At 44.2% G+C, this 144179-nt stretch overlaps 4 protein-coding genes across 15 annotated transcripts; 1 reads left to right on the forward strand and 3 right to left on the reverse strand.

Annotated features, from left to right (window-relative positions):
• Positions 1 to 1043: 1043 nt before the first annotated feature.
• On the forward strand, positions 1044 to 9110 carry TMUB2 (transmembrane and ubiquitin like domain containing 2). Its single transcript, XM_083147391.1, has 3 exons — positions 1044 to 1194; positions 3431 to 4068; positions 6310 to 9110. Exons 2-3 carry the CDS (start codon positions 3434 to 3436, stop codon positions 6671 to 6673), a joined length of 999 nt encoding a protein of 332 aa, XP_083003517.1. The 5' UTR covers positions 1044 to 1194; positions 3431 to 3433; the 3' UTR covers positions 6674 to 9110.
• A 6598-nt stretch (positions 9111 to 15708) lies between these two features.
• Positions 15709 to 53290, reverse strand: ATXN7L3 (ataxin 7 like 3). 4 transcript variants are annotated; one of them, XM_083147395.1, is made up of 13 exons: positions 53141 to 53290; positions 52444 to 52561; positions 48524 to 48656; positions 39659 to 39830; positions 39365 to 39483; positions 39039 to 39061; positions 38355 to 38400; positions 31939 to 31970; positions 28910 to 28978; positions 21299 to 21342; positions 19801 to 19872; positions 18059 to 18192; positions 15709 to 16641 (listed from the first exon to the last, which is right to left on the reverse strand). In XM_083147395.1, the coding sequence occupies exons 2-13, from the start codon at positions 52492 to 52494 to the stop codon at positions 16499 to 16501; spliced, it is 1038 nt and encodes a 345-aa protein (XP_083003521.1). In that variant the 5' UTR covers positions 52495 to 52561; positions 53141 to 53290; the 3' UTR covers positions 15709 to 16498. The 4 variants fall into 4 exon arrangements, with proteins under 4 accessions (XP_083003521.1, XP_083003522.1, XP_083003520.1 ...); XM_083147396.1 differs by having other exon boundaries at positions 39386 to 39483; positions 53070 to 53277; XM_083147394.1 differs by having other exon boundaries at positions 53080 to 53276.
• Positions 53291 to 61738: 8448 nt separating this feature from the next.
• UBTF (upstream binding transcription factor) lies at positions 61739 to 81191 on the reverse strand. Of its 9 annotated transcripts, none has more exons than XM_083147401.1 (20): positions 81167 to 81191; positions 77664 to 77814; positions 77137 to 77312; positions 76144 to 76227; positions 74522 to 74677; positions 74328 to 74392; positions 74098 to 74218; positions 71306 to 71416; positions 69909 to 70042; positions 69397 to 69538; positions 68751 to 68792; positions 68519 to 68632; positions 68201 to 68332; positions 67950 to 68060; positions 66940 to 67028; positions 65338 to 65527; positions 64145 to 64192; positions 63977 to 64045; positions 63203 to 63349; positions 61739 to 63107 (listed from the first exon to the last, which is right to left on the reverse strand). In XM_083147401.1, exons 2-20 carry the CDS (start codon positions 77719 to 77721, stop codon positions 63006 to 63008), a joined length of 2091 nt encoding a protein of 696 aa, XP_083003527.1. In that variant the 5' UTR covers positions 77722 to 77814; positions 81167 to 81191; the 3' UTR covers positions 61739 to 63005. The 9 variants fall into 9 exon arrangements, with proteins under 9 accessions (XP_083003527.1, XP_083003525.1, XP_083003526.1 ...); XM_083147399.1 differs by lacking the exon at positions 81167 to 81191 and adding an exon at positions 81019 to 81159; XM_083147400.1 differs by lacking the exon at positions 81167 to 81191 and adding an exon at positions 81011 to 81123.
• A 30358-nt stretch (positions 81192 to 111549) lies between these two features.
• Positions 111550 to 122085, reverse strand: LOC146008276 (nucleolar transcription factor 1-B-like). Its single transcript, XM_083147406.1, has 7 exons — positions 121931 to 122085; positions 118329 to 118432; positions 114576 to 114751; positions 113439 to 113522; positions 112439 to 112594; positions 112255 to 112319; positions 111550 to 112172 (listed from the first exon to the last, which is right to left on the reverse strand). Exons 2-7 carry the CDS (start codon positions 118348 to 118350, stop codon positions 111968 to 111970), a joined length of 708 nt encoding a protein of 235 aa, XP_083003532.1. The 5' UTR covers positions 118351 to 118432; positions 121931 to 122085; the 3' UTR covers positions 111550 to 111967.
• Between the last annotated feature and the right edge of the window lie 22094 nt (positions 122086 to 144179).

The following is a 144179-nucleotide window of genomic DNA, read 5'->3' on the forward strand; positions in this document are numbered from 1 at the left end:
CATGGGTTTTTTCACGTTTTTTTGAGTTCCAACAGGCGTTTTTTCATGCCCTACCATTCACTAGGGCGTGGTGGGAGAATAAAATAGTGTACCGAGCATAGCGAACGATGCGAGGGGATGCGGGGCACTTCAAACTGTGTCCATGTCGACTGTGTCGACATTCGGGTAAAAAAAAAACAGTAACATGTTGACCTAATGCTTGTGTCAACCTAATGTCCTGTCGACCTAGACACATGTCGACCTTGACTGCCTGTCAACCTAGTGGTGCCAACCCAATGCTTGTCGACCTAGTTGCATACCTCCCAACAGTCCCGATTACCGTGGGAATGTTCCGGTTTTCGGGGACATTCCCGCGTGCCTCCCGCAGCCGGCAGTGTCCCGCGGTGAGGGGGGGCTGTTGGGAGTCCCCCCTGTCGGCTGCTGAGCAGAGGGGAATGTATGCTGTGCGCATGGGCACTGCGTCTATTCCCGCATACAGGGGGCTGGGGGTATGGCTAGAGGCTCACAGAGCCTCTGGGTCATGCGCCCATAGCGTCAAAACAGGGCCTCACGGGAGAGTATAGGTCACGCCCCCAACATTATCACCACGCCACCATGCACATCCCTCTGTCCCTCCTCCGTCTATTTGTAAGTTGGGAGGGATGCTAGTTGGTGTAGACCTAACAACCCACACCCGTTGACATAGATAGATGAATAAACCTGGGAAAAACCCATGACGACTTTCATGTGTCAACCATTTCCATATCGACATTTTGCCAATGTTGACCTATTGCATGTCTACCTTTTTTCATGTGTGTCTACCCTATTGCCTGTCGACCAATAGTGATTGACACTGTCAACCTTAAAATCTACATCCGGAACAACAGCATAGGTTTCTGACATGGCTGGAATGGCATGCTGGTACTTCTAGTTCTACAGCACACTGGTCTCGTACAGAAATGAGGAGAGGTGGGATTGGAGCTCAGACTAGCCTAAAATAACCCTGTCACAAAGTTATACATTTGGGAGAACTTAAAGTACAGGTGCTGGCTTGCCAGTACTGTATGTGTTCTACACTTCCGGCTCCGGGTGATGACGTCAGCCAGGCACACCTACCAGGTCTCGGTTTGTTGACGTTGACGCCTCACCTTCCTGTGTCGGGTGGGCCCTGGGTGACCCGAATTGGGGCTGACAGGATCCCAGCGGTGGTCGGAGGTGAGTAAGAGTGTCAGCTCTCCCGGTGTGACGTCACCTGGCGCCCGATATGGGTCTGTCTCCCGGCACGCATCAGGCTGGTACAGGGGGCGATATACCCGCAGTGCAGGTACCAGGCATCCCCCACACAGGCCGGGTGCACATATCACATATAGGGGGTGACACTGAGTGTCTCCTAAATATAAGGAGAGGGTGCAGTCTGTGGTGACCTGTATACTGCAACATATATCGTGTAGTATATGTCTTCTGCCAGAGTGTACTTGTGTTGTTGTGTCCCTGTGTTGTTGTGTCCCTGTGATGTTGTGTCCCTGCTCTTGTATTGTATAGAATACATTCCTATCCGTTTATTGTATATTGTCTTTATATCACAATTAAAGGGGTGACACTCTTTCAGTCCACATTGACTGTGTCTATCTCTATGCTGCATGTTGTGTTATACAACTTTTTTGTGTTAGGTCCGTGTTGTAATATTGAATACAATAGAATCTGTATACAGTATTTGTATTGCTTAACACATTGGGTTACACAATATCTGGTATAGGTGAATGTATAGCTAACATGGATTGCGTACAATAGCTATGGGTCTGTGTGCACTGCATTATCTATTCTCTAACATGGTTGCAGTTATGTCAGTTTATTGTTACATATACATCTTTTAAATGGTGCCCTTGTGTCAGTATATAAAACTTGCTCTATATTGAGGTGTGGTGCTTCACTTAAATACTGGGGCTATCATTTTAACAGCTGTAGGACATAATTTAACTATGGGTCCCCTCATTTCTTAAATAAATCCTGCATAGTGTGCTATATTACAGTATATTGTCATATCTGTTTATATGCAGTCACTTGTTTGAGATCATATCAGTAGCTAAAAGGTGTATACAAAAAACCTTAACTACCTAGAACTTGGTACACACTGTCGTATTCCTATCAATGTTTATTATGTTAACATAAGGTCGGCTAGTGTTAATTCTAGCACCCTGAATCTTTCAAAACCCGCGCAGTTCCTCTTCAATGCATGGGGTGTTGCTCTTTGCAGTGGTACTTCTAGTACAGGTCTGTATATTAAAGCTGAAATAGACTGCACTGTGATAGCAGCACCAAAGCAGAGAGCGACACCCCAGGCAGGGAAGAGAAGATGCAGGGTGCTAGAATGAACACTAGGACCCTATGTTAACATAATAGACATTGACGGGAATAGGACAGTGTGTACCAGCACCCCCTGTCTTGAGTTGGTTAAAGTGATGATGGTACAGTCTCTGGTTTTGGGTTCACATATTCCCTAATCAATCCAAAACACAGTTGCTTTTTTAATTATGTGATATTCAGATTAATTGCCATATTGTAGTTTAAAGACCCTTAAACAATCCACTTCATGAAATGTATTCATTATTATTCTGTTTCTAAAATAAAAATAAGCTCACCATGGTGTAGTTGATAGCCTAAATGTAACAATGTTTTACAGTTAATGTATAGTTCTCATTTGGTTTGGTACTTGTGTAGTTTCACGGCGCCGTGCTACTTCCGGTTTCTACGCTCGGCAAACTATCTAAAATAAACTAACTTAACTCCATGCCAACATGGATAGTTCATACCCCCACTATCCATGTTGGCATGGAGTTGATTTAAGATAGCGTGGCGAGCCCCGCAAGGGGACTCAGACGCACGGCGCCATGCTGGCGCCGTGAAACTACACAAGTACCTTTGGTTTTCTTGCCATCGTTATCAAAGGCTCACACTGGATTAGAAAAACAAGATCTACAGATGCACTGAATGTGCAATAAAGGTTTACCTGTTACCAATGTGATACAGAAAAACATAACTTGTTTGTTGAATACAAGCAATAAAATATCCAACCCTTGTTTAGTGTTAGTCCAAGGTCTGAATAACATTGATAATGGCATATGGTGTCTCCATACCTTTTTAGTATTTAAGTGATTATGGTGCAACGCACCGTCTGGATATTTGCCAGCATCCATTTAAAGCTCCAAGTCTACAGTGATTGTTGAGGACAGGATATTGTACATAAAGTGGCAAGTGCTTGGAGAATTTCTCAGGCACATAAACAGATTGTTCTCTATACATATATAGTGACCATGCAAAAATAGAGATAGGTGAAGTATTTTGTCATAAATTGTATTATTAATCTTTAGTTTCCAATTAATGTGTATAATCTGTAAAATTAATGGTAAAAACACTATCTTCTTTGCCTTACTTGTGTCCGTTTTCCCCATAGGAAATGGGCATGGAGTCGCCCCCGCCCACCATGATTGAGGGTCTCGGTGATGAGGTTACAGTAGCAGTTGGCCTCTTTATTTTATTCCTAGCACTCTCTCTGGCATGGCTGTCAACTTATGTGGCCGAAGGAAGTGATCCCCTGCTGGGCAGCCTGATACCCACTGGACGTAGAGAACCTCTCCTTGGGCTCAGTAACCCTGTGCCCCCAAGTCCAGAACCACAGGGTACTGTGGAGCCTCAAGCGGAGAAACCAGAAGAAGGGGAACAAGGCCAAGGTGGAGAGCAGGGTGCAGGCAGTGAGAATTCCAACCTTGACCAGATGCTGGACATCCAAGGAGTGCCTAAGCGCAGCCAGCCCATTCCACCTGTAAGGGAAGAGGTGGAAGAGCTGGCAGCAGGGGATGCTGAGGGACAGGATAGTTCTCTTTGTGTCGCCAGTAGTAAAGATCCAGTAGAAGAGCAAGCCAAAGAGATGAAGAGCGTAGCCAGAGATCATGAGTGGAAGAGGAAAGCTGGCGCAAGTCAGGAGCAGACACAGCCAGAAGAAGGACTAATCACAGTTCGGCTGAAGTTTCTGAATGAAACAGAGGAGGTGGCTTTAGTTAGGCCAGATGACACAGTTGGAACACTGAAAAGGTGAGAAGAAAAACATCTGGCAATAGATGTATAAATGCAGCATGCTTCCTGAAGGAATGTCATCTTGCGTAAAAACGCTTGTGCAATTTCCATGGAGTGCATAATTTCTCCTTTTATTGGTTTGTACTGTAGTTACTACATATGTGTCCTCATACGTAAGATGCCTGGTTGAGTGAGCCATCAGATCCTCTGCGACTCTTCTAGAGTCTGCCATTTTTTTATTGTGTGTTTTTCTACCCTAAAATATGTCTTATGGTGCGTACACACGGTGAGATTTCACTTTCTATTCAGTCTGGGTTGGTTACAGTGTTCACATTCGATTTTGACTATGTAGTACAGATCTGTACTATATAGTCTTGCCTGCCAAGACTCGATTTACACTTCACAGGACTGTGCATTGGGCTTGAATCTGCATTGAATGTAGAAAAACCATTTGTTGCCCATTTGATTTTCGATTCAATTTTGCTTCTGTAAGCAAAATCAAATAGAAAAATAGTGCATATCTCACCATGTGTATCTCACTCTTATTAGTCATTGTGATACACCAGGAGTCTGTGCTGGTTAATTTGATATGCATCACTTGTATATCTGTGTGTGTGACTGAGGCCCTTATTCTGGTTCACTCGCAAAGGCAAATTCCTTCTCGAATGGACAACACCATGTGCACTGCAGGTGGGGCAGATGTAACCTGTGCAGAGAATATTTGATTTGGAAGGGTTTTACTTCAAAGTGAGATCTATGTTGCAGTGTAAAAATAAAGCAGTCAGTAATATCCCTGCACAGAAACAAAATAACGCACCCAAATCTAATTCTCCCTGCATATGTTACATCTGCCCCACCTGCAGTGCACATGGTTTTGTCCATTTGAGAAGGAATTTGCCTTTGCGAGTGGACAGAATAAGGGCCTGAATCTGTATATGAAGCACAAGGGAACTTGTGGAAAAAAGGTTATTGCAGCTGCATCTTAGCACTTTTGTATTCCGATTCAGACTCCATCATACACAGATATACATGTGTTGCATATCAATAAGCACAGTCTCCATGTGTGACCTGCTCGCATAACATTGTGACTAAGACATATGGGACCTTGTGTGCTGAGAGGGGCTCTCTTGGTGTATCTGCAATAAGGTATGATGACACGTTTTTCATTGGATTGTAGATAAGGTGCAAAGTGTACTAGTAAGACATGTAGGGGTGTGAAATATACACAATAGTTATGCTATTTACGCATTAATTTAATACATTGGGGGGGGGGCTTGATTAAGTTTATAATATAAAGTGTGTATATATATATATATTAAATGTTAATTAATTTGGCTTATTAATAACCAATAAGAACTGTTAGTTTTTAGTTTTCTATTATTGTATGTTTCAAGCTCTTTCATCATTGCCAAGTATCTTTACACCAGGCCTTAGGGAGTCTTAAGGAACATACGCAAAATAGGTGTTCTCTCTGGGGGAGTCTGCTCTAAAATGAATGTGCAGTTGCATACTACAAATCTGCCTCTATAGGCACAAGGCAGCACTCATGCATGTCACTTTCTGCTTTGATTTGTAACTACAGTCAGAGCTACTACCAGTAACTCTGTCACACTCTGGGTTTCCGAGAGGAGAGTAATTTTGGCCACAGTAATTGCATTTAGCAGTGCTGGATGGTGGTGGTGGTAGGGGGGAAGTATGCAGAGGGCGATCAGGCTGATTTTACTCAATATGTTGGTTTTTTTTTTTACTATAATGTATTTTTGGGAGGTGGACAAAAATAGTCACATGCTGGTAATGTGTTAAATCAACAGATTGAATTAATAGGTCCCTATAGTCTACCTATATATTCCAACATTTTTTTTTTTTTAATCATGTCAGGATGTAAGCTGGTACAACCAGTAGGCAACAGCTGTGAGCATATTAGTAAATCGGCAGGGTCCCCTCAACAGTAGAGTCGCTTTGTAAAACTTTGGTCAATCTGACGCAAGAAGAACGGCTGTAAAACGTATCTTCATATGAAATTTAGATCATGTATAAAATGCGTTTGGAATTTCCCCCCCCCGGCTTTGAAGTTCTAGGTCCTCCTAGTGGCCTTATGATAGAGATCGAGAAATGAAAACCAAAAATTGTGACTGTGTAATATTTAAAAATGATATTGATTAGTCAAATTCTGGAGAAGGAATAAAATGTATCTTGTACATTTGAATCACCAGTACTCACACATTCTGTTATGTTTCTCATTTGTCCTTCTCCCATCAGTAAATACTTTCCAGGACAGGAGCCCCAGATGAAGCTTATCTACCAGGGACAGCTTCTTCATGACTCTTCGCAGACCCTGCGCTCCCTCCATATCGCAGACAACTGTGTCATCCACTGCCACCGTTCTCAGGCCACCGTCCCATCCTCCCCAGTAGGAGCTGAATCTGGAGGAACTTCCCCAGAGACCACTGGCCTCACGCCACCTATTGGGAACCTGATGATCCCAGTCTTTGTGGTCATGTTGGCATTGATCTGGTATTTCCGGATCAACTATCGTCAATTTTTCACAGCTCCTGCCACTGTCTCCCTGGTTGGGGTTACTGTGTTCTTCAGCTTCTTAGTCTTTGGCATGTATGGACGATAAGGAGAAAAAACAAAAGACTTTGGGAAGATGGGTACAAGAACATTGAACTATTGTATAGCAGTACAATGAGATACAAGATAAAACAACACATTTTCTGATCTGTATTGTGTATCCGTTCACCAATACCTTAATCAGTCTTAATTCCATGAATTTTTTTCTGGTACAGAGGCTGGAATTAACCATGATTCTATGCGGTATTAATTGCTGTGTGATCTCAGATATACTAATTGTCATAGTGATCTAATTTATCCCCGAAGGGCCTTGTTTCACAGGATGCATATCATGTCATAAAGAATGGCATCATAACCGTCAGGACACAATGCTGGCATTGAGGTCACCAATCTGCCATGGAGGAAACAGAAGGGTTTGTATATAAGGCAGTAACACTAAGAGAATGGAACTATATATAAGGCTGGGGCAGAGCGACCAGTGAGTACATCCATCTCAAGGGGAGGCCACTTCATACTCTAATGTAACAATGGATTCTCTATGATATGGCATGGATATAACAACCCGCCATCACAAGAAGCACATTTCTAACATGAAATCTGATCCTACCGCAAAGACACATTATCTTTATATAGATCTTGTGTTTATTTCCATGTCTTGTACCAAATACAAGTAATATGATGATGCATGGTATAACTGACCAGATCATAGATTTTGAGAATTGTGTGCATGTTGTGATGCACTATTTTATAAACCGACACAAGCATTATTTTTATTAGATCCTGCACCTATTAATAAGGGAGAATGTCAGCGTGAGGACAGTGGCTCCTGATAACCTGGATTTTACCCCAAAAAGCCTTGAACGGTTGATGTTATTGAGTGTAGTATTTGAAAATGTTTAAGAAGAAGAATTTTCTTTGTGCATACCATGTCTTCATCAGAGATAAACCAAACCCTGTCATACCTAAACTCTTGTCTTGTGGTTACCCTCCTAGCAATATTACTTATGGAGGTTCAGAGGTGGTTGGGTGGGTTAAGGTGTTTTCACCATTTAATCAAAGATTTGTTATCCGAAATCTTGATATCCTAGACGGGATCCCAGAAATCCAGCATTTTACATCCAGTCACATAATAAATCTTCTGTGTTGTAATGTAGATGGTGTGACAATGGTAAGAGTTCTAGATTATTCCACAGTGAATTGGCTATAGACTTAATAGGAAAAAAGATAAAGGGGGCGTACCTGCAAATAGGTGTGTCACAACTGCTCATAGCACACCGTTATACCATAACAGTAATGGGGACACATGTCATATCTCCAATGTATAACAAAAGCAAAGATCTACAGGGTTAATATAGTAATGAATAAAATAATTTTGCTTCTTGATGAACTGCATTAGAGGGTCCAGCGCCTCATTTTTATCAACGATTATGCCACCTGTGGTTGTCCCCTTTACCCGCATATGTGTGTGTGGTCAGAGCGAGCTGACTGTAATACAGCCCTACAGTCTCAATACTTGAGCTGATATGCATTGAAAAAGGAATGCCTTATACCACACAGCTTTCCCCATCAGAAGGTATAAAATCCTATATACCACTGGTTAACTTGATGTGTTAGTCCATGTGCGTATCTCTATGAACATTTACTGTGGTGCACAAGAGTAGCAAGTCTTCACCATACAGCTTTTACCATTGTTCTTCCCAATGATCAGTGTCCAGTTTGGCAAGTGGGTGGCCTTATTGGATCATTTGCCATTGGGTCACGACTGGAGCTTTTTAATATGGATTGAAGTTGATTACACAGGCTGGTAGCGGTCAATTTTTGAAACTCTATTTACACATATAACTAATACTGGCTACTGGGCATCATGTTTGTTTCTGGGTCACGTGCTATTAGCGGGTGTGATATAGCACACTGACCGTCGGGATTTTGAAAGTCATTAGCCCAACGTTGGACTGCCTAGACTCTGACAGCGGGCGGAGTGCAAGGAAGCCCCTTGCGGGCTCGCTATGCTCGCCACCTATTCTATTCTCCTTCTATGGGGGTCGTGGACCCCCACGAGGGAGAATAACCAGTGGCCATCGGGATCCTGGCACTTTGTCCCTCTGTGGGTGTCCACAACACCCATAGAGGGCCAACCCCCCAGCGAGCCCGCAAGGGGGGGGCGATCCACATCGACCCCCCCCCCCCCCCCCTGCCATTGTCGGGATTCCGGCGTCTGGATTTTGACTGCCGGGATACCATACCAATTCCCTGAATAGGCTGTGTGCCAAGGAGATCAGCATGACCCTGGGAAACCATGGCATTGACTTCATATGTCCGTAATCTAAACCAAGTTATAAGTTGTTTGGTCTAGTAGTAGAGGCCCTTATTTGGATTGATATCTTATGATTGAAATATTCTCCATGTGAGCATTTGAGGTGAATATGGCAGCGTATGTTTAAAGCACTCACAATGGATTAGATCAATAAATAAAACTTTTGTCACCAGTTCGTTTCAAAAACGCTTGTATCACTAAACCAGATTAATATTTGAGTTTATATTGGCATAAAAAGGAATTAGTACAATTTGTTACAATGCAAGCTTGGTGTGCTTGTGGGTTGTGTTTAGATAGTTCAGATTGCCTCCCTTCAGTATTATATATCTGGCCTGGTAATTTTAAAAGGTTGATAAATGCTCATAAACTGTGTTGGAATATTGATTATGTTTAATTATAATGTGTTATGCTAAAAAGAAAATTGAGGTGTTTTCAGGCATTTCATGTCACTCTGGTTCCTAGTGATTGGCAAGGTTGCATTCTATGGAGCTGCACACATTACCGTAGGCTACACATTGTTTTCCTGTGCCTCTCTAAGGGGTTTGCGGAAAAAGTAGGTATGTTGTGATGTGCACATTGCAGTCAAGCCTGTAATTGAATAGTTCCCTATGATTTAGCCCCCACAACAGTGGTATGCACTATATATATCGGCACTCGGTATCAGATCCATTCTCCTTGCTCCTGGTGCCATTCACAGGGGTAATAACCCCTCAAATGCACAATCCCAATTGCTTTTCACCTCCCTTCTGTCTCTCCGGTACACTGTCTCTGGGTAAAGCTTAAATCCGCTCTCTTCTGCTCCCCCACATTGAGGCCATCTCTCAATTTTATCACTTTAAGCTCCAACACATTGCCAACCTATCCTAGTTGCCTTTGGTGCAACCAAACTACTACTGTTCACTTTGGTCTCACCTCTCCCACGTCACTTTGGTTTTAGGTTTAACAAGTGATATTCTTGTTGTTATCACTCCTTACACATGGTAATGCTATCCTAGCCAATCAGCTCCTGTCACATGCTTAAAATGACAGGATTGGTTGGAGCACCATATAATATTCAGAACCAGTGATATTGTTAAATCCTCCCATACTGCTTCTGCCTCTTCCCCTTTTTCTCTATCCCACTCAGAATACAGTTCGAGCTACTCACAGTCACATGCAAAGTCTGAAATTACTCCTTCCCACCCTGTATTGGGGAGCCATATCAAAGAGAGCGATACAGTGGAGAAGTTGCCCATGGCAACCAATCAGCTTCAGTCATTTTATAGACATCTAGATAAATTCTAGAAATGAGTTGATAAGTTGCTATGGCCAATTTCACTTTTATCTGTCTTGAAGATTTTACAGGTGAATGGATAAATGTAAATCTGTATTATTTCTTCTTCCTCTGTTTAGGGAACAGTGTTTGATAATGGGGTAGAGTGGTGGTTTAGGTGCCTACACTTAACTGGTTAACATTTCTAGTATATGTTCCTGCACCTGTATTTTCCCCCCAACTTTTCTACTTGCCTGTGACTGGCAGTTTGGCAGCTGTGGAATCAAATCAGCTCATGGTTGCTGATGGTCTCTGGTAATGACAGTGGCAGTCCAGCAGCAGAAGTCACTTTCTGCAGATGGAAGGAATCCTTGTCTGAGATCCACTGCAGAGAGCAGCGACAATTGGATGTGATCTCCGTGCACGCACAGATGACATTGTACGTTACAGATAATTTATGCTAGCAGCAAGAAGTTCCAGTATCCAGACCCTCCCACCTACAAGAGAAGTGGAGGGAGCTGGACCATTAGCACCGATGACTCCTCTCTAAACTTACAGTGTAAAAATAGATTACATTTCGTATATAAAGTAAGCATTAGGATTACAGGTCATTACGATGAATAAAAATGTTTGCTTGACAATTCTGACACCTATTTTGACAAATTCACTTTGCACTCAAAGGATTTATCAATAATCTGGCAGCCTGGGACAGAAATTATAGCAATAGTACAGTCCGACAGCTGAAAGAAGCATGCATTGATGGCTACTGTGAAGCTCCTGCCTTCCCATTCCATCTTTGTATTTAGTATAAATGTCAGAAAATGTTAATAGTTACAAGACTAAGCACAAAATAGGGAAACCTAATATTCATATTTTTGCACAGTCAGGCTAACTTATCCAGTGAAGACCCACAGGTGAGTTGTGTTGCCTGCATGAGACTCATAATTGGCAGTATGTTGTGGAGGTTCCAGCAGGCACTGCGAAGGAGCCAGCTTAAGCTAGCCCATTGGCTCTTTCTATAGGTTCAATTATGAGAAAGGAACTAATTTTGTGCCCAGTCAGAGTAATAGGGTAACATACACAGACAGTTTCACCGAAGATGGACCATGTTGTGAACCAGAGTTCCTTTCACCTGGGTTCGGGACATTGGTTTTTTAGAAGTTCCAGGGCCAAAGTGACAGAGGACTGATATATGTCTTGAGAAAACATTATCCTCATAAAATACATTACTTTTGTTGGGCCAAAAATGTTTAATCGACAGTTATGGGACATAAGGAAGATTCTGAGTTCAGACCCAGCATCTTGAATAGATGGGAGTGTTCATGGGATGGAGTGTTCACGTGGAACAGGTTAGAGCTGTCTGGTAAGATTTAGCCATTAGGAATGTAGATATTAAGGGGATATAATTTTTAGAACCAAAATGCTTGAAGAAAAAGAGTATTATTTTGTCAACTTTCCAATTATCAGATTAAGTCGCAGAGCCCTGGCTAATTCCTGGTAAAAATATGTCAAATTCGATTCAGATTATATGTAGCTCACTCAGCCAAAGATAAGGTTTTCCCTATTCTGGATTTGTCAGTCACTGTTGTGCTACCTAAGTATGTATTAGCAGTTATTGAATGTGCATGCAATCACACAGTAATATTGCCTGTAAAAGATAAGTATTAAAAGGCTAACTTGAGATGGGAATATAGGAATCAGATCTGACTAGAAAAACAAACAACATGTTTACCTATGCAAAACAGGGCTTCTGAGAAAGTAATGATACCTTAATCACTAGGACACATGCAATTCTGTGTAGTGGAGGTGCTGGCACATTATGGATCTCTATGGAGGGAAGGTGCCTGCTTAATCAGCATTATGTGGTTGCGCAAGCACTTGTCTCTAGTGCATGGGTCTTCAAACTGCAGCCCTCCAGATGTTGTGAAACTACAAATCCCAGCATGCCTTGCCACAGTTTTTCTATAAGGGAGTGTTAAAACTGTGGCAAGGTATGCTGGGATTTGAAGTTTCACAACATCACTGTGGCAAGGTATGCTGGGATTTGAAGTTTCACAACATCTGGAGGGCCACAGTTTGAAGACCCATGTGTGCTCTGTCCTAGGTACTACAAAGAAGATAAAACTTCGCAGCAGTGGATTTCTCTCCTCTGTGGGCATTTTGGTAGAGTCATAATGCAGCATTATGTCCCTGTCCCCCCAAGTAAGTGCATAATTGACCTGGGTTTATGGTATGATGCTTTAGCAGCCAATTGGTCTAGCTAGAAAATAGGTCAACATTGAAATAGACAAAACGAGAAAATGCCAACATGGATTTCTCATGGGGTTTTGTCCCCCCCCCCCAGATTTCATCACGTGGACCCCACTATGCTAGGCCCACTTTATGGCTGATGAAGTACAAAAAAAAAAAAAAAAAAACAGGTTAAATGCCACTCACCTAGGTCTTAGTTAATAAATTGGTGGGATATATTGTAACAAGGGACTATCTTGTTATTTATCTACTACAGGTAAAGTAGGAATGCATGTGTGATCGGTTGTTATGTTTAGTTATATTCAGTCAGTTATATGTGAAAGCTGCGGATGACATCCATCTGCAGACCCTGTTCCTGACATACATGCTGATGCCAATGTCCCTGAAATAGACGCAGCATATAATAGTCAGTGAATGAATTCAGCTCCGATTACTAGCAGCTGAGGTTACCAGGTCAAACACATTTTTATTAGTTACTTGCATTACAAGCAACTAATTCAAATGTTTTAATTATGTTATTGTTATACAAGGATGGATTTACACTGAATGTTTATATCATGGGAGACATTTCTGGTGCTCAGGAAATATCTCGTGCTGGCTAGTGCATGAACGCAGACAGCTGTGTGTTATACATTACTGTACATCCATGCCCAGCAACATTTTGTTCCTTGGTTATAAGATACACAGCATCACAAGACCGTTTTTTTTTTTTTTTGTATTCACTCATGCAATGCAAACTATACAAAAGTAATAAATGTTTTATCTTCAATGTGATTTTTGCCCACAGATAGTTTGCTCACGTTATTTTGAGGATTTGTAGTCTGGTAGAAGACATTCTTCCATATTATGTGCTATTTATTCGTGAGCAGCAGAAAATGTGACAGGGTCCAAGGCATTGGAAGACCAGGCGTTGCTGGGTTTGCAGCCAACACTTCTATTTTCCAGTTTGGAGAGGGGTTAGCAGGCCAGAAAGGTCTCCTCAGTGCAGGATGTACAGCAGCAGAGGGACTGACCCACCAGCTCCCATTCACAACATTCTCAAGTGCAACACAATACTAAACATTCTGCTGCCTACTGGCCCAGTCCATGATGTGGAGGACAGATATACTTGTCATTTATACTTTAAGCCTTATAGACAGGGCTCTGCTCCTCTATAAGAGGATCTGTAAGAAGCCATGGTTTCCACGAAATAATCACGTTATCAGTGCCATTTAAATACACTCATTTTAACATGACATTTTTTACTACATCTAAATCTGACCACTTGATCCTCCAAACGTGCCACATCACCCATATATATCCTCAGTCATGTACTAGAGCTCAGTGTTGGCTTACTTTGACACTCCAGCTGTTGTTGAACTACACATCCCAGCATGCCCTACATCAGTTTTAGCATGGCTAAATGGTAAAGCTGTAGCAGGGCATGCTGGGATATGTAGTTGAACAGCAGCTGCAGCGTCAATTGTTTTTTGTATGTTCGAAATGTCTGCCCTGGGCATGTTGGTGTTAGATCTAGCATTAGTATTCTTCCTGCTGTTGTTATTTTAAAATACCATTTCCACATACAGTGCCTCTATGAAGACACACCTTCCTCCTCTGCCTCAGACAACCATGTGTGATGCCACATGCGAAGGCAGGAGAGTCCATCTCTGAAACTCTGACCGAAAAACTTGTCATTCACACAAATCTTATCCACTTTGTCCAGTGTTCTACAGCAAGTGTAACTTCCTACCAGACCAAAATTTGGCCAAGGCTTAATTAACTCCCCCTCCTACATCTTTTACCTCACTTTCAATTACAGTGGAGATGGTGTTGAAAGCAGTGTTCTTCTCTTGTACAGAGTACCAGTGTTACAAGGCCCGATTCAGATGCATCACACAACAAGGCCAGGAAACCTGTAAGCAGATGGTGCAAACCTTGGCCTGCATACAACACAGAGCAGATATGCCCCCATTCTGCATATACACAGCATTGCCACCCCACAGTCAGTCATGCTGCTTAGGGAGCACTGAGAGTCGTGACATGCACCGCTTCTACAGATCTATAGCTATAGACTTGCAAACATATCTGAAATCAGACCTATCTGTGAAAGCAAACATGAAAACAATCCAAAAATGAGGAGCATGAAGCCTTCTCTTTACTTAAAAAAAAAAAAAAAAAAAAGAAGCCAAAAACATTGCACCACCACAATGTGTGAAGCAACAGCTCCAGGCCACATGTCACAGCCAGGATATTTCCTGCGCAGACTTCTTTAGGTGCTTCCCAGAGATGAGGGCTGTTTTATGTATGTTGTCTGTGTGGCAGCCCAGATATATGTAACCTGCAGCAGACAAAGGTTTTTCATTAAAGAAAAAACCCATACCTTCTATAAATCCAATAGTTAATTCACAGAAGAATAGTTAAAACAATCAGTCAATTTAAATAAAACTTCTCAAAAAGAGAAGTTTTATACACTTATGCTATTACCATTAGCAGCAGCCCCTGTCACTAATCCACTTCCTCAACGTCTTTCATCACCGTTGCTCCTTACTCCCAGGATCCATCGGTATGCTTTCACCACAGCATGCACAATCATTACAGAAACCCCACCTCACAGAGTGGCATGATAGTGTAACAGAGGAGATAGATATAGACACATACATACAGCGCTCTCTCTCTATAATAAATATATTTTATAGACACACACACAATGTAGCTTGTGGCACATTTATTAAGCCTGGAAATGTAATCAAGTTGAAACTAATCAGACACCAGCCAGTCAGCTCCTAACTGTCATGTTACCACATGGGTCTGAAAAATGTCAGTTGGGATGACATGATGCTACATTACTACCTTTATCACTTCTCCAGACGTAATACATTTGCCCCTGATCTTTACCTAAAACATTTCATATCATTCACATCAGCTGCTTCTCCTTGCAGTTTTTATTCTCTCTACCTATGTAGGTACACACACACGCCAATTATGAGAAAACCCATAAAAGACCACCACATAAAAACTAAACCCATGACGCAATAACTGCAGGACAGCAAAGCCAACAGTCATACTACCCCAACAGTGTAACAGGTGTTGGCTTTCCTGTATATTTGCTGCCAATTGCATTTTTCTTTTTAATAGTTATCGGAAACACAATTTCATATGACATTATCAAAGCAAATAATCCCCTATGAGAATACTGTCAAGATCACACCCACAATACATTTCCTTTATCCAAGAAATTAATTTGTTGCCATCATAAAGTCACTTTTAATTTGTTGCCATCATAAAGTCACTTTTCCAAACAGAAGTGGCACTTTATCGTATATTGTACATGTCAGTGTGAGAAATGCTCCCACTACACACTTTTACAATAAAGCAAATCTGCTTACAATGAAATACTTAGTGTGAATTTTTAATACGTGCAAGATTAACCATTAACCTGCCAGAGGCAGAAACACTTTGGTGCCCCTCAGTTGTGTTGGGGCCCACACCAGAACACTTCGTGTGAGAAGTGATGAGGTCATATGTGGTTTTGCAAGTCTTCAAGTGTATGGTCTCACATTCCAGAACGTTCCAGAGATGAGAGTTACAGCACAGGGAGAGTCCTGTTGCAGCACAGAGTCCAGTTATTCATTGAAAGACCCAATGTCGCTATACGACTCAGCAGCAGAAGTCTAACACTTCATGACTAAAGAGTTTTAGTCTTCATAAAAGGACTCCATTTCAACCTCGCATTGTCTATTAAATCCCCTCCCCCCAACCCTTTTTTTCAAACTCCTACCATCAAAGTTGTAAGGACCACACAGGACATTACTGGTAGCCAGGCAGCACAGACGCAGCATACAAAACATGGCAGCACGCAGCGATGCCAGAAATGGACTTGGTGGACAGGAGTACACTGCCTCACAGGATGTTTTTTTCCTCCATTTTTTTTTCACAGTAGAGGGTTTATTACTGGGGAAGAGGGGTGAGGCTGGTATTAACCATTTGCAGCCAGTGGGCTAAGCAGGCAGAGGTAACAGCCCATGTATAGAATGGCCCACAGATTTACGGTCCATGACACCATAACACCCTTCCTCTCAGTTGAGTTCACTGTACATTCCTGGTGTCAGTGGGGCAGGGCCTTTAGGTTTCTTCTTTTTGTTAGCACCTCCTGCACTGCCCAGGTTGATATGACTTGGCTTTTTCTTCTTAGGTTTCCGAGTGTCTGAGTTATTTGTACCTAGGAGACAGATGACAGAAAATATAATTACTAGAAGGATGGAAGAGTTTTTGTCTATTACGTTATTTTCTGTTGAAATTTAAGAGATTTAATTTTAATGACTAGGCAATGCTATTTCATGGCAGCGTTTACAGCATTGCTTTGCCAAATAGGCATGGCATTGACTTGTGGTATTACAAACTACCTATAGACAGTCTCTAGCCCTATATGTACACACTGGGCAACAAGTACATCGCTCAACACACAGTGCTGCACCAGAGCGCTGTCACTGCCCATGTTCCCAAAAGACAGAACATGGGCAATGTCCAGATTTATACTGCATGCAGGGAAAATCTAATCATGCGATAGAGGTGAGTGGTGGGCACATCTCCATCGCAGGGTGGCGTATACGCGGAGCAATCCGGGCTCCATTTCTAATCTAAGATTGCTTAGAAATGGGTCTGAAATTGTGTGTATTTGCCCCTTTTCTCTCTTGTAGGACAAGATTTCAGGCCAGCATGTGGAGAGGTCACAGCCTCATTAATAAATACCTCTTTGCAATAGTGTGTATATAGGGCCTAATTCAGACTTAATAGCTGGGTAAATTTGTTCTCAAAATTTGTCAAAACCATGCTGCACTGCAGGTGCAGCAGATGCAACAGGTGCAGAGTTACATTTGGGTAAGTTATTTTGTTTCTATGCAGAGTAAATATTGGCTGCTTTATTTTTACACTGCAATTTCGATTTCAGTTTCAATAGTATTTCACCAAATTCTAACTCTCTTTGCACATGTTACATCTGCCCACCTGCAGTATAGCATGGTTTTGACAAATTTGGAGAACCAGTGATTTATTTATTTATTAACAGTTTCTTATATAGCGCATACATATTCCGCAGCGCTTTACAGAGGATATTCACATCAGTCCCTGCCCCAGTGGAGCTTACAATCTATATTCCCTACCACATATACACATACATTCTAGGGTTAATTTTTTTGGGAGCCACTCAGGCTACAAGTATATTTTTTGGATTGTGGGAGGAAACCGGAGTACCCAGAGAAAACCTACGCAAGTACGGGGAGAATATACAAACTCTGCAAAGTTAGAGCCATGGTGGGAATCGAACCCATGACCTCAGTGCTGTGAGGCAGTAATGCTAACCATTACACCATCGTGATCAAGTGTAAATTATGCCCATTGTCTCAGAAGACAATATTTATCAAAAATCTAATTAAATATTGATTGAACCCCCAAAATTGCTGCTTTTTCCATGTATAGATAAAAATTCAGATTTAAACTAAATCTATAAATGACTAAAATTATGTGTGGAGTAATGATCTGGAATGAATGCAGTCATAAATATGACAAATATTTTATTTCATTCTTTACTAACAGCCTTACAAGCACATAAACACTTTCACTGCCCATAACTCTCTTACTGGCTTTGGAGGAGGCAGAGTCCGATGGAGAGATATCAGAGGATCCATCCCACGGCAGTCGACTCATTAGTGCCTGTCCCTCTACCACATCAAAACTGTCATTATCTGTACTGCCATCAGCCTCTGGGAGACAGCTGTGTAAGAGAGTAGTGTCAGCAATGTAGTACTGGGCATTATCCCTGCCTTCAGCAGCTTCTATTAAGCAAGTTACAGCAATAGAATAGTCACTGAGGGGTAGATATATTAAGCTCGGTGTAGTGATAAAGTTTCTTTTTTTTATCACCAGCCAATCAGCTCCTACCTGTCATTTTTCGAACCAAGCCTGTAACTTCAGTTAGGAGCTGATTGGCCGGTGATAAAAAACAGACACGATCACTTCACTGAGCTTAATAAAATCTGCCACTCAATCACGGAGCAACATTTTAAAATTGAAGGGTACAGGAAAACGACACTCCATAAAATCCCCACATTCAAAAAAATCCCAATAGGACAATTAACCATGCAAAAAAATGCACACCAGTAAGTTCTAAAAAATATGCACATAGAAAAGGAAACTGCTATTACACACAAGTTTTAAATATGTGACATCTAAATAATGTAAATTCTAAATATGTATTAGTTTGGAGTCAAGAGAAAGGGACAACATGATAAAAACTTTTAAATATATCAGGTGTTTCAGCAAGGTAAAGGAGGAAGACATTATTTGAAGGAAAATAAGTATTAGGACATGCACAGAAATAGGAGGTAAGTGGGCTCAGGGAAAATTTAAATGAAAACAAGACTTCACAGAAATGGTAGTGGACAAGCAGAACAGCCTCCCGTCAGTGATCGACCAACTAAACATTCTTGGGATAAACAGGATGTAGTTAACATCACGACGGACAGAACACCTGGCGAGGCACCGGTATACAGAAACCCGTCAGAATAATTTAGCTGAAATCCAGACACCGCTCAGAATCCTGACTGTGGCATTCCCGACAGTGCAATGCCAAATTTATGTATGGTGGGAAAGGTTAGGCTGCAAGGGATGGGAGGGGGAGATCAGACACAGCAATTAGGGTTAGGTGGAGGATAAGGATTACCATCCTTACATTGATAAAGTCGATATAAACAGCTCTTCAGCTTTATTATATAGTCAGCACACTCTGCCAACATTGTTTTCGTCAACCTAACAGTACTTTGTGGTTACTGATGTTGCCCTTACAAATGTTTGCAATATTTTTAACAATATATGAAAATGAACATATGTGGGTATCAATCCCTGTGTGCAATTTTCCATGGGGTGTGGTTTAGGATCCCGACGGTCATTAGCCCAATGTCAGGATCCTGACTGGATGGACTCAGACAGCATGGCGAGCGCAACAAAGCCCCTTGCAGGCTCGCTGCGCTTGCCACGCTCGCCACCTATTCTATTCTCCCTCTATGGGGGTTGTGGACCCCCATGAGGGAGAATAGCCGATGGCCGTCGGGAACCTGTCTGTTTTAACAGTCGGGATCCAGACGTCGGGTAAATGACTGTCAGGACCCCGTTCGGCACCCTTTTCCATGTGGGCTTTTTTCTGGTTACCATTAGAAGCATTAGTATAAATACTGTTCAATAGTAGAAGTGGCTCTAAATATAGTGTTCTTCCCCAATTTACTTTCACCTTTGGTGCAGTTTTTGGAAGATTTGACCATGAACCTTTAAAATATGCCTGCCATACAGTAGTATCAATAAAATAAATTTTAAAAAGGCCACTTACGCTGAGGAGCCTAGGAGGTAAACTCTGACAGATCTACGCTGATCATCAGTGTGTTGGGGACAACGTAATGACCTGTATGGATAAAGACGAATGTTACATGTTCATGTACTTCAAAGCCTAAAATCACCTCCGTGTGTATACACTGATAGAATAATCGTTGTCAGGTCAGAGCGTTATCTCATCTACAGAGTTGATTTGTAAAGGTGTACCCATAATTACTTGCAGCACCTGTATCGAGAAGCAGATTGGGAGTGTATAATATGAAGTAGAGCACAGGTTCTCAAAGTCGGTCCTCAGAACACCACATAGTGCATGTTTTGCAGGTCTTAAGCAGCCCATACACGTCCCAATGCGGGCGTGCGTTGTGGGCTGCAATAGCAGGGATCACATTGTATTGCATTGCATGCAATGCGATGCAATTTGATGAAACCTAAGTACAAAAAGTATGTGCAAGCACATACTTTTTGTACTGTGCGATGAGGTGCGCGGGAGCACGCACCTCAAAGCACACATCGGCTCAGCACGCTTAGCAGCGTGTATGGGCAGCTTTACAGAATCAACTGAAATAATTAGCTCCACCTGTGAATCTTTAAAAATGTGTCAGTCAGTAATGAGTGCACCTGTTGGGTGACCTGGAAAATGTGACCTGTGTGGGGTGAACCCCTGCAGATGTAACAAACTTTGAAGCAACCCCAGCAGGCATATTTTTAAAGTAGGGGGGTTCTCAAACTCTGTCCTCAGGACTCCACACCGTTCACATTTTCCAGGCCATTCTGCAGAGTCACAGTGCATTCATTACGCATTGACACATTTTAAATGATAAACAGGTGGAGCCAATTTCACTCGTGATTCTGTGAGGAGACCTGCAAAACATGCACTGCGTGGGCTCCAGAGGACACATGCATCGATTTTTCACGATTTTCGATTCAATTTTGAAGCAAAATCGAATCCTAAACTAAATTGAATGGTTTGTGTCACTTTCGATCTACATTCGATCTCCCGTTTTCACAAAGTCGAACAGAAAAATCTACTGAGCAGCCAAGGAAATATCGAATTCGATCTAGTAAATCGAATGTGTACAATGTACCATGAATGTATATCGAATTTGATATCTAATGCAAAAGTACAGATCTAATGCCAGATCCAATAGAAAATCGAATCTAACATCGAATCAAAAGAAAATCGATGTGTGTGTACAGGGCTTGAGTTTGAGAACCTGTGTGTTAAAGTATCAGAGGCATTGAAGGCTGCATGATGGTTACACCAACAGCATTTAGCTACTTCTGATTGACTGTGTGTACTGACCATTTCATAGAATAGTACTTCATTGATTAGTGTAATACTGTAGCTATATTAGGACAAACTGTGTCCACCTATTCAGATAATTCATTGGAGATTCCCATTCCTTTACAGGAATGAAGATGGTCATTTTATTTCTGTGCATTTTACAACAGGAGGAGGGAAAAAAAATAAAAAATAAATAGACCCCACCACTAACCTGGTGCACATCTTTTTGGTATGCTCCGATATTACACCACATTGCTAGGAGAAAGCAAATAAAATACATTTAAAAAAAGTTACATTAAACTGATTAACACCAAGACATGAGAGGACTAAGACTAAGCATAAGACTAAGCATATCCACCTTTGCTGATCAATACATTGCGTCAGAATAACTACTGAAACGTAACTTCGGAGACATCAGTTATAAAACTTCCCATGAGTAAGGTTCAGGAGATCACTCTAACATTGGGATAAAGGACTATTTGCCATTATAATATAGGCAAACATTCCAGTGCAGCTACTTGTATAGAAGTATTATCTTGTCACATTACATTAGAGAGCAAAAAGGTGAAAACTATGATCACCACATGCCCTATCTCCATACCAGTGGTCCTCCAGGCATACCAACAGTCCAGGTTGTATGGCTATTCCTGCTTATGCACAGATGGTATAATCAAGATGACTGAGGTACAAAAGTGGGTAGCCAGAAAACCTGGACTGTGGTGTGCATTGAGGAACATGACTGGCGCATATCACTTTTCTTCAAATCAAGTGTTACAAGTGGTCAGTGGGTGTCTTCTGTGTTAGAGAAGCATCCACCCCCTTACCACAGAAACAGGCTGCAGTGGAAAGGATGAGCACGACAGACTTATACAATTAGGAATAAACAGTTCACTTATTCAGAGTGTATTATTCAGCTAAGAACTAGAGGGTACTGTAGTGTAAAGGTGTATACACGCAGTGAGATTTAACTTTCTATTCGACCTCTATTTGATCTGTGTCTGGATCTGGATAGTCTTGTCTGCCAAGACTATTTTTCTATTATATTTCTATTAAATTTTGCTTGTATAAGCAAAATCGAATAGAAAAATAGTGCATAGATCACAGTGTGTACCCTCAGATCCAGACCCAGATCTAAAAGTGGTCTAATAGAAAGTAAATCTCACTGTGTGTATGCACCATTAGAGGTCAGAATCTGATCACTGTAATTTGGAGGGCAGGGTAATTTTACATACAAAGAACTGTGGCACTTATCTAAGGTTTCTTATATAGTGCAGAAAACTCAGTTGCACTTTACAATAGGAATTTACTACACCACAGTATAAACAAGGGATACTGTAATGCAGGCATGTCCAACCTGCGGCCCTCCAGATGTGCTAAAACTACACATCCCAGCATGCATTGCCATCATTCTAGCATTCCCTAATAGCCAAATTGTGGCAAGGCATGCTGGGATGTGTAGTTTTAGCACATCTGGAGGGCCGCAGGTTGGACATGCCTGCTGTAATGGGTCATTAGGGGTGTACATGCAGTGCGATTGACTTGCTATTCGATTGGGATCCAATTGCACGGCTAGCAAAACGCATTCAAATGCATTACATTTTGACTACAGATCTGTACTATATAGTTTTGCCTGAACAGTCTATTTTTCTATTCAATTTTGATGCCGAGCTTCGGGATCGAATCGGCATTGAATGTGGCTGAAAACCGTTTGAGGCCTAATCGATTTTAACTACAGTATATAGAATTCAAAAAATAGTCAGAATCACACTGTGTGGGCATTAATGTGAATTGGGGATATTTTGATTTCATGCAAACTACAAGGGTTCATAAAACAAACTAAGACTTCTGTGGGGCATAATATTAACTAGAGCCCTACTCGGGCATTATTATTGGGCATAACAATAAGAACTACTATGGAGAGGTACAACAACAAAATGATGTTCTAATTAGCGCTGTAGTCCCCTCCTCTGGGTGAAAGATAGTCACCAATAAATAAACTGAGCTTGGCAAATCTTCCGTCTGGTCATTCCTATAGGAATTAAGAACTGACCTTGGAAAATAGCCCTATATGCACGTAACAGTTTCTTTAAGTATTCTCAACCTCGGCATACATGGATCATGAAAGCCAATCAGATATCATCACCAGGTGGCCATTTTAATGCACACTCACCAGGTTAAGGTGCCCTATGTTCACTGAAAGGTTTCTTTAAATCCAACTCCTCCTCACAGGACACAGATAGCTTGCGGACTCCAAACTATCTATCTATACACACACACACACACAAGTTTGGGAAAACAGCACTAACCAGACTTTGTAGATATGATCACCGGGGATTCCAATCCCAAAATTAATTTAATTTATTCAGTCAAGGTAGAATACTTGCAGACGTTTCGGTCCCTTAGGACCATTCTCAAGGCAGTACAGCATATGCAGAGGTAACATCCAAAGTGGCAACAGTGTAACAGGGGCAGGGAAGCTCTGTCCGGGTCCCTGCTTATAAAGGGGAGTGTATCCTCCCACCGCCGAATTGCGCTCCACATCGTGGAACGCATGACGTCACTTCCGGGTAAACCCGGAAGTGAGTCGCCGCGATGTTAATGCGGCGCTGATCGTCAGTTTAAGAGGCGATCAGCTATTGCGGTCAGTGTGACAGTAGAGACCGTGGGCACTTATAGGCTAGTCATAGCCAAAGATACTGATGGGCGCACTTGCTGCAACTCTGAGGGATGTGAGAGCAGCGGGGTCACGTGATCGCATCTAGCACTGTCCATCATTGGTCAGTGCGGGTCACGTGTGTAATGGAGCTGTCAAAAATTTAAATATTGCCGTGGGATGGCTCTCTTGTCACACTGCTAAAGCAGGGAACCAGCTTGAGGGTGGGGAAAAAAAACAACTATACGGTATATGGACGAGCACACTGTTCACAGGCAGTATACATAGAAATAGAAAATGGAAGGTTAGATGTAGGCTATTTGCCTCTAAGGTAATGCTTTTAGATATAGGCAAGGTCATATGCAGGAAGTGTACAGATAAGGGAAACAACGGGATGCGGTCATCTATTAGAATGAACTTAGGTCTACAGTCATTAGGTCGACCCCACTAGGTCGACTGGCAGGAAGGTTGACCTGACTTAAGGTCGACATGGGCCAAGGTCGACATGACTTAAGGTCGAATTTGCATAAAGGTCGACATGAGGAATGTCGACTGGTCATAAGGTCGACATGGGTTTTTCACTGTTTTTTGAGCCGACATGTGCCTACAGGCGGTATTTCATGCCCTACCATCCACTAGGGCGTGGTGGGAGAAGTGCCGTGCCCGAAGCATCGCGAGCGAAGCGAGCGATGCGAGGGTCCGATTCTCATTGCCAACTGTGTCCATGTCGACTGTCGACATTCGGATCAAAAAACAGTGAAAAACACATGTCGACCTTTATGCAAATTCGACCTTAAGTCATGTCGACATTGGCCCATGTCGACCTTAAGTCAGGTCAACCTTCCTGCCAGTCGACCTAGTGGGGTCGACCTAATGACTGTAGACCGAAGTTCATTCTGACAGATGTCCCGATTCCGGGAAACAACACATATACATACATACATAAATAATGTAGACATAATAAGCAAAATGGACAAAATAAACACTGTGCGTACATAAGTTTCCAATTTATTTATACCGGGGTGGGACAGCGGCTTTCCCTCATACTACAGGGTCTAACATACCCAGGGGTGATCTATTGTATTATTGTGTGATGGTACTAGGGGTTGGCCTTTAAGTGAATTTAGAATCACACACTGGTGTTGTGTGACAGTACAGTCTGTTGAGGGGATCCTGGTCCAGGTTCGATGTTGCGGTACGTAACTATGGGGGGATGTGTCACCATGTGCCACCTGTATCTATTGGGCTTATTTATTGCTGGAGAGAAAACCGCATATAGGTTAATTATGTGTGAGGATAGTAGTCTAGGGGGTGGCCGTATTGTATCAAAAGGTGGGTCACACCGGTCCGTTACCGTCGGAGTGGTGCGCCGTTGGGTTGGGGACTTGAAGTCCACGCTAAAAATGCAACAAAATCGAAAATGAAAAAAAAAAAAAGTGAAAAATCTGAAAAAATCATGAAAAAAACATGCAAAAATCAGGAACCGGTGCCCTCAGTGTTAACGTAGATTTTATTTTAGATAGATCGTGAAAGGGTTGTTTTCATTCATTCCTCTTGGTGCAATGGTGTCCAGTTTGTAGATCCATTTACCCTCTCTTTTGCGCAGCAGTAGTGTTCTATCTTCTCCTCCTCTTGATGGTGGCGGAATCCAGTCGATAAGCTTGCATCTCAAATCTGGTACATTATGCCTGGCTTTGATGAAATGTCTTGGTACTGGTAGGTCAGCTGTTCCGGATTCTATTGCTTGGCGGATTGAGAGCCTATGGTTGGCCATTCACTCTTTAAATTTGCTAGTGGTCATACCCACATAATAAAGCCCACAGGGGCATGTCAGAATATAGACAAGGCGGTCCATATTACAATGGAGTCTGAATTTGATCTTTACTGGTTGTCCGGTGTAAGGGTGTGGGAATGTTGGGCCGGTGAGCATGCTCCTGCATGTAGTACATCCACTGCATTTGAAGCATCCCGGGCGCCGTTCAAGTAACCAAGTCGTATTTTGGGGTGTGTTTGGTTGTATGGTGGGTCTCAGCAATAGTTGCTTCAGATTAGGTGCTTTCTTGTACGCCATCATCGGTGGAGCTGTTTTGGATAGGTGTAATTGTGGATCGGAGTTGATGATCTGCCAATGTTGGCGAATTGATTTGTTGATTGTAGGTGCCATGTTGTCAAAAGTGGTTGTGTATACCATTCTGGTTGGTTTATCCATACTGTTCCTGGATCACTGGAGAATTTGAGCCTCGCTTTCTTTAGACATCCGTTGATGTTAGTGTTGGAGTAGCCCCTATCGCGAAATCTCATTGCCATCTCACTCAGTTGTTCCTCCATAGTATTTTTGTCGGAATTGTTGCGCATCACACGTAGAAATTGGGAGATGGGTAGGTTGTTTTTTAATGCTGGTGGGTGTTGGCTTGTCGCCAAAAGTAGTGTGTTCCTGTCCGTGGTTTTGCGGTATAGTGCCGTGCTGATCATGCTGTTGGTTAATGTGATAGAGATGTCCAAAAAGTTGACGGTGGTTTCACTCACTTCATGTGTAAATTTTACCGGGTGGTCCAGTTTGTTCAGGGCGTCTACCATCGCTGTAAATTCATCAATGGTCCCTTGCCACATGATGAAAATGTCATCGATATAGCGTTTGTAGAAACGCAACAGTTCTCCATACGTGGGGTATATATGGGTCTGTTCATACTGGTTCATGTATATGTTCGCATAAAACGGTGCTAGGTTAGAACCCATAGCGGTCCCTGATCGCTGGACATAGTATGTGTCACGGTAGAGGAAATGGTTGCATTTCAATACTTTTTCACTCAGGTCAAGAAGAAACTCAGATGGTGGTAGACGTTGTTGGTGTGTGGTCAGAGCTTGTCTGAGCGCCTCTATGCCTTCCTGGTGAGGGATAATTGTGTAGAGTGATCCAACGTCCATAGTGGCAAGAATCAAATCGTTCAGGTAATATACCGGAAATATCTACATTGCTCCTCCCGCTGTGTTGACACAACATCTTTATGGTTCCCATTGAGGAACAACTTTAAAAAGACATGTAACATGAAATGGGCTACTTGAATTGACTGACATCCCCATGCATCCCTCATGAATAGATTGTCGTTATTAACACTTGCATTGAATACTTAAATAATGATGTCAACATTGGGAGAGTCGACCATCAGTTATATATCAGGCTTTTTAAAATCCCACACTTCACTTACACTGGCAGTCTATCTATTATTTAGATATGTATATTTATTTACAGTGCTCGTAATTCTGTATGTAATTTTTCATTTTTTCACTTTGTTATAATCACCCCAGGCAGCGTGAGGCACTGAGGCTGTTCTGCCGCCGGCGGCTACGCAACAGAGGACCTAGTTACCATGACCACCCCTGTAGCTTGCGTTTCAAGCTCTAGTCAGTAACACATCCGGCTGCGCCAGTAGCAACCACGTCACTTCCCCCCACACACCCGCAGCAGCGGCAGACGGCGTACAGCGTTTCACGCTGCCCCATTCTCACCATCCCGTATTTAAGGTAAGCACTTGCATTTTTTGTTTGTTACCACACACACCTTGACAAAGGGGCATCGCCCCGAAATGTTGGTTGTTTTATCACCCACTGTGAATACACTGCTTTTGTACCAAGACCCTGGAGTGCCAGTCTTTTCTTCCTAAGTATCCTACTGTTTGGATGGGCACCGGGGCAGCTGATCACTTGGAGTGAGTGCCGGACCGCACAATCGTATATATTTATTATTTCCCTTGTCTGTACACTTCCTGCATATGACCTTGCCTATATCTAAAAGCATTACCTTAGAGGCAAATAGCCTACATCTAACCTTCCATTTTCTATTTCTATGTATACTGCCTGTGAACAGTGTGCTCGTCCACATACCGTATAGTTTTTTCCCCTCATCCACCCTCAAGCTGGTTCCCTGCTTTAGCAGTGTGACAAGAGAGCCATCCCACGGCAATATTTAAATTTTTTACAGCTCCATTACACACGTGACACATGACCAGCACTGACCAATGATGGACAGTGCTAGATGCGATCACGTGACCCCGCTGCTCTCACATCCCTTAGAGTTGCAGCAAGTGCGCCCATCAGTATCTTTGGCTATGACTAGCCTATAAGTGCCCACGGTCTCAACTGTCACACTGACCGCAATAGCTGATCGCCTCTTAAACTAACGATCAGCGCCGCATTAACATCGCGGCGACGCACTTCCGGGTTTACCCGGAAGTGACGTCATGCGCTCCACGATGTGGAGCGCAATTCGGCGGTGGGAGGATACACTCCCCTTTATAAGCAGGGACCCGGACAGAGCTTCCCTGCCCCTGTTACACTGTTGCCACTTTGGATGTTACCTCTGCATATGCTGTACTGCCTTGAGAATGGTCCTAAGGGATCAAAACGTCGGCAAGTATTCTACCTTGACTGAATAAATTTATTTTGGGATTGGAATCCCCGGTGATCATATCTACAAAGTCTGGTGAGTGTTGTTTTCCCAAACTTGGGAGTATCTGTATTTATATAGCCTTAAAAATGTAAATCACAACTTCTTCGTAAACTGCTTCATTGTCACATTTTGAACTGGATAAGCTGACGGGTCACCTAAAATGGTCATTTGTAATGAACATTCCAGATATTTATGTGGCTCAGTTGTCCTTTCTAGGACAAGAACCCTACAAATTAACCTCAGTTGGTTTCTGTGACACATATGAGCCTACGCAGTTCTTTTCCTTCAAAAATGAGAGCCAGGCATGACTGCACTCGCAAATCCACACCCCAAACTTGGCTCAAAGAACAATACTAAACGGCAAGATACGGCGAGGCACATGCTACAACCACATAAGCCATTTGTAAAGGCCTCTCTTTCACATAGCATGACATAATGCACAACAGATGCAGAGAACTATACATTTCCTGTCAATTTTTGCCAAGGGCCATTCAAAAGCAGAATAAATAGAACATGTAGGCCTTGCTGATGAAAGCATCAAGAAACTTTAAAGACAAAAATACTATTCTGTGAATGGGTTATTTGAGGTTTGGTTGCTATTTTTAAATATACCCTATGATTCAGCCTTGTTCAAAGATAAATATATCAGATTATCCATAAAATTTGCATTAATGCAGATTTACTAACATTGGCATATAGGGTAGAGGAGTCAATGTCCTTACCGTGGTTAGAAGGGTATGTAATTCTTCTGGACCAAGATTTTCATAACTAATTCCTGCACTGCTGCTGTACTGTAAAGGGAGAGGACAATGATCTCTTTATTACATAAACTTTAAACATGGACTTCACTTCTACAGAACAATCCAAATTGGTAAATAAGCACAACAACCACACTTTACGGCAGCCCAAACTGTCTCAAAACCACTCGTAGCCATATGCAGGAGTAGAAATGAGCTAAATTAGTTTCAGTGCAGTTGCTGTCGTTTTAACGCCGAGGCAACCCTTGAGCCTAATTGGATTGTCACCATAGAAGGCCTAACAACAAGTTACAAAATGAATCAAATTAAGACAACACCTTACAAAAGAGCATACAAATGGAAAAACAGTAGATTGGAAATGCACTTAAAAAAATAAAATAAATCTAAATTTGATGACAAGCTCAAGGTAAGAGAATATTTCACCTCCCACATGATACTAATTGTTAAATCAGTAAATATGCTGGTTTCACCTGGGGCAACTTATTAAGCTGCACTAAACTAAGGTCAAGTGACCTTATGTTCAGTGCTTATAGAACAATCGTTGGCCAATCAGATTGTGGATGTATTTCAGCAGCAAAATACATACTTCACATGTGGGAGGCCTGATCTCCTGCCGTTAGGTTAGTGAGGGCAGTAAAGAGCAGTATTCTCCAAGTTTAAAATTTTTGGGAGGTCCGCCAAGCAAGAGACGCCCTGCCCTTGTGGACTCCCAAGTCCCTTGCACACGGACGCTGATTCCGGGTGGAGCATCCGATAGGAAGATCATGTGACAGACATGGCTGAGCCAAGCCGACATCACACATGATCCACAAGCTGTCTGCATGCGCCAGTCCATATTTTCTTCACCTCACGGTAACAAGGGACAGCTGTGTCTCTGTCTTACGTATGGCTGCAGTAAGCAGATACTTTGACTTTCGCACACAGTGTAGATGTGGGGACCGGAGCACCAGGACTCCCCTTTCACGCTTGTCCCGGCAGCCACTAAACACACTGACCCCGGACATGGCCTCATACCCTGCACAGCAGCAGTGAACGGATGCACTATCCAGCAGCTACTGCACAGTGCGTGGATCGGAGCGCCAGGTCTTCCTTCTCAGACCTATCCTGGCACTGCCACGAACACTATGACTATCTCAGACAGAGAGGCATTGAAAGGAATTCGATAGCTGTCTCTTGCCACTCGGTGCAGATGCGAAGACTTTTGTCACGAGTCTCCCCAGAACTGTAATTAGCACCCTCTGCCACACCAATAGGGAACATTATTACTTGCCCAGAATTTGTTGATACATAGAGCTTGTGGTGTTACAATCTGGTCCAGAACTCTATAAGGAGTCGGACTTAACATCTCAGTAGACCCACCATTTGGGTCCTGCTAACTGGTGCCTATAAACACAGGGGATTTTTTTCTATGTGCAGTTGTGCCTAGCGGCATCAGTAGTTGTTATATACCTATGCATTACAAATAATACTGGTTATGAATGCCGACAGACTGATGTAAAAGTACCCAGTTAACTGTGCATATGTTTTCCCCCCCCTCCCTTTGTATAAAAACATACACCACAAGGCCAGGTTTAAAGACTTTAAATACTTTAAGAAAAATCCAGAATACTCCACTAATTAGTGAGTAGAACGTACATGTGCAGCAAGTTGCCCCTAAAAATAATAACTTTTATTATTCCAACAGCTTTCATCTCTAAAGTATGTTCCTTTATGTGGCTCAAACAGCTTTACTAGATAAGAGCCAGTGTGTAACTGGTAATGCAGTAAGCGATCAAGACAAACCCTTTCATTCAATTCTATCACATGTCCCATGAAAAAAAAAAGAAGGATTCTCTCGCGAAAAAAAAAGGGGTACTTGTTTCCTAGAACGGCCACAATCGTGAGTGATCGTGGCTCTTAATTAAGGGACACGATCCTCACGATGTGGCCGATTTTTTACAATTTTTTCCCTTTGATTGACAGAAATCGGGTCAATCGGTCGGTCGCGACCAATTAAAATCGGCCGCGATGCGACCGACCGATTGACCCGATTTTTCCATAGACTTCAATGTTAAAAAATCTTTTAACATTGAAATCGGGAGGATCTTGTCGGTCTTGTGCCATTATAATGGCACAAGATGAGATGGACTTGATTAAGTCCATCTCACATAGGGAAAAATGATAAAAAAAAGGTGAAATGGGCCAATATGACCCATTTCACATTTTTTATGTGCCCGCCATGACCCCACGATAGACGTCAACCCGAAGCGTGGCGAGCGCAGCGAGCCCGCGAGGGGCGGCGGTGCGCGTCCTCCGACCTTTTCATTCCCCTACTATCCACTAGGGCGTGGAGTGAGAATAGAATAGTGTGGCGAGCGCAGCGAGCCACCGAGCCCGAAGCGTGGCGACGCGTATACCTGTGAAGTTATACGCGGGGCTCGCTGCGCTCGCCACGCTTCGGGCTCGGTGGCTCGCTGCGCTCGCCACACTATTCTATTCTCACTCCACGCCCTAGTGGATAGTAGGGGAATGAAAAGGTCGGAGGACGCGCACCGCCGCCCCTCGCGGGCTCGCCACGCTTCGGGTTGACGTCTATCGTGGGGTCTAGCCCACTTAGTAACATTTGGGGGGGCAATTGAAAATAATCAGGTGAAAAAAAAAAAAAAAATCGGGTGAAAAATCGGTCGGTCGGATCGGTCGCATCGCATGCGACCAAATCGCATGCGATGCGATCGATCCGATTTTTTATCTTACGACCACAACGATCTAAATCGTTGTGGCCGTGCTAGGAAACAAGTACCAAAAAAGGGTTCAGTAAAACGTGTGTTGCGTTTCTGAAGAGGTGCGCTTATTTGGGATAGGTTTTAGCTGCTTGAGGCAGAACCAGCATAATAAAATTTAAATGTAGCATAATCCAAATGATACAAGCTAAGGACATCATTATAGGAGCAATTGCCAACCTTGCCTTTTATTTCTTGATGCTGTAAAGTAAGAAATGCAGGCTAGAACTGTACCTTAAATGGGTCCGTATTAACAGAAAGATCTCCTTAAAAAAAAATATATATAAACAAAAAAAATTAAGTTTCATGAAAGAATTAAGAGGGAAAAAAAGACATATCATAATATATTTTGGGATATTCTAAGACACATATACACACACAACTGCACTGAATCAGCATGGTAAGGTCCAGACTGCTGTCTGTACAACTAGATCATGAATCTATGAGAAAATCCTAAATTGCAGCAAAGCCCTAAATCAAATACCTTTCAGAGGCCATATATTGCCAATAAAATCAATAACATTGTAAGCCAGATGTAGCATATCGATTCACTAGGAGCTAGCCATACTTGCCCGAGGAATCTTCTAATCAAATTACAGTGCAGCATTTTCTTTTACATGAATTACAACATGGCATTACTGGATGCAGTCATTATTGAATATCAACACTGAACATATTGGCATGCTAAATGCTAACATTCTGCACTGACCAGCACCAAGAAGTAATGGGGTCTACACAGGTAGCAATTTAGGGGCATTTTCTAAATGATCTCACTAGAAAGCTTAGAAAATGCCACTACATTGGGCCGTGTGTCGCGATTGCCCAGCGTTTAATATCCAGCATGATGGATAGTAATCAGTCGGGGCCAGTGCTCTCACCAGGGAACACTGGCCCTGACAGATTGCTCAGCACACACTGCTGTGTGCTGAGTGAGCTTACGGAGGATTTATCATCTCAAGAAATGATCCCAAGGAATGAAAACCCATAGGAAAAAAAAACCCACACATTTAATACAGGAAGTTCTTCTATGTGACTTCCTCTAAGTGATTTATTTTTATTTATGCACCTTTGAAAAGTATTCTCCCTTACGGCTTGTTTTTTCCTATAATCTAGTTTAAGGTGTGGGTGACACCTTTTGGGGGTTTATATTTCAGGCCACATCCTGCACCGTAAGGAAACCTGACTCCATCATGGCACTAGGCTATCAGTAATGTCGATATTCTATTAATGTCGACATTATGAATGTTATTTATGGCAATATTATGAAGGTCAACAAAATATACCATACTGGCATTACATATGGGTTTTGTGGCAGAGAAAACCTTTATAATATAGTCGCCCTCTTCCTATGAGGTGGTTCTGGTATAGATGATAAACAATATGTCTAAGAATACAGTGAAGGAATGTCGGCACAAGCTAAAGATCAACAGGAGATCCATTTTTTTGTTGTTGTTAAGGTCATCTTGAAAACCGCTTTGATTGCCATGCTTTGGGCATGGTGCCTCGCTGCGCTCAGCCCACTATTAACTCTATGCCCACTTGGATGGTAAAAGTATAAACCAAGTAAAAAAAAAAAAAAAAAATCATGAAAAACTTTTTTTGAAGACCATTCTTAGGTGTCAACCCAGAGATCACATGCCATATGAGGTGTGGCTATTAAATAAAGTGACTGTATTTGTAAAAATACACCATACTGAATGAGTTCAATAGGAGGGGGGAGAACATGGACCCTGAACTATTCCAAAATGGTTTTGGAAGTGTCAACCCCCTTACGACAATAGTAGAATTTTTGTTTTGAAACTTAATATTTTAAGTTAAATTGAAGAAAATGGCCACCAAATCTTTCTGTATGCTAGAGGCAGATTGTATGTCATGTACACTTGCGTGAATGGCATAAAAGATTTAGCAATGGTCATGAGGAAGTAAAAGGTAATAAACCTTCACATGAAGATCTTCCATATCAAAATCAAACAAACGTTGATCGACTCAGCATCCAAAAAGCAAAAATGGTAAAACACGGGCAAGAAATGGTTGGGTAAGTTTCGCATGAAAAATCTTTACATGACAAAATATTGAGATAGGATAGTTTCAAGGCTTCTCACTACCGAGCAGTAAGAAAATCAAAAAATAATTCGTACAGACATTTTGGTATAAATTAAAGAGGATGTACAAATTTTAGATACAGGTATTATTACCTGTAATGAAATATGCAAATTATACTTACAACAATTTATTTTCTTCTGAACCACTCAATGGCAGCCATTACTCTGGGTTTATCCCCCTCTCCTGCAGTGTTAGGCAGGTAGATTTGAAACTCCGCCCACCTCGGGTATATAGCACCTCCTCCCCTTTGCTCCACAGTCTTTTGAGTGTCTCCAGAACACCATCTTATAGAACCTTGGGGGGGGGGGGGATATTACTCTGGGATATACCAAAGCATAATAAGAAGGGCGGGTAAATAAATACACAAAGTCAATTCAAACTTCAGAAAATATATTAATAATAAATCACAGCATAGCTTGCTGATGAACATTTCTCCTGAAGTGGGCATGAGATACATCGATGTTACAGTACGCAGAAAAGGTATGTACATAGGACCATGTTGCTGCTGCACATATATCTTTTGCAGAAACTTGCACCTTTCTCGCCCAAGAGGTAGACATGGCCCTGGTAAGAGTGTGCCTTCAGCCGATCAGGAACCTCGAGACCCTTTTCTTTGTACACAAACGATATTGTCTCCTTGAATCCAACATGCAATGGTAACCTTAGAGGCCGCTTCGCCTTTCCTTGGACTCAAATGGAGTGTAAACAATTGCTTAGATTTCCGTATTCCTTCCACTCCCTGGAGATAACAGGAAATAGCTCTCCTCACATCAAACGTGTAATTTCTCCTCTTCCTCAGGATTAGGGTAAAATGCTGGAAGAATGACCTCTTGATTCAGGTTGAAATCTGAAATTACATTTGGCAGGAACATAGGGTTAGTTCTCAGTACAACTCAATTGGGAAATATATTTAGGTAAGGCTCTTCTGCCCCATAAAGCCTGCAATTCTCCGACTCCCTTGGCAGATGTTATGGCTGTGAGAAACACTACCTTCCAGGTAATGAACTTTAGAGGAATTTTCTCAATACCATCGGGAATGGAGGGAACACGTAGGCCAGACTGACGTCCCAACTTAGAGAAAAGACATCTATCCCCATTGCTCCTGGTAGATGGAATCTGGGATAAAAGTGATTGACCTTCTTGTTCTGATTCAAAGCCATCAGATCTATTTGCGGTATGCCAATTTTTTTTTTTTTTTTTATTTCCACAAAGAAATAACAGGCGTGACCAGAATCCTTGACAGTTTTGCTGACCTAGAACTGCTCCCCATCCTGAGGCGCTTGTGTCTGTCGTCAATACTACATATTTTGGTTGGAGAAGAGATGTGTTTCTGGATCTTAATTGTGGGCTCAGCCACCAACTTAAAGAATTCCTTGTTCTTTAACTTAGTTTTATTTTGTCTTCTAAGTCTGTGTGATCATTTATAAACTTCAGAAGGTACTTATATGTTAGTTGGGCGCCCACTAAGCTATTTGCTTAGTTTTCCGCATCCCCTTGCGGGGCTCGCTACGATTCAGGCTCCGTGGCTCGCCACACTATATAAAATCAACTCTGTGGGGGTATGAGCCTACTAACTATAGTGGGCACCCAACTAACATAAGTACCCTGCAGAACATCTCCTTGGAGGTCTCTCATCCTCCACCTTGCCCAGGGCATGACTTCTATGGTACATGTTAACATTCCCAGCAGCCGTAGAACTTGACGCAATGCAGTCTTCTTTTGACCTTGAATTATTGATGCTAATAGTTGAATCCTGTCGCATCTTTCCTCTGACAGATTATGTAGTCTACTGTATCTATAATGACTCCTAGAAAAAGTAGATTCTGGTAAGAGGTTAGGTTAGGTTAAAGGACTCTTTTCTGTTGATCAACCAACCGTGAGACTCTAGAGTGGAGATTGTGATCTCTAAGGCGTCCTCTACAATCTTCCGAATACCAATAGGTCTTCCAGATAGGACCAGATTGCTACTCCCAGCAGTCTCAGATGAGCTATGAGGCCTGCCAGAACCTTTGTAAAGATTCTCAGGCATGCTGAGGAGAGGCAAAATGGGAAACATGTAAATTGCAGATGATCTAGCACACATAGCTTCAGAAATTTTCTGTCCCTCTTCAATATGCAAACATGGAAGTAGGCGTCTTTTAAGTCTATTGAGGCCATGAAGTCGCCTTGCCTGACTCCCAATAGAATAGACTTTAGTGTCTCCATGTGAAACTTCTTTATTTTCAGACACTTGTTCAAATCTCTGGAGGTCCAGGATCGCTCTGTATCCACCGGTAGCCTTTCTTACCAGGAACATCTTGGAATAAAACCCCTTTTTTCTTTCTTTGAATGGTACATGTTACACTGCCAGATTCCATCATATCGAACACTGTGATGAAAGGCTTCTAATTCTTCTGACTTCTGAGGATCCCTTGATTGTATAAATCTTCTTACAGGGAAACTGTCGAATTCTAGATGATACCCTTTTGACACAATCAAAATAATCCATTTGTCTTGTATGGAATGACTCACGAACCTTCGTAATCTTCCTCCAATCTTATGTACTGGGAACACTCTGGATTTGACTGACCTATCTTCAAATAAGCAATCATTATCTTCAGCCACTTCTGTCTCTTTATAATCCATAGATTTATAGGATATATTTAAGAAGACTGTCTACTGTTTCCAGATTAAATGATCTGTCCTTTTTTGGAATTCCCCCAGCTTCCAGCTCAGACTTCTCAGAATCTTCACCATATAACAAGGGGGATTCAGAATCATATTCAAAGTCCACACTAGTCTCAGACCTAGTTCTTTTAACCCCTTGCATGCCTTTTAATTCCTCTTTAGTCATAAATGACTTTTTCATCTAGTCCATTAGCTGTTGGAGGTTGACTGTTGCACTTCAGCAGATACATTACAGTCCTTGCAAATATTTTCCTTTCCAGAAAAGATTTTATCAGGTGAAAGACAGTTCTTTGATATATTCATAGTCTTGGAAGTACTCTTCTTCCCAGCAGCTTTAGACACACTAGGTAAAAAGATAGATAAAGACCAATCACTACACTATTCAGATTGCACTTACCTCTCCACAGCACCTAATGGCTTAGGGCAGAGGTTCCCAATTTTTTTCGAATCACGGCAGCCTAGAGTATCAGATTTTTTCCACGTCACCCCTAGAACCCCCCAAAATACATAAAACTAAGTAGATTGTGTTTATATGTGCTTCTTAGATTCTGTTATGTGGTAATGGGCATGATTTGCTTTTTTATTTTTTTTTACACATTTTATGATTAGCAGCCACCAGCACGTGTTTTGTCCATAAATAATTTGAATTGGTCCTGGACCTCCAACCTGGGGCACCCCTGCAAGTGTCCTGAGGCACCCCAGGGAGCCACGGCACACAGTTTGGGAACCACTGGCTTAGGGGTAGAAGGGCTGGCTTCAGGATCCATGTTGAGCATTTCCTATATCATTCAACGACCAGAATACACACACAGGATAACATTTTGACTCAATTACCGCCTTACATATACGGAAGGTGGGTTCAAAGCGCGGCACCAGACGCTACAGCATCATTTCCGCCCATACTTAGGCTTCACTTACGCCCCTCCTAAGGTTTCCAGTGTCTGTGGGATCAGCAGAGGAGGCGGGCGCATAACGCGATCAGCATCAAGCGTCACTTCCGCCCCTTCACCGCTTACTTCCACCCTGTCTCGGCGCTGCGGCTTCTCCAAACAGACTGGAAGTCTGAGCGGCATAGTGACATGGCTGCATGGGGGGGGGGGGGGGGGAGCGGACCCCTCTCAAGGCAACTGCCTGGTAACGGGGTGTAGAACTTATAGAGCAGGACACCACCTGGTATAAGCCTGGATCCGGACCTTCTCCCCGGGATGCCATTCCCCCTTCCAGCAGCACCTACACAGAGGGCTCTTGCTAGGAACAAAAGAGTAAGTCCTTACACAAAATCAACAAACCTATACTGAACTAATCTCACTGGATACAGGAAAAAGACTGTAAAGCAAAGGGGAGGAGGTGCTATATAACCGAGGTGGACGGAGTTTCAAATCTACCTGTCTATCACTGGAGGAGAGGGGGAATAATCAAAGAGTAATGGCTGCCATGGAGTGTGAGGAAGAAACATGGACCTTCCAGTACGATCCTGAAACAAAATGCAAGTCTATGCAATGGAAAATATCATCACCAAGAATAATAAAAAAAACAAAAAAAAACCATGTCAAAGCAAATCCAAAGCCAGGTTTTTTGTGCCTTTCACCTCAAGAGTGGGATTTTGAAAGACTGGGTACCAGAAGGCGTAACATTCTATCAACATTACTACAAAAATGTAAATCTAAAATTTTAAACTGTGTGAAACCATCTATAGCTCCTGTGATCACCTGTTTCCCTCTGCGGCTCCCCTGGCAGAGTCTCTTGTTCATCAGCAACCATCTCGGGTCGCTGATGAAAACTGGACACTGAGCAATATATTGCACCATGTGTACACAGCTTGGTAGAGGACAGCTGGAGAGCCACAGATTACTTAAACTGGCTATAAAAATAGCACTTACCATTTTTGTGTTTTATGGATTTTGATCTTCTTGGAGAGTTTGGGTTCTGAAAGCAAGTACAATCATTGAATACAAAAATAAAAAAATTAAGTTGAAATGAAACAAGCAATGTTTCAGGTAGGAAAATACTTGGGGGAGGGGGCCTCTACTAAAAAGACAATGCTAGAGTAAACAGACAAAAAAACAAACAAAAAAAAACACATCATACCCCCCAAATGCATGGAAGAGGGAGATCAGTGGCACTCACCTGAAAGTTGAGGGCACAGCCTCATGGTTCATATGATCACAAACCATGCCCTGTTTCATTACTGTGAGGACATGCCCATTGCTCTGTGACCTGCTGGCCATGCCCACTGTCAATCTCTCCCAATGAAGCAGAGTAGCAAGAGAGGATCTTTGAACTGCCCCACCTTCACTGTGGAACAGCCCTTGAAAAACAGGACTGTCCTACCCAAATTTTTCAGGACAATTGGAAGCTATGAAACATTAGATGATGGCCTTAAAAATCAATCACATCTGGGGTGACTCCCGTATTGATACTTAAAATGAGAAACCTATTTTTACATCCACAAAAAAAAGCAATGCCTCTGAAGGAGAAATAAACAATGAATCTTGCACCTAAATATTCTAAATTTATTTTGACTAGACAGAATGCCTTATTGTAATGTGTAAAAATCATCTTACCTTTTCTGATCTTCTCTTCTTTGCTAAAAATGGGGGGTTGTGGGAGGGGGGGGGGATGGGCAGGTATAAAGCATGGGAGAAGAAAAAAAAAAAGCCACACAAAAAACAGAAATGGAGGAATATTATATTATAGTGCAGGTGAAAACAGTGCACAAAAAAAGGGAAGGATTTCCAGTCAAAATAAGCAAAAACATAAGAGGATAAGTAAGGAACATGGGAGAGGGGAAGAGGAAAAAAATAATAATAAAAGTAAATAAAGTGCAGACCAAGCCAATGAATTAAACAGAAAACCAATAGAATATTAGAATACAGCACTGGTTAGTTACCTCCAGACTGACTAAACGCACCTTTCTTCTCCGATCCGTAAGACCAGTCATTATCATTCACATCATCATTATCTTCCTGGTCACTTTCTGATTTGTTCATGTTGTTGCTGCTCGCAATCCTGAAAACCAATCAGAATGTTTATTCTGTGTGGAGGAAAGACCTTACAGAGAAATGAAAGCTGGTTTGCTTTCCTGAACTGAAAGTATTTTTTAATTTACGGAATTTTAATGGAGCAGAGATCACAGTGTGGCAATTCCAAACTAGAGAAAAAACAAATAAGGAGCATTATTTACCTCCGATTTGCGATGCGGCTACTGTTCCTTCCCATGCCCAAACATTTCTCTAGGTGGGGGGCAAAGCGTGAGGCTGCAATACTGCGATTACAGTTGGGACACACACACTCTTTGCTCTTCCACTGGTTATAGACCTGACCAAAGATGTCCACCCCTGGCTGGTCTATGATTTCTGTAAACAAAAAAAGGAAAAATAACCAGTGTCAGAAAGGAGGTATAAAAAAAAAAAAAAAAAAGGACTACAAAAATAGAGATCTATTAGGGGAAAAAGGGACAAACTAGGAAGTGCTGGTGTGAATGGTATAACAAATATAAAGCCTTAACAAGGGTATCATTGTTCCATAAAATGTTTGCATCTTCACATTGCAGAGGTTTTGCACTGCAGTTCCTGTATTGCATGTAGGGATGCCAATCCCGGGGCATTTTTTCAATCCCGGAATTCGGGATTGAAAAATGCTCAATCTCTGGATTCCTGTGATAGGCTTCCCTAAGAAAAAAAAAAAGGAAGGAAGAATGCCCAACCACCCCATAATTATCTGCATGGCTGAGAGCCGGGCTGGTGCGGCATGGAGCCTGGCCGGTGGGCAGGGCTTAGCCAGGCAGACGGCTGGAAGCCGTGCCAGCGATAGGGCGGGCGGAACGGCTGTGTAGCCTGAGCAGCGTAACCTGTGACTAAGTCATGCTGTGCAGAGCTGGATAGCTGAGGAAAGGAGGAGAAGCCGGGCAGCATCTGAGCAAGTGCTCAGACACTGCCCGGCATTAGACTACGCATGCGCAGTCTAATCCCAAAATCGTAATGAAATTCTGGTCATTTTGGGGCCAAATCCTGGGATCCGGCCAATCACAATCCCAGGATAGGCCACCCTAACCGCACATTAATGCCAGCCACTGACAAAGGAGAGGTCTGCGAATGTGAAGTAGCATGGAATGACAGATTCTGCCATATGATTATTTGTAAGTGGCTCACCAATACAAGAATTTGCCATATTCTATGATCTTTCTACCAACTGCTACCAAAACACTAGGGATAAATAAGGAAGACTATTTTCAGCAAGAAACCTTTACCCGGATACTAGGTATTAAGGACCTGCGTGCTTCTGAAAGGTTGCTGCCAACTAGAAAAATGCAAAGTAGTCTCGTTTTTAGCCTTCAAAGATACAATATGGAAAGGTTTTTATTGCACTTCTTGTGGTGCTACTTTATGGAATTGTGTATAAATAAATAAATAATAAAACTCTCCTTGTGTGGTTTTTCAATGTCTATGTCTCATATCCCTCTGGCATATAATTAAACTAGAGGTCTTGAGTTAAACAACAATGTTGTACCGGAACTCACGTGGGTAAGTATTTTGTGACATCTGTAAAAGGTTTCTTTTATCCTCTGTTCTTATGTACCAGCAACATCTATGTCTCACAGAATGTAATCAAAGGTGTCCCTCTGATCAGCATCTCTCATCCAGTTATATCTAGTTATAGGAATGCTGTTACTTTCAAAACAATGCTTTATTCCTGCCTTCAACACTTAATTTGTTCCTTTTTAAGTATGTATTGCTTTCAGCAGTCAATCATCGTTTAGTTTCTCCACACACAGCATAAAATCCAGGCCCAGACCAGGGATTGGGCTGCATTCTGACTGGAGGTATTATACACTTCACAACATTTCCAGGGATGAGCCACCTCATCCACAGAGGGGGTACAAATGAATGGAGGATAAAAGAAAGCTTTACAGACGTCACAAAATACTTACTCACGTGAGTTCGGGTACGACAACGTTCTTCAATTAAAGACATCTAATTTTAATATATGTTAGAAGGATTCGACACATAGGAAAACCACACAAGGAGATTATTTCTTATTTATTTATACACGATTCCAAAAAGTAGTACCACAAGAAATGCAATAAAAACCTTTCCATACTCCACCAAGATACTGCATGATCTACAATACACATCTGCAAAATAAAACTAGGTTCAAACAAAAAGATTTAACTATGAGATTATTTGTCAAAATTAGCAAAGATAACTCAGTCATTCAATTTAGGAGGGTGTGTGAATTGTACTCAACATACACCATATGGACAAAAGTAAAACGGGCATCTGACCATTACACCGACAGGGACTGTAATGACATTGTATTTAAATACATTTACTTTTTATGAGGCCAGGCACTGATGCTGGATGAGAAGGCCTGGCTCACAATCTCCACTCTAGTTCACCCCAAAGGTGCTGGATGGGGTTGAGGTTAGGGCTGCACTGACCAGTCAAGTTCTTTTAAATGACTAAAACTATGGCGGTCAATCCAAGTTGCTATGATCTTGTGGGTGCGAGTTATTGTGACCACACTTTACAGACAACAAAATTAGCAGAAAAGGGCTCCATGACCCATAGGGCAGAGGGTGCATGATCAGGTGTCATTGCCAGTGTGTAAACATTTCGGCAATGGTATATCGCACCCCTCGCAGTTAGTAGAAGAGACTCCCATGTCTTTATAGTCCTTGCATTGTGTAATGGGGAAAGTCATGATGAAATAGAAAAGAGCCTTCCCCAAACTGTTGCCATAAAGTTGGTAGCATAGCATTGTTCAAAATGTAATGTTTCAGCATGCCTAGAAAGCAAGGATTATACTCACGATAATACCTTTTCTTCGGAATACTTCATGGCAGCCATTACATTGGGTTTATCCCCCTCTCTCTCCCAATTAGACAGGTAGTTTTTTTCTCCCCTAGGATCCAGCTCCTCCTCTTCCTCTGCTATATAACTGAGCACCTCCCCTTACACCATAGTCTTTTGAATGTCTCCGACCCGATCCTAGGGAAAAAACAGAAACAGGGAGGGCTAAAAAAATATGGGCTGCCATGAAGTATTCCGAAGAAAAGGTATTATCGTGAGTATAATCCTTGCTTTCTCCTTCATACTTCATGGCAGCCATTACATTGGGATGTACCAAAGCAGTAGGGTGGGATATACAATACCTCAAGCTAGCGCTTGTCTCAGGACTTCGCTTCCAAAACGTGCCCCTGCCACATCCAGGGCATAATGCTTGGAAAACGTATGCAGAGACTTCCAAGTAGCCGCTTGACATATCTCTCTGGCCGATACGTTCGCCTCTCTCGCCCATGAAACCGCCATTGCCCTTGTCGAGTGTGCCTTGATACCCTCCGGGACTGGACGTCCTACTTTCTTGTAGGTAAAGGAAATAACTTCTTTAAGCCATCGTGAAATTGTCTGTTTCGCTGGAACGAATCCCTTCTTCGCACCTTGCGGAATCACAAACAAATTCTCTGTCTGTCTGAATGAAGCAGATCTATCCAAATAAATTCTAATGGCTCTGACCACATCTAATGAATGCAAATTCTCTTCCTTTTTATTTGAAGGATTGGGAAAAAAACAAGGTAATATAATTTCTTGATTTAAATGAAAAAATGACACCACTTTTGGCAAAAAAGAATCTTTAGTCTCCAAAACTACTTTATCCGGGAATATCTTCAGATATTGCTCCTGAATGCACAGCGCCTGGAGCTCACTAACCCGTCTGACTGAAGTGATTGCTACCAGGAACGCCACTTTCCATGTCAAAAACTTAAGGTTTGTTCTGTCCAACGGCTCAAATGGAGCCTCCATAAGTCCGTTTAGCACCAAGTTAAGATCCCATTGAGGAACCAAGGAGCGAATCCTTGGCCGGATCCTCTTGATGGCCTGACAGAACCTTTTTACTAGGGTATGATCTGCCAGCCTCTGGTCTAACAATACACTTAATGCTGAGATGTGCACTTTCAGGGTAGAAACTGCTAAGCCCTTGTTGAAACCGTCACACAGAAACTGTAGAACATGAGAGATGGATGCATTTGGAAACTGAAATTTGCCCTTAGACCATTTAGCAAATATCCTCCAGACTCTGTAATAGATGGCTGACGAAACCTTTTTCCTAGCCTGAAGAAGTATTTCTATCACTTCTGGGGATAGGTGCTTCTCCCTTAGTTGCTGCCTCTCAATTTCCACACCGTCAACGACAAGTTCTGCGGGTCTTGGCATCTGATTGGTCCCTGAGACAGAAGGTCTGACGATACTGGCAGAAACAGAGGTCCGGCTACCGCCATGCTCTCTAGCATCGGGAACCAAGCCCTTCTGGCCCAATATGGAAGAACTATCAACACCTGACATCTCTCCGACCTGATTTTCCATAACACTCTGTGGATGAGAGAAAATGGTGGGAACACATAGGCTAGGGAATAGCTCCACTCCTGAGATAGGGCGTCGACTCCGCACGACCCGCGTGCTGGGTACCGTGAGAAGAACCGGGGAACCTTTTTGTTGACCGATGTTGCCATTAGGTCGATCTCTGGCATGCCGAAGTTTTCTACTATGAGCTGGAAGACTGACTGCTTTAGTTCCCATTCGCCTGGAATTAATGTATTGCGACTCAAGAAGTCTGCAGCTTGATTTTCTTCTCCTGGAATGTGCAAGGCTGTAATAGACAGAAGATTTACTTCGGCCCACGACATTATGTTCTCTACTTCCTCCAACAACACCCGACTTCTTGTGCCTCCTTGACGGTTGATGTAAGAGACTGCCGTGACATTGTCTGAGAACACCCGCACATGTGACCCCTTTATCTCGTCCGCGAAGAATTTTATCGCTTGCCACACTGCCCTCAACTCTCTGTGGTTTGAGAACCAGTTTTTTTCTTGCATTGACCACCGTCCTTGGCACGATCTTCCTATCCCATGCGCCCCCCAGCCTGAGGCGCTGGCATCTGTAGTTATCACCACGAATGACGGACTTTGCAGGGACCACCTTCTTTCTCTTAACAGATCGTATCCCCACCAATTCAGGGAGACCTTTACTGCGTTTGGAATCCTTATTGCTTGATCTAGTGGCGTATGATCTCGTGAGAACCTCAGGAGAAACCATTGCAGTGGCCTCATTCTCCATCTTGCCCAAGGCGTAACTTCTACTGCTGAAGCCATCATACCGAGCAAGCTCATTGCTGTTCTTAAGGGCACGCGGGGTTCGCTGTGAATAAGAGAAATCAGCTGCTGGACTTTCTCGCACCTTTTCTCTGAGAGCGCTATGTGGAAAGAGACGGTGTCTACCAGGATGCCTAAGAATTGAATCTTTCTTGACGGAGTGAGACGACTTTTTTCCCAGTTGATCATCCAGCCGTGTCTTTGAAGAAACTCGATGGTGTAGTCTCTTGCTAGTACACTCTCTTCTTCGGACTGCGCTGCTATCAGGATGTCGTCTAGATATGCCAACACCATCACTTTTTTCCTTCTTAGTCTTTCTATTAACACCACCAGAACCTTTGTGAAGACCCGGGGTGATGAGGTTAGCCCGAATGGCAGGCATGTAAACTGGAAAGGTCTTTCTTTTATGGCAAACCTTAGATACTTTCTGTCGGCCGGAAAGATGGGAATATGAAAGTACGCATCCTTCAGGTCGATTGCCACCAGATAATCGCCCTTCCTGATTCCCATCAAGATTGACTTGGTTGTTTCCATATGAAACTTCTTTTTTCTTAGACACTCGTTCAGACTCCTCAAGTCGAGGATGGTTCTGAACCCGCCTGAGGCCTTGCTTATAACAAACAACCGGGAGTAGTACCCCAGTCCTCTTTCTTTTAACGGAACTTCTTCGACTGCATTTGTGTCGATCAGATCCTGCACGCTTAATTTCAACACCTCTTTTTCCGTTTCTGATAGGGGAAGATTGGAACTTAAAAATTTTGCCCATTTTGGCTTTAACAGAAATTCTAACCGGTATCCTTGAGATACTATCTCTAGGACCCATTTGTCCGAGACGTTCTGCTCCCAGACGTGAGCAAATTCCAACAGTCTTCCTGCTACTGGAATCCGCTCCATGTCGCCTCTGGCGTCACTGCTTCTGGGTTGTACCAGAGCTTTCGCCTCTCTTTTTAATGTACTGGCGAAAAAACGCCCGTGACGTACCTGACGCATATTTGTCACGAAAAGGCCTGCCTGGTCTATATGACCTGGCCTGTCTAAATGATTGCCTGTTGGAGTAGGCATTAAATCTACCCCTCCTGTCCTGGGGTAACCTGACCGATTTACCCCCCGACATCCTCCGAATCATTTGGTCAAGCTTACTCCCAAAGAGAAAAGCCCCCTCATACGGAAGTGTAGCCAGTTTATTTTTGGAGTGTGAATCCGCCGACCATGACTTCAGCCAGAGCGCCCTTCTGGCTACTACTCCCGAAGTCAAAGACTTGGCTGAAAAATCCAACATGTCTAGTGATGCCTCACAGACATAATCTATGGCCATTTGTATCTGAGCCAGGCTCTTGCTCATATGATCTCGGGAGGTTTTATCCTGCATATCATCCTGCAGTGCCGCACACCATATGCGTAATGCTCGTGACAGAGAGGCTATGGCTACGCCTGCCTTCATGGACACAGAGGTAGATATATGCAAACGTTTCAGAGCACTCTCCATCCTCTTTTCCATAGGGTCCTTTAGAGAAGCACCGTCCTCTAACGGAATAGTCGTGCGGGTAGTAACCTCAGACACAGATGCATCAATTTTGGGCACATTGCTCCATTTCAAAAAATCCTCATCTTCCAAGGGAAACATTTTCTCAACCCTTTTAAAGGACCCCACACGTTTGTCCACATTATTCCACTCTTTTATCAGTATGTCCTTGACCACCTTGTGGACCGGAAAGCACCTGCCTTTCCTTGACCTGTCTTCAAAAAGAGTGTCCAACTCAGTTTTAACCGGTTGCTTATAATTCAAGGTCTTATATAGGTTTTTTAACACCACTTCTACTAGACCTAAATCAAACAAACGCTCGTCTTCAATCACTTCTCCAGATTCGGCCGTGGAACCACCTGTACCGTCATCAGAACCGGCCCCTACTGATCCAACATCATCGTCCACATCTAAACTGGTCTGAGACCTAGACCTCTTATTGCCAGAGTATTCCTTGTTAGAGACAAAATTCTTCTCCATCCATTCTCTAAGTTCTGAGATCTGGCTAGACACTGAAGCAGTTTCCTTCTTCTGAAGACAACCTTTGCACAATACATCCTCTCCAACAAATGACTTGTCACACTCAGGGCAAATCTTATCCAATCTCTTTTTTGCTGTCTTCTTTTTTGCCACAACAGGCACACTAAAACAGAAGAAAAGATGGACTAACTAACTGACTAACCAGCATAAAAAGCAGACCATAACCAGTCCTCACTGAGGACTTACCTGGGCAGCGGTGTATTCACATTAGGAGAGGCTTCCATACTGCAGCAGAGTTTGTCCACAGAAGTACCCACGCAGAAAGAAGCAGGAGCGCCTGTTACACCGGCCAGGCGCTATATATACTGCTCTTCCGCCTTGTGGAACGCACGCGACCCGCAATGGAACGCAGGCCGCGTGCTGACGCGTCGCATATGCGTCACGTCCTCCCCGGCGCCTACCACATAGGACGCTGAATAAGGAAGCGCCATACGCTTCCTGTCACTGGAACGCACGCGGTCTGCCCATGCAACGCAGACCGCGCGCCGGAAGCTCGCATCACTCCCCCTTCGGCGTCCGCTCTCCCCATACCCGGAAACAGACGCCCGTCCTGGGAGAACATGCTGACGCCGCTGCACACCTCTCCTAGTGCTCTGGACTCACCCTAACCGCGCCATGGCTCCCGCCCTAAGGCTCTAGGTGAGTCCACATACCTCCTTCTTGACACCGGGTTATAGGCTCCGCCAACCCATCAAGTGAGCACAGATCCATGCCTCCGGATCACACATATAGGGTAAGGCACCGCCACCCCTCGCTGCCAGGTCCTTAAACCATACTCTTTACTACACTAATCTAACTACCTGCTTACAGATAGAGGAGACAGGAAAAAAGACTATGGTGTAAGGGGAGGTGCTCAGTTATATAGCAGAGGAAGAGGAGGAGCTGGATCCTAGGGGAGAAAAAAACTACCTGTCTAATTGGGAGAGAGAGGGGGATAAACCCAATGTAATGGCTGCCATGAAGTATGAAGGAGAAAATTGCCCTTGTCTAGAGATAATGGACCCGATGCAAACCCTGGAAAACTACCACAATACTTTTATCCCTCCGCCACCAAGCTTCACAGTCTGCATAATGCAATCAGACCGGCAAATTGTTCCCAGCATGCACCAAAACTAGAACGCCTAGCATTTTATGGGCGTCCCCATGAAAACACGGACTTCTATTTGTGAAGCTAGGAGAAAACATTCGATGGTCGCCGACCATCAAATGATTTCTCCTGCAGCGGAGTCATGTGAGGAGGCGTAGGTTAGTTACACATCCCCTCGCATATTAGCGAGGGGATTCATTGGGTGAACATTTGGCATCTCTGGTGCTCAGTAAGCTGCGATCTTCCCCAACCAGAATGACCCCTTTAATGTAAAAGTGGTATCATATCGCAGTACCACGTTTAAAGTAACTGAGCTCTTCGGAACGACTCTATGTGCATAATTAAATGTTTGCAAATGGAGACAGCATGACTGGGCGCTTGATGTTATACACTTGGCAACGGGTCTGATCGAAACGCCTTAATTCAATACTTAATGTGTGGGGGCGAAACCTTCCTACAGACTCTGCTCTGCTAAAGTGCTGCAAAAGGGAAGACTTGGGAGAAAGCTCCTCCTGACTTACTTGCTAATGGTAGGTCAGGCAGATATGAGTCTCCAACACCAGACTGCCACATCTGAATCAGCAGCTCTAGTGCTACTTATTCATTGGGAAAAGATGGTGATGAAAAATAAAACCCCATTATCACTGATAACATTTCCAGGTAACAGTTCACAAATGCCTGCCCCGCCTGTTTATTCCATTGTACACAGGTGATACAGTAATAATATGAACACAAATGAAAGGTTACATACCAAAATCCTTCATACTTTCTGGGTCAGTTTCATCCAGCAGAAAATATCCACACTTAACAGCTCGGTGGACCTCAAAACTCAGCCCCAAACATGTGTCCTCTACCAAATCAGTGTAAATGTCATGAGAAATGGCCTACAGAAAAACATTAACAGTCAACAGAAAGTAATTGACACTAATGCTTAGTATTGGACAATGAATATCAACATATCCCAACCATAGATCTTAAGGGTTTAATCTCTATATTTTTTATAAAATTTTGTTTTTAATCAACGTTGGAGCTAGTTATATCTGCTGTGTCAATAATTGGAGGTGATGTGGGCATTACGGTTATAAACACTACTACTCTACTTCTATTTAGATTTCAATTCCATTCAGCTCTACTTGAGCCTCTTCTCTTGCCAAAAGGCTACAGCTTAGAGGAGGTGCTATAGGCAGGTATAATTGGAAGGTATTCGGTCCCTGGGTCAACAATGTCTAGGTTGACCACTATTGGTCAACAGTGACTAGGTCGACATCCAAGAATGGTCAACAGATCCACGGTCAACATAAGCTTTAGCTCGATACAAGTTTTTCATGTTTTTGTACAGACCCACTTGGTTCATACTTAACTCTTCACTTGGGCATAGAGGGAGAATATAATAGTGTACTGGGCGTAGTGAGGCACCGTACCCAAGGCATGGCGAGCGCATGTTGACATACATGTAAAAACATAAAAAGTGTGTCGATCACGGACATATCGACAGAAAGCTTGTGTCAACCTTCAGTCAATGTTGTCCATTCTTAGGTGTCAACCAAGTGACTGTCGACCTAGACATTGTAGATCTTCTAGACCAGCGGTTCTCAAATTGTGGGTCCTGACCCCAAAGTGGGTCCTGACCTTCTCACCATGGGGTCGCGACTCCACATTGCTCACCATCAGGCTGATGATTTTTCTAAACTCAGTCAGTGATTCAAGGAGTCTGAAAACTCTGTTGCATTGTCTGCTATGTTAAGACTCCTCCCATCATTTTGTGCCTCCACAATGCTGCCATGTATGTGCTGTCTGCTGACTACACATGTGATGTGATGACTTTCTGCAGTAACTTGCTGGGGTCCTGTCATTATTTTTATTGTCTGATTGGGTCCCAGTGCAAAATAGTTTTGAGGAACCCTGTTCTAGACCATATCCTAATTGAAAATATAAGTCAGTGCTATATAGCAACTTCTGCAGGCTGCGAGGGTACAGCACACACTGCATGCTGACTCACGGCTCTAATCAGAAGATGGATTATATGTTGTTCAGATTGGTTATAGCGCACCTGATTCAGCACAGTGCATAGTGTGGGGTACTTGGGTCTTTTATCAAAGTCTAATAATGTTATGTGGTATTTTAGTCAGTTATATAGTGCTTGACAATACTTTGGTTGCCCCCTCCAAAAGGCAAGAGTAATTGTACAGATGGCTACTTTTGAAGGACTGGTTACAATAAAGTGAGTATCATAGTGGCTCTACTTTATCAACAGCAAGTGCATAACTCATTGTAATGACCCTATCCAGGAGGGACACATTACTCTGCTCCTGCACTTCCCTCTCAATGTATGATTGCCATCACCTGTGTTAAAGCACTTTTTTTTTTTTAAATTAACCTGTTCAGATATAAGGGTAATCATAAATTAAGATAAAAATCTAAGAGCAGAGCATTGTGCACCTCCTGGAGAGGGTCATGTTGGGAGGTATGCAAGTGTGACTTAGAATTTACCCTTGATCAATGCATATAAATCCTTTGGGTAATATTTGGACTTCAGCAGAATTACAATGACCTACTGCGCCCCAGACTGCAGCTGAAGAACACTTATGGGTACCAACCCTTTCACCAACACAAAAAAAAAAAAAATGTTCTCCTCAGCGTTTTCAGTCAGAAAGGACAATAAAAGTTAGAAATGCGTTGGTGGTCGTGGACATTTACTGACTGGTTATTGCTTAACCAGTGACATAATCAAAGTGTCATATGGGACACTTTCCCCCTTTGGACTCATTCTGGGTGAGCCATTTACCACCAGTTGTTACATTTTTCAACTGGAACTTTTTATGTTTGAATTTACTGGAATGGTGTCTTAGTACAAATAAATACATGTTGGAGGATTGTGGAATCTCTGCCTCGAATGATTATTGAGGACCTCGACTGTAAAATACCTTTATGGTAGGGATGGCCATCGACAATCGATGATTTGAACTCATTGATGGTTCATGGCCCATGTCGAATACTTTTGCCATCGATGGGGGTGAACCAGATTGTTTCCCTCCATCGATGAAACAGAAAAACAATGTTTTGCTTTTTTTTTCTTTCTTCAAAGTGCTGGGACACTGAGCATAGCTCCGCCCCCGACACCCGTGAAGCCCCACCCCCGTGTTTTGATTGGCCCACAGGCCAATCAAACAAACACAATGGATGACCATCGATATGTAAAAATATCGATGGTCATCCATTGCATAGTTTAGCACTATCGATGGCCAGCTGCAGAATTGCCATCAATGGCAACGATGGCCCTCCCTACTTTATGGGATCATAGGGACCCCCTTTCGGGTGAATGTTAGTTTTACAATTGAAGTTTGTAGGAGGTATTGGTATATATCCATTCAAGGTGCAACACACAAAGAAACCTTTAAGGGAAAGTCACCCATTTATGTGAAGTCAGGGTCTATGGGTTTATCCCATTGAAATGGTGATTGAATACCACATATTAATCTGAACCTTCTTTTCTTCTTGGGCACCCTGTTGGAGATGAAAGGATTATTACATCCGATCTGAGAGAATAGAGAAGATCATCTTCTGATGCGACAGCGTTTATTCTTTTGGTTTTCTTAATATTTGGACTTGCCAAACAGGATTCTCTCTTCTCAGCATTGCTGTGGTTGTTGATGGCTTTGCAAATAGCCTGGCTCAGGACATAGCTTTACATTATACTGTTTTCTTTTTTATATTCATGTTCTTAAAATGTTGTAATAACCTTCTTTAAAGAGGACCTTTCACTTTGACAAAATGCATTGATTACATAGTGCCTTGCAGCCTGTAAAGTGCAGAACAGTGCATCCCATGTAGAAAAGCGGAGACTAGGCAAATGTCATGCAACAAACTGATCTATCCTCATTACCAAACATCCTACTTTATTCAGTTCCTGTAGGAAGAAGCTAGAAGAGGATACAGCAGCATGCGGCAGGACTTTCAAGTGGAATCTCTGCATTTGCACACAGGGAACATGGTTTATCTACATTTTCTCCCAAACGGAGGAAGCAGAGATGGATAAAAAAATTAATTAAGTGACAGAATACAGTCGCCAGGCAGGAGTGGGATTTTTTTTTTTTTTTAAATGCTTGCATATAATGGGAAACCATTCTAAAAATTAGCAAATTTCAAAAAGGCGTTTGTAACCGATGGAAACAGATTAGCATGATATATTTTGGCTATTGCCGCTTTCACTCTGCTCAGGATAGTCTAGTGACATAGTTGTATTGAAGAATTTTGGGGACTTTTTTTTTTATCTTCTAACAGATTTTCACAAATGTTCTAACATGGATACATGCAAATTTAAGGTAGAGACTAGATCCCCTTCAGTTTTGATTACAGGATGTGATGTTCAGTGAGGGCGGAAGTTTTTAAATGCCCTCACAAGGTTTTTTATTTTATCTGTAATGGAGGTAGGTGTCGGTTATTTTGTTTTATTTTAGCTGCATTGTACACTTGCTCGCTTCGCTCGCCACAGACTTATGTTAGTCATCCAGGTATACGTGGACCCAGTGCATGATGGGAAAATTGTCAAAAAACTGAAGGGATCTAGACACTAAGTCACCAGCTGAAAATTTACTGTAGCTCTGCAATAGACGATTTTTTGACCAATCATTACGCTTCCAGGTAAGGTAACATTTTATTACACTTCCTCACCTCTAGTTTACTGTTATCCAGGCCAGACAGAGACATGTCTTCCATTCTCATTTGTGACCAGTACTTGGGGGATGAGGATGCCTGACCAGGCAGAAAATAGGCAGCCACCCCCCCTTATCTATACAAAAAGGAAACAAAGGGAATATGTTGATCACAATATGTGGCACAATCAAAACCAAGCTTAAAAATGAACACAGGACAGACATTGCACCCACAGGAAGATAAAGCTGACTATGCAAAACAAACATGCAACTGAGAGATACTAGGGGACCCTGCCATGCATGCTTGGGGCAGTCAGTATGTCACTATATGCAGCAACGTACAGGTTCTACACGTACACAAGGCATGAGTGAGCAGCTTCTGCCCTGCTGTGGTTGGCAGTCCGGCAAGTCCCAGTTAGCCACATGCTGGTCCATAACTCCCTCACAGTGGCCGTGATATACGATGCACTGCAGGAGGAGGAACACACTCTCACATGCCTGTGCATTGCACAATACACACACTCCTCTAGGTGTGCAGCATTCACTGCTCACATGTACAGCCCTGCCCCACAAGCAACACACAGAATCCCACACAGCGTGCTAGGAGCATGTGAGTCACGCCGACAGGAATTTCATTGTTCATACCCAACATTACCCCCAGCTTGGCTCCTCTGTCCGGTCTCCTCAGCACCTAATAGCACCGGCCGCCATTTTACCTTATCAGGCGGCCTCAATCACCGGCTGAGAACATCGAGCGATACGCCACGCCCACTCGGGGCGTGCCAGTAAACAGCAGCAAGTTCTATGTTAATGCATCCACACTGCAGGAGGAAACTGCAGCACCAGCTACAGAGGGACGGTGTTGCTAATGATACAAAGGGAAAGAGAAGAGCGACAGCCAATCGGAAGGAAGGGGAAAGTACATCCTCCAATCGGGATCGATGGGTATGGCCTGGATGTTGAGCAGCTTCCAGTTGTAGACAGAGGTGGGAGTGGAGATGAGGTGTTGTCATGGAAACAGAGCAGTGAGCTAGGCAGCCAGTCTCATTGTAGAGCAGCATGTATGTAGTCAATGAGACATGGAGACAGATAGCAGTAATACCGATTCCCCCTTAAATTGTGTTCCTATTATTTACTCATAGTTACTAACAGTGTCTTGGGGAAGATTAATGTTAGAAAGCTATAAAGTTGCATCCAAATTAGGGGTAAATTTACTAAGATGAAGTGCTAATGAAGGTGGGATGTTGCCCATAGCAACCAATCAGATTCTACTTATTTATTTAGCACTTTCAAGAAGATGTATGAAAGATCTATGAAAAAGATGCTTTCCTCTTATGAGTAAATAAATAAGCTAATGGTGGTTATTAGCTATACAGAGATGCATCAAAAAACCCTTCACAGAGCATATTACACACCTAAATAAAAATTTATAACAGGAAATTCACAGACATCAAACTGCTTTCAATGTCAAACCCCAAATGCGGACATAGTATATTGCTTATGGGATTGCTCATTGGTACAGCAATTTTGGAAAGATTTGCAAGATTTGATTAACGCTCAACTCAACATACAGTTTCAGGCAGTACTTAAAGTGGTCCAAGGGAGGTGGTGGAACTCACCCCTCTACACCCTCCCTTGCGGAGAAGCCACGCCCCAACACCACCCTTACATGGTCATCCAAGGATATTCAGTGGCGGGGACCATTTAGTCGGCTGGGCGGCGTCTCAGGCGCTCGGTAAGCTGCGATGTTTGCAGTTTATGAGACAATCTGAACGAGGGCCTGTGTGTGTGTATACACACACAGGCATTATCAGAAAACTTTTGAAGGCCACACAGTGACATGAAAACATAAAGGACCACACAGTGACCTAGTATGCCTCACAAATCAAGCCCAAACAATGACAGGCTACTGAAATCATTATATACTCTTTATCTGTAATGCCAATTACACATTATGCCGCACCGTGATGCCCATTACACCCCACACTGTGATGGCAATTACACAATACGCCGCACTGTGATGCCCATTATACATTATGCCGCACACCAAGATGCCCATCACACATGTGCCCCCACAGTGCCAGACACATATGCCCTCACAGTGCCAGACACATATATGCCCTCACAGTGCCAGACATATATATACCCTCACAGTGCCAGATATGCCCCCACAGTGCCAGACATATATATACCCTCACAGTGCCAGATATGCCCCCACAGTGCCAGACACATATATGCCCCCACAGTGAAATAAACACATATGCCCCAAATGTAACAGAATATCCCAGCAGCAGCACAACTCATTGTTGTTGTGCACGTCTCCCCTGCTCCTGGGCCGTCAGCCAATCATACCTCACGGGCTGGCTCCTGATTGGTTGCTGGCCCACAAGCTCTGATTGGCTCGGGGTCTGGTAGCCAATCAAGAGCCGGTCCGCAAGCTCTGATTGGGTGACAGCCGCCCAGTTACAGGAAGGAAGAGGGCGTAGGCACTGTGTACGGCTGGTGGCTGTTGGGGTAGATGTACACAGTGCGCTGGGCGTGCTGCAGAGGCAGGGGGATGCTGGGTGGGCTCGAGAGGCTGAGCTCTAATATGGCTTGATGCAGCCTGAGCCAGCCTGCTGGAGGTAATTGTGGCCGTGCTAGATGGGCGGAAGGAGGCGGACCTGAGTTCCAGCTTCAATTACAACTGCCGGAACTCAGTTCCACCAAGCTCCGGCCCACTTTAACTCCTGGTTTCAGGTATAGAGACTGGGTATTTTGGAATATATATAAGTTGAATATATCTTGATAATATCTAAAGGTGCACTTCTTCTACTCAACAAGTTAGCAGCAGCGGGGAAAAAAAACATTCTTTCTCAATGGATCGATAAGGTCCCGATCCCATTTTCATTGATTTATCCTAGAATCCAGTATTTATTTCAAATGGATTGGACGGAGTTTGCAACAAATAAAGAAAAATGAGTTGGTAAATTTGCAGGTGTATGGATGCCTTACATACATACTTTGACCCAGACCACTAAAGATGCATTGAGAAGCAGCCTCCGATCAACATCCTTGTATGATTTGGAGACTATTGCTAATGGTGTTCCCCCTTTTTGATAAAAACCCCTCGTATATCCCCACCTTACACAAAACTAGTGATGCGAATAATAGATGTTAGACCCCTTGACATGTTGTTTCACCGAAAATATACCTGATTTGATGTTATCTGACTAGACCAATTTATCTGTATGTGACACTGACGAAGATGTAATATGTATACTTGAAAAAAAAAAAAGATAATAATCTGCTTGGTTGCCATGGGCAACATCACATCTTCATTAGAACTTCCATCTTGGTAAATTTACCCCTTATTGTACCGATTCGATATCTATTTTTATAGCAGTCTGTAAAACGACAGAAGCTGATTGGTTGGTATAGAATAAAATGAGGATTCTTTTCTGGTGCTGTTAAGGGTTTGAAATGTAGAGTCTCATGTAAATATGACTAATGGAAGTTGATGATCCCTTGTTCTAAGGCATCTCTCTGACACTATTCATTACAGGATACACTGTGAAACAGTGTATTGGCTGTTATATCAACAGTCTGCCCCAAGGATGAGGCATTTCTCTGCTTCTTCCTATGTGAAGAAACAAGGGAAATGTACATTGGTCGCCACAACAGGGCATACATTTATTTATGTATTTATTACATTGCCCAATGTGGCCATCTGTCCACATGGAAAATATTGAATTGGGGGGACATGCTGGACAATCCAGCATGTCTGACTGATCGATTTTTATCAGATCAGACAGCGCATACACACTACAATTATCTTGTATATGCCCAGCAAAAGGGAAGCTATTTGAATTTGAGACCAACAGATAAAGGGTATGGGTCATAGGGTCTACACTAATAAGGTCAACAGTCAATAGGTCGAGCACTACTGGTCAAAAGGTCGACACAAGCAATAGGTCAACATGGAAAAGGTCAACATGAAAACAGTAGACATGAGCTTTTCTAATGTTTTGATGTCTGTCAACATAGGTTGACACGGACATGTATAAGTGTACCACATCCCCCTCAAGACAAAAAAATGAAAACTCATGTCAACCTTTTCAATGTGTAGTGCACAGAACTGGACACTGTATTCCAAGTGGGACTTACTAATGCTTTATAAATGGGTAATATCCTAGTGTCAACCCTATCCTCTATACCAGTGGTCCTCAAGGACCCCCAACAGTGCATATTTTCCAGGTTCATGGACACATTTTAAAAGATCACAGGTGGAGCTAATTATATAACTTGTGGTTCTGTGTGGAGATCTGGAAAACGTGCACTGTTAGGGGTCCATGAGGACCGAGGTTGAGAACCACTGCTCTAGACCTCTTTTTATGCAGGCAAAAATCCGGTTTGCTTTTGCCGCTAATACTTGCCAGTGAGTAGTACAGCTAAATTTATTGTCTATTCGTACCCCTAATCTTTCTCCCCTAGAGATTGCCCTAACTCTACCACATTTAGTTCATATATATTGCACAGGTTTCTGTTCCCAAAGTGCATAACCTTACATTTGTCTACAATTTTTTTTAATTCGACTCTTTATAAAGTATGCTATAGTTACATAGATAGTTATACATAGATTGGGGGGAGGGCACCCTTTCACCATCAAAGCAGTTCAGTATGCACATTTTCAAGTGAGGATGTGCCAAATTGAACATCTTGCAAGTTGGAACAAGTTGGCTCATGGCCTGTCTAGTCAAATTAAATCTCCATTGCCCCAGTTGCACCTTTTTCTGGAAGCAAAAAGCTAACAATCTCAAAACCTGGAACTAGAGGATTGTAAAACAGTTAAAATTGGGTCTTTTCATAAGCAGTTCAGTCTTCCTTGCCTGCTGGCAAGAAGAGATTTGTGCCTGCATCAGTGATCAGCTATATGTGTCTGAACAGCTATATGTGTCCGATAGCTGCCCTCACCGATAGGATTGGTGAGGGCAGCCGATCGCTGAGCTCTGTAACCCTGGGCATCTGATCTGTAAAGTGAATTCAGATACTGTGAAGCCCTGGGCCTGCAACTCACATTAATGTACAGATCTGATCGTTGGAGCTCACTGATCTTGGGTGCAGGCAGGGCTATTTTTGTGCAGGCTCCAGCAGGAACTGTGGCCCTTTATTCTAGTTCACTCTTTCTGACAAAATATTCCTCAGATGGACAAAACCATGTGCACTGCAGGTGAGGCAGGTGTTACTTGTGCAGAGATAATTAGATTTGGGTGGGGTTTTACACCTGCAGTGCACATGGTTTTGTCCATCTAAGAAATATTTTGTCAGAAAGAGTGAACTAGAATAAGGGCCACAGTTCCTGCTGGAGCCTGCACAAAAATAGCCCTGAGTGCAGGTAAGTGTAAATTGTACTCAAGATGGGTATTTCACAAGGTATTTTCATTAGTTGAATGAACAGTCAATGAAACAGATGATTCTGTGGATATCTTTCCATTTGTATATTGTATGAGGTGTACTATATCTCCCCAGTGTAGTCATATTTACATGGACTATTCCAGCCACCAGTATTTCATGTGTAGTGTGCTGAAGATAGCGGTCTCCACAGGTACCTTTGTGCGAGGGTGATAAACAATCCCTGAAACTGATTATTCTATTATATTTTGCTTATTGTATGTACATAATTTGCACATGTATGATCAAAACTGCATGTATTGCTGATGTTAAACATTGTCAATTATAGTGTACCCAGTATGGCTGTCTCCATTTTAAGATGTTTCCTTTACTGCAAATGTATAATGTTTAGAATCCTTAGAGAAAAGCAATATATAAATATTATTATAATCATTTAAAAAGGTTGGATATACTAAAGCCAAAAATGCTGTAAAAACTCAGAAAATGCAGTAATCTGCATCTTTGCCACATTTCTATATGTATCAAGCTCCAGAATGCTCTTTATGTGGCGTTACCCAATAGGCTTTTCATATTAACCCCTGGAAGAGTTCCAATCATATCCATTCCAGCACTCCCACATCACTGTACATGCGCAGGACTCCTATGTCCTGAACGTGGAAGTCCAGTAATTGCAAAGGGGATGCTGTTAAAATCCCGGCGGTCAGGATCCCGGCGTTCAGAATCCCGACGCCAGAATCCCGACACATTCTCACTCCGTGGGTGTCCACGACACCCCTGGAGGGAGAATAAATTAGTGTGCCGAGCGTAGCGAGGCACCGGGCCCGCTTCGTGGCGAGCCCGCAAGAGGGGGGCGATCCACGTCCCCCCCTTGTCGGCATTTCGGCTGTCGGCATTCTGCACGCCGGGATCCCGACCGCCGGGATTCAGTACTGAATCCTTGCAAAGGATAGCTTTTAACGGGAGAGGTGTGAGATACTTGTACAGGAGCGCGCCTCTTTAACAATATGGAACAAAAATAAACAACCAACCATATACTATTTATAGCAGTGTTAAGACTTGGGCAAATTCAAAGGAAAAGTGTAGTGGCAAGAATCAGTAGATGAAACATCAAGCATAGAGAAAACATCTAGATTTTAAGCAGTAAAGGGAAGGCTTAGAATAAGGTTGCTAGGGGTGAGGGTTAGGCACTAAGAGGGTATGATTAAGGTTAGGCTGTCGGGGGAGGGTTAGGATACTCGTCTACCAGTTGTTGAGATTCTACACCTCAGCATGCCGCTGTTGGTCTTCTGACCACTGGCAGTCAAAGCACCAGGAGATACAGATACCATCTCAATTCAATATGCTGCAGTAAATAGCCAGCATTTTTGTGGATTTTGCTTCATCTGCCTGAAGGCAGCAGAAGAAAATTAGGTACTCTTTACCACCTAGCACGGCGCCCACAATGTCCATCACGGTCATCGGGGGTAAAAAAATCGCGGCCATCGCATGCACTAAAAAAACTGGTGCGACGCGATGCCCGCGATTTCCCATAGGGATCAATGTTAAAAGTGTGATTGGACGCGATTTTACTGTTCAATGCCCGCGATTTTTCCATAGGAAACAATGTTAAATGGGCCACAGAGCCCTAATAGTCCCCCTGAAGTCTGAAATGGCCCCCACAATTGTTAACGCCACCCCACGATCAATGTGAACCCGAAGCGTGGCGAGCACAGCGAGCCCGCGAGGGGCGGCGGTACGCGTCCTCCGACCTTTTCATACCCCCACTATCCACGTCGGCGTGGAGTTGAGAATAGAACAGTGTGGCGAGCGCAGCGAGCCACCGAGACCGAAGCGTGGCGAGAGCAGCGAGCCCCGCGAGGGGACGCGGATACCTTCACAGGTAAACGCGTCTCTTCGCGGGCTTCACAGGTATCCGCGTGCGCTCGCCACGCTTCGGGCTCGGTGGCTCGCCACACTATTCTATTCTCAACTCCACGCCGACGTGGATAGTGGGGGTATGAAAAGGTCGGAGGACGCGTACCGCTGCGCTCGCCACGCTTCGTGGTCACGTTGATCGTGGGGTGGCGTTAACAATTGTGGGGGCTATTTCAGACTTCAGGGGGACTATTAGGGCTCTGTGGCCCATTTAACATTGTTTCCTATGGAAAAATCACGGGCATTGAGGCATTGAACAGTAAAATCACGTCCAATCACACTTTTAACATTGATCCCTATGGGAAATCGCGGGCATGGCGTCGCACCCGGTTTTTTAGTGCATGCGATGACCGCGATGGGCGCCGTGCTAGGTAAAGAGTACCGAAAAGTACTTGATAGTTGTCCCGACAATGCTTGGTATTCCAGATCCATTTTCTACCACACAAAAATCTTTCAGGAGCAATTTTATTGCCCCAGTAGTCTGTTACAGCCATATATTATGCTGCAAGCCAGTGATTCCCAATCGGTGTGCCACAGAACACTTGCAGGGGTGCCCTGGGTTGGTGGTTCAGGACCAATTCAAATTATTTTTGGTCAATGAAAAATAGGCAAAACTAGCGCTCCTGGCTTCTTATAACAGGTGGACAAATAAAAGCGAATTCTGTCCCTCACCACATAACTGAACCTAAGGATGACATATTAAATTAAATAAATTGTGTTTATATTTTTTTTTAAGTACTCAATAATAAACTTTTGGCCTAGGAGTGCCACGAAAAAAACAAAACAAATTGGAAATCTGGGAACCAAATGTTCTGCTCCAGTTCTCAGCTATGCAAAACCAAAGCCAAGCAAAAGTTAATAGAAAAAACAAAACCTATAATCTCATGCAATAGGGACTTTAAAGACCAGATAATAAAAACTACCTATTGTGGTGGTCTAGCTTAGTTTGAGACCTACTTAAAAATGTTTTTTTAATATTGTTGATCAAGAATTAATATTTATTTTAATATTTTCTTGGCGCTTAATTTTTACCTGGCCTGACCATGTTACTTTTTATTCTGGGGTCCGATTTATTCTGGGGTCCGATTTAATTTTACAATTAACAAAAAATAAACATTCAATAATTGTGAAGAAATAAGCAGTTTGTAAACAATATAGTCCTACTTTCTTTACGACGTGTAAAAAGTTATCAATCTTTAATTTAAAAAAAGAAAATAAATGTAACTATAAAGCAGGGTGGATAGCTTATGTGATTCAGTTGTTGTAATACTTCTAATACCACAGTTTGTACAAGAAGCCAAAGCATTCTGTAATTTGTATTTGGGGGTATATGAACACTAAAACCAATCATAATAATAATAATAATAATAATAAAAAAAAAAAAAATAGAATAGAAAAAACAAAAATGCACAAAACACACTAATCCCTAAAGTTTTATTTTTTTCCAGAGAACTGAACAGAAATCTCTTCCCCTCCCCTCCCCTCTTTGTACAAAACAAAAATAATGAGAACGCACGTTTTTTTCTTTAAACTGTCTACACTAAACCAATGAATCGGTTACAAAACACATTTTTTTTTTTAATTTTCACTTTAACCTACAAAAAAAGCATTTGTGTTTTAAATTTTGTCCATATAGGAAAAAAAGGAAGGGTTTATCTCTTCTGTAACGCAGCTCACATCCTATTTTTTTTTTTCATAGTGCTAAAAATGCACTAAAAGTCTTTTGCCACTCACCGTGCGTTCAACTTCACAGTAAGAATCTACATTTCCCCCAAAAAGAGAAAGAATGTTAAGAAAAAAAAAATAAAGTAACTTATAGGGCTTTTTTCAGTTTCTTTTTTTGTTGGTAAAAATGGAGCAGCCCTCCCAAAAAAAAAAAAAGATTTTTTTTTTTCTTTTCTTTTTTAGATGTACATACTAAAACAGGCTGGCTAAAATACGATTTAAGTACAAGCAAGAAATAACCAAATACCTTCCCCCCCTGCATAACCAATTTTTTTTTGGGGGGGGGGGGGGGGGGGGGGGGGGGCAATTGCTAATGAGAATGGTGCCATTTGAATGAATCTCCATAACTCACGTTCCTGAATTGGTCAACTGATTTTTGCATGGTGTTCACACACTACTTAAAAAATAATGTGCATCTGTCACCAATGCATAATGGATCCAGCCATTTAGTGGCCTGAGCCAATGATCCCTTTGTACCTCATGCCTCAGTGGTATCACTAGCGAATGAAAGGATGCATTCTCATGCCTCAAAATGGCTACTTCCACTGTGTGCAGTTAACAGTTGCTCGTTACCTCACAAATATAGATTGTGGCCAGTGATACATACTTGAAATGTTATCCCTCACTGCCCCCTTTTGCCAAGTAGAATGAGAACAGTACTAGAACAAGGAAATTAAAACAGGTAGAGTTTGGAAGAGAGGGAAGAACAAAAGGTATAATGATAAACAAAAACAAGAGGGAGGAACACATGACTTGCCATTATGATAAGGGCAAAACAAAGTGCTCTGGACTTGGTTCTCCTTATATTAAAGTGTTTTTGCCTATAATGAATAATCGGTGTCATAATGGAACCATTTAAATAGTTCGGTGAAATAAATGAAGTCTATAATTTGAAAAAAGTGAATGTCAAGACAGTTGGGGCAATAGTAAGTGGAGGTTCTGGCCTTAGGCAAACACAAAATGAGGAGAAATTATGCAAGCCAACTTTGGGGCAATGGAGGCACATTTAGGACTGCATTTACAGCTGACTTGAACTTGGTGAAGCAGCTATGGCATGATTTACAGAACTAAAAGGGGACACAAAAATAAAAAATAAAGTGTCAGTCTGTAAAAATGCTATTGGAAAGCACAATCTAATTCAAAAGTGTGAGAGAAACGCAAGGTTCATGATGTCGCCACACTCTGTACAGCTTAACTGTATAACATTTTACACGGTGCAAGTCAAACTTGTACATTATCTATGTGGCTAGCTCTCTGAACATGTTAACATATCCCCTTATTATCTACACAAAGGGAGAAATATTCAGAAGAAAGCAGCCAATCAATGCAAGCGTACCTAATGAAACTCTGTGAATAGAAGTCCAGAGCACAAAACGGCTGCACCTACTCTTATCGGTGAGGTCATGGTTTCCTTTTGTATTGATAAGCTGCAGTGTCCTGAATATTAGTTCAGTGCACAAAATGTATGCCTCTAGTGTGTAGGCGATAGGTGTCCTTGAAACAAGTTTGTCCCAGTTTATTGTTCCACTCATCACAACTGGTAGTTCCTTCTCAATTTGAGTCAGAGTCTGAGGACTCTGCTGAGGAAGATGACGACGAGGAGGAACTTGAGCCCGATTCGTTATCTTCATCTTCTTCCTCCTCATCTTCGTTCTGCAGAAGGGAAACAGGAGGATCAATAAATGAAATAGGTTTGTCATTTATTGCAGTGCTGCTACTCCTTATTCAAACACAGTGTAATCGCTCACCTCCTCTGCATCTTCACTGTCATCCTCACTGCTAGAATCTGAAGAGTCCCCATCATCAGATGAGTCTTCTTTATCTTCATCTTCTTCATCATCGTCATCATCGTCGTCGTCATCTTCATCATCGTCGTCGTCATCATCGTCATCATCCTAAATGTAAAATGTGCAAAACAAGTGTCTCACAAACAGCAATGTAAAGTACAGCTTGATCCAGATAGCTACATTGACCCTACATATGGGAACTAAACATGATTAATATATTGTTGGGCCACAGAATACTAAAATCTAGACTAAAAAAAAAAAAAAAAATCTAGCACCACAACATAGCAAATTTCACACTACTGATTTCTGGGCATTTCTAAACGTGAATGAAGCATAATGTGGGAGATAAAAGGTGTGACAATATATAATCCTATGGGGAGTGTTTATGAAAGCTCGGAGAGAGATAAGGTGGACAGATATAAAAGTACCTACCTGTTATTTTTCAAACACAGCCTGTAAGCTGTAAGGCAGAAGTTGATTGGTTGGTACTTTATCATTCCCAATTTTCTCTCTCCCAGCTTTGATAAATACCCTCCCCTATTCTATGAACAAAATAAACCCACACCTTCTATCTAGAATATCGCCCAACAAAGTATAAACTAATAGGGACAACAGATTTTTAAAACTATACATTGTACCACTAGGTACCTCCATTGGTTCTATTTTACCCCTGTTTGGGTCTGAAAACTCCAACACCACCTGCTTCTTATAAAACACATAATGGGGTACACTCACAGATTTAGATTGCACCACTGGTTTAGCTTTTGGGCTGGGTCCTTTGAGTTTTGTTGTACTCTTGCGCTTCTGTCAAATCAAAAGGAAAAAAAAAAGGTGTTACAAGCCAATTTCAACAATTCTCTACCAACGCAGCGAAGACTGCTTCCACCATTCAATAAGACTTACACTTGTTGTCTGCTCTCTGTAAGTTGCGCGGTCTTGAGAGGACAAACTCTGGAAAACAAAAACGGAAGATGATATTTCAGTGCATCCTCATATCTACATACAAGAGAGGTCATTTTTACAATAGTTAATTGATTTGCACAGGTGCCTCAAAATTTGTTGAGCAAAAGGCCAACATATGCAGAGGATATTGATTTATTTTTAACAGGACCTATTTTACCAATATTATACATTCCTGGCACTTGCCGATACACTTCGGTTTGTGAAATCAGATCCAGAGAAGGCACATTTTCAGGGGTGTTCCTTTCTGTGCTGAGCCTTTTCAATGTATGCAAAAGGACCAATTGCTACAGCTTGGAATTGACACATAGGAGGCCTAGGGGACGGATCTGATTTACTCGGAGCGAACAGAGTTTGGCCCCTGCCCCTATTGTCGGGGTTTGCACCTGCGCATTTCTGCACAGGCGCAAACCCTGACTGAGAACGGCCATTGCAATTCACAATGTTTCCTGGGGCATTCTCACAGTGAGGGCCAGGCGTGTGTGGTGGCGGGTTCGGTAGTCGCCCCATGTGAACGTCCAGCATTTCATGGGTGTCCCCATGAAAATGCTGGACATTCAGATGGGACAAGATATGCTGGGCCGTGGCTGCCGCCCGCCCTATCTTCGTTCCGCTGACCGCAAATATAAATCAGTCTCTGACATATTTGCGAAGGCAGGAGAAATCATTCAATGGTGAGAGGAAACGGCATTTGCCAGGGAAGAGTCACAAAGACTTGGTAAGCTGCGAGCTTCGCAGCTTATCGAGCGAACTAGAATCACCCCCTTGTCCTATACTTAGTGAGACACATTTTGCAAATCCAGGATGTGCATTGCGGGAAAGGTGCGATCCTAACCAAACTTTGCTCAATATGGATACTACAGAAGCACAAAACAGCAAAAAATAATACAAACCATTATGCTGTCCACTGAGTCCCCTCCTTCTCCCTCCCCTCCCTCCCTCCCTCTATGGAAAGGCCATACGCTCATGAATAATTACGGAGTCCATAAAAAGTCCGTCTGGTGATAATAGGTAATTTTAAGATCACAATAAGCTTTTGAGTTATAACTCGGTAGAGAATCTCAATAAAATATAATGCTTTTTGTAATATATTATTTGTGAAGAAACAAAACCCCACATGGAGCGCAATGTCACACCTTCATCCATGACTCGAGTTGCACACGGTAGACTTTCTGTTGATCTTCTGCTAACTTCTTATAATAATCTTTCTGACTGGGGGAAATCCGCTGCCAGCGACTTCCAATTTCCACCATACGCTCCTTCAGTGGTAGATGATTCAGTTCTCCATTTGACAGGAGTTCCTGTGAGAACTTCTGGTAACCATTCCTAGATGAATAATCAGGAGAGACTTAACAGTGTGCTGGAATCTAGTGATAAACCCACCCAGGAAATCACAAAAATAAAAATAGAATGGATGGCAAAAGTATATATATATATATATATATATATATATATATATATATATATATATATATATATATATATATATATATATATATATATATTATTCATGCCTGATGAATTTTGATCATGAAGTGCCTCAGTGTCATTGTTTCTATGGAATAGACAAGCTGCAGTCTTTTGACCTTATCTATTTTTAGAGTTCGTCATCGCAAAATAGCTGTCTCCAACCTATATTTACAAATTTGCTAGAAAGTTGGAAAATACCGTATGGTTACATATCAGAAAAGTAATGACTACATTCAATGAAGACTACTTTTGAAGTAAAAGGAAGATAAAAGTAAATAAAATAAAATAAAAAAAAAACACAAGAAAATGTTTACATAATATTTGAACCATCTGCTAGAACAGGTGTGTCAAACACAAGGCCCGCGGGCCAAATCCGGCCCGCCAGACCTCTTCATGTGGCCCGCGCAGCCGCCGCCAGCCTTCACCTTTTATTCTCGATTTCTTTAAACAAAAAAGCCGCCTCTTCAGCGCATGCGCGGCAGCCTACAAGCCAGAGATAGTCTGCCCTCTAGCGCAGTGCTGCCGGTCGTCAACCCCTCCTCTGCTCCCACCTGCTGTATAGGAGCCAGAGAGAGGAAAGAGCAGGTCCGTTGTGGTGAATGGTGCTGCTGCTGTGCGCTCCAGGTCACTTACTGCTGAGTGTGCACTGCACAGTGACCGGGAGCATGCTGCCCCCCACTCCTGGATAGATAGTGCGAGGAGCGCTACTCACAGGAGGGAGGGGGAAATGCGCCTGTGTGAGAGCGCAGCTGTGTCCTTGGTGGTGGAGCAGCGCAGACTAGAGTGGACGCATCAGAGCGGGTAAGTGTCAAACTCTCTGCCTATGTGTGTGTTTGCACTGGCACATTGCAGCCCATCATTAATTGCTGTGTCCCATGATAATAAGCAGACATATGCCCTAAGACTGAGTGCTGCCCCCCTGTGCAGGCAGCGTGTGCCCTAATGCACTGCAGTTCAAAGCAATAGCAGGAGGGAAATGCTACTGCTGAGTATACAATAATTGAATGCAGTGACAATAATTTATGATAATAAAGAGTGGACACATAGTTCTACAGATACAACCGGCCCTTTGAGGGTGACCAAACTGCTGATGCGGCCCCCGATGAATTTGAGTTTGACACCCCTGTGCTAGAAGCTTCAAATAGTGAAATCCTATGTGTGTAAGAAATCTGATTTAAAAAAAAACAAAAAAAAACCCCACAAATAATGTATAGGAAATAAATATGATAGGAACACTGCTAAAATATACTGCCATAATTTAGGCTTACATTGGCGCTTTCTTAGGTTCTCCCAGGAACTTCACTTTCTTCCCAGGGTTTACTGTGGCCGGCGGAGCCCTCATGTCACTAAGCTCTCTCTGGAAGAAAAAGGACCACACAGTGTTAGTAACTAACAACTATCTGCCACAAAAGAAAAAAAAAAGACGCAAGCCACATTTAATTACAACTCTCCTGAGATATTTTCTTTAAAATAAAAAAGGGCCTACAAAAGGAAGAAACAATGCTGGTGAATCATTAAGTTAGTTATGGGACATATCGGTTAATTTTGTCTAAATCTAGAGCCATTAAATTGGCCCACTAACCCTATTGAAAAACTGTAAAAATGATATACCTCTATATCCAAGGAAACACTCAGATCTATTTAATACGTCAGACTCCAATGAGGCAACTTTCTGTTCTGAACAAACCATTGTGCTTGTTGCGTTTTTCTTATTATATAAACTTTATTATATGTTGCCTTAATACAATGGATGTTTTAGTGTGAGAGGGCACAAGGGGAAGTGCTTCATTTTACAGTGGAGTGCATGCTGGATATTACACTATTTATTATATTATAGACATACTAATAGGTATGTATAATGGGTATGTATCAACCTGTCGGGGAGATGCCTGCCGGGCCCTATTCAATGCTGTCTTCCGACAGCATTGAGCAGGGTATCTTGGCAGAATGAGCCCGACATCACAAGCTGTAGGCCTCGCTCTGCCAGGAAGTGACGAGCTGCCGGCTGCAGCTCGCCTCTTCCCGGCCACAACTCGCAGCCACGCCCCCTTCTCGCTCCCCCGCAGGAGGGACATTGAATCCCGCCTGCATGTTCTCGGTCGAGCTCACATTGAATACCCCTCTCAACCTGTGTGTAGCTCTTTCTCGCTAATAACACATTAATTCCCCACCCCATTTTGTATTAGATTCTGCTATATTAACTACTTGGAAAATGGTTATCAAGTACTTAAATCCAATAATTTTATGAAAAAGAGTCACATGGTGCAATGCTTTGTACCTCATATCGCTTCTGGTCTTCAGCTGCTTTTTTAATCCACATGATCTTTTCCTTCTTTTCCATGTTCAGCCAAGTGGCTTCCATACACTTCAGGGCTTTAGCTCGGTCATTCTAAAATGAAAATGTGGGATATACAACAAAAATCAGAACAAAACAAACCAAAAACCACAGCAACGCTGTTCATGTGCTTGTTTACAGAGACCTATAGGCACAGGACACCTTACAGTTTTTAGGTTTTCTTTCCCTCTTACCTTAAACCGTGCAAGGTAGTCCCCAATCACACTCTGCTGCCAAATTTCTTCTGCTGTTTTGGGGGTCTCAGGCAGCTTAGCCCTCTCATCTGTGGCTTTTTTCTTGTTTTGCTGTGCAGGTTTGCTCTTTGGCTATGCAGAAGTGAAAACATAATACAGCATTAAACAGATAAAATAAAAAAAAGGGGGGGGGGGGAACAAAAATGCACAAAATGTTCAAAGTACTTGAAAGAAATAAAATACAACTGAAATAAAAAGGTAAAAGAAGCGATGCTTTAGGTGACTGAGCTGGTGACAAGAGACTAATAACCAGTTCACCTTTGCAGCTTCCAGTGCTGCTAACTTTGACGCTTGACTGGACAGTGCTTTCTTGTTCATGCCTACCATCTTTTCTTCTGCAAGAACCCTCTGCTGCTCCTCTTCTGGGAGACTCTAGAACAAGTAAAATGAAGGAAAAAAAAAAAAACATTAAGCCCTCCAATCAGGTGTCTCTCTCTCCTGCACAGTACTTATCATTTACCTACATGCACTGTTTCCGTAAACAACTCACCTCAAGGAAACGTATTAACTCCACTTCATACTCTTTCTTTTTCTGCAAATATGAAAAAAAAAAAAACAACTGTTGAACTTTGTTTCACACAGCAGACGCTACATTGTTCCCACACTATTGTTCCAGGGCCCACATGTCCATATGGTCTTATCAGATTAGGTATAAAATGAGTTTCAGGGAAAATCAATACATAACAAGGGATACAAAGAGTGCAAATATAACATGATGCTGTTTAATGCGATCCTCACCATCTTTGCCTGAATTTTAGTTGGCCTAGGCTATACACCCACCCCCCATATCTCTAAACTAGCTTGTACATCTTACATGTAAAATCTAAAATACAAACTGGCAATTAAAAAAAGCACATTTTGCACCCACTAGCTTTGAAGCCAGTCTTATATGGGTCAATCCAATTAATAGCTATGTTTCTGCATGCAAATACCACAATTACAGTATAGAATATACAGCGGTTACATTAATGAATGCACTGCTCATTTTGCTTGTCATTCATTAATGTTTAGATGGCCTGGTTGGCTACTTTCTGGAATTGCTGAGGCTTAAATAGGGCTAATGTTTTGGTAGATCATTGCCAAAACAAAAAGAATCGGAAAGTCTAAAATTGGTGATAAAATGAGGGAATATTTACCTGCTCGCACTTCTTGTGATAAGCTTCTTTCTCCTTCTGAGAGAGCAGTTTCCACTGCTGGCTGCAGAGTACCATGCGTTCAGTGCTGGGGACATCCTTCATGTTGGTCATCAGTTCTGCACAGTACATAGAATAGCTGTTCCTGTGTGGAGACAGCATAGTGTTAGCAGGGGAACGCTGATGAATCTTACAACGCACCCATTATTACCCAAAACCTGTGCCTACATTTACTCAACATTGCTAGTGGTGTTGCTGCTACAGAGGAAAAGAAACAAATGCACACTGATCTTGCCACAATATTGGGCTTTTTCCCCAAAAAGAGAGCTGCCCAATGCCAAGACATTTGGGATAGAACAATGGCAAAATGGATGTCCGCACGTCTCGTTCAGACTGGCTCAACATGAGAGTTGAAAAAAGACAGTATGGAATTTTTTCATCTTTTATTGACTGCTTATATCCAGATTTCTACATTTGGTATTAGATTATATAAAAGGTCAAATGCCTTAACTTACGGAGGGGGTTTCGTTGGCCTTCCATCAAATTTATCTTTGAGTTGACGCTCTGCCTTGGTAAGGGTAGGACGGGTGCTGACCTCTTCAGAAATGTTCAACCCTGGATGTTTCTGAATGTACTCTCGCATCACATTCTGTAGGAGTTGGGATAATAAGTCAGTAGACAAACAAACACATTTTTCAATGCCATACCAAACCTGTAAATACAAACTAGCAGGCAGTGATGTTTTCAAGCGACTAATAAGCCTTCAGGCTTATACATAATGTTTTGCAACTTTTACCACACTACCTTATCAGGCTATCATCTGTACTTTAAAGTTTTGTATTTTAATTTGTCCATCCGCTGGGGGACAGTGTATTACCATGGGGTGATGGGGTATAGAGAGGGGTGCAGGGAGCTTGGGCACTTTAAACCTTTTATGACCTATTGTATGTTATTGGTGTATCCCAGCGACAACTCTGGTTAACCAGACGTATGGGTCCGGACCGTTTGCGGTGGCGGCTGCATCACTTCACATGCAGGCGCTGCAATAGTAAAAAAAAACGGTTTGTCCGGTGACTACCTTTGCAGCTAGGCTGCACAGGCAGGTGGTACCCTCTAGATCAGGGGTGAGCAATAAGCAACCTTCCAGTTGTTGATGAGCTACACATCCCAGCATGCCTTGCCTTAGGTTTTCTATTTGTCCATGCTGAAACTGATGCAAGGCATGTTGGGATGTGTAGTTCACCAACAGCTGGTGGGCCACTTATTACCCAACCCTACTGTAGGTGCTAGCACTTTGCCATCTAGCAATTGCAAAAATGTCAAATGGCATCAGAGCGTAAACTGGCATGTGGGGCGCTTGCTAGTGGAAGGAGGTGAAATTTTGAGACTTCTTGCAGGAGACTTGTACTCATGCTGAATTAGGCACCATATTTGATAAGAGGGATTCCCTTCTCTTGCTCTGTACCCGGCCCTGTCCTTTGCGGCCTTGTTAGAAGAGATGGAAGTTTTCCAGCAGCCAGTGGAATATAGGAGGGGGACAGAGCTATCAGCTATCTGCCTGTAAATTTAAAGTGCCCAAAGCTCCCGGTACCACACTCTATACCCCATGGCAATCACTACAAGAACATAATTTAACATAACTACATTACTTTCACTTCCCTTGAATATGGCACACATATGCATTGAAAACATCCATATTCAGATAGCAGTTTTGGGTTTAATCATTTTAGGTATGAGAATAAACACAATTGTAAAGTGCAACAGAATTTGCGGCACTATATAATAAACTGTAAATAAATAGTGAAATACTAGAAAAGGATGAAAAGCATTGAGAGAGCATGGAAAAATAAAAACATGGTAATGTTGCAGGTATACACCTTTCTGCCAATCCCATATTGTACAACAAATGTACCTCATATAGCTTGCGCTGTTCCAGTGCTTTGTGGATCCATTTTAGACGCTTCTTATCGGGGAGTTGAGACCACTGTTTTCCTAACGCATCCTTAATATCCTTTACACTGGCCTGGAAACAGAGAAGAAGAAAGGCTCATACGCATGTGCAGGGCCGCTGTGCGGACGCCTTCGCCGACTTGCGCAGTCACCTAAGGCGTTCTCAAAGGGCGGGGGGACTGAAGGTGGTCAAGAGGATGGCATCCAGCAATTTATGATAATTCCATTGGGTACACGGTCAGGCCGATGCCTGCTGGGGGCAGGTGTCTGGCATCACAGGACATCAGCCGTCCATTCCGTTCTCTAAGCCGCACATATAGGTCAGCCAAAACTGCGACCATCAAATAATTTTTTTTCTTCCCCCCATCAATAGTTTTTATTGAAAATTTTATTCAGTTAACCACGGAAGGGGAAAGGATACAGAAAAAAAAATATGAGAGGGGGAGAGGCAAGTCCGAATATAATAAATTAGAAAAAAAGTTTAAACTGTAATACACAAAGCAGAGTACACAACTTGGCTTTCAAACAGCAAGGCTAGGCGAGTACAGGAGTAAAGCAAACCGCTCTATACAGTTAATTGGATTAGTTTGGTCCATGCATTGAATCAAGCCCTTCCCTAGAAGTGGAGTATTCATGCCAACTAAACCATTTGGCTTTTGAAGAGTTGGCCTTTAAAGAATGAGGTAAATCTGCGGTTCCATTTGGTATGCATTATGTATTTTTCGGATAATATTCGCTAGGGGCTTGGGTTTTTTCCAATTCTGTCCTATCGATGCTCTAGTGGCTATTAGTATATGTCCAAGGACGTAGCTGGCTGTGGTGGGAATAGCCTTGGGATATATTTTCGGAGAAGGGCTAATGAAGGGGACATTGGGATAGGTATTCTCAGGATCTTAGAAGCTAATGTAAATACGTCTCTCCATAGTTGGTGAATCATGGGGCAGGACCAGAAGATATGGAAGCGATCACCTTTCTCTGCACAGTCTCTCCAACAGTACCTGGAGACTGATGGACAGATCTTGTGTAGCTTGGCTGGCGTGAAGTAGTTACCAGTTGCAATCCTAGACATGATATCAGGGGGTGGTAGGAGCAGTGGACCGAGGAGCCAAGTGAGCTTGTTATCCAGTGGACAATGCGATTCTAAGAGAAGAGCTCTGTAGGGGGTAGTTTATAGCGAGATTGTAGTGTCGAGAAAGGGGTAATCCTGATACCATCTACCAAATCTGCAATACTAGCAATACCTCGGGAGATCCAGCCAGAGTCATGTCTGGGATTATAGCCGAGAGGGCCCTTAGTGATAGGGATCGAGTGGGTAGGGAGATCTTCTTTTAAAGAAAATCAAGACCTCATCCCATGCTTTCAATGAATTTTTGATCGCACTGGGAACATCATAGGCTAGTGGCCTTTGTTGAGCTGGGATCCACAGTAAATCAAGTAAGTGGAGGCGGGGATACATCTATCTCTCCAGGTCTACCCAGTCGCAGGTCACTAAGCTCGCCAATTGGTACCTCCACAAATCTGGCACCAGCAAGCCACCCAGTCTCCTACATCTAGTCAAGTCGTGAATATGCTATTCTGGGAGGCTTCTTCTTCTTCCAAATATATTTAAGAATAATTTAATGTATTTGACTGATAACCTTCTGGGGAACTAGATATGGTATCGAGAGAAAAAGATACACCAACTTTGGAAGGATAGACATTTTAAATGCAGCTACCATGAGACCTCTAGAAGCATCCACCTCTTTAATAGTTGGTCTATTTGAGCTATAAGTGGTTTATAATTGAGATCTACAGTCGAGGAAAGGTCATTAGGGATGCGAATGCCAAGATATACTATAGAATCTGATCTCCAATTGTATTTATAGATTAGTTTAAACCATCAAATGATTTTTGCCCCTATGCTCATGTGCAAATGGATGTTTATGCTAAACATCCATTCACAATACGGTGGGGATTTTTGCACGGGAGGCGGGCATTCACTCGCCCGGCGCGTTAGAGGGCTCACTAAGCAGCGTAAATTCGCTGCTTAGCAAGTCAACATGAATCAGGCCCTTATTGCAGTGTTAGAGGCCGGATTCCGACATCCCTTCGCCATACACAAAGTACTGGGCACTACACTGTAGAAACATATAGGGCCTTATTCTAGTTCACTCTGACAAAATCTTTCTTATATGGACAAAACCATGTGCACTGCAGGTGGGGCAGATGTAACATGTGCAGAGAGAATTAGATTTGGGTGGGGCTTTACTTCAAAGTGAGATCTCTATTGCAGTGTAAAAATAAAGCAGCCAGTATTTACCCTGCACAGAAACAAAATAACTCACCCAAATCTAATTCTCTCTGCACATTTTACATCTGCCCCCCTGCAGTGCACATGGTTTTGTCCATAAGAAGGATTTTGTCAGAAAGAGTGAACTAGAATAAGGCCCATAGTGTTCCATTTCTAACACTGTACAATGTGGTCTTGGAGCTAAGAACTGAACAAAACAGTCCCTGTGCCTCAGTATGGACTAAGGGTCAAGAAACCATGGTGTATGATCAGCTGCCATGTTTAATGCCGGTTTTACAAATTGCCATTCAGAAATATGATATTTCCAGAATTTAAGGTTTTATAGTGCCCATCAGTACAAAAGATTGTTTAAGGTTGGTCACCAAAAGCAATCAAAAAAAAATCAAAAAGGACAATATAATGCAAAGTAAATGTGATACATGGACAACATGGCATGATTTGTGATGTACTTTATCTGCACTTACTTCAGGCTTTAGTTTGAGATAGACCTTCTTCTCATGGTTGAGCCACAGCTGCTGGGGGGTTTTAGGTTTTTCTGGGACATCAGATTTCTTTGCTGTCTGCACAAGATCGGGATGTTCTTCTCTGAAGACATAAAAGGATAATCAAGGGTTAAAAAAAAAAAATCTAAATTAAAAAAAACAAAATAAATGACATTCTTTACTGCCAAGAAACATAACTAAACATTAGTCACCTAAATCTGGTCATGTTCCTCTCAAAATCCTGCTTCTCTCTCTGGAAATCATCAATGTATTTATTCTGGAAAGAAAATAGGACATCTGGGGTCAGGCTAGGCGGCAGCAAATCCTTCATTTTTTATTTCTGTCCTTTGTACGCAACCTCCCCACTTCTCTTGTAGTCATCATACACAGGTATCGGATACTGTACCTTTTTTTTCTCTGGAAGCTCTTTATACTTTTTGGAAAGAATCTTGGTTAGGTCCAAGTTGCTCATTTCTGGATGTAACTTTGCATATTTTGCTCTCTTCTCCATAAAGAAGCGGAAATAGGGCGTCAGGGGCTTCTTGGGAAATTCAGGATGTTTCTGGAGAGTGTGACAGACAATATGTTTCAAGTTTATATAGACTGTAAGCTCCACTGGGGCAGGGACTGATGTGAATGTTCAAATATTCTCTGTAAAGCGCTGCAGAATTTGTGTGTGCTATATAAGAAACTTAAAAAATAAATAAGTTACTAATCCCTACTCCTTGATAGAAAGGCAATATTGGAGTTTAACTCAGCTGTAGACATTAAAGCGACCAACGCAGGTCAGCTGTAGTAACTCCTGCACTGCATGCATGGAATTATGGGCCCAATTCAGGACAGACACAATAGGTGCTTTGGTTAATACCAATGCTTAGTTGAATTCTCAGTGTGCAAGTCCCACTATACTGTTGTGCCCCCGGACGCAGCACCGCTTCGGGGATGAGATGGTGACCATTATCCAAAATGGAGGCATGTCATCTGCATTATGTAGGAGTACCAAAGCCAGCGACTGCTTTTTCTAATGCAGGTTTACTGGTCTCAGCAGCAGAGATGTGGCAGCTATTCTGAGAACTATAATAAGTTCAGAACAGGTCTATTCTGAGAAACCTTAGGGGTACTCAGATAGCCAATGTCTCCCGATGGTTGCTATGGTGATAAGATGCTGCATCTCCGGGCACAGCAACAGCTCATAGAAGCTAAAAGTGGTTGTCTTTTTAATGAGAGAAGCAGTAACTGTTCGATTAGCGTCCATTGCTGCATCAGCCCCTATATGAGTAAATTCATCCATATGCATCTAATGTGACTACTCCCAGCATGTATTTAAAAAAAGAAAAAAAGAAAGAAGAGACCCTGTATATTTAGAGTAGCAATTACAAATAGGCCTTTTAAAGGTATGTTTGACTAGGTACAATTCACCTTATTATATTTCACCTTTAACTGAGCAAGGATAAATCAATCTCCAGACCACTAGAGGTCTCACAACAGCACTAAATATTTGGAGATATGGGCGTGCTGATCTTCTGGGAGGTTTTAACTGGTCCTATTGAGTGATTATACTAGTTACACCAGGGCTTCACGAGACAGGACCAGAGTCGGGGAATAGAGGCAACCAGGGTGCCACAGGTGTTTAGATAGTGAAAGGAACGGAGCCCTGAATATTCCATGTAATAAAGTATGACTCCTAGCAAACTAATGCAAGATTTACCCTAATACTCCTTTGTTTTGTTCTTATATCCACAATGATTTGCCTATCTTTGTTTGGTGTGAAGCCATTACACACAGAGAAAGCTCAGCACTCTTTTGCAGGTATATGTTATAATGGGAGGTATTCAGCAAGTCCCAATATTTCCAACAGTCGGAAATATCGGAAATCTTCAATAAGAATAGGTCAAATTAGCATTTTAAGTTGAAACTGCATGGGTGCAAATAAGGCTGAAAATGGCTGTATTAAATAGGTTGTGCTGATATTTTCGACAGGTGGTAATATCAGCACACAATGAATACCCCCAAAATAGCAATACATACCTTCAGTTTCTTTCCTTTGTATGGGTTCTTTACGTGTTCCTCTGCGTCCAGAATCAACTCTGTAAGTGTTCGAAATTTTCTGATCTGCAGGCAATATTGTATTAGTTGACTACATGCAAACAGTTCAATAATAGTCATCACCGCTACTTACAACACCCTTCAAATTGTCCCAAAGTTTTTTTTCCCCTTGTCCTTGTGTGCACTCGTGTAAATGTGGTCATATTTATTAAAGAAAAGTGCTATATAAACATTATTATTATAGTTCTCAATGTACACAGTATTAAAGATAATGGGGGAATTCAATATATAATGATGTGCCGCCACCACCTCGATATCCTCCAGCACACAGCATCATCTACTTTGGTAAATATATTTTAGAATTAGAACATATATTATTGGTAAGTATGTGTGCTAAACTGATCAGGAGGAGCCTTACAGCCTTCACTAAGGATTGAAATCCTACCCAATGATTTTAGATGTAGGCTTGCTATTTGCGATTCCTAATGCCATCTGCTGTAGTACCCAGTATGATCCATTAGATGGCATCAAGTTGTTTAATGCAGTTTATGACAAAATAATTATTTACTCTCAAACACTCAGCATTTACGTATACAGCTGTTAGTTCTACTTCCACATAAATAGAAGCCATATTTTAGGAAAGCTTCTTCAGTATGCCACACTTCTATTTCTTATTTTTCTTTAGAACCCCAAGCTATGCTACACGACAAAAATATGCAATACATAAGCTGTTCAAATGGTTACGATAAGATTATTAGAAATGACATCCCATGTCCATATAAGGGCCTTGCCTAGCACTTTTTACAATTCTATGCAAGCTGGGCACATTCAATGGGACTGCTAGGATACATAACTTCCATTAGGATTGTGTGAATTCCTTTTATTATACAAAAAAATGAGACAACTAGAGCACTTGCATAATGCAGAACAATCACAAATGTTGCTACTATATGGGATTGGTTTTGCGTTTCTCACCTCATATGAAATCTCAATCCACTTTCGACGACACATTACGCCAGTGTAATTCTTAAAGGCAAGTTTATCCCAGTCCAAATGGGACTCTGTGGTCTTATACTTTGTGTTGTCCTGGGCAGGCAATGTGGTCTTCATAGTTTCAATGAGGGTAAGCATATCCTCTTGGGACCACAGGTCTGAGCAGAATGAAAGAAAAACATGAACACTGAATCAGAATTTACCAAGTGAATTAGGTCTATAGTCTTACAGGAAGATTCAATTAAATGCGAGCAATGAGTGGTTGGCACATGGCTTAAAAACCACAGATGCAAACCTGAAAGTCCATATGACTATGCACCAATTCAATCATAAGTATAAATGTAAGAAACATCCCATCTCAAGTATGATTGTGTATTAGCCCTTTAACATAGAAAACCTAATTACCGGGTCAAACATTCCCCAACCAACTCATCACTCTGTTTAAAGGTTAAACAGGAGTGGGAAGGAGACAGGTGGAACTAGGTAGGGCCAGGCTACAGTATACTAACCTTGATCGCTCGGGGCAGTCATGCTGGTCTGTGTTTGTCCCCCAGCTGCTCCGTTCATCCTCTGCAGGGCAGATCCTTTGGCAGCAGTTCAGGAGACTGTGAGAGGGCAAAACAGGGGCAATCTATGGAACACACTGCTCACCAAAAGCTTCTGTAAGCAAAAGACAAAAACCATATATAAACCCCTCTAGTGAACAATCTCATTAGCCTTCCCCACAAGGGATACTTGGGGGCAGATTCAATCACGTAAGGAAAGTCTTAAGGCCCCCATACACTAGCCGATTTTGGTCAGATTTCAGCCAGATCAGTCGGATCTGGCCGAAATCGGACCAAAATCGTCCTGGTTGTGATGTCCCCTCAGATCCGATGCGCGGTCCCGTGCGCATCGGATCTGCGTCGGGTGGTCGGACCTGCTGCACGTCCGACCACCCGACTTGGGACCTAGTGGGGCGGCACTGCTGCGGTAGAGGGAGCAGGGGGGGCTGGGGACGCTGCGGGGGACACAACTGGCAACTGGCAGGTCAGATTAAACATGCAGCATAAAAAGATGCAAGCAGAATGTGCTCGCAGTAGTAGTCAGATAAACCCGCAAATGAATGCGCAGAACAGTCATTTTACATATAGTCAATCACATAAGTAAATATTCACAACATGGGATATACTAATCTACTATTAAGTAAACTAGTAATAACATCGAACAAAAATCAACTTTTACTAATATATATATATTTTTTTTATGTGTGTGCCCATACACTATACACATGGGTTGACGGGGGCCCCATGTTGAGTGAGGTGCTTAAGCACAGATCGCTGCACCTGCGATGTGTGTTGAGCAGTGTTTTTGCCTTTGCTGATAGGTGATCTAAGCAAGATAGACAGTGCATGCACGGTCTATCTTTGTGGGTGATGGCAATGCGTGGGACCGCAAATTGCCATAGCTAAAGGGTGTACACACGGAGTAATCAGTGCTTCTTTTCTAAAGGAAATAGCCTCTAATACACCATATTCCTTGATTTGAAACCATGATAGTATTTGCATTCTTTTGAATAATATCAACTTTACAAAAAGGGTTATGCGGTAAGGGTGTTTTAAAAGTGGAGGGGGCCCAGTGTGCACACTCCAGGTGGGCCAGAGCCTATTACACATGTGCAGGTCTTCGGAAACATGGCGCCCTCCATGATTTGGAGACAAAATCCCTAAAATAATGTGGCTGGAGTGATGCATGACTCCGGAAAGGTAAATAAAATATGGGTGCAGCGGCCTGTGTGCACATTGTACCCATTATAAAACACCACTGGTAAATTGATATTAACCATTATCTGTTAGCCATCATTTATGTACATTACATGCTATAGAATGATAGATTCTGATTGGTTGCATCTTAACATGTGCTCTTTAGGTTTGTTCAGGAAATAGATTATATCCAGATAATAGAATCTGATTAATAATGTTCATAAAATGCATAGCTAAGCAGTATACTGGGATTATGCTCAAAGCTTTTGTTACACGTGACACGTGTACGGCCATCAGGGCACAGCGACACACAGGGAACGCTCTCATCCCGCATGGCGCTCCCACGCACATACATGCGGGCAGTGGACGGAGGGGATGGCCGTGTGGCAGGGTGCTGGCTGCGCTGCCTCTGGCGGAGATTCCTGTGTTGGGCAGGGGCTGCTCTGGCCGGTTAATTTATACCCCCAAGGGTAGACATAGGTCACCGATCCTCCCGGACTCTGCCTGCAGGGGGCTCCCGCCGCCTCTCCCCGCCCAGCACCGGGAGGGGACGACGGGATCCGGAAAGCAGATGCGTGGGGAGGGACTGCAGTCTCCTGCTGACCGGGGACGGTCACACGGTGTAGTCGGCGCAGTGGCAGGGATTCCCCGGCGTACATTGGGCCGGACTCGGAGCCGCCAACGCACAGAACGGGCACACCGACCTCCCGTCCCCGCCACCCCACGCACATATCCCGCCTCCTCACACACTGGCTCCCCGGGCGATGACCCCCGGTAATGTAACACTGGTTTGGGGGAAGCCGAGACGTTAGAGACCGCTCCTAGCCCCGCAACATGAACATCCGTCGTCACCCCGGGAAACCCGCAGCTTTCGTACCCCGACCTTCCTGCCCCGGGATCCCGCCGCTGTCCTACTCCCCGTCTGCGACACCCTCCTCCTGCCCCAGGCTTCTCGGGCACCGATGCCCGCAGCCTCGTACTGACCGATCCGTAGCCCGCTGAGGCCATCCGTCCTTGTTTGTGCTGTATTCGCGGCTACTGCTCCCCGTGCCCGGTCACCCGCGTCTCACCTGCCCCACGTGTCTTCCCGGGCCGACCGCAACCTCGCATCTCCCCGGCTCACACGCACGCGGAGCCCGCCTGCCCTACCTCGTGGTGCCCCCATCCCCCCGAAGCCTCGCTCCCGCTCCCCCCGCCGGGCATCATCCCCCTCACCTCCGATGCTAACGGCCTCCTGGCGTCGGATGCGTGTGTGCCCGGCCACCTGGTGCTCAGCTCTCACAGCTCCTTCTCCCCAGCAGCACAACCAGCTGTCCGGCCTCACCTTCCGGCTGCAGGGAGGAGGAGGAGCCCGGGACTCGCTGCAGAGCGACCTCACCAGACCCGCCTCGGAACTAGCAGCCTCGCCGAGAAAAACAAGAGGCTCCCGGGGCTGGGAGGAGACCCGCGGGCACCCCTCACCCGGCGGCGCACAAGCCCCGATCGTTCAGCAGAGGGAGAGTACGATCTCCCGTCGCCCGATCCGGGGTAACACCGGGCAGGCGCTTAATGATCGCTTAGATAAATGTGGAAATTGGGCGATCGGATGGGAAAACTCGGTAGCGGGGCGAGGCGGGGAGAGTGACCGGGATCAGGCGCCTGTGAGCCGGGTACGGTGAGCCGCGCACACCCGCTCCCTGGAGGTGACCTCGGTGAGATGCTTCCCCGGCTTCCAAGCAGTTGCCACCCCGCCCTCCGGTGTGTGGAAGCTCAGGGTCGGGTGTAGGGCTATGAAGAAGGGGGTGATGCAGGCAATGTGCCCCGGTTTCCCTCGTCCGAGAGCCGGCTGCGGCAGCAGCACTTACCCCGATCCGTCCTCACGGAGACAAAGCTGCAGCCGGAGCTCCGCGTCCGGATCTAGGAGACAAAGCAGCTGCAGCAGCCCCTGGGTAATGGCGAGCTCCAGGGGAGGGGGGGCGCTGCCTGCTCCTTCTCCCCGCCCAGCGTCGCTGCAGCAGCAGCGGGCAGACAGAGCGCGGGGAGCCGCCTCCTCCTCCTCCCGCTGCTGCTCCCTACACAACCCGGCAGGGGGGCCCCGCCAGCTCCGGGGGGCTTATGGAGCCCTCACTACCCACCTACCCACCGGTGTGCGGCTCTGAAAGCTCAATCTCACGTCTACTCGGAAGCGTCGCTTGAATGACGGCCAGCTCTGCAGCGCTGTCCCGGGCGTGGACTAGACCCAGTCCCCGCAGAGAGCTCGCACTTCCCCCCGCCTCCATAGCTCTCCTTGCCTTTGCAGTCTTCCAATCAGCCGGGCTCCCTCCATCCTCGCTCTGCAACAGGCTCCAGCTGGTGCCCATAACCCTCCCTCCCTGCCTGCCTTCCATCCATCCTCTCCCGCTCACCCCACACACCCAGCACAGAGAGGGGACCTGGTGTCAGGGCAGAGGCGCAGCGTTACTGCTGCCAGAGCCTCCGCGGGAAGGGAGAAGCCATTTAATAAGTGGTGTTGCTGCGGATTCGCTTCACTGGCAGCGCTCAGGCACGGGGAGAGCCATGATGAGGATTATATTCCTCCTATATATATATTGGTGTTCTCTCCCCGCTGCTGCCTCCTGGGCTATATGGGGCTTTTTAATCTATTTTTTTCCTTCTCGACTCCACCTTTGTTGTTCAAAGCGTCAGCGAATGAGAACCAATCATGTGAGGAGATTAGCATGGGATGGAGAGGAGTAACAATGAGCACTAATGGGCAGGTTCGGGAAAGGAGTGCTGACTGCTGAGTAGTAGGCAGGAGACTGGCTGCTATGTGCTGTGTGCACCCTGTCTCACCCACATCACTCACCCCCAGCAGCAGCAGGTGCCTCCTGTACAGTGACAGGCGCAGGGCCTGCACGGAAGTCACTGGCTGCAGACCTAGCAACAGCAGGTAGCACAGGTTCTAGGAGGCCTCCTTGTGACAGGTGACAGAATTGTCACTTCCCTGCCTGAGCACAGAGCGAACAAGTATATATGTACCAAGCTTGATCCACTTCACATTTCCCATAGTAGGTTAAGGGGACTGTGACTTCTCGCAGGAAGCAATGAAACCACCTTTATTCTGCAAATAATGGGTTATCGCTGCTTTAGTAAAATCAGGGAACAAACAGTGGCACTCAGGGTTTAGTGAAAATAACTAAAATATCTCAATCCAACGTTTCGGCATCTTAATAGTTATTCACCGTTCACCTTGACAAAGGGGTAAGACCCCAAAACGATGGATTGAGATATTTTATTCATTTTCACTAAAACCCTGAGTGTTGCCATTTTTTCCCCAATTTTACTAAACATCATTGATCCAGAGTGCACCAGGGATGATGGGTATTATGGAAGGGGCGGCGGGCCTACACTCGAAGTCTATATATCAGGTTCTTAACCCCATAATTATCATTTCTTACTTAAGGATCATCCTGCCTAAAACAGGGAATTGCACAGGTATCTGCTGCAGTCTACCATATAATCACCCAGGGGATACTTAATGATTAAGGGTACCCACAAATATTCCTTGATAAATAGGCCCCATAATGTTATATTCATGAGAATGAATGCCCATCTGTCTTCTGTAGACTGAAGAGGTTCCAATAACTTCAGCTTCATATAAAAAAGTGAAGTTTTGAAAGTCAAATGTCTTGCATTTTTTTCCAAGACCCCAAATGCAAAATTCTGGAAAGAAATCTCAGCCAATGTTGGCTGAGTAATTCATTTTTGGGGCACTCTTACATTATTCTTATTATTATATATGGTTGCTTAGTTTAAAACAGATTTTTGCCAGTTTTAATTCTTATTTAAAAGAATGGGATATACAGACTATTACAGTGGTTAGTCTGCCCGAAATTAATTGCACAACATATGCTATAATTGTGAAGAGATTTATCATACCGTCCATACCTACTAAGATTTGGCTCAACAGGGTGGAAAAGTAGTAGTGAGGTCGGCTCTTCCTGGGGTCTGTAATGACCTGATTTTCGGGAGTCTCTCTGCCAATCCTTGAGAGGTCGCAACTAGGATACAGTCTATTTAAATTAGGTCAGAAATGGCAGACTATTTTGCATAAAGTCGCACTGTAAAGCATAATATTTATGTATACAGTCATACTTAAATAAAACAAATTCTTAAATTCTGTTAACCGGGGACGACAATTGTGTTCCTTTCAGGAATCAGGTATATAGGGTGGGATGTTCTAAAGCAGAAATACGGTAAAAACCTTGGGGTTCTTCCCGCATTTCTGTATGCTCTTACCCCCCCCCCCCCCCCTCCGCCGTGTCAGCGCTGTGGAGGGAAATGCCAGCAGAAGCCTATGGGCTTCTTACCTCAGCACTGTGTGAGGGATCCCTCCCAGCATGCCCTGCGGCCGGTGCTCTGCTCATGCTCAGAATGATTCCCAGGTCTCAGACCTGGAAGTCCAGCACCGAAGCCGCATCGCAAGGGACAGCTCTTATCACCTTGTGTTATTAATCGCATATGTTAGAGCATATGCCGTTATTAAGAATGCAGTACCCGGCGAAGGTGTGCGATGTAGGGCAGCGGATGTAAGAGCATCCTGCCCATAATCTGCAGTTGTGTGGACAGTGAAATGCGGCCAAGCTAGGTACATTCTGGACTTTTTGTTTTGTGTGAGATGATTCCAACCAATTGCACTATGCGACTGACGATGAGTGTTCCTGCTGGTAGCTGGTTGCTCCTTCTGGTCTTTTGAACATGCAGAAAGATTCGTAAATATTGATAATGACAGCATACTTCTGCATGTGGCCACTGATGATATCTTTTGAAAAATTGCACATTATGTATTCACTATATAGTTATTAACTATATTGTATTATCGTATTGTAAGCTAGTGTGTACCCAGTTGAACTCTTCCTTAGATAATGGAGTAGAAATGCATGTTCTGTGCGTCTGCTGGGTTCCATACCAGGGTTCATTACAGATATCTATATCCATGCAGCACTGTGTGGAGAAGAATGTCTGTAACCATCAGACACCGGGTGAGATGCAGCAATGATAAAAATGTGGATAAACCTCCAGTACATTCCGGGGCTTTGATGCAGTGGGCAATGGGATTTTTAAATCAGCGTTGCCCCCTATGGGCTTCTTTTGCAGTTTTATGTCACGAGGAATCCAACTGAATCCCAACCAGCATCCGCGGCAGCGCGTGCGTCACTCGCCCCATGAGTAGATAGGACTCCGGGTCCAAAACCTGGAAGTCATATTGCAAGGGACGGCTCTTAACGCTAGAGCCGTCTTTTGGCAATTTCTTTATGCATACGCCATTACTAAACGCTGGGATGTATGCGGAGACTAGCGGCAATACTTGCTGCATCTTGCCCATTGAGAGCTTTGTATAGTACAGTAGCTGATCTATAGAATACTCTGCAGGCTACCAGGTCCCTTTTTAGTAGTTCTATAATAGATTTTCCAAGTATAAAAATATGTCTTCTAGTGTGTACACAGAGAGAGATTCCATTGCTATTCGACTGCGATTCGATTTGTATGCAATCTTTGTTATCTCAAGTGCTATTTACATACAATTCATACTATCTATATTCAATCTGCACTATATAGTCATTGCTGCACTGTCTATTTGGCTTTTCGATTTTAGCTGAACGGGATTACGCATCGGCATTGAATTGGGATAGAAAGCTTAAAAACATGTTCTATCTCCATTCGATCCCTACATAGTCAAAATCGGATGTAAAATTATACTGTGTATACACAGTATTACTTAGGGCATCACAAGATCTAAAGCTCCATATATACGGTGAGATATTGGATAATGGCCAATTCTGACTAAGCAATTTTGTCTAGATGCACAAGAGTTTTTGGTTAGATACACTGGAGATTTTGACTAAGTAATTACTAAGTAATGTTAGTCTATGATCTAGTCAAAATTGCCTTGCCTGCACAGTCTATATATAGGGGTATACACACGGTGAGATTTTGGCTAGATAGTCAAAATCTCCAAGAAGGTTATCCAAAATCACCCAGTTTTTCTCCTGCTTAGTCAATATTGTCCAGCATAGATTGTTTGTGCTGGCAAGACAATTTTGACTAGATTGTGTACTATCGCTTAGTCAAAAGCTCTGGTGCATCTGACCAAAATCTCTTGTGCATCTAGTCAAATATGCTTAGTCAAAATTGGCCATTAGCCAACATATCACTGTGTATAAGGGGCTTATCTATGCTAAGCAATCTATGCTAGCCAATACTGACTAAAGCCCTGTACACATGGGTTGACCTGGCTTTTCCTGCTGAGGGACGTGCTGCAGCACAAACGCTCAGCACATAGCGATACACCCACTCAGGGACCTGCTGGACCAACACCCACCTTATCTGGACCTGGATAGAAGCCCGAACTAGCCCCTTGGTGAACTACAACAACTTGCCCCAAGCGACTCCTAATGAAGGTACCAACCTGACTAAACCCTTTTCAAAAAGACTCAGTGGGAGATTCTCTAAACTAAAAATGCGGTAAAAACCCCGGGTTTTTACTGCATTTTGGGATGCTCTAAGCATCCCCCGCCAGGTTACAGCAACGGGGCGCATCGCCAGCAAAATCTGGCAATGCCCCATAGAAGCCTATGGGCTTCTAACGAGATCCCTTGCCGCCCCGCACCGACCCCCCTCACCTGTGTCCGGGCAGTACAGAGCTGTGCTGCCCGGACCTGTGACCTCCTCCTCCCTGCACTGTACATACTCTTCCAGGTGCAGGGAGGAGGAGAGCCAGCCCCCCTGCAGCAGCAGCTCCAGGCCGGGTAAGAGAGGGGGGGAACCACCGGGACCTGCCGTTCATCGCCGGGTCAATGCAAAAGACAGCTCTTAACAAAAGAGCTGTCTTTTGTGTTAATTATCGCATATGTTAGATCATATGCAATAATTATGTTTGCGGTAGCTGGCGATGGGCGGCGGTAAGGGGGCGCGGATGTAAGAGCATCCCCCCCTCAGACTTCACATCAATCCTACCGTGGCCCCTGTGGACATTCAGTTACTTTACCTCTTTTGGGTCGACCACAAGGAGTACTAATGGAACAGGACGTCTGCCAGTACAAATGGGGTGGTAACTATTACAATTCATTGGGGCATATATATGACTGGAGTCTCCTGGCCAGTACATTCAGTGGGTGCTATATTACAAATGTTTTATTTTTTATTCTGTTAATCTTTTATTGTCTTATTTTTAAAGAAATTTATTAAAGACAGCAGTATTGTTATATGTAAAGACAATCCAATCATTAACTGTTTTTATAACAAATAGCGCTGCTAGTCTTTTCTTCTCTTTTGGTATCACTTAGAAAAGGGGCTGAAATCGCCCCGTGTGTATGCCCTTTTAGCAGGAGAAAAACTGGGAGATTTTGGCTAACATTCTCTCCGTGTGTACATCCCTTAAAAGTCCTCCTGCCTACTCTGCTACTAATTAGTAGAGGCAATCACCCACCTATCCCTATACCTTAAGTTAGTACAGAACAGAGCCACAGACCCAGAGGTATGCAAACCCCCAGTTGCTAGAGAAAAGCTGGGGGAGCCAGCCTAGGGACCAGTTCAAGCTGCAGCAAAAAAACAAACCAGATATATGATTTTCATAAATATTTTTTTTTCCTTTTCGATTTGGTAGTGGTATCATTTTTGTACTATGCATCTTCATATATTGCTGTAAAAATCCAGCAGTAGTTGCAGAACATTACAGTGTGTGGAATTCGTGTTCTTTGTTGCTCAAGGAAGCACAGCCTCCATTCTTTCCTTGGCTTTTCCCCTTCTCTAGGAGAGGAATCGGATTACTATAAGCTTCTGAAAAACCTCACATGATCAGGGGGGTGTGACTATGGATTATTTCCGCACTGCCTGCTCTGTGTTCAGACATGAAATTCTTTTAAAATCTCGGTGCCGTCAGAGCTTGCTACCTAGCTGTCAGCTGTTGTAAAATGGCAGTTTTATTTCCTTGAACAAATCAGGTTTTCAGGCTCCAGTAACAGTAGGGCCTTGACATCAAAATCGAAAACTGTAGCCTAGTGTCCGTATAAAACAAAGCATATATGGAATCCAGATTTCTTTCATATACAATTCACTCCAATCAATATCAAAATAATTATATTGTTTGTATATATAAATAAAAGAAGTGTGTGTATACATATACTATCATTCAAAAGTTTGGGGTCCTTATTTTTTGAAAGAAAAGCACTGTTTTTTTTCAATGAAGATAGCAGTAAATTAATTAGAAATACATTTTTTTTTGCTTTTTAAAGGCATATCTACATAGGCCCATTTCCAGCAACCAACACTGCAGTATTCTAATGGTACATTGTGTTTGTTAATCTCGTTCGAAGACTAATGGATGATTAAAAACCGTTGTGCAATTATGTTAGCACAGCTGAAAATGTTTTTTGCTCATTAGAAAAGCTATTAAAACTGTCCTTCCTTTGAGCTAGTTGAGTATCTGGAGCATCACATTTGTGGGTTATACTCTCAAAAAAAGAATAAGAGAACTTACATGTGAAACCTGATAGTCTATTTTTGTTCTTCGAAATGAAAGCTTTTTTATGTACGAAATTGGCAAGAAACTGAACATTTCCTACAATGGTGTGTGCTGCTCCCTTCAGAGAACAGCACAAACAGGCTCTAACCAGAGTAGAAAGAGAAGTACGTAGGTCGACCTCTACGGTCGGCCGACGACTGCCGTCTCTCCACCCTGATCACTGCTTCCCACGCTAGAGTACAGGACTTTGCCCGTGCTGCACCCCTTCAGTGGAATGCACTCCCTCGCTCCATTAGACTCTCCCCGACCTTGCAAAGCTTCAAACGGGCACTGAAAACTCACCTATTCATCAAAGCGTACCCTTCCACTGCATAAACTAGTCCTGCATAAACTAGCTGGTTCTCTGACCCCTTGCCTGTTTACATCCTGCTATCTAGCCACCACCCACTTACTTGCACCTCTTGTAATCTGTCTGTCTCCCCTTCCTACTAGATTGTAAGCTCCTCCGAGCAGGGCCCTCTTCCCTCCTGTTGTCAAAGCCCTCTTCTCTTCACATTTAACTCACAGCTCTCCTATACTCAAGCACTCAGTGACCATCTTCGTCCACATACTCATCTCCATCATTGACCTCAAGTCTCCTACAGTATGTTGATTGAGTCCTCACTACTTATATTTAAGCTGTAATGTTTATTGAACTGTGGCACTCTTTATTTGTACTCTATTTTTGTTATTTATTTAATGTTATGCCAAGTTTTGTCTCTCTGTACTGTTCCTTTGTACGGCGCTGCAAAACACTTGTGGCGCCTTATAAATAAAATTATAATAAAAATTAATAATAACAAAGTGGCAGGACCCGGTGCACAAATGAGAAAGAAGACAAGTACATTAGAATCTCTATAAGTATAAATATATATTGTATGGAAGTCCAGTAACACACAACTAACACAGTAACTTGTCCGGTTTGACAAACTGATTGGCTGGGTGAAAAAAGGAGAGTGTCTTCAATGTAAGAAGACACCTTTCCGCTGTAGCCGCCAATCATCAGGATAACATTTCTCCACACCCTCTGTCTTGGCACCCCTGCTTTCATACATCCCAGTGGCATTGCAAAATACTGCAATGCGATGTGTGGCGATGTCTCTGTACCGGCATCACTGCTTATTGATAAATGTACCCTAGAGAAGGAGAGAGAGTGGGGGTTGGGGTATTACTTTATTTGAAAAGCTTCAGAGGCTTTAATGGGGTAGGCACATCTCGGAATTAAGTGCCGCCCCTAAATATCCATGATTTGCGGGTCTTATACTGCTGCAGCAACAGGAGAATGGGAGAGAGGGGGTTATGTTATTGTAATGGAACAGTAATGATGCTGCGTCCCAGTGGTGTAGCTAGGTGCCACGGTGACCAGAGCAAGGGCATTTTTCGTGCCCCCCCTTATTTGTAGTAGACAAATAATTGCACAGCAAAAAGGGGACACGGCCTAACATTATACCACACACCATAATGCCCATTGTTCATTTTTGCAAACTTTGTAATACCCATTACACATAAAGCCACATGACGTAATGCCAATTGCACATAAGATCACACATGATGCCCATTACATACTATATAACGTAATGCCCATGACAGACCATATAACAAACTGTAATGCCCATTACACATAAAGCCACATGTCGTAATGCCAATTACACATAAGGTCACACATGATGCCCATTACATATTATATAACAAACCGTAATGCCCATTACACATCTGACACATAAATGCCACTTATCTAAATGCTCATTGCTAGGAACTTCATGCTCAATGCCAAGGGCTTTATGCTCGATGCCAAGGGGCTTCATGCTTGTTGCCAGGGGGGACTGAAATAGCTTGTTGCCAAGGGGAACTAAATTGCTCATTGCCAAGGGGGACTAAATTTGCTCGTTGCCAAAGGGGGGCTAAAATTGCTTTTTGCCAAGGGGGAGTAAATTTGCTCGTTGCCAAGGGGGACTAAATGTGCTCGTTGCCAAGGGGGACTAAATGTGCTCGTTGCCAAGGAGGACTACATTTGCACATTGCCAAGGGGAACTAAATTTGCTCGTTGCCAAGGGAAACTTAATTTGCTCATTGCCAAGGTGACTAAATTTGCTCGTTGCCAAGGTGACTAAATTTGCTCGTTGCCAAGGGGGACTTAATTTGCTCGTTGCCAAGGGGCACTTTGCTTGTTGCTCTACCTGGCTGAGCTGATACTGTCCGCAGCTATTTTCAATTAAGTTTCCCGCTGGACCGCTAGCCAATGCTGAATTCTGATTGGCTGCTGGACCACAAGCACCTATTGGCTAGCGTTCCAGCGGAGACTTAACAGCGACGGACAGGGCTGCAGCTGAGCTCAGGCAGAGCAGGGAGCGGGCGGGGGAGGGAGCGTGCTGCGAGGCTCCGGCACCCTTTGATGTCTCGTGCCGGAGCTCTGCTTCACCGGCTCCGCCCTCCCTACGCCTCAGCCCATTGCTCTGCATTAAACTAGTTATGGCCCTGATATATGCACACACACATACTTCCCAACGTTCATGGCCCAGTGATCGGGACACCTGTGCGGCCCTGAAAAAGGCACTTGGTGACATCATCTCCAAGTGCTGGGAAATTCGCTATTCGTGACCCCTGGGGTGCACAGGAAAGCTGCTGCTCGGCTGCCCTCCGCCTCCCTCTGTGTGGTGAATGGACACTGTACTCATGCATGTGGCATTCATTCACCTTCTTCCTGGCAACGCTGCTGTCTGCATATGCTGTTGGGAGGTATGGGCTCTCCCATTGCTGTAAACAGATCCCAGGTCAGATGACCTGGGTAACCTGTTTACACTGCCACTGAACACTGGTCTTAATAGTCTTCAACCTGCAGCATTTCCCAGGCTGGGCTGTATTGTTGAGTCTTTAGTCCCGGTTCTTTTTAGGCGGACATTCACACTGAGGCCCAAAGTGGGTTGATCTGGCAATAACCCGGGAAATTGCTTTGGTTTAAAAGGGTTATAACAAAATTCTCTCTCTGCAATGTGTGAATGAGTAAAAGAAAGATCTAAATGTACTTAAAACAGCATCAATTCTTCTAGGTACACTTGTGCACCGTTTTATAAGAATTTAGCAGGGAGTTTCTTCCAAACATCTTGGAGAACTAATCACATAGTTTCTGTGGATGTAGGTTTAATCAAATCCTTCTGTCTCTTCATGACGACACACAGACTTAATGACGTTGAGATCAGAGCTCAGCTCTGCCAGGACTTTTAATTTACACTGAAGATAGTTCTTAATGACATTGGCTGCATATCATTAAATTTATAGCCAATCACACGCCTCTCTGATGGTATTGAATGATGGATAAGTACCTGCAAATCAATAACTAATAATTCATCAGACATGTTTGGGTTTAAAATTTTACTTTTTCATGGAGAGTACACCTCCTATCGTTTACATACCAGCAAATGCTTATTGAAATTGTATTATATAGAAATCCTAGCTCAGAGTGGCCAAAACATTGATTAAGGACACTCGACCAGTCAAATGTGGGGATCATTCTGCAGTAGCCAATAAGAGTCTTTCAGAGTATGGGTGGGATGTAGCAATTCCACCACCTACCGCTTTGCTGCTAATCGCATGTCTACAAACATTTGCAATTAGTTTCACAAAGGACAGCTATCTTGATAAGAGCTGCACTTTGCGATGGCTGCCGGTCCCTGGATTTATGACTCAGGAGTCCATATGTGCATGCAAATGCACAGACTGATGCAGTTGCAGCAGGGCATGCTGGGGGTAACCAATCGGATCTCTCTATCAACAATGGTGCAATCGTAATGCCAGCTGTCCTCTGCATTGGAAACCGGGCGTATAGAACTTCTTACATACAGGAAATGTTGTCAAAATGTGGGTTTTACTGCATTTTCCCATTTGTTCATCCCGCCTAATATCACTGACTCTGGCCACCGAGGTGGTGTTCCAAACACCCACTGCAGTGACCTAAATCGTGCATGGGTGGCGTACGTACGTATGGACCCTCTCCCAAAGGGAAAAGGCCCCGTTACTCCCCTGACCCCTCTCAGCCAAACGGCAGAAGAGGTGAAAATAGGGATTGGTGGGTCCTCCTCGCTGAAGCTCGGAGAGACCTTCATCCCTCAGAAGGGTTAGGGCGGGTGGGTCCTCCTCGCCGAAGATTTGGAGAGACCCTCGGTAGGCTTCACTCAGCCTTGCAGCTCAGGGTCGCATTCAGGGACCGCAGATTTCCCCCAAAGAAGAAAGCTTTGTACATGGGGAGTGGGTAGCCCATAAGGGTCGTACACACAGCCCAAAAAATGAGACCAAACAAACGGAAAACATGAAAAAGTGACAAACATGAGAAGGGTGAAGACTAATAAATATAAAAAGAGACCTTAGTGGGAGTGGGGTGTAAAAAATTGTCCTACCCCAGCCAAAAGGCAAGGTAAGGATCTGCCATGCTAGCTTAAAGGAAAGTGCGCAGTGCTAGTGCCAAAAATGTGCTGTGAGGACACCAGTGAACGTTAAGGCATCTCAGAATTTCCCCGGAGGCACGCTACACCTCGGCTCTAAGCAGTCGGCCAGTAAGCTTCCGATCAAGTGTTTCTCCACTCCTACCTAGGGTGGTTTCCAACCCCTGGCATGGGAATGGATACTCCACCCGGATTTTCACTGTCCTAGCTGATCCCAGCTCTATCAATATTTACATTAACTGTTATACTTTTCTATAAACCCAAAAATCATACTTGCATCTAGACATGTGGTGCAGATGCACACTCCATATTATTAAATCAATAATAGAGGCTCTTGGTATATTAATTGGCCAAGAAATATTTGCCCACCAACCAGCTTATATTTCTTGGCCAATTAATATACCAAGAGCTTCTATTATTGATTTAATAATATGGAGTGTGCATCTGCACCACATGTCTTTCTTTGCAGAACTACAAGTCCCAGCATGATAGCACCTCATGTAAATCGGGTGTGCATTCTAAGATCCCCCCCCCCATACTTGCATCTAGTCTATAAGAAAACCTGCTTTTGAGGGGATATGGTCGTATTATCGAACATACTTAGGTCGACAGTCATTAGGTCAACACCATTGGGTTGACAAGCAGGAAGTCGACAGGGTTCTAGGTGGACACGGTTGAAGGTTGACAGGTGTCTAGGTTGAAAGGGGACATGGTTTTAGGTCGACATCATTAGGTCGACATGGGTTATGTCGCGAGGTCGATATGGGGTTTTTCACTGTTTTTTGAGCCGACGTCCTGACAGACGGTATTTCATGCCCAACCATCCACTAGGGTGTGTTGGGAGAATAAAATAGTGTGCCGAGTGCAGCGAGGCACCGCGCCCGAATCGCGAGCGAAACGAGCGATGCGAGGGGCTGCGGTTGACTTCAAACAGTGTCCATGTTGACTGTGTCGACATTCGGGTAAAAAAAACAGTGACATGTTGACCTAACGCTATGTCGACCTAAAACCATGTCGACCTAGTCCCCTGTCAACCTAGACACCTGTCGACCTTCATCCATGTCGACCTAGAACCCTGTCGACCTTCCTGCATGTCGACCCAACGGTGATCCACACCCCTTTTGAGTAATCTATTTTATTACATAATCTAATTACCCACAATCCACATGTTCTTGACACCATAGGAATCCATAATCTGCTTGCTCTGTTTTGCCTATATTATGTGTGACGTGTACAGTTGGCTGTTCCTTACTGCAGCTGTAGCTGGTGTTCCATCTGTTAATGCTAAAAGCTTAGATGAGACAAGGAGATGACATACTGCAGAGTTTGTACACCGACATCTAGAGGTCAATTGCAGTATTTAATTTCACAACCATTTTATCCAAAACTCTACCATCCACACTTTCCAGCATTTGAAAACAATTTCTTGAAAATTTTAACAGTGATGAAGGTGAATTTGTAAGTGAATAACTGTAGTTTGCAGGAATCTATACCCCCACACACACTACCTAATTTTTTAAAAGCTATCACTCAAAAGGGCCCTTCTGATTGATTTCTTCTTAAAAAACAGGTAGTGTGTATGGTAATGTGGTTAACGATGCACGTTCCCGCACATCTTTTACAACAGGTCAGTCAGGCAAAAAATAATAATAATATAAATTTTATTTATATAGTGCTCTTCCTCCCAGTGGTGTAACTAGAAATTGTGCTCCTCCCTTGCCAAAAAACATTCTGGTAGTCTGTGTGAGGATACCTACAGCATGTGCTGTGCTGACAACAGGCTCAACATGAGCTCTCACACTGTCACTGCTTTCTCCAATTGGACTCAAGGCGCTTAACAGATAGAATTAATGTAATACAGTACAGAAACAATGAAGTACATAAAAGCTTTTCATAAACAATACTTAAGGGAATTAAGGAAATGCTTGAGTAAACAGGAAAGTCTTGAGTCTGTTTTTGAAGCATTCTAGAGTGGGGGCCTCTCGAACCGTGCAGGGAAGTGAGTTCCATAAAGTTGTAGCTGCAGGGCTAAAAGCTCGACCCCCAGATGAATTACAGGAGATCCTAGGTACTGCAAAAAATCCTTCATCTACAGATTGCAGCAAGTAAGCCACTTTACATGAACTGGGTTTAAGGGCTCAAAGGAAGCACTCTAAAGTTTCTAAAGAACCAGGGATAAATTCAAGGTCTGTACCAGGGGTACAAAGGGAGGCTGGAGATCTAACATCACCTACAAAAAGGTATGTATCATGGAAGAACAAGCTACCCTACATTGGAATAGCACCAAAAGGGCTGACACTTGCACCTTTAGAGAAGCCCAACGAAATTCCAAATCTAAGAAGTTCCAAATCCAAATTAAAAGTGCAATACTGAAAGCAACAGAACTTTGTGTCAAAAGAGTTAAGAAAAACACAAGGAAAGTGTGGTTCGCGAAAGAAGTAGCAAGTATTGTGAAAGCAAAAAAGTTGGCCATTAAGAAATTTAAGCAATTTAGTGAGTTGTATCTTGTTAGACAGAAGGAGGCTAAGAAGGTAATCAGATGTGCAAAAGCACAGGCTGAGGAGAAAATGGCCCAAGCAGTGGGTAAAGGGTATATAAGTGAAAGGAGAAAAACAAAAAGTGGAGTAATAAGACTAAAGACAGAGGCTGGAGGTGAAATGTAATAGGATGAGAGATTCAGAAAGTGAGACATTTGGTAAGAAATCTCCAGTTTTTTTTAAAGCGGAAATCATTTACACTGCAAATCCAGTTTCATTTTGAAGTGTAAATGATTGCCGCGTTAAAAAAACTGGAGATTTTTTTACCAAATGTCTCACTTTTTGAATCTCTCATCCTATTACATTTCACCCTGGAAGTCTTCTTGAGGGGGACAATGTAATAGCAGATCATATTAATAATTATTTCTGCTCTGTATTCACTGCTGAAAGAGAGGGGAAGGGGCCACAGTTAAGATTCAAATATAGTCAGAAAAATGAGGGAGAAACAAGTACATTTACAAAGGAGAAAGTCCTCACAGAACTCTGAAAACTGAAAGTGGATAAATCAATGGGGCCAGATGGGATACATCCAAGGATACTAAAAGAGCTTAAAGGGGAGCTGGTAAAACCATTAACAGAATTATTCAACCAGTCACTAGCTACTGGAGTAATCCCAGAGGACTGTAAAACAGCGAATGTAGTCCCACTGCACAAAATTGGAAGCAAGTAAGAGGTAAGCAACTATCGACCAGTGAGCCTTACATCAGTAGTAGGGAAATTGATGGAAACACTCTTAAAACAAAGAGTTGTAGAATATCTAAAAAACAGCAATTTACAGGATCCGAAACAGCATGGGTTTACTGGGGGAAGATCATGTCAAACAAATCTGATTGACTTTTTTGACTGGGTGACTAAAGAAATAGATCAAGGAGGGGCTGTAGATGTAGCTTATCTAGACTTTAGTAAGGATTTTGACACTATCCCACATCACACTGTTAAATAAACTTGAAAGCTTGGGATTGGATTCTAAGATGGTTGAATGGATACGATATTGGTTGCACGACAGAAAACAGAGTTGTAGTAAACGGAGTACAGTCAAAGGAGGGAATGTTTACAAGTGGAGTACCCTAGGGATCTGTACTTGGACTAGTGCTTTTTAATATCTTTATTGGTGATATTGCAAATGGAATTGAGGGTGCATTTTGCAGATTACACAAAGGTATCCAACAGGGTAGACACACCAGTAGGGGTAAAATAAATTATTGATGATCTAGGTAAATTAGAAGAATGGTCAAGAGCATGGCAACTACAGTTTAATGCCAAAAAATGCAAAATTATACACTTGGGTCTCAAAAATCCAAAGACTAAATATAGTATAAATGGTACTATAATGGAGACTACTGAGGAAGAGAGGGATCTAGGTGTCACTATTTCAGGAGACTTAAATGCAGGTAGGCAATGTAACAAAGCAATGAAGAAGGCAAGTCAGATGCTTGTTTGCATAGGCAGAGGAATCAGCAGTAGAAAGAAAGAAGTAATAATGCCACTATATAGATAATTTGTACAACCTCATCTAGAGTATGGTGTTCAGTTCTGGAGGCCATATCTCCAGAAGGATATAAATACATTAGAGACTGTACAAAGAAGGGCAACTAAAATGGTGCATGGCCTACATCACAAAACTTACCCGGAAAAATCAAAAAATCTCAATGGGCCAGATGTATTAACCTGCCCTTAATGTTTGTCAAAACACAGGTCCCGCTTCTCCTGCATAATGAGGAGAAGCGGGCACCTGTTATGGCCAAATGTATTAACACCCCCCCCCCTGCCGATATGGAGAGCCGTTATGCCCAGTATTAACAGCTCTCCTTATTGGCACCCCAACGCATTTAAAAATCCTCTTCTCTCCCACACAGCCGGCTCTCTGGGCAGATCTAGTGTGCAGCCCAGAGCCAGCAGCAGGGCTAGCGTTGTCTCTGCAGTGGGTATAGGACAACGCTAGCCCTGAGCTGGCAAAGCGATTTAATGCCTTGAAGGCTGTTAATACATAGCCCCGGACGCTAATTACTGGGGGGGATTGCAGGGGACAGCCCCACGAGCATTACTCGGCTGGCTGTCCCTGGTGCACGTTAGGTGCGCTTTTAGTACATATTAAAAATCTTAATCCATCCCAGCTCACTAGCTTTAAGTGCAGAAATGCACTAAACGCTAGTTCATACATCTGCCCCAATATGTATAAGGTAAAAGGGGGAACATGATAAAAACTTTCAAATATATCACAGGTTTAAGCAAGGTCCAGGAGGGAAACATTCTTAAGATAAAAGGTAAGTGAAACTGGAGGGTGGTTCAGAGGAAATCTAACAAAAAATTACTTCACAGAAAGGGTAGTGGACAAGTGAAATAGCCTCCCATGAGAAGTGGTAGAGGCAAAGGCAGCAGAACAATTTAAATGTGCAAGGAATAGACATCAGGATATCCTTACAAAGAAATGAGGATCAAACAGGGTTTAAGGGTAACAATACTGTTATAAAAGGGGCATACTAGATGGGCCATATTGTTCTCATCTGTCATCAAATTTGATGTTTCTATGATCAGAGCATCTTCAGATAAGAGGATTTTGGTACTTACCGGTAAATCCATTTCTCTGCAGATGACACTGGAAATAACATTGGGGTTTAGAGCTGGGAATGCTGGGAGCTAGGCACTGCAAATTTGTTTAGGGAAGGCTGGCTGCTCCCCTCTAAGACCCATCAGCCCCCAGTTAGGAAATTGTCCTACTAGAGGAGATGGTAACATTAAATAGTCAACTGAGACGACAATCATCCAACCAATCAAACATTTATGAACATAACCAAACTCGCACGAAAAACACAAAGGGCAGGAAAAACTCCAGAGCTGGGAGGGCGTCCAGTGTCACCTACTGATTCAGAGAAATGGATTTACCGGTAAGTACCAAAATCCTCTTTTCTCTGTCATGCAGCAGGTGACACTGGAAATCACATTGGGGAGGTTCCAAAGACCATGCCCCAGATAGGAGAGCTCTCAGGATCCTGCAACACAAGGCGACCAAAGGTCGTTGAGGCAGAAGCAAAAGTGTTGAATTGGTAAAAGGGAACGAAATTGTTCACTGATGACCAAGTGGCTGCTCTGCAAAGCTGAGAAGCCGTGGCTCCTCTTTGATCTAGTGGAATGAACCCTCAAGGCCAAGGGTGGAGTCTTCCCAGCGTGCACATATGCTTGTGTAATGGTCAAGCGTATCCACCTAGCCAAGGTCTGTTTTGATGCAGGCCAGCCTCTGCGGAATGCGTCATAGAGGACAAAGAGGCAATCTGATTTTCTGATAGATGATGTCCTTGAAACATAAATCCTGAGAGCCCGAACAACATCCAACGTAGACCGAGATGGGGAATCACCCCGAAAAGCAGGAATAACGATGGGCTGGTTTACGTGGTAAGTTGACACAACCTTCGGAAGAAAAGATGGGTGTGTTCGCAATTCCGCCCTATCTTCATGGAAGATAAGGTACGGGGCCTTACAAGATAAAGCGCTGAGCTCAGACACTCAGCGAGCTGATGCTAAAGCCAGCAGTAGAACTGTTTTCCAGATGAGGAACTTTAAAGGTAAGTCCTCTAGACTAGAGGTTCAAACGTACTGGACTGGAGAAAAGATGAAACCAAAGCTAGGTCCCAAGGAGGTGTGTCGTCGGGACAAACCGAGGTTTGACCAGTAAGAAGGTTTGGATCTCTGGGATGAGCGCTATTTTTTTCTGAAAAAGAATGGATAGAGCTGAGATCTGAACTTTAAGTGATCTCAATCGAATTCCAGCGTCCAGGCCCTTTTGGAGAAACAATAAAAACCTGGACAACTTAAATGTCCTAAAAGGCCATCCCTGAGACCTACACCAGTTTGCATAGGAGCGCCAAATGCGATGATAATGCGCTGCCGAGGAGGGCTTATGAGCTTTTAACATAGTAGGAATGACAGATCTTGGAATTCCCTTGGCCCTTAGGACCTTGGTCTCAAGAGCCACACTGTCAAATGGAGGGACGACAGTTTCTGATAGTGGAACGGTCCCTGTTGTAGAAGGTGATGCCGCTGAGGAAGAAGAACTGGTTCGTCCACCAGAAGTTGTTGTATGTCGGAGAACCAACTTCTGCGCGGCCAAAATGGGGCAATGAGGATCGCTTGAACGTATCCCCTCTTCAGCTTCTTGAGAACCTGGCCTAGAAGTGGTAGAGGAGGAGACCGGTACACGAAGTTGAATGACCACAGGATCGCTAGGGCATCGGTCTCTATGGCGTGTGGATCCCTTGTCCTTGCTACATACTTTGGAAGCTGATGATTTCTTTGAGATGCCATCAGTTCTACCTCAGGAGTTCCCCAACGATCTGCGAGTTCCAGGAACACCTCGGAATGTAGGGCCCACTCTCCTGGGTGGAGATCCTCTCTGCTGAGAAAATCTGCCTATAGGTTGTCGACTCCTGGATTGAACACGGCAGTGAGAATCACCTGTCTGCTTTTTGCCCACTGTAGGATCTTGGATACCTCCGCCATGGCCATCCTGTTTCTCGTGCCCCCTTGTCGGTTCACATAGGCCACTGCCGTGGCATTGTCCGACTGAATCTTCACCGGCCTTTCTTGAAGGTAATCCGGTGCTGCTAGCAAGATGTTGTAAATCACCCTTAGCTCCAACACATTGATGGGTAATTTACTCGCTCTGAGGTTCCAACTTCCCTGGAGATGAAGACCGAGCACCACTTCTCCCCATCCTCTCAGACTGGTGTCTGTGGTTAAGAGGACCCAGTCCCAGAAGGCGATTCTTCGTCCCTGTCTGAGGTGATCCGAGTTGAGCCACCAAAGTAAGGCCTGACGAGCCGGAGCTGATAACCGAATCAGTCTGTGTAGAGATGGTTGTGAACCCGCTCCTTTCCTTAGGAGATCCAGCTGGAAGGGTCTTGAGTGGAATCGTCCCCAAGTTACAGCTGGGAAGGAAGCCACCATCTTTCCCAGGAGCTGTACCCATAGATGAAGCCGAACCTGATGCAGTTGCAGAACCCTGCGGGTCAGCATTCTGATGGCATGGATCTTGTACTCCGGTAAGAACACCCTCTGTGCTGTGGTGTCCAACCAGAGTCCTAAAAACAGAATCCTTTGGGAAGGAATCAGAGTGGACTTCTTGAAGTTCTGAATCCATCCTAGGTTGATGAGGGTCTGAACCGTCAGCCACGCGTGTTCATCCAGTACCGCAGCCGACGGTGCCTTGATGAGCAGATCATCCAAGTATGGTATTATGGTCACCCCCTGATGTCGGAGCGAGGCGATAATGACCAACAGAATCTTTGTAAAGACCCTAGGTGCTGATGATAACCCAAAAGGCAGGGTCCTGAATTGGAAGTGGTCCTTCCCTATCGCAAACCTTAGGTAAGCCTGGTGAGGTTTCCAGATGAGAACGTGAAGGTAGGCATTCTTGACGTCTAATGAAAGCATGAACTTGTTCGGTTCCAAGGATGCAATGATATCTTGAAGGGTTGATATGAAACCAATAGATTCAGGGATTTGAGATTTAGGATGGGTCTGGCTGACCCGTCTGGCTTGGGTACTACAAAAAGATTTGAATAGTACCCCTTGTTTCTCTGTGTCGACGAAACCGGGATGATGACCTGAGCCCTTACTAAGATCTCTATCGCTTCTTGAAGTGCCGATCTCTTGTCCTGAGACACGGGGAGAGCTGTGGTGAAAAACCTCGTGGGAAGATAGTCGAACTGGATTCAATATCCGTCAAAATGAGCCTGTGAACCCAAGGATCCTCTGAAAGGGAGAACCACTGGGTTCTGAAGTCCAATAGGTGAGCTCTCACCTGCGGGTGCCGCACGAAAGCTGGCAAACTCTCGTGCCACCAGTTTCTGGGGTGGCTTAGGTTCTTGTGGGCGAGGGTTGGTCTGAGGACGGGCTCTAGCACGAGTGCCTCTGGAGGATTGAAAACCACGTCCTCTACCTTGAAAGGAATGCTGCGGATGAAAGGACTGAGAAGACGGTCCTGTATAATGATGTCGCGCTCGGTGGAGCTGCTGAGGGAAGGAATGTTGACTTTCACCCTGTTGCTTGCGAAATCCATTTATCTAGCTCCGGTCCAAACAGGATGTTTCCTGTGAAAGGGAGTCCTTCCACTGCCCGCTTGGACTCAGCATCCGCTTGCCATGAGCGAAGCCATATTGCTCTCCTAGCGGATATAGCGTTGACCGAGATACAGGCAGATATGAGTGAGATATCTTTTGCAGTGTCGCCTAAAAAGGCTGCAGATTCCTTTATGTGCTCTTCTAATTGTCCAAGTTCGTCCCGAGACATACATGTGTCCAATCCATCTAAAATCATTTCCGCCCACTTAGCATTGGCCTTGTTTACCCAGGCCGATACTATGGAAGGTCTTAGTTGGGCACCTGCTGCCATGTAAATGGTCTTTAGGGTGGTCTCTAGTTTGCGGTCCGAAGAATCCTTCAAAGATGATGCTACAGGGACCGGCAATGTAGTCTTTTTGGATAATCTAGACACGGATGCGTACACCGGCAGAGGAGTTTCCCATCTGCTTAAGGCAGCAGGGTCAAAAGGATATAATGATGGGAAGCATTTGGGTATTTGAAAACGCTTGTCTGGGTGTTTCCATGCTGCTAAAAGTTGATCCTGGTTTGGGCAAGGAAAAACTATAGCAGACCTCTTTGTGTGACAAAAAAGGTCCAGCTCTTGAGGTTCAGGAGCAGGGTCCTCTGGTAAATTGAGAACCTGCTTTACCATCATAATAAGGGCTTCTATGCCCCCAGAGGTAGGTTCCGATTCAATAGGGTCATCCTGAACCTCTTCCCACTCCCCTTCCTCGTCAGAATCATCCGACTGTAAAATAGTCTGCAAGGGGCGCTTCTGGCTACCCAAAGCCTGTCTCTGGGTCCTATTCATTGAAGATGCTAAGGACTCCACCGACTTAGCCAGGGTTGAGACCCATGCAGGTTCTGCCCTGTGCGATTCAGCCAATTCAGCAGATAATCTGGACATATTCCCTGCAAGCAGAGAAGCCCAGTGGGGAGCAGGAGAATCATCCATCTGTGATGTAGGTGGAGAAGCAGAACAGACCTGACAAACAGTTGGTTTGCCATCTGCAGAATACTGAGAAAATTTGGCATTACAAGAAGTGCAAGTAAATGCCTTCTGGGAAGCCTTGGTGTTTGACCTGCCCATCATGTACCCAGCGGTCGGATACAAGTCACTTGCTCCAACACACACACACTACAACAAACCAAGAACAAAACCAGAGGCTCTATATCCTGGAGGAGAACAAGCCCTGTTACCCACAAATCACCCCTGAATACACCCCTGAAATATATATATACCCAGCAAGGATTAACAGGAGTCGCTGGTTGCAGTAATCCTATGAATTAGGAAAAGAGCAAACCATTAATTAGGGTAACTGTACATGTGTGTGTGTGTTAGCGGGTAGTAAGTGGGCCGCACCATGCCCGCCTCAGGCACTAAAGCCTATACACATCTCCCCTATTTCAGATACTGACCCGTCAGTCCCCCTGCGATGGCGCCCTTTTCTCAGCTCGGTGTGCGTTTCTCCCCGCGCCCAGCCAACAACAGACTGCCCCCCGCCCACGCACCATACCAACCGTATACAGAGGAGCACCCGGGAGCCGGAGAGACAGCTGGGATCAGCGCTGCACGCCAGGCACGATCCAAGATGGCGGCGCCGTACAGGGAATGATCGGGCGGCTGCAGGGGGAGAAAATTACTTACCCCCCGGAGGCTACTAACTTGTGTGGCTGTAGGGCTGGCAGGAGCACAATCATCTGGGCAGGAGCCTTTCAGGAGGCCCTAACCGAAAGCCTGGTAACAAGAACCAGGGGCGCAGGATACCCGGACCCAGGCTTTTTGGAGAAGTGTAAATTAGTATTAGTGTAAATTAGTATTAAAGTTGTAAACCTGCAGGAGCAGGCAGAAATGTGACCAGCTTCCTGGGCACAATTTTCTAACTGGGGTGGGGTGTCTTAGAGGGGAGGAGCCAGCCTTCCCTAAACAAATTAGCAGTGCCTAGCTCCCAGTATTCCAAGCTCTAAACCCCAATGTGATTTCCAGTGTCACCTGCTGCATGACAGAGAAATCACATTGGAACAGGCCGCTCTCCCCCCTTGTTTGCCCAAATCCAAAATGGTCCAAATCCAAAGGCTGTGACATGGCAGCTCTAAGCAACTCACTGCTGCCGAGAACCTCTTCCACACACGTGAGCAATAAGCTCGCTGTCTAAGCATCGCAGTCTAAAGGCCGCCATACACTATGCGATTTGGCCCCGATTTCACCCGATCCAGATGGATCGGGCAGTGAAATCGGACCAAATCGCAGGTTTTGACACCCGGTCCGACCCGATGCGCGGTCCCGTGCGCATCGGGTCAGAGTCGGGACGTCAGACCGACTGCACATAGTACAGATTAGTACCTGTTAATAGGCTTTCCTCTACTCCACCATGGCAGCATACTTCTGGGTTACGCCCTCTCAGGTAGATATCTGGAAAGCAACAAAAAAGACACTGCCCCTATATAAGGACTTCCTCCCCTGGGATCTGTGTCTTAAATTATAAAGCTCCGAACACACATTAATACATCAAGGGTAAGGGAAAATGGCTGCCATGGTGGAGTAGAGGAAAGCCTATTAACAGGTACTAATCTGTACTTTCCTCTACCTCCCCATGGCAGCATACTTCTGGGTATACCCAAGCAGTTTTATTTCACTGGGTGGGACCCAATAATATTTTACAACAGAAGAAAAAGAAAAAAGGATACGGTTACTTCACCATCTCCATCCGTAGTATGTGCAATCTCGCCAGCCTAAATTTCTGCTGTCACACTACTGCGCTTAATATTTTGCGCCCCATACTAGCATCCTGAGATGCCGTAACGTCTACTCTGTAATGCTTGGTAAACGTATGTGCAGATGACCAACACGCTGCTCTGCATACTTCCTCTATTGACGTAGCTTCTTTTTCAGCCCAAGACGCTGCCAAGGACCTGGTCGAGTGGGCCTTCAGCCCCACCGGAACTTCCAACTTCCTAATTTTGTACGCTTCTCTGATACACATCTTGATCCACCTAGATATGGTGGTTTTCGTAGCTCCCAGGCCCTTATTCCTACCTTCCATAAGTACGAACAATCTTTTTGACTTCCTAAAAGCTGTACTCTTCTTATATAAGTTTTTAAAGCCCTGACCACATCCAGGTTATGTAACCTTTCTTCTTTAGCGTTCTTGGGATCTGCACAAAACGAAGGCAGGATTATCTCTTGGTTAAGATGAAAACTAGAGACTACTTTGGGCAGAAAGGTAGGGTTTGTTCTCAGCACTGCTTTGTCTTCGAAGAAGTTTAGAAAAGGTTCTTGTGCCCACAGGGCCTGGAGCTCGGACACTCTCCTTGCCGATGTGATGGCTACGAGGAATACCACTCTAATAGTAAGATAGGTGATCGATATTTCCTCTATTGGCTCGAACGGTGCCTCTGTCAATACGTTTAGGACTAAATTGAGATCCCATGGGGCCAATGGGTTGTGAAAAGTCGGCCTGATCTTTTTGATCGCTTGGACGAACCTTTGTATGTACTTATTATCTGCAATCTTGGTATCCAGCATTGCCCCAATGGCCGAAATTTGCACCTTCAAAGAATTTGCCGCCAATTTATTTTCCAAACCTAATTGCAAGAAGTCTAGAATGGTAGGAATTAATCTAGGATTCCTGTTATTTTCTTTGCAGAAGAAGACATATTTGCCCCATATTCTATAGTACGTCGCTGATGTCGACATCTTTCTTGCTCTTAATAGTGTATCTACTACCTTCTGAGAAAACCCTTTCCCTTTCAGCGTCCTGGTCTCAGTAACCAGGCCGCCAGGTTCCAACTTGCTGGTTGATGTTGATAATACCGACCTTGCCGGATTAGATCCTCGTGATTGGGTAGGACCCATGGCCCGTCGATTGCCATTTTTACCATCTTGGGGAACCAAGGCCTCCTTGGCCAGTATGGCAAGACCGCTATCACCGTGGCAGTTTCTCTCTGTACTTTGTTCAGAAATCTGTGGATAATCGTAAACGGGGGAAAAGCATATGTCAGCGCATCCGTCTGCCATGCCTTCGGTTCCCAATGTCTGGAGATAAACCTCGGCACCTTCGCATTGTTTGCTGTCGCCATAAGGTCCACTTCTGGTACTCCCCATCTTTGTGTTAACTGCACAAACACTTCTGTCGACAATTCCCACTCTCCTGGGGTTAGCCTGTACCTGCTCAGGGCATCTGCCCTGAAGTTTTCTTTTCCTGCCACAAACACTGCGGACAGGTTTCTGACATGACGTTCCGCCCATTTCAAGACCAATGTCACTTCTGACATCAGCTTCTGGCTCCTTGTACCCCCTTGCTTGTTCAGGTACATTACCACCGACTGGTTGTCTGATCTTATTATCAGATCCTTGTCCCGTATCAATTCCTGAAACGCTAGACATGCCATAAACACTGCCCGCATCTCTCTTATGTTTGAATGTTCCCGGCTCATTGCCTGGTCCCATTCTCCTTGTGCCGACTGCTCCTCACACACAGCGCCCCATCCTGTTTCGCTGGCGTCTGTAGTCACCATCACTTGGGGTCCGGCTGCGAACGACCTTCCTTTGGTCAATTTTTGCACCTTTGACCACCAAAGCAGATCCGCGACTGCTCCTTTTGACAGATATATTCTCTGTCTTCGGTCTTTTGCATCTCCATTCCACTGACTTAAAAAGCAATTTTGCAGTGTTCTCATGTGGAATCTGGCCCATTGTATGGTGTCCAAGGCGGCTGACATGAGGCCAAGCACTCGCATGCACTCTTCTGAGTACACTGCCCTTCTTCTCAGCATATATTTTACTTCCTGCAATAATTTTAGGCGTCTGTCCTTTGTTAATTTTATTATCATTTCTCTTGTATTTAAGATGACTCCCAGGTATTTCACCTCTTGTGCCGGTTCTAACTTACTTTTCTGGAGGTTGATCAACCATCCATGTTGTTTTAGGTAATCCAGTACTATATACGTATGTGCCTCCGCCATCTCTTTGGTCTCCGCCGCGATTAGAAGGTCGTCTAGATACGGCCAGATTGGTATACCTAACACACTTAGATTGGCCACCAGCACGACCAGTATTTTTGTGAAAGTTCTTGAAAACGTTGACAGGCCGAACGGCAGTGATGTGAACTGGTAGGTGATCTGTTTTAGACGAAACCTGAGAAATTTTTGATGTCCTACGAATATCGGGACGTGTAAATATGCATCTTTTAAATCGATGGTGGTTAAAAACATCCCTCTTTCTATGTCCGGCAAAATGGACCGTATTGACTCCATCCTGAATCGTTTTACATGAACGTAGGTATTTAGTCTTCTTAGGTCTAGAATAGTTCTGAACCCCCTGAAGGTTTTTTTACAACGAAGAATCTTGAGAACCACCCCAGATCCTCGCACTGTTTGGGAACTCTCTTGACTACTCCTTGCTCTATCATGGTTTGTAGACTGCTGAATAGGGCCGACCTTTCTTCCAGATTTCTGGGGACAGGTGACTCCTCCATCCAATTTCCTGGTACAGTAATAAATTCTATTTTGTAACCTGAGGTTATCACCTCTAATACCCATTTGTCTTTTATTGATTGACGCCAGGCCTCTTGATACTGCAGCAGCCTGCCGCCCACTTTCTCTCTGGCGTCATTGTTGGTTTTGCCGAAAGGCAAACCTGCCTTCTCTGCCTCGAAAATTGGTCCTGTTGCCAAGCCATGGCCTGCGAAATCCTCTGCCAGGCCTATATGTTTTTGCTTCCCTGTAGTCCGCCGATTGGTACCGTGGTGATTTATTAAATGCCCCTCTTCTTACGGCCTTATCCTGGGGTAGCCATACAGACTTACCCCCTGACACTTTAGTAATAATCTCATCCAATTGCTGTCCAAACAGATAACTTCCTTGGAAAGGCAGTGAGATTAATTTATTTTTGGACTGACTGTCTGCCGCCCATGGCTTTAGCCACAAGGCTCTTCTTGTAACCGCCGTTGTAGCGCTGGATCTCGCCGCTAAACGTACCATGTCCAGTGAGGCATCACACAAAAACTCAACAGCCACCTGTATGTTTTGTACCACCTTCATTAGCTCTGCCCTCTTGATACCGTCCAGCATGTCGGACTCCAGGTCTTGGCACCATGACCGTAACACTCGAGTCGTCACCGCCACAGCTGACGAGGCCTTCATTGAAGCCCCTATAGTTGTGTGCTATTTCCTCAAACTCATTTCAATTTTTCTCTTCATTGAGTCTTTAAATATATTCGCACACTCTTTTTCCTGAAAGATTTCTCCTTCCTCTGTCTCTTCCTCTGTCTTTCCCGAGGGACCTGGCTCCAAGCCTTCTGAGTCAGAAAGTACTGCCCTAGGCCTTTTTCCTGATGACTTAGTAAACTCTTCCTTTGACATAAAGGTATCCGCCAGCTCAGTCTTAAGTAACTTCACTAAATCTGTGATCTGTATAGATCCCATCTGCAGCGAACCTCTGCATTTGCTGCACACTGAGCCTGAACATCTTTCAGGCAGCACTTTATCACAAGTTGAACATTTTCTCTTATGCTTAGTTTTAACTTCGCATTTCTCTTTGCCAGTTTCAGACCTAGCAAAAGAAAGCCCAGATTTAATCGTGTGTACAAACTCCCTTTACACTATCACAACACATCAAGCCTCTTGATATTCTCTTCATCTTGGCTTACCCTGGCTTAATCAGCTGCTTTTTTTCATCCTCCATATTATCTACTCCGCCATCACAGTATCACTGTAACAACATGTGAACCCACAGTCAGCGCCAGAAAAAGATAATATCCAAGTCCCAGCAGCGCCGCTGCCTTGCGGGACCTTACCACAGTCTGCTGGTATCAGGGGGAGACTTCCGCTGCCCTGTCCGTCTGTTGACGGGTGTGTTCCCTGCACACAGCCGCCGGTATCCCTGCTCCACACCAAACGCTGAGGTGCACTCTGATGACCTCAGACGCCGAGTCCCGGCGCCTGTTACTATTACCGCGTGCGACGTCCTGCGTCACCACGCACCGCCGTCATCATTGCCGTCATGCGCCACTTCACATGGCGCCTGCTTGGACCATGTATCCCGGCGCCGTTACCCACAACCGCACCAGGCGGCGGGGTACTCCAGCAGACGGGCGCCCCAACTGCCCTCGACAGCGGGGGTCCTCCATGCCATTACCCCTTACTGCACTCGGCAGGGGAGCCAGCTTTGCAGCATCTTCACAGGGTAAGGCCATACATCTACCCGGAAAGGAAAAAAAGACACAGAGCCCAGGGGAGGAGGTCCTTATATAGGGGCAGTGTCTTTTTTGTTCCTTTCCAGATATCTACCCGAGAGGGCGTAACCCAGAAGTATGCTGCCATGGGGAGGTAGAGGAAAAGATAAATCTTATGTGCAGCCGTGGGGACTCTGAGGACGCCGGCGAGGGAGGGGGGCGGGAGACGCCGGCGAGGGAGGGGGGCGGCAGAGGGAGCTGTCATGCTCCGTCCGGGTAGGGGGAACACGCCGCTAGTAGTGCGGACGCTGCGGGGGACACAGGCGGCAGTGACATAGAGCCGGGCGGGGGGAGCCGGGAGCTGTCAGCACTGAAAAAAAAAAAAGCCCATACAATGAATGGGCAGCCTGTGATTGGCTGAGCGCTCTCTCAGCCTGTCAGCAATTGGCTGAGAGAGCGCTCAGCCAATCACAGGCTGCCCATTCATTGTATGGGCTTTTTTTTTCTTCAGTACTGACAGCTCCCGGATCCCCCCGCCCGGCTCTATGTTACTGCCGCCTGTGTCCCCCACAGTGTCCGCACTACTAGCAGCGTGCGTCCGTCCCCCCAGCCGCCTTGCAGCATCCCCCGCCCGCCACCTCGATGTCCCCGGCCCCCCTGCTCGCTCCACATTGCAGCTGCCCGGGAGTTGCAAATGATACATCGCATGCGATGTATCATTTGCAAAACTTGGCACATCAAGTGCCAAATCGTGTGTCCCCCTCCCGGGGAGCTGCAGGGGGAAATCAGGTCCGACTTGTCCTTAGGACAAGTCGGACTTATATATGGTGGGCCTTAACATCCCATGTCCTGGGTGTCTGGCGTAGGAGCATAACAGGTACACCATATGCTGGAATAAAAATTGGAATATAGATAAAGGAGCACAATGGATACTTATAACTAGAGACAGGATTATATGCATTTGCATATTTGCATATGCATTCGCATATTTTGCGCATTCTCACTTGTTATTGCATATTTTACCTAAAATCTAGTGATGGTGCATATTTTAGGACCCACCACCTTTCCACCCATGAATCACAGCACTGATATGCCCTCCTGCTGGCCAGGTAGCGGTAGAGTGTGCAGGCCGTGCCAATATGTGCGCAGTGTGGGGGACATTGCTCCAGGCTGCCAATCTATTTTAATAAAAGTCAGTCGGGGCGGGTTATGCCACAAAGCTCCTGAACCTTTGCCTACCCCTGGCCTGGGACTTTGCACCAAGAGAGAGAGTTCTGCAGCAGAGGAGGTGGGCGGAAGGATTGTAACATCACGCGGTGCGGAGAAAACTCCGGGTCACAGTGAGTATGCGGCGCAGGGAGAAAGCCTTCCACTGCGCCGCTTTCACATGCTATGCTGATATTTGATCCATCTGCGCTGGAGATGAGGGTCGGTCTGTGTAGTTGATAACAGAAGAGCCTAGGATGCTGCAGTCTGCTGTAGCAGCCTGGAGGAAAAAAAATCCTGTGTACAGCCTTAAACATCTGCAGGTGCTGTGGGCCTATTTTTGAGGTTTATTTGCAACTAATAGGATGCTGATTTTTAAATAAATAAGTTAAAAATGACTTTTTTTTCATTATTCAATGTAGCATATTTTAACACTTTTCATGCATATTTTAAGTAATTTTCATGCATATTTGCATGCATATTTAAAGCTTTTTATAATGCATATAATCCTGTCTCTACTTATAACTTTGTGTCAATGTTCTTTTGGTGAAGCGTGGTCTCTCTTGAAGCTATTGGTGTCCAATCTTGGTGAAGAAACTCAAGTGATGTTCATCAAATATTAAAAGAATATAATAAACAACAGTAAATTAAATTTGTTGCGAGTGTCTTGTTGTATAGTCAAGTATATTTCTTTAATGAAGGGGTGGAATATTTCAATGGGGCATACCAAGACTCACGTTGGATTAATTGGTGTAAAAGCTTATAACTGTTTCTTTGGTACGGTCCTGAAGTACTCCACTCCCAGGTGAGAATAGTCTTGTTTTTTCCCATATGCTCAAAGTGTAAATAAGTGACTTGTGCTCAAAAAGAAAACAACAACTCATGTGTAGTACAGTGATGAGAATTATAGGTTTCTTTTTAAATAACGGGCGTACCCCATCTTACTATGATATCTGTGATTTTCAAACCTAGAAAGGTTTCTTTGTATGGGTGGTCCGTAGGGAACTTATTCTAGATCACTCTTTCTGGCAAATTCCTTCCTAGATAGACAAAACCATGTGCACTGCAGAGGGGCAGATGTAAAATGTGCAGACCACATCACCTACGGACCACCCATACAAAGAAACCTTTATAGGTTTGAAAATCACAGATATCATCGGGAGTAGGGGTACACCCGTTATTTAAAAAGAAACCTTTATGTGTTTTTCACTACCTACCTTTCACCCGGGTAAGTGAGGTATGCTGACAAGAAAATAATCATTTTCAGCCCCTTATTTGCATATGCTGGTACGGTTGGCCCTGGGACCTCATGTGGCTGGAGTGTGTCAGCAGTTCCTGCAAGACGAAGGCATTGATGCTATGGACTGGCCAACTTTTTCCCCAGACCTGAATCCAATTGAGGACGACTATTTCATTTGATGTTATCTTCTGCTGGAGATCGGTTCCCTCCCCCCCCCCATGCCCTGCCTGCTCTAGGAGGAACGGCGCTGCCCCTCCACCCGCTGACCAATTTTTTACAAGAAGTTTTTATTTTATCTTTTGAAATGTTATATCAAAAATAAAATCCTTTAAATCAACGCATTGGAAAATAAACCTTTATGAGTGGGATTACACCAATATCATCGTGAGTATTGGTATGCATTGTATACATTCGAGAAGATATTTTGATGTGAAGGCATCACACAAAGTGACTGTATATTGAAAAGATACCTTGATGCGAGAGTGTTTAAATACTCTTACGTAACTAAGGTACAAATCCACGGAGACCTAAAATCCGTTGAGTACAAAGAAACCCAGATAGGCTTACCCTCACTACATTGATGTGTAAGTGAGGTAGGAATACCTACAAACTGGGACACATTCTTCTTTTAAAAGGATTAGGACAAGCATGTAACATTCTCATGTCAAAAACACGTCCTCTTATCTTCCCTATACTAATCTGCGAGCTCAAAAAATAAAAGGAGGAGAGAACCCCTTTCTTCTATATTACAAATATTTGTTTGCTTTTGTATAAGTTTTTATTTTGAAGTTAGAGTTGGCACATTTGACTCTACAGACCTTGTGGGCTCTTAGTTGTATATGGCAAAGAGATGGTCCAAATTGAAAGGTTTCTATTTTGCAATCACAAATTTCATAGTCACATCTCATAAGGGGATGTTATGCCCTCTCCTAAGTACTCTCAACTCCTGCTTATCACCACGTACTACTGAACACCCCCATATAAACACAAAGCGTACTACTTTATAACCAACATCAGTTACCACATATCTTAATTAGAAGTAGCACATAATATTCAGTAGTCTCAGAAAACAATTCTCATCTCCTCACCCTTTTAATCACCGTTTCTATGACCTGATTCCACCTCTTCTTTTTAATTATTCATCATATACTACTTCATTTGGATTACACATCCTGTGACTCGGTGGCACTTTGAATATGGGGCTGGGTCAGACTATTCATCGATTTTCACAGATCTGCGCAGTGCGCTTGAATTGTGACCTCTTCACGTTTACATTTTAAATGCCAACGGGGGTGGAGACACACTGTTTTCAAGGGTACAACTGACTCGGAATCAGGTCTTTTCAAGGCTCCATACACTTAAAAAAAAAAAAGGGGGGGGGGGGGGGAGGTAAAAAAAATGCGATTTCATACCTGTATGTTAAATGTTTAAATTTGTTGTTCACATCACCAACTAGTGTCATGTATTTAAAAAGCTTTAATACAACATTTTATTACAGTGAACCTTTAATAACATTTATAAACATTAAAAAACAAAATAACTACTAATTGTTCAGTTATCCCTTTGAGTGCCAAGTGAATTTGACAAAATAGTTGTGAAAATTGGCAAGCAAACATCATAATGACCTGTAATGTTTACCTTATATAGGAAATATATATATTTTTTTTTTTTACACAATTTTTTAATTGAATTATGCGATGCTGGCATTTTTAGCGTATATATTTTTTGCACCTCTCACAGAGATGTTGGCACTCAAAGGGTTAAAAGATCTAAACATTGTTTAGGTTCGGACACCAAAATGATCCTCAAAATCCGGGGGAGGGGGATTTTTCATTCAAAATAAATTTTAGGATGTATTAAGCAACAAATTATTTATAGTTTATGTTTTAGAGCGCATAATTTTTCTATGACTTTCAGTGGTCTGTGTTGGAGTACCAATTTTATTTGTTATAGCAGAGCTTGTAGATTTCTGTTCTTGCTGCTGAGAGGTCTTAACCGTTTCAGGGACGACGGCCATATCTTCTTCCGAGTCGTCTGTCATTTTTGACTGCTTTGTACTTTGAAAAAATTCTGGATGTTCCTCCCTGCAGTAAATAAAAAGAAAAAGTTAGTTACAATTGAAAACAAAAAATTAATTGGTGTGCCATGACACACAAATACATTTACCTGAATTTCGCCACTTTCGCGGCAAACTCTTCCTTTTCTCTCTTATAATCTTCTATGTATTTATTCTGTAAGAAAAGTAAAATATCTGGGGTCAAGCTGCATGACAGAAATTCTTATAATATTCTATTGCCCCTCTTACCCAAAACGCTCATCTAGACACCTTATATGCCACTTCATTCTATACCTTTGTTTCCTCTGGCAGCTCTTTATATATTATGGCCAACATCTTGTCTAGATCACCGTGGCGCATATTTGGATCTAGCTTCTTATAGTTTGGTTTGTTCTCCATGAAGAAACGAAAATAGGGCTTCCGAGGCTTCTTGGGAAAGTCTGGATGACTCTGGAATATTATGGTAGAAAGTTACATCGATTAACTTTTAACTACTTCTTGACAGAAAAAAAAAAGTGATTTTAAGGCAGTTGTAGCTAAAAAAGGGTTTACACTTTCCAAGCTTCGCAAGTAAATTTAGCTGCAACATTATAGGAATTATATTTTTTTATTTGAATTTATATAACAAATGTGGATGACCCTGGAATATTTATTGGATATTTTGCACATCTCTCAGATGTTGGCACTCAAAGGGTTAACATAATAGGTTCTGGTCAGGGGACCAGAGGTAAATTGCCAAATGGCAACAAACTGATCACTGCTGCAATATCCAATAGAATGTATTCATTTTCTCACAGCCTACTCAGTCACTGATATATATGTATGTATACTAAATGGAACACAGTATAGTTAAAGTAACAATGATGGAGAACTTTAAGAAATATTTGACTAGGTACTTATATTCCACGGTCAGCTGAGAATGGGCAAAAACACCCAGCAGATAATCAGGTCCCTGGAATGGTCAAATTATAGCCAGTGATGGGGGTGCTACCCTTATGGGAGCTAGTGACCTGCTAGAGAGCTGTGCTTTATGTGCCATGGCCACAGTCATGACATAAGGAGATGAATGGAGGCAATATGGATAATGTAATGAAGTATTGTACTTCTCCATTCAAACTGATGCAGGTAACTATGGAAACAAATGCAGTTCCTACATCAATATTGATTGGCCTATATCAACTTTCTGCATATCAATTACTTGAAAAAAGTAACATTCTTTCGCAAAATGCTCAGAGGTCCTTGTAGGGAAATAGGTCTTATTAAATCGGTTACACCCAGAAGTATCATTACTGACCTTAAGTTTCTTTCCTTCATATGGCTTCTTTACAAACTCCTCTGCATCCACAATCATCTCTGTAAGTGTACGCCCCTTCCTGATCTACAGACAACATTGTAGAAGTTTGTAAGCAAATTAAATACATTAACATTTTCAGTAAAAAAATATATCTACCCATAACTCCTTTCTATTTAGCCAAATATTTTTTTTATTTTCTATATAAAATAAACAATGGGCAAAAATGTTCCATGCTACGTCAACATTCATAAATATTTAAATTAGGTGATATTTTAATATTAAACACACACAGGGCGGGATGTTCTAAGGCGAAAATGTGGCCATAACACTACTTCATAGGATGCAAGAGAGGGACACTTGTTTGGGAACGTGACCTATGATTTTGGGCTCCCCATTTCACCACTGTGGCCAGTGCTGCGTGAGCTGCTTGTCATGCCCCCAGCCCTTCTGCCTGTCTGAGGCAAGCAGGTGGATTCTTTATTGGCCCCACTTGCCCCCATCGACACTGCTGGCCCTGGACTGGACAGTCCCAAAAAAAAAAATACAAAATCGGGACAGTTGGGAGGTACGACAGTGGGTAATGAATTCATCTGGGGGTCGAGCTTTCAACTTTGTTGCTCCAACTCTATGGAACTCTCTTCCTCGTACAGTGCAAGAAGCCCCCACTGTAGAATCATTTAAAAAGAGACTACATACATACTTATTTACTCAAGCATTTCACTGACATCTACTGTTAAGCTTGTTTTGTATTTTGAGCTGTAAAGACAATGGTGAAGCACTTTGAGTCCTATTGGGAGAAAAGTGCTATATAAATATTATTATAATCTTCAGAAGCCTATGGACTTCTTTACATACTTGCCTTTGCAATTGATTTAATAGCACCCCCCCCCCCCCAATAATTGTTAGGATGCATCGCTTGTGCAATGCGTAGTACATCGCACCCACATTAAGGTAGAATATAGTACCCCAAAATCACAAAAATTCAGTTTACCTTTAACGGATGTGAAATAATTTGGCCTTTTGGTGAAGTCTGCCACTTCAAACAGACTTTGCGACAATGGTCGCCAAAGTATTTGCCCCCATAAATACTACTACTGCAATTGGTTCTAACGTGATCCTTTTAACATCTTTTCCCACCTGATTAGAGAGCTCAGTCCACTTTAGGAGACACATTTGTCCAGTGTAATTCTTAAATGCCAGACTGTCCCAGTCCAAGTGGGATAATGTGATCTTGTACAATTTGTCATCCTTGGTGGGCAGTTTGGCCTTCATAGTTTCAGTGAGGGTGAAAATGTCCTCTACAGGCCACTGATCTGTACGAAAGAAAAACCATAACTTTTAATCAGAGTTTTTGCAGTGAATGAGGTCACAGTTGCTGTAGTCTTATGGTATTCATGTTTACCAGGGTTTGTCACTATAAATATACCATTATCAAAAATGGGATTTTTGGTCCTTACCTGTAATTTTTTTTTAACGTAGGCTAAGGTGGATACTAAAGGGTATCCTTGGTCTGGAGGACCGGCACCAAGTAGTTGAATTTCTTTGAAAGGAAGTGAAGCCGTAGCTCCTTCCCCATACCCCCTTCATGTCCTCAGACACCAGTTTAAACTTAACAAGCCAAGGAATAGGAGAAGAAAACTACTCAACATAAAATAGTATATGAACCAACTAGCAAACAGAGTTTGAACATATACACTAACTTGAACGGTAGCCAACTATACATTACTTAAACATCTCAGGTACATACTGTGAATAGCAGGAGCGTTAAGGGTGGGCGCCCAGTATCTACCTTGGCTTACAAAAAATAAAAAAATAAAATAAAGAAATTACTGGTAAGGATCAAAAATCCCCTTTTTTCTTACAGCCTACGGTGGAAACTGGGAACCGTGGGATGTCTCAAAGCTGTCCCTTTAGGGGTGGGAATGTTCTGAAGCCGCACTCAAGAAACCTCTACCAAATGTCACATCGGCTGAGGCGAAGGTGTCAAACCTATAAAATTTAATAAAAGTATGAGTAGAGGACCATATGGCTGCTCTACAATATCGATCCACAGAGACCCTTGTGCGCAGCCCACAAAGCACCAACCGACATGCACTGAGAGCGGAGCCAGTTACCCAGCCAACACGTAGACATGCCTAATGGTAGATCGCAACCAACAGGCTAGGGTCCATTTAGAAGCAGACCATTCCTTCTTCCATGCGTCATAAAGGACGAATAAGAATAAGTCGTGCGGAAACTCTCTGCCCTAACCATATCCAAGGAACCATATTGCCAGATTGAAGTTCCTAGACTCACACGAGAGGAAAAAAATCTGTGCCATATGCGATGGTATATTTTAGCCGAGGATGGTTTCCTGGCTGCCAGCATAGTCTCTATAACATGGGTAGAAAACCCTCTGGCTTTTTAAGACTGATAGCCATCCCGTCAAAGCTAACTTGTGAAGGTTGGGATGGTGGCATAGGCCCGAAACAGTAAGCCTGGATGTAGAGGCATAGGCAACCATGGAGCAATGGATAGATCCAGAAGGTTTGGATCCCATGCCCTTCTCCCCAATTTGGAGCTACCGGGATCACAATTACTTTTTCTTGCTGTAGACATCTTAGAAGACATTGGGGGAAATTTACTAAGATGTGTATTCTACTTCACATGTGATGTTGCTATGGGCAACCAATCAGAATCTACTTATTTATTTAGCACCCTCTAGAACAGTGGTAGCCAACCCTAGCCCTCGAGAGCTACCAACAGTTCACATTTTCCAGACAACCTAGCTGCTGCACAGCTGCACTCATTAATCACTGACACATTTAAAAAAAAAACACAGGTGGAGTTAGTTAGCTCACTTGTGATTCTGTGAGGAGACCTGCAAAACATGCACTGTTGGTAGCTCTCGGGGACTGGGGTTGGCTACCACAGCTCTAGAAGATAGTAGACAGGATCTGATTGGTTGCCTATAGCAACATCACATGTGAAGTAAAATACATCTTAGTAGATTTCTCCCATTGAGGAAGTAGCACTGGTGAAAAGACTTCGATCTTTTGAAACGTCCATGAAGTTGAGAGAGCATCCACAAGGCAAGCTAGTGGATCACTTGTCCTTGACCCGTAGAGGGGAACCTTCTTGTTGTGTCGTGACTAGGGATGCCAATCCCGGGGCATTTTTTCAATCCCGGGATCCGGGATTGAAAAATGCTCAATCCCGGGATTCTCGGGATCCCGGGATTGGCATCCCTAATACAGTTCTGCTCCACACATACCCACCCCCACACCGGCCGACCCGCACATTTACTTACATTAGCGGGTGGGCGGCCGGGAGTGGGTTCGGAGGTGCACGGTGCCTCCAGGCTTGGGCACCTCCTTCTTAGCAGCCAGCCAGGCCGCAGGCCGGAAAGGATGCGGGCGGGCAGAGGCAGACGGGCTACGTGCGGAGGAGACTGGAAGGGGGCGTGCACAGCAGAAGGCTGCGCAGCGTGACCTCTACTGTCACGCTGCGCATCGCCGCACGCAGGGGTCAGGATTCGGGAGCCGGGCAGCGTCTGAGCTAGTGCTCAGACGCTGCCCGGCATTAGACTGCGCATGCGCAGTCTAATCCCGAAAATCCCGGGATTGGATGATCCAATCCCAGACTTTTTTAGGCCAAATCCCGGGATCCCGCCGATCCCGATCCCGGGATTGGCCACCCTAGTCGTGACACCGTCATGTCCATCTGAGGGTGACCCCATCGATCTGAAAGGAGGGAGAAGACATCCAGATGGAGAGAGCATTCCCTGGATTGAATTTGCTGGTTGCTCAGGAAGTTGGCCTCCCAAATTAATACTACTGAAATGTACACCGCTGTTAGCGACAGAAGATACTTTTCTGCCCAAACCAATGTTGGCGTTACCTCTTTCATTGCCACATAACTTTTTGTGCTGCCCTGATTATTTATGTACATGACAGCAGTCGCCTTGTCCGATTGGAAAAAGAGTGATATGGGAGGGCAGTTTAAACTGAGACCGAACACAGTTAAAGTATGGGGGTGACTGCACAGCTCCTCTCCTTCTGAAGTTTGCTGAAAATGGCCCCTGTACAAGCAGAAGGGGGAGGAGTGGAATTTCTACCTTGTAACCCGTCCCATCCTGGAACCACCAGCTATTGCTGCCAAGAAACATTGGTAGTTCAGCAGTTATACCCCTGACTCTGCTTGTAGTGTCCAAAACCCCTGGTGGTCTAGCGGTTTCCACAGCGCGACTTGGGAACTGCTGCCAGGCCCATGGTGGCACCCCGTCACTGCCGTTGTGAACCGCTAGTTCGGTCTCCTGCTACTTGGGAAGACCGCTTACCTGTCTCCCCCATGGATGCGGCTCTCTCCATGAGGTACTTCCTCCAGCCGCCCCGGGTGAGTTGTGGGAACTGTCGGAGCGTCTATACGGCGGACTTCCGGGTCACTGCGCATCAGCTCTGCATCCCCAGGAGAAGCCCCTCTGGCCGCCGGAGCTATGTAAGTATAAAGGCACAAAGACTATATAGTGCAGATCTGCACTATATAGTCTTGGCTGCCCTCACTATGTCACATCGGGCTCGCAAGCCCTACAAAGTACACAATCGGCTTGCGATATGGCTTCCGATGTGCACTATATCGGCAACATCGGAAGCCATATCGCCCCCGTGTACACATCATTAGAGAAATAAGGAGTTTGGATTACTTTTTTTTTTTTTTTAAAAGGGCAATCACTCATAAGGCACAATTTTGCCTTGTAATTGATTTCCCCTTTTAAAAAAAAAAGTCATAGTTCAGCCTGCATCCCTTACTGCTGCCACATTCCGCCCTAAAGATGAATGTTCCAAGACGTTCAAAAATAAAAACAGAATTTGTAAAGGTAAAACCCATCAAGCATTCCTCCAATCTACTAACCTTGATCACTTAGTGCAGCCATGCTGGCCTTTCTTTGTACCCCAGCTGCTTCTTTCAATCTCTGCTGGGCAGACCCTTATTATTGGTTCAGGAGACTCTAGCTTCTGAAATAAGCAAAGATTAATTATATATCCTCAAGAAACACATCCAGTGATCAATGCCATTGTACTACTTGCAATACACTTATTGCTCAGAACAGGAACTTTTTATCTGCACTGATGTCCCAGAGATGCTCCTAGACCAGTGGTTCCCAAACTTTGGTACTTGTTTCCAAGCACGGCGCCCATCGCATACCATAAGGCATACAATGGTATGATATGCGATGATATGCGATGGCAGCCGATGTTATACAATTTTAAATTGTATGGCATATACAATGGTATACGATTTAAATGGGTGTTTTCAATGTTAAATGTGCCCCCGATCTTTTCATACCGCCAGTATCCACGTCGGCGTGGAGTTGTATCCACGTCGGCGTGTTGAGTATATAGTGTGGGGAGCGCAGCGAGCCCGAAGCGCGGCGAGCCCCGCAGAATACATGTGAAGTGATGCGCTGCGCTCGCCACACTATATAAAATCAACTCCATGCCGACGTGGATAGGGGGGGTATGAAAAGGTCGGAGAACGCGTACAGCTGCGCTAGCCAAGCTTTAGGTTGGCGTTGATAGTGGGGGTGCATTTAACATTGTAAGCACCCATTAGGGTGCTTATACAATAAAAAATCGTATAGGGGCTTATACAATTTAAGATCGCATCGCATAGCACCGCATGCCATATGCCCGCATGCGATGCCATACAACTTAATATCGTGGGCGCCGTGCTAGGAAACAAGTACCCAAACTTTTTTTAATCACGGCACCCTAGAGCATCAAAACATTTCCAAAGCACCCCTAGGCCAAATGCCTCTTATCGACAAATTCTGAAAAAAATATTAAATGCATTGTGTTTATATGTCACAGTTATGTGGTGAGGGACAGGATTTGCTTCTGTTTGTCCACATATATTATGATTGGCAGCCACCAGCACTGGTTTTGCCTATTACATTGACCATTCATAATATGAATTGATCCTGGTCCACCAACCCAAGGCACCCCTGCAAGTGTCTTTTTTTTTCTTCACAGAACCCCTAGGCCAGAAGTTTCTAATTGAAAAACTTAGAAAAACATAATAAATTAAGTAAATTGTGTTTATATGCCATCCGTAGGTTCAGTTATGTGGTGACTGGCAGCATTCACATTGGTTTGTTCACATAATTTTATGAAGGGAAGCCACTAGCACTGGCTTTGCATATTACATTGGATGCATTCACGGGGATCTCTAAACCCCTCCACAGGCTCAACGCTGCAGAGGGAATAGACATCAAAAGCTGACGATTCCCAGCATGCCCTGCACGTTAATCCGCACATGCGCATAGGGACCCCTGGGTCTTAGAGCACATACACATATTTTTGCTTAAGCAAAAGAAAGCCGGGTAGTGGTTCAGAATGGGAGATTGTGATCAGAATCTCTCATTCTGTACACACAGAGAGATTTGCAGTCACTTGCTAAGCAATTAGACTAGATTTTGACTGCATGCACTGACTTAGCAGGAAATATTTAATCTCTCAGGGTCTACTCATGGTCAGATCTGTGCTTACTTTCTAAGCTATCTAGTCAGATTGCTTAGAAAATAGCAAAAATCTGATCTGTGTGTGTGTATGCCCCTTTAGACCCGGAAGTCCAGCATCGGAGCAGCATCGCAAGAGCTGTCCCTTGCATTACTAATCACATATGTTAGTGCATATGCTAGGGGTTCCCAAACTTTTTAGATTCATGGCACCCGTTAGTATCAGAATTTTATCTATGGCACCCCATGGCCAAAAGTTTGTGATGGGGAAATTAAATATTGAATTAAATAAAATCTTTAGGTTTATTTATGTAGTGAAGGACAAGATTTGCTTCTGTAATAATTTATGATTTGCACCCCCCAAAAAATAGTTTTGCCTATCACATTAACATTAATTAATTTGAATTGGTCTTGGACCACCAACCTGTGACACCCCTGCAAGGGTCCTGAGGCACCCAGTTTGGGAACCACTGGTATATGCGATTAGTAAATATGCAAAGGCAGGTGGAGAGGGGGGGGGGGGGGGGGAACAGGTGGCGGATGTTGAGTTTGATGCACTAAACAAATATGCTGCAAAAACCCGTTCTTTTTACCTATGAGCTTCCCTTCGCATTACCCGCCCCCACCTCTGTCCGGACCAGTGACTTCCACCTCCCTGCACCTCTTCCAGGTGCAGGGAGGAGGAGCCCGGCAGACCCCTGCAGCCGCCTGAGCAGAAGGGGGAGAGCCACCGGGGACGCTCACACATCACAAAGGGCAGCTCTTAACGCAAGAGCTGTCCTATGAGATAATTATCTTTGCAGTAGCCGGCAATGGGGCAGATGTATGAAGGGACGTTATGGGGGAGAAGGGGTATCAGCGCACGTTATGTGCACTGATACCGCTTCTCCCCATGTATGAAGGAGCCAGGGATGCGGTAATGGACAGGGGCGCTATGCGCCCCTGTCCATATCGGCGCTGCTATCAAAATGATAGCAGGCCGAATGTATGAACGGTCAGCATCGCTGACCGTTCCGCACGAAGCCGGGTTTGGCTTCGCCAGCATCAGGCTGGCGAAGCCCTATCTAAACAGCAGGGACAGCGCTGTCCCTGCTGCCAGCTGTGGGCTGCGCTGGGGATCTTGCGTGAACAGCGAGATCCCGCGCATGCCCAGTGCGGCCGGCCGGGAGACAGGAGATAGCGCATCAGTATTAACTGATGCGCTATCTCCAGAAAGGGACATCGCCGGAGGGGGGAGTTAGCGCTCCCCCGCTTCGGCAGACAAGATGTTAATACATCTTGTCAATGTCCCTTCCTGCTTCGCCTCGCTATTGAGGCGAAGCAGGAAGTATCATAGCTGCGCTTATCGCGCAGCTATGATACATCTGCCCCATTGTGTGGTGGAGGGGGATGCGGATGTTACTGCATCCCACCCACTGAGAGGTAGAAAATTTGAATTGGACCTAAACCACCAATCCATGGAAACCCTGCAAGTGCCGACCTTTTGATTGTAGACCTTCCCATTGTCGACTTAATGCTTGTGTACCCTTTTTACCGTCGACCTTAGCCATGTAGACATTTTGCATGTGTCAACCTAGTCCTAAGCATTTTCAGCAATCGAACCAATGATCCCATATCACAGACCCACTCCTTACATATAGAAACTATATAGACGAAGTAAACCTGCAAGGTGACTGAGGTTTGCTATGCTACACGCCGTCCCGGGGCTGAACGCGAGACATAGCAGCCTCACACACACCCGGCGCTTTCCTATACACGTGCTCTGTGGACAAACCCATCACGTGTGGCTGGGGTTGTATTGACAACGGGTGGTTAGTGAGGGGTAACGCTGTGACCCTCTATTTAAGCAGTCTTGTAGCGCACGTTTAGTGCGTGTGCGCCATGCTAGTGCTCACTAGTCAGTGCTAGTCTCGCCTACCCCGTGTCTCCCCGGAACCCCAGAGCCGTCCTGCCCTTTCTCGTGGTGCCCCCATCTCCCCGGGCATCATCCCCTCACCTCCGGAGCTGGCGGCGTCGGATGCGTGTGCCCGGCCACCTGGTGCTCAGCTCTCCTAGATCCTCCAAGCTCCTTCTCCCCAACAGCACAGCAGAGCCAGCTGTCCGGGCTCACCTTCCGGCTGCAGGGAGGAGGAGGAGGAGGAGCCGGGCCGGGACTCGCTGCAGAGCGACCTCACCAGGCCCGCCTCGGTACTAGCAGCCTCGCCGAGAAAAACAAGAGGCTCCCGGGGCTGGGAGGAGAGAGACCCGCGGGCACAAGCCCCGATCATCAGTCGAGTGCCCGCTTAATGGGGCAAATGTATGATGACCTACCCTCCCCAACGTGTGAGATGGGCAGAAACCGGTTAACATCCGGAAATGGGGCGTGGCTACGGGTTATGTTTATATATATATATATATATATATATATATATATATATATATATATATATATATATATATATACTGTTTTAAAAGTATCGCACTTTAAAAACGGTATATTGCCATTTTTTTTCCATTTTAAAACGTTTAAGGCTGCAATGTGAAGTGCCAGAGTTGATTTACCGGTTAAAGTTAACCGGTATTTCAACACGGTTAAAAAGCAGAGTCCTACACGGTTCAAGGCGGTTTTTTTGGCAGTTTGAACAGCTCTATTTCAATGGCTTGAAACGTGTTGAATGTTTGAATGGTATTAAATGATTTTTAAAACGGTTTTCACCTGCAATGTGAAAGGTCTCAAGGCTCAGACCCGTTTTAAAGTCCCATTTAAGAATGCCATGTCATTACCCATTTCTGCAATGTGAAAGCAGTATGATGTTAAGCTAGTCTGCTACCTTGTGATTTCCTGTGTTTGTGATGGCAGTGTTTCGGAGACACACAAACGGACACACATACATACATACATACATATATATATATATATATATATATACTTACCCCCTTTCCTTACAGGTGAGGATTGAACCGGCACACAGATGTAGAAGTGAAGAAAAGACGTTTATTGTACAGGCATGGTATGCACAGACAGTCAGCTGTAACCTAACAGCCGTTTCAACCACTTCCTAGTGGTTTTCATCAGAGGTGTAGTCACATTACAGTGTGCTGTTTAAATAGCATAAAATTGCGCCCAAATTGCTCCAGATAGAGGCCAGTCAGACCTCCTGTGACGTCAGCTAGCGTCACTAACAGTGAGTGACAGCGGGGCTGGGGGAGTGGTAGGCTGGTGAGTCATCAGGGTTCTCCCGCAGCGTCAGCGCTGGGCTGGCTAAGGGAGTTCCCTGTGTAATGTTAATAGACTACAGTGCAGGTGACTGCGGGGTACAGCAGCGGGGCTGCTACATACACGCACACTAGGTAGAGCGGTGTGCTGGGGTGACAGGGTGCCCACGAGCGGCTGGCTTGAAAAGTCAGTCGCTAGGACGCAAGCGGCTGGCTGGAAGTGTCAGCCGCTGTGACAAACGGAGGGGTGAGGAAGGGGGTGTGTTCCCAAGGAGGTCTGGTTGCCCTGGTAACCTAACAACAGTGTAAAACGGACATGATACCAATATACAAGTGGGGGAATTCATGGACAACAGTATATACACGGGAAATGTATTCACAGCAGTATGTACCAGATGGTAGAAACAGCGTGCACGCCAACTTGGTGCGCTGTCGACTGGCACCTAGGGTACTCAGCGTAATGTGGACATGTCAACAGTTTGTACTGTCGACTATTGCTACTGAAAAGATGCAGGAGCAATTTTATACATAGTGTATCAAATAAGCATGCAAGTGACTGATCAAAACATCATAGTGAGCCTCCAGTCCACCCGGTCGACATAGAGCCATGTCGATCCCGGGAAATATAGGACAATACTGGCTATGGTACATGGGTGATGCAGCTGGCAACATGGCCATATCACTGATACAAACAGGAACACTTGTCATATTATATAGTGCCTATCAGTCGACACTAGCAGGTGTCTACACAATCTAGCGACCACTCTATGTATGGGGTTGTCCATTGCTATAAGTCCACATGGCGGTATCCTATAGACATCAAGGTAGCCAATAAAAATAAGAAATACACACTGCGGTGTTAGAGGAGTGGGTACATGAACAATGCGGTACGCTCGGCGGCGTGTGATGCAAAATTAGGTCCCTGGACACACGGAGGTGTCAGGGGTATATACATAATAAGTACATGAAGAATACGGTACGCTCGGCGGCGTATAATGCAAATTAAGGTCCCTGGACTCTCGGAAGTGTCAGGGGTATGCGCATCTTCGGGTCCTATATTTCCCGGGATCGACATGGCTCTATGTCGACCGGGTGGACTGGAGGCTCACTATGATGTTTTGATCAGTCACTTGCATGCTTATTTGATACACTATGTATAAAATTGCTCCTGCATCTTTTCAGTAGCAATAGTCAACAGTACAAACTGTTGACATGTCCACATTACGCTGAGTACCCTAGGCGCCAGTCGACAGCGCACCAAGTTGGCGTGCACGCTGTTTCTACCATCTGGTACATACTGCTGTGAATACATTTCCCGTGTATATACTGTTGTCCATGAATTCCCCCACTTGTATATTGGTATCATGTCCGTTTTACACTGTTGTTAGGTTACCAGGGCAACCAGACCTCCTTGGGAACACACCCCCTTCCTCACCCCTCCGTTTGTCACAGCGGCTGACACTTCCAGCCAGCCGCTTGCGTCCCAGCGACTGACTTTTCAAGCCAGCCGCTCGTGCTCACCCTGTCACCCCAGCACACCGCTCTACCTAGTGTGCGTGTATGTAGCAGCCCCGCTGCTGTACCCCACAGTCACCTGCACTGTAGTCTATTAACATTACACAGGGAACTCCCTTAGCCAGCCCAGCGCTGACGCTGCGGGAGAACCCTGATGACTCACCAGCCTACCACTCCCCCAGCCTCCAGCCCCACTGTCACTCACTGTTAGTGACGCTAGCTGACGTCACAGGAGGTCTGACTGGCCTCTATCTGGAGCAATTTGGGCGCAATTTTATGCTATTTAAACAGCACACTGTAATGTGACTACACCTCTGATGAAAACCACTAGGAAGTGGTTGAAACGGCTGTTAGGTTACAGCTGACTGTCTGTGCATACCATGCCTGTACAATAAACGTCTTTTCTTCACTTCTACATCTGTGTGCCGGTTCAATCCTCACCTGTAAGGAAAGGGGGTAAGTGCTCTTTACTATCCATTTAAGTTCCTGGCACCGGAGGACTGTATAACGCTTGTTGAGTGCCATCCTGCAAAACCACTTTGAATAACTTTCTAATATCGGGATTGAGCACCATGAACTGCCTTTTTTATATCACCTATTAACGAACCTTTTCCACTATTTGCATCCTTTTGCACATTTTGGTACAGCAACCCAGCGTACACTGCTACATTCTGGTTGCTTTGGATACAAATGTCGGTTGCTGCTGGAAATGAAACTGCATCTGCTTTGCAATTCAGTGCAACAGATGCAGCAAGAATACTATTTGCAGATACTGAGGATCTGGCATTTAACAAAGATACCCCTGAAGAGCTATACAGTGATCTGCTGAAGCTGAGGAAGCGCGAGATTGAGCTGACCCTACATGGTCAGACTCTATCACAATATTATAAAGAGTCACTTATCCCCCGAGGATTCAGGTTGTACAACCAACCGACAGTCCACATGGCGGTATCCTATAGACATCAAGGTAGCCAATAAAAATAAGAAATACACACTGCGGTGTTAGAGGAGTGGGTACATGAACAATGCGGTACGCTCGGCGGCGTGTGATGCAAAATTAGGTCCCTGGACACACGGAGGTGTCAGGGGTATATACATAATAAGTACATGAAGAATACGGTACGCTCGGCGGCGTATAATGCAAATTAAGGTCCCTGGACTCTCGGAAGTGTCAGGGGTATGCGCATCTTCGGGTCCTATATTTCCCGGGATCGACATGGCTCTATGTCGACCGGGTGGACTGGAGGCTCACTATGATGTTTTGATCAGTCACTTGCATGCTTATTTGATACACTATGTATAAAATTGCTCCTGCATCTTTTCAGTAGCAATAGTCAACAGTACAAACTGTTGACATGTCCACATTACGCTGAGTACCCTAGGCGCCAGTCGACAGCGCACCAAGTTGGCGTGCACGCTGTTTCTACCATCTGGTACATACTGCTGTGAATACATTTCCCGTGTATATACTGTTGTCCATGAATTCCCCCACTTGTATATTGGTATCATGTCCGTTTTACACTGTTGTTAGGTTACCAGGGCAACCAGACCTCCTTGGGAACACACCCCCTTCCTCACCCCTCCGTTTGTCACAGCGGCTGACACTTCCAGCCAGCCGCTTGCGTCCCAGCGACTGACTTTTCAAGCCAGCCGCTCGTGCTCACCCTGTCACCCCAGCACACCGCTCTACCTAGTGTGCGTGTATGTAGCAGCCCCGCTGCTGTACCCCACAGTCACCTGCACTGTAGTCTATTAACATTACACAGGGAACTCCCTTAGCCAGCCCAGCGCTGACGCTGCGGGAGAACCCTGATGACTCACCAGCCTACCACTCCCCCAGCCTCCAGCCCCACTGTCACTCACTGTTAGTGACGCTAGCTGACGTCACAGGAGGTCTGACTGGCCTCTATCTGGAGCAATTTGGGCGCAATTTTATGCTATTTAAACAGCACACTGTAATGTGACTACACCTCTGATGAAAACCACTAGGAAGTGGTTGAAACGGCTGTTAGGTTACAGCTGACTGTCTGTGCATACCATGCCTGTACAATAAACGTCTTTTCTTCACTTCTACATCTGTGTGCCGGTTCAATCCTCACCTGTAAGGAAAGGGGGTAAGTGCTCTTTACTATCCATTTAAGTTCCTGGCACCGGAGGACTGTATAACGCTTGTTGAGTGCCATCCTGCAAAACCACTTTGAATAACTTTCTAATATCGGGATTGAGCACCATGAACTGCCTTTTTTATATCACCTATTAACGAACCTTTTCCACTATTTGCATCCTTTTGCACATTTTGGTACAGCAACCCAGCGTACACTGCTACATTCTGGTTGCTTTGGATACAAATGTCGGTTGCTGCTGGAAATGAAACTGCATCTGCTTTGCAATTCAGTGCAACAGATGCAGCAAGAATACTATTTGCAGATACTGAGGATCTGGCATTTAACAAAGATACCCCTGAAGAGCTATACAGTGATCTGCTGAAGCTGAGGAAGCGCGAGATTGAGCTGACCCTACATGGTCAGACTCTATCACAATATTATAAAGAGTCACTTATCCCCCGAGGATTCAGGTTGTACAACCAACCGACATTGGGACGACACAACAATGAGTTCTGCAGCAGATGGTGCAACATTCTCAACAAGTGTTCGCAAGATATCATGCTGTTAGTGATCGAACAGACTGGCTCTGATCTGGAGATAATTAAAACGGAGATTTCTGAACTACAGAGTGCTACACCATACAAAGAACTGGAAACACCAGAATGCAACTTGCTGACCAAATTGGACAGAGAACTTGAAACATTCAAGTCCGGTCTCCTAAAGTTTAAAAAACAGAAATATAAACAAGTGAAACAAGACTATAAGGAAAGTCGTGTTTATCCGTGGTTCTCCAGGATTGAGCCCAGGAAATTCCGACAACAGCAAAGGAGAGGAGGTGGGCGCAGACCCCCGGCCCAATACACCGATATTGAGACCCAATCACAGACCTCAGCAAGCGACTTTGAGAACGCAACATCTGACCATCAACCACCAAATTATCTTGCACGAGGAGAAAGGAACCGACGTCCGCCAAAAAACCTCTACTACCCACCCGCCGGGGTGGGAGAAAGAGGAAGAAAAAAGCCCCAGAAATAAAAAACGGAACGGTTGTGTTTAACCTCTCCAACCACATACTTACAAGTGCAAAAGCATCTCTACTCAATCGTGGACTCTCCTTTGTGCCGACCCTGACACAGAACATATTCAATTGGCAAATTGATATGTTTCGTCTTGGCAGACAACTCCGCCTGCGGGACTACTTTATTAGACACCCCGTTGCCAAGGGTGATGACAACCTAGCAACACCATATAAACCAACATTAAGATGCAAAAGCACCTTTGATCCGCCTACTTTCAACCCATCTATCAGCACCTTCAGCCGGGTCCTGAAGAGGGACACTAATTCCTTCATTGAGAAACAGAGGATATCCTTTCATAATATCTCCAAAGAGGAGAAGCAAGCAATTGACACACTTTCTAGTGATGTGGACTTAATTATCAGACCAGCGGACAAAGGGGGTGGCATCGTCCTGCTCAATAGGGCATACTATATCGCTGAAGCTATGGCACAACTATCTGACACAACGTGCTATGAGCAACTGGACATGGACCCCACATGGAGATATAAACAGATGGTCGACAAAACCATCCAGCTGGGCCTGACCAACAACTACATCAGTGAAGAAACTGCTAAATTCCTCACACAAACTCACCCTAAAACACCGTGTTTATACACACTCCCGAAAGTACACAAGTCACTTGTGAGCCCACCGGGAAGGCCGATTATCTCGGCGCGCGGTTCTCTCTGCCAACCACTGTCCCAACTAGTGGACTTTTACCTCCAACCAGTGGTGAAAAAAACCAAGAGCTTCATAGCGGACACCAGCGATTTCCTAAGGAAGATTCAAGCCCACCAACAAAGTTTGAGTGGAGCCATGCTTGTGACACTTGATGTCACAAGCCTCTACACTAATATCCCACACGCTGTAGGGCTAGCAGCATGCCGGGAAGCCTTACTCAGCAGTGATGTCTATGTGGGACCTCCCGTCGAGTTCGTGATGGCTCTGATGGAAATGATCCTCACGAAGAATTACTTCCTCTTCGAAGGCAGGTTCTTCTTACAACGCCAGGGGACTGCCATGGGTTCTAACATGGCACCGGCGTATGCCAACCTGACCATGGCAGCTTATGAGGAGGCACACATCTGTGGAAATACCGAATACAGTGCTGACATCGCATTATACGTCCGTTATATTGACGACCTGTTCCTTATATGGACAGGAGGGGAGGAGAGACTATTGAAATTCTTCAATGAACTTAATTCCATACCAGGAACCATCAGGTTCACCATTAATTTTAGTGAGAAGCTCATTAATTACCTTGACGTCACGGTAATAATAGAGAATGGACAGCTCTCCACTAAAATCTACACCAAAGAGTCTGATAAAAACACTTTGCTTGCGGCTACCAGTTTCCACCCGGAGCCACTAAAACGTGGACTACCATACTCTTAATTACTAAGAGTAATCAGGATAACCTCTGACCCCGAGACAACCCAGACGGCTATAAATACAATGAAGGACAAATTCCTTGATAGAGGATATGACAAGAATGAAGTGGAGAAGGCGGTCCAGAGAGCGCTGGCACTTAAAAGGGATAACCTCCTTCTACCTAAAGCAATCTCCAATGATGAAAGCGACGACAGACTCAACTTTGTCAGTACTTACACTGTTGCGTCTAAACATATCAGAAACAAGGTGAATGAGCACTGGCATCTGCTCACCAGTGACCCGGTGCTCTCCAAAGAGATTAAGGTACCTCCCAGATTTGCATACCGCAGGGGCCCCAACCTTAGGGACCTTCTGGTCAAAACCAGGCCTAACCCTTTAATCGGCTCTAGACAAACTTGGCTTAAATGCAAAAAGGGCACATTCAAATGTGGAGGATGTGTGAACTGCCAATACCTGCTAATTGGCCCAGTATTCAATAACCCACTCAATGATGAGAAATTTAACATCAAATACCACCTCGATTGCAACAGCAGATACATTATATACGCTCTACAATGTCCATGCCGCAAGGTCTATGTTGGAAAGACAACCTGCACCTTCAAGGAAAGATTTAATCAGCATAGATCCTCGATCAAAAAAAGCATCAACCCCAGAACTACCCAAAGTGACCTCAAGAACTTGCCTGTCGCAAGACACTTCTTGGAACAGAAGCATAACATGATTGATTTAAAATGCACCATCTTGGACCATGTTCCACCTCTGAAATATGGGGGCGACAGGGAGAGACTTCTTCTACAGAGAGAACTCTCTTGGATCTTCAGGCTCAAGAGCCTGGCCCCCCAGGGTCTTAATGAGGATTTTAAAATGGGTGTTTTCTTATGAGATACCAACCATGCCCTCTTTATGGGCTTTATGACATATCCCCCTGATACCTTCGTGTGTCCAGGGACCCGAAGATGCGCATACCCCTGACACTTCCGAGAGTCCAGGGACCTTAATTTGCATTATACGCCGCCGAGCGTACCGTATTCTTCATGTACTTATTATGTATATACCCCTGACACCTCCGTGTGTCCAGGGACCTAATTTTGCATCACACGCCGCCGAGCGTACCGCATTGTTCATGTACCCACTCCTCTAACACCGCAGTGTGTATTTCTTATTTTTATTGGCTACCTTGATGTCTATAGGATACCGCCATGTGGACTTATAGCAATGGACAACCCCATACATAGAGTGGTCGCTAGATTGTGTAGACACCTGCTAGTGTCGACTGATAGGCACTATATAATATGACAAGTGTTCCTGTTTGTATCAGTGATATGGCCATGTTGCCAGCTGCATCACCCATGTACCATAGCCAGTATTGTCCTATATTTCCCGGGATCGACATGGCTCTATGTCGACCGGGTGGACTGGAGGCTCACTATGATGTTTTGATCAGTCACTTGCATGCTTATTTGATACACTATGTATAAAATTGCTCCTGCATCTTTTCAGTAGCAATAGTCGACAGTACAAACTGTTGACATGTCCACATTACGCTGAGTACCCTAGGCGCCAGTCGACAGCGCACCAAGTTGGCGTGCACGCTGTTTCTACCATCTGGTACATACTGCTGTGAATACATTTCCCGTGTATATACTGTTGTCCATGAATTCCCCCACTTGTATATTGGTATCATGTCCGTTTTACACTGTTGTTAGGTTACCAGGGCAACCAGACCTCCTTGGGAACACACCCCCTTCCTCACCCCTCCGTTTGTCACAGCGGCTGACACTTCCAGCCAGCCGCTTGCGTCCCAGCGACTGACTTTTCAAGCCAGCCGCTCGTGCTCACCCTGTCACCCCAGCACACCGCTCTACCTAGTGTGCGTGTATGTAGCAGCCCCGCTGCTGTACCCCGCAGTCACCTGCACTGTAGTCTATTAACATTACACAGGGAACTCCCTTAGCCAGCCCAGCGCTGACGCTGCGGGAGAACCCTGATGACTCACCAGCCTACCACTCCCCCAGCCTCCAGCCCCACTGTCACTCACTGTTAGTGACGCTAGCTGACGTCACAGGAGGTCTGACTGGCCTCTATCTGGAGCAATTTGGGCGCAATTTTATGCTATTTAAACAGCACACTGTAATGTGACTACACCTCTGATGAAAACCACTAGGAAGTGGTTGAAACGGCTGTTACAGCTGACTGTCTGTGCATACCATGCCTGTACAATAAACGGCTTTTCTTCACTTCTACATCTGTGTGCCGGTTCAATCCTCACCTGTAAGGAAAGGGGGTAAGTGCTCTTTACTATCCATTTAAGTTCCTGGCACCGGAGGACTGTATAACGCTTGTTGAGTGCCATCCTGCAAAACCACTTTATATATATATATATATATATATATATATATATATATATATATATATATATATATATATATATATATATAAAATGTGTGTGTGTTTCTTATATGCTTATTATGTTTATATCGCGCCACACTATAAATGAAAAATCATTTGTGACTGCCCCTCACCACCCAGCAGATGCTTCTCTACAGCATCTGGAAACTTCAACTGCGCATTTGGGGTGGGGGGTAGTCCTTTCCCCCTCATTAACATACACCAGCATCTCTGGGTGGCTTTACATATAGCTACTGACAGCCCGAGTGTGGGAGTGCCTGTCATGCCGTGTGACATCATGATGCAATGCACGCTGACCAGACCACTGGAAATGGTTGCAGAACTATTGTAAGGGCCAGCTCAATCATCCAGAAGCCAAGAAGAAGGAGCCAACTGATCCCCAAAAACAGTACAATCCATACACTTTTTTTAAGCTGGTACAGATAATTTAAAAACAGTACTGTACTGGCTAAGTCGTATGGTATAAAGCCTGTGTGGAAGGCAATGATGCGCCAGCCAATCAGCTGGTTTTGAAAAATTACAGTTAGGAACTGCTTGGCTGGTGTTTTAACACCTTTCACAGGGGGACATACTAAAAGCAATGACAGTGTGATCTGCAGATAAGGAATGCCAATTGACTATAAAATGACATATTAATATTTCTGAAATTATTGCACATATCAACTATATTTTTGGTATACATCTTGCTAAGACCATTACACATATGTTACATGCAGAATGACGCTGAATGACGGCTGCCTCTTATGGAATGACGGCCTTTTAATTCGCCATCCTTAAGCAAAAATAGCATTAAAGCTCCGTTATGCAATATTAAGACCCCGATGTTACGGTGATCCCCATAGCGCACGCACTCATCCTTTTCCAAATATGCCCGCCTACACCCCTACTCTCGTAAACATGTCACCTGACGCAGAATGACGGCTGCCTCCTATGGAATGATGGCCTTTTAATTCGCCATCCTTAAGCAAAAATAGTATTAAAACAGTTCCGTAATGCGATATTAAGACCCCGATGTTACGGTGATCCCCATAGCGCACGCACTCATCCTTTTCCAAATATGCCCGCCTACACCCCTACTCTCGTAAACATGTAACCTGACGCAGAATGACGGCTGCCTCCTATGGAATGACGGCCTTTTAATTCGCCATCCTTAAGCAAAAATAGCATTAAAACAGCTCCGTTATGCAATATTAAGACCCCGATGTTACGGTGATCCCCATAGCGCACGCGCTCATCCTTTTCCAAATATGCCCGCCTACACCCCTACTCTCGTAAACATGTCACCTGACGCAGAATGACGGCTGACTCCTATGGAATAACGGCCTTTTAGTTCGCCATCCTGAAGCAAAAATAGCATTAAAATAGCTCCATTATGTGATATTAAGACCCCGATGTTAAGGTGATCCCCATAGCGCACGCACTCATCCTTTTCCAAATATGCCCGCCTACACCCAAAGGAATGACAGTGGAATGACAGTCTGGTCTGCTGATAAGGAATGCCAATTCACTATAATGGGAGACAATGTCATTTATATGTATATTTCTGAAATTATTGCACATATCAACTATATTTTATACATCTTGCTAAGACCATTACACATATGTTACATGCAGAATGACGCGGAATGACGGCTGCCTCCTATGGAATGATGGCCTTTTAATTCGCCATCCTGAAGCCAAAATAGCATTAAAGCAGCTCCATTATGTGATATTAAGACCCCAATGTTACGGTGATCCCCATAGCGCACGCGCTCATCCTTTTCCAAATATGCCCGCCTACACCCCTACTCTCGTAAACATGTCACCTGACGCAGAATGACGGCTGACTCCTATGGAATAACGGCCTTTTAGTTCGCCATCCTGAAGCCAAAATAGCATTAAAGCAGCTCCATTATGTGATATTAAGACCCCAATGTTACGGTGATCCCCATAGCGCACGCGCTCATCCTTTTCCAAATATGCCCGCCTACACCCCTACTCTCGTAAACATGTCACCTGACGTGGAATGACGGCTGCCTCCTATGGAATGACGCCCTTTTAATTCGCCATCCTGAAGCAAAAATAGCATTAAAATAGCTCCATTATGCGATATTAAGACCCCGATGTTACGGTGATCCCCATAGCGCACGCACTTATCCTTTTCCAAATATGCCCGCCTACACCCCTACTCTCGTAAACATGTCACCTGACGTGGAATAACGGCTGCCTCCTATGGAATGACGGCCTTTTAATTCGCCATCCTGAAGCCAAAATAGCATTAAAGCAGCTCCATTATGCGATATTAAGACCCCAATGTTACGGTGATCCCCATACAAACGCGCTCATCCTTTTCCAAATATGCCCGCCTACACCCCTACTCTCGTAAACATGTCACCTGACGCGATATGACGGCTGCCTCCTATGGAATGACGGCCTTTTAATTCGCCATCCTGAAGCCAAAATAGCATTAAAGCAGCTCCATTATGCGATATTAAGACCCCAATGTTACGGTGATCCCTATACAAACGCGCTCATCCTTTTCCAAATATGCCCGCCTACACCCCTACTCTCGTAAACATGTCACCTGACGCGGAATGACAGCTGCCTCCTATGGAATGACGGCCTTTTAATTCGCCATCCTTAAGCAAAAATAGCATTAAAACAGCTCCGTTATGCGATATTAAGACCCCGATGTTACGGTGATTCCCATAGCGCACGCAGTCATCCTTTTCCAAATATGCCCGCCTACACCCAAAGGAATGACAGTGGAATGACAGTCTGGTCTGCTGATAAGGAATGCCAATTCACTATAATGGGAGACAATGTCATTTATAGTACAGATTATTACCTGTTAATAGGCTTTCCTCTACTCCACCATGGCAGCATACTTCTGGGTTACGCCCCTCTTGGGTAGATATCTGGAAAGGAACAAAAAATACACTGCCCCTATATAAGGACCTCCTCCCCTGGGCTCTGTGTCTTAAATTATAAAGCTCCATACACATATTAATACATCAAAGGGCAAGGGAAAACGGCTGCCATGGTGGAGTAGAGGAAAGCCTATTAACAGGTAATAATCTGTACTTTCCTCTACCTCCCCATGGCAGCATACTTCTGGGTATACCCAAGCAATTTTATTTCACTGGGTGGGACATAATCCTCATTTTACAACAGAAACAGAAAAAAGGATACGGTTACTTCACCATCTCCATCCGTAGTATGTGCAATCTCGCCAGCCTAATTTCTGCTGTCACACTACTGCGCTTAATAGTTTGCGCCCCATACTAGCATCCTGAGATGCCGTAACGTCTACTCTGTAATGCTTGGTAAACGTATGTGCAGACGACCAACATGCTGCTCTGCATACTTCTTCTATTGACGTAGATTCTTTTTCAGCCCAGGACGCTGCCAAGGACCTGGTCGAGTGGGCCTTCAGCCCTACAGGAACTTCCAATTTCCTAATTTTGTACGCCTCTCTGATACACATCTTGATCCACCTAGATATGGTGGTTTTTGTAGCTCCCAGGCCCTTATTCCTACCTTCCATAAGTACAAATAATCTTTTTGACTTCCTAAAAGGCTGTACTCTTCTTATATAAGCTTTTAAAGCCCTAATCACATCTAGGTTATGTAACCTTTCTTCTTTAGCGTTTTTAGGATCCGCACAAAACGAAGGTAGGATTATCTCTTGGTTAAGATGAAAACTGGAAACTACTTTAGGCAAAAAGGTAGGGTTTGTTCTCAGCACTGCTTTGTCTTCGAAGAAGTTTAGAAAAGGTTCTTGTACCCACAGGGCCTGGAGCTTGGACACTCTCCTTGCCGATGTGATGGCTACGAGGAAGACCACTTTAATAGTGAGATAGCTGATCGATATTTCGGTACTTCTTTACTTTCACGGCGCCACTAGATTAGAAAAAAAAAAAGCAGACACCCCCCTCTATCCTAACGCATGGATCGCCTTTAATGGGACTACTCCCCTCCTCTTGCCCAAGCTGTTAAACCCTTATATTCTCCAGGCACTGGGGTCTCTCCAAATTGGTTTCCCCCATTTATCCTTGATATAATATAACTACCCCCCTCAATGCCCATATGTATATAGCTGAGGGAGATTGTTATATTCAAGCCAGGGTGCCCAGATCTTACTGAAAGTTGCTGGATTATCATCCACGATACTTGCTAAATATTCAAGGTGATAGATATCCCATATTGATGCTAAGATCGCATGCTTAGATGGGATCTTTATGGATTTCCAATGAAAGGCAATCTTTATCTTTACCGCCCCACACAAAAACCATATTAAATTTTGCTGATGTTTTGATATCTCTGGGATGTTTTGAGGTAATAAAAAATAACTGGGTTCCTCTGGTGCTTGGAATCCTAATACCTTTTTGATCAGTTCTTGTGTAAATGTCCATATCCCCCTTATTTTAGGGCATTCCCAGAAGATATGGGTCAGGGATCCCCTCATCCCGCACTCCCTCCAACATACGTCCGAGTTAGTCGGATACATTTGAGCCAATTTAATGGGTGTCATATACCAGCGTGTATACATTTTGTATGCATTTTCTCTGTATCTAATTGAAGGGGAAACCGATACTATATTTTGTTTGATTTTATCCCAGTCATTATTCTCCAGCTGAATTCCCAGCTCTTGTTCCCATGCCATTTCATGTGCTACTCGTCTTGGCTTATCATAATTGAGTAACAGTTTATAGACTGGAGATCAGACCTTTGGCGGAGGATCTTTTATAACATAAGGTTTCCACTACTGTCTTATTCCCTTGCCTATAACCACCTAATATCGATCCATGGAAACTCCGTAGTTGTAAAAATTGATAGAAACAATGTATGAGTAGACTATACATCTCTTGTAGCTCTCTGAAAGAGGGGAACTCCTGTGAATCTACTATTTCATCGATAAATAAAAAATCTTTCCCTGACCAATCCTTAAAGTATAATTTGTCTTTTCCCGCTGGGAAATTAGGGTTGTCCTTTAAGGGTACTAATTTAGGGGGGTTAGAGATCAATTCGTATCGTTTTGTTATTCTGTCCCAAATATTCAACGTAAATGCTATCGTGGGAAAATTATATATCGTAGTAGGTCTAAGTTTACGTGGTATCCATAACATTGTCGAAATTTACTGCAATTGGAGTAATTCCGACTCCACCTGCACCCATCTTCGAGACACTGGGTTAGAGTGCCATAATATTGCCTGAGCCAGGTGAGCTGCTAAATAATACAATTGAATGTTTGGGACCCCTAAACCCCCTTCTTTACTAGCTTTTTGTAAAATTTTCAATCTCACCCTTGGTTTTTTCCCTGCCCACAAAAATCGAGTAAACAGCTTATGTAGATTCTTTATCGTGCTGCTGGGTAATGCGACTGGAAGGGCCTGAATCAAATATAATAATCTCGGAAGTACATTCATCTTCAAAGCATTAGCCCTCCCTGACCATGAAATATACATCTCTGACCACCTGGTTATATCCTTTTGTAGGTCATTAATCAATCTGGGATAATTTGCTTGGAAAAGATTATTATAATGCTTAGTTAAGAATATTCCCAAATATTTTAAGTTATTTTTTTTCCAAACAAATTGATACAGTCCAGATATTTGATTTTTCATTTCTTGGGGCAGATTTATATCCAGTACTTCCGTATTAGATCTATTTTTCTTAAAATTCAAAATATCTCTAAATTCCTGCAGGATCTGGAACAGAGCAGACAGGGAATCCATTGGGTTTGTTAGGGTCAACAGGATATCATCAGCGTATAATGAGATTTTATATTCTTCATTTCCTATTTCTACCCCCCTAAGGTCCACCTCTTCCCGAATTTTAATAGCTATGGGTTCGATCATAAGGGCAAAAATTAGTGGAGATAGTGGGCAGCCCTGCCTCGTCCCGTTCTTAATTAAGAACGGTGTTGAATTAATACCATTTGCTGCTACCGTTGCCGCTGGCGTGGCATATAACGCATTCAAACCTAACAAGAAGGGTCCAGCGAACCCAAATCTTCTCAATGTCTGGTTCATATATGACCATGAGACCCGGTCAAAAGCCTTCTCGGCATCTAAACTCATGACCAATGTAGGTTTTTTTGCTCTATCTACATAATCTATAATGTTAGTAGCTTTTTATAATATTATCGCATGCTTGCCTGTTTGGAATGAAACCTACCTGGTCTGGGTGAACCAAACGCGCGATCACCCTGGCCAGGCGGTTTGTGTAAACACTTCTGTCGACAATTCCCACTCTCCTAGGGTTAACCTGTGCCTGCTCAGAGCATCTGCCCTGAAGTTTTCTTTTCCTGCCACAAACACTGCAGACAGGTTTCTGACATGACGTTCCGCCCACTTTAAGACCAATGTCACCTCTGACATCAGCTTCTGGCTCCTTGTACCCCCTTGTTTGTTCAGGTACATGACCACCGACTGGTTGTCTGATCTTATTATCAAGTCCTTGTCCCGTATCAATTCCTGAAACGCTTGACATGCCATAAACACTGCCCGCATCTCTCTTATGTTTGAATGTTCCCGGCTCATTGCCTGGTCCCATTCTCCTTGTGCCGACTGCTCCTCGCACACAGCACCCCATCCTGTTTCGCTGGCGTCTGTAGTCACCATCACTTGGGGTCCGGCTGCGAACGACCTTCCTTTGGTCAACCTCTGCGCCTTTGACCACCAAAGCAGATCCGAGACTGCTCCTTTTGACAGATATATTCTCTGCCTTCGGTCTTTTGCATCTCCATTCCACTGACTTAAAAAGCAATTTTGCAGTGTTCTCATGTGGAATCTAGCCCATTGTACGGTGTCCAAAGCGTCTGACATGAGGCCAAGCACTCGCATGCACTCTTCTGAGTACACTGCCCTTTTTCTTAGCATATCTTTTACTTCCTGCAATAGTTTTAAGCGTCTGTCCTTTGTTAATTTTATTATCATTTCTCTTGTATCTAAGATGACTCCAAGGTATTTTACCTCTTGTGCCGGTTCTAACTGACTTTTCTGGAAGTTGATCAACCATCCATGTTGTTTTAGGTAATCCAGCACTATACGCGTATGTATCTCCGCCATCTCTTTGGTCTCCGCCGCGATTAGAAGGTCGTCCAGATACGGCCAGATTGATATACCTAGCACCCTTAGATTGGCTACCAGTACGATCAGTATTTTTGTGAAAGTTCTTGGAGACGTTGACAGGCCGAACGGCAGTGATGTGAACTGGTAAGTAATCTGTTTTAGACGGAACCTGAGGAATTTTTGATGTCCTACGAATATTGGGACGTGTAAATATGCATCTTTTAAATTGATGGTGGTCAAAAACATCCCTCTTTCTATGTCCGGCAAAATGGACCGTATTGACTCCATTCTGAATCGTTTTACATGAACGTAGGTATTTAGTCTCCTTAGGTCTAGAATAGTTCTGAACCCCCCTGAAGGTTTCTTTACTACGAAGAATCTTGAGAACCACCCCAGATCCTCGCACTGTTTGGGAACTCTCTTGACTACTCCTTGCTCCATCATGGTTTGTAGACTGCTGAATAGGGCCGACCTTTCTTCCAGATTGCTGGTAATAGGTGACTCCTCCATCCAATTTCCTGGTACAGTAATAAATTCGGTACTTGTGAGTTATCCGGACGCCCGATTTCTAAATCGGGTCGGATCGGGCACATCGCATCGCATCGCATGCGACCATCGGATGCGATGCGATGCGATGCGATGCGATGACCCGATTTTTCCATAGGAATCAATGTTTAAATGGACTGAGTCCATTTTAACATGGAATTCAATGGGAAAAAGGGGTCCTTTTCATACCCCTACTATCCAAGTGGGCATGGAGTTGGATATAAACCTGTGGCGAGCGTAGCGAGCCACCGAGCCCGAAGCGCGGCGAGCGTAGCGAGCCCCGCGAGGGGACACGGAATACCGTCCCCTCGCGGGGCTCGCTTCGCTCGCCACGCTTCGGGCTCGGTGGCTCGCTACGCTCGCCACAGGTTTATATCCAACTCCATGCCCACTTGGATAGTAGGGGTATGAAAAGAACCCCTTTTTCCATAGGAATCATTTTAACATTGATTCCTATGGAAAAATCGGGTCATCGCATCCGATGGTCGCATGCGATGCGATGCGATGCGATATCGCATCGCATCGCATCTGATTGTATGCCTTAACTTAAGGCATACAATCAAAAAATCGGGCGTCCAGATAACTCACAAGTACCATAAATTCTATTTTGTAGCCTGAGGTTATCACCTCTAACAACCATTTGTCTTTTATTGACTGACGCCAGGCCTCTTGATACTGCAGCAGCCTGCCGCCCACTTTCTCTCTGACGTCATTGTTGGTTTTGCCGGAAGGCAAACCTGCCTTATCTGCCTCTTTGGCCACGAAAATTGGTCCTGTTGCCGAGCCACGGCCTGCAAAACCCTCTGCCAGGCCTATATGTTTTTGCTTCCCTGAAGTCCGCTGATTGGTACCGGGGTGATTTATTAAATGCCCCTCTTCTTGCGGCCTTATCCTGGGGTAGCCATACAGACATACCCCCTGACACTTTAGTAATAATCTCATCCAATTGCTGTCCAAACAGATAACTTCCTTGGAAAGGCAGTGAGATTAATTTATTTTTAGACTGACTGTCTGCCGCCCATGGCTTTAGCCACAAGGCCCTTCTTGTAACCGCCGTTGTAGCGCTGGATCTAGCCGCAAAACGTACCATGTCAAGTGAAGCATCGCACAAAAACTCAACAGCCACCTGTATGTTTTGTACTACCTTCATGAGCTCTGCCCTCTTGATGCCGTCCAACATGTCGGACTCCAAGTCTTGGCACCATGACCGTAACACTCTAGTCGTCACCGCCACAGCTGACGAGGCCTTCATTGAAGCCCCTATTGTTGTGTGCTGCTTCCTCAGACTCATTTCAATTTTTCTCTCCATTGAGTCTTTAAATATATTCGCATCCTCTAATGGGAGCGTAGTTTTCCTTGAAATACGTGCTACCGCCGCATCCACCTTGGGCGCTTCATCCCACCTTTTGACCTGCTCATGGTCAAAGGGGTACATTTTGGACACCCTCAAAGGCACGGCCACCTTTTTATCCGGATGCCCCCATTCTTCTTCCACTACCTCCTGTAGTGTTTTAGACAGTGGAAATTGTTTGTCCTTCTTCTTTTTGTCTTTAAACAGAAGATCCTGAAGCTTGCCCTCCTCCTGTGGGTCTTCTATATTAAGAGACTTATGGATCAAACAAAGTAGATTCTCTAACAAGTCTGGGTTGAAATCCGCACACTCTTTTTCCTGAAAGATTTCTCCTTCCTCTGTCTCTTCCTCTGTCTTTCCCGAGGGACCTGGCTCCGAGCCCTCTGAGTCAGAAAGTACTGCCCTGGGCCTTTTCCCTGATGACCTGGTAAAATCTTCCTTTGACATAAAGGTATCCGCCAGCTCAGTTTTAAGTAACTTCACTAAATCTGTGATCTGTATAGATCCCATCTGCAGCGAACCTCTGCATTTGCTGCACACAGAGCATCTTTCAGGCAGCACTTTGGCCCTTATTCTGATCGGTGCGGATATTCCCGCATGCGGACGGACCGCCGATGTTGATCGTCTGCGCATGGGCAGAGGTCACTCTGCGCATGTGCAGGCGATTTCGCCGCACGGATTCTTTATACGCCGCACAGGGGGCGTAGAGGGGCGTGAGGGGCTAATTAGCCTCATTACCCTATGCATACGCCCCGCGTTTCATGGGCGTTCCCATGCAAACGCGGGGCGTATGCATGGTAATGAGGCCGTGACGCGTGGGTACGGGGCGGGCATCTGACATCGCCGGATGTCAGCTGCCCGCCCCCATACATGATTTCACACGGACAAGTGTCCGTGTGGTCTTGTGTTGCGGGACCTGGTGGAGCGTGCGGCCCTGCATTCGATGTTCGGCGACCATCGAATGCAGGGGCTGCTCCCAAGACGGAGGAGGCGTATCCCCGTCCAATTTCATGCGGATCGCCACATATCCGCGTACGGACGGCAGGTGGCGATCCGTATGGAAGGCGGGGATTCGCCTGCACGGTCGCGGCCGCATATTCTGATCGGGCCGCACCGATCAGAATAAGGCCCCTTATCACAAGTTGAACACTTTCTTTTGTGCTTAGTTTTAACTTCGCTTTTCTCTTTGCCAGTTTCAGACCTAGCAAAAGAAAGCCCAGATTTAATCATGTGTAAACTCCCTTTACACTATCACAACACATCCAGCCTGATATTCTCTTCATCTTGGCTTACCCTGGCTTAACAAGCTGCTTTTTTTCATCCTCCATCTTATCTACTCCGCCAACACAGTATCACTGTAACAACATGTGAACCCACAGTTAGCGCCAGAAAAAGATAATATCCAAGTCCCAGCAGCGCCGCTGCCTTGCGGGACCTTACCACAGTCTGCTGGTATCAAGGGGAGACTTCCGCTGCCCTGTCCGTCCTGTAGACGGGTGTCTTATACGCACACAGCCGCCGGTATCCTCTCCACGCCAGACGCTGAGGCGCACACTGATGACCTCAGACACCGGGTCCCGGCGCCTGTTACTAATACCACGTGCAACGTCCTGCGTCACCACGCACCGCCGTCATCCTTGCCGTCAGACGCCGCTTCACATGGCGCCTGCTTGGACAATGTATCCCGGATACCGGCGCCGTTACCCGCAACCGCACCAGGCGACGGGATACTCCAGCAGACTGGCGCCCCAACTGCCCTCGACAGCGGGGGTCCTCTATGCCATTACCCCTTACTGCACTCGGCAGAGGAGCCAGCTTTGCAGCATCTTCACAGGGTAAGCCCATACATCTACCCGGAAAGGAAAAAAAGACACAGAGCCCAGGGGAGGAGGTCCTTATATAGGGGCAGTGTATTTTTTGTTCCTTTCCAGATATCTACCCAAGAGGGCGTAACCCAGAAGTATGCTGCCATGGGGAGGTAGAGGAAATGTATATTTCTGAAATTATTCAACAAATCAACTATATTTTTGGTACACATCTTGCTAAGACCATTACACATATGTTACATGCAGAATGACGCGGAATGACGGCTGCCTCCTATGGAATGACAGCCTTTTAATTCGCCATCCTGAAGCCAAAATAGCATTAAAGCAGCTCCATTATGCGATATTAAGACCCCGATGTTACGGTGATCCCCATAGCGCACGCGCTCATCCTTTTCATAATATGCCCGCCTACACCCCTACTATCGTAAACATGTCACCTGACGCGGAATGACGGCTGCCTCCTATGGAATGACGGTCTTTTAATTCGCCATCCTAAAGCCAAAATAGCATTAAAGCAGCTCCATTATGCGATATTAAGACCCCGATGTTACGGTGATCCCCATAGCGCACGCGCTCATCCTTTTCCAAATATGCCCGCCTACGCCCCTACTCTCGTAAACATGTCACCTGACGCGGAATGACGGCTGCCTCCTATGGAATGACGGCCTTTTAATTCGCCATCCTTAAGCAAAAATAGCATTAAAATAGCTCCATTATGCGATATTAAGATCATGATGTTACGGTGATCCCCATAGCGCACGCGCTCATCCTTTTCCAAATATGCCCGCCTACACCCAAAGGAATGACAGTGGAATGACAGTCTGGTCTGCTGATAAGGAATGCCAATTCACTATAATGGGAGACAATGTCATTTATATGTATATTTCTGAAATTATTCAACATATCAACTATATTTTTGGTACACATCTTGCTAAGACCATTACACATAGGTTACATGCAGAATGACGCGGAATGACGGCTGCCTCCTATGGAATGACGGCCTTTTAATTCGCCATCCTGAAGCCAAAATAGCATTAAAGCAGCTCCATTATGCGATATTAAGACCCCGATGTTACGGTGATCCCCATAGCGCACGCACTCATCCTTTTCCAAATATGCCGACCTCTGATTGTGTTACTCAGGGACTAAACTTCTAGTACCGTCCCTTTGTGAAAGACACTTAACATTATTGCACTCAACCCTCTGATCTACCCTGGTGTTTATGCAATTTCCTCATCATCACCAGTGAGATCAATCCGACAGGGCGCACATTCTCCGCTCCAGCAAGATCTTTTGCATCCATCCACAGCCTCCGTGGCTTTCTACTTATTGGGGTGAGCACCGCCGGGTTATTAGTCTCAACCTCCATCCAATACACCAATATGATGGAGGGTAATAGAAGGATCTGGCGTCTGCAATAAACTCATTGCTCTATACTCTACTTATCGTTGCTCTCTCATCCACAGTCAGATCGGACCCTTCCTGCAATACCTAGCGTAACAGGTCATGGCCTCCTTTTGGCTCTGGAAAGCAGAAGTGACACTTGGTCCCAAATGTCAGCCCTTTGTGTCTTCCCCACCCAATAAAGTATACGACCGTACATTACTGGGCCGCCTGATCTCGTCCGATCTCAGCAGCTAAACAGTAATTGGCCAGATCAGTACCCACTGGGAGACTGGTGCCGTATAAATTGAGGTGAATCCGAAACACCAGGCACCACAGGAAGGACCACTTTCTGTCCTTTATTCCCTTTTTTCTCTATCCTGTATGGTCCACAGCAACGTACCCATAAG

Source organism: Crinia signifera, chromosome 6, assembly GCF_055691185.1.
Source record: "Crinia signifera chromosome 6, ASM5569118v1, whole genome shotgun sequence".
NCBI lineage: Eukaryota > Metazoa > Chordata > Amphibia > Anura > Myobatrachidae > Crinia > Crinia signifera.

Excerpts from the sequence above, each read along its gene's own strand:
- TMUB2 (XM_083147391.1), top strand. The coding sequence starts at position 3,434 with ATGGGCATGGAGTCGCCCCCGCCCACCATGATTGAGGGTCTCGGTGAT. Across the intron at positions 4,069-6,309 it reads ACAGTTGGAACACTGAAAAG|TAAATACTTTCCAGGACAGG; the intron begins GTGAGAAGAAAA and ends TTCTCCCATCAG.
- ATXN7L3 (XM_083147395.1), bottom strand. The coding sequence starts at position 52,494 with ATGAGAATGGAAGACATGTCTCTGTCTGGCCTGGATAACAGTAAACTA. Across the intron at positions 39,484-39,658 it reads AGCCGCATCGCAAATCGGAG|GATTGCGAGCAGCAACAACA; the intron begins GTAAATAATGCT and ends ATTGGTTTTCAG. Across the intron at positions 31,971-38,354 it reads ATCCATAAAACACAAAAATG|GAGATCTTTCTGTTAATACG; the intron begins GTAAGTGCTATT and ends TTTTTTTTTAAG.
- UBTF (XM_083147401.1), bottom strand. The coding sequence starts at position 77,721 with ATGAACGGAGCAGCTGGGGGACAAACACAGACCAGCATGACTGCCCCG. Across the intron at positions 74,393-74,521 it reads AGCTTCCAGAGAAAAAAAAG|AATAAATACATTGATGATTT; the intron begins GTACAGTATCCG and ends TTTTCTTTCCAG. Across the intron at positions 68,633-68,750 it reads AGTTAATACGTTTCCTTGAG|AGTCTCCCAGAAGAGGAGCA; the intron begins GTGAGTTGTTTA and ends TACTTGTTCTAG.
- LOC146008276 (XM_083147406.1), bottom strand. The coding sequence starts at position 118,350 with ATGGCTGCACTAAGTGATCAAG. Across the intron at positions 114,752-118,328 it reads GGCTGCACTAAGTGATCAAG|ATCAGTGGCCTGTAGAGGAC; the intron begins GTTAGTAGATTG and ends TCTTTCGTACAG. Across the intron at positions 112,320-112,438 it reads AGCTGCCAGAGGAAACAAAG|AATAAATACATAGAAGATTA; the intron begins GTATAGAATGAA and ends CTTTTCTTACAG.